The sequence below is a fragment of the Lolium perenne genome, chromosome 1 (assembly GCF_019359855.2).
Source record: "Lolium perenne isolate Kyuss_39 chromosome 1, Kyuss_2.0, whole genome shotgun sequence".
NCBI classification, from domain to species: Eukaryota; Viridiplantae; Streptophyta; class Magnoliopsida; order Poales; family Poaceae; genus Lolium; species Lolium perenne.
The window spans coordinates 117,845,054-117,989,232 of NC_067244.2; positions in this window are offsets into that span (position 1 = coordinate 117,845,054).

The window sequence follows — 144,179 nt, forward strand, 5'->3', positions numbered from 1 at the left end:
ATTTACATATTGTAGATAGGAAAGGTGCTGATAATCCTGTTGCTGATAATTTGTCTAGATTGGAAAATATAGCTTATGATCCTGTTCCTGTTAATGATAGTTTTCCAAATGAACAATTGGCTGTAATAAAGGTGAGCTCGCGAGACAGTCCTTGGTATGCTGATTATGCTAACTTTATTGTTTCCAAGTACTTGCCTCCAACCTTTTCAGCTCAGCAAAGGAGGAAATTCTTTTATGACTTGAGGCATTATTTCTGGGATGACCCACACTTATATAAAGAAGGAGTGGATGGTATTCTGCGAAGGTGTGTTCCCGAATATGAACAACAAGAGATATTGAGTAAATGTCATGGTAGTGCTTATGGAGGACATCACGCCGGAGAAAGAACCGCGCAAAAGGTTCTACAATCAGGTTTTTATTGGCCAACTCTCTTCAAGGATGCGAGAAAGTTTATTTTATCTTGTGATGAATGCCAAAGGGTTGGTAATATCTCCAGACGTAATGAAATGCCTATGAATTATACTCTTGTTATTGAACCATTTGATTGTTGGGGATTTGACTTCATGGGACCTTTTCCTTCTTCAGAAGGTAACACTCATATACTTGTTGCTGTTGATTATGTTACTAAATGGGTGGAAGCCATACCTACAAAAAATGCTGATGGTGAGACCTCTTTAAGAATGCTTTTAGACATTATTTTTCCTAGATTTGGAGTGCCTAGATATATTATGACTGATGGAGGTTCTCATTTTATTCATGGAGGTTTTAGAAAAACTCTTGCTAGGTATGGTATTAATCATAGAATTGCTTCCGCTTATCATCCTCAAACTAGTGGGCAAGTAGAATTGTCAAATAGAGAGATTAAATCTATCTTGCAAAAGACTGTTAATAAAACTAGAAAGAATTGGGCTAGTAAATTGAAGGATGCACTATGGGCTTATAGAACTGCTTATAAAAATCCCATGGGAATGTCACCTTATAAAATGGTTTATGGGAAAGCTTGTCATTTACCTTTAGAACTAGAGCACAAAGCTTATTGGGCAGTTAGAGAATTAAATAAAGATCCTAAACTTGCCGGTGATAAGAGGTTGTTGCAATTAAGTTCTCTAGATGAATGGAGAAGTGAAGCTTATGAAAATGCTAAACTCTTTAAAGAGAAAGTTAAAAAATGGCATGATAGGAGGATTATCAAAAGAGAATTTAATATTGGGGATAAAGTCCTATTGTATCGGTCTCGTCTCAGATTCTTTGCAGGGAAATTACTCTCGAAATGGGAAGGACCATACGTTGTTGAGGAGGTGTATCATTCAGGAGCAATTAAAATTAGCTCTCTCCAAGGCAATGCCACGCAAGTGGTGAATGGACAAAGACACAAGCATTATATCTCAGGTGATTCTTATAATGTTGATGTTGATATTATTCGAGTGGAAACACCGGAGGCTTTCATCAAAGAACAAATTGACAGTCCGCCAGAACTCGACTTTGAATAGGTAACAGTACTGGTAATGAAAAGTTCGCAATTTACTTTCCGAACAATATTTTTGCTGTTTTTGGAAAATAAGAAAAATTACGAGATCGAAACGGAGTTGAAAAGACGCACGAGGGCGTGCCACCATAGGCCGGCGCGGCCTGGCCTGGGCCCGCGCCGCCCTATGGTCTGGCCGCCTCGTCGCCTCTTTCCGACTCTGGTTCGATCTGGTACTTTCCTTTTGTCGTGAAATTTTTTGCTATATAATCCCCCGGACCCCTGGAGGTCTGTATATCGTTTTCTCGGCGTGTTTTGTTTCGAGCTGTTTCTGCCAGGATCCATTTTCAGTTTAGAAGCACCATGGTCTCCAAGAACAAGGGCAAGGAGTTTCCGGATGAAGATAATCGAGATCTTGGGTGGAAAGAGGAGGACAAGGACGTCAAGGAAGAGGATGAAGAAGAGGTGGAGGAAGATTCGCGCGCACACCCGCGTGCTACCATCGCAAGCATCAAGGTGGTGGACAACCCTTTTAGTGCAAACAAGAGCGCAAGAATTCGCACTGGAGGAGCGGTTCCACGTCATTACCTAGCTCCGAAAACATCTTTATCAGGCATTCACCATCCCTTCCACAATCTAATTTTCAATAATCAAATTGAAGGGACTCCCAAGGCAGCATTGCCTAGCAATTGGGATATAGATCGCTCTAACACTGCAGGAAGGAGGAAGCCTGAGGGTGAAGAGTGGGGAAATAACTCCAAGAGTTGGGACTCGCCGTCGGACAGACTTCTTAACCGCGTCGAGCACAATTCGGAGATGATTCGCAATCTCACATACAAGATTGATGAGCTTCAGGAGCTTATTGAGAAGCTTGTCAGGAATTCATCACCACCATTGCCGAAGGAGTAATTCATCATCGGTATTGGCATCCCCTTGGTTTGTTCCAAGCTTGGGGTAGTGCCGCGGTATCACATCATCACTACCTTTTACTTTTTACTGTCAAGTAGTGTCATATCATGAGTAGGGAAGTTATCATATAAGATGGGTTGCAGTTTGGAAGTATCTCTCCTTTAGTTGGTTATCTATGTATCCCTTGGTGTGAGTTATCGTTATGGAATATTAATGAGAAGTCTTATCATTTACATATTGCACATCTTATTTTAGTTTGCAATCTCTATTATATGATTTACCTTGTTGTTAGTATTGGTATCACTTTGGGAGCATTGAATAAATCTATTTGGTTTTGGCAAACTTAGCATTGGTCAATAGCAACAACACTTTGAGGTTTAAGTAGAAAAGAGAAATACATGTAGTTATTTCATTGTCTTTATTTCTTGTTAGCTCATAGCTTATTATTCTGAAGTTAAAATTGTTTGTGCTTACAAGGGAGATGCATGATTGTTTCTATCACATGTATATTTGTTTGTTTCCTTCAACTCTTATGCTTGCTAATTAGCCTTGCTAGCCAAAGACTTGTACTGAGAGGGAATACTTCTCGTGCGTCCAAACCTTAGCCCAAACCTATGTCATTTGTGTCCACCATACCTACCTACTACATGGTATTTTCTGCCATTCCAAGTAAATACTTCATGTGCTACCTTTAAACAATTCAAAACTTAGTATCTCTTATTTGTGTCAATGTTTTATAGCTCATGAGGAAGTATGTGGTGTTTTATCTTTCAATCTTGTTGGGCAACTTTCACCAATGGACTAGTGGCTTCATCCGCTTATCCAATAATTTTGCAAAAAGAGCTGGCAATGGGATTCCCAGTCCCAAACTAATTAACCTAATTAGACACTCCTCCATGGTATGTGATTGATGGATGGCACCCGAAGGATTCGGTTAGCCATGGCTTGTGTAAGCAAAGGTTGGGGGGAGTGTCATCATAATAAAACTAAAATAAAAAGGCACTCCTTCATGGTATGAGATTGTTGGCAGGCACCCGAGGATTCGTTTAGCCATGGTTTGTGAAAGAAAGGTTGGAAGGAGTGCCACATAAAATGAAAATAATATGGGAGCCGCTCTTTGAAGGTTTGTCTGGCAAGGGGGTTACCCGCTACCATTCGTTGACAACAACAAACACCTCTCAAAACTTTACTTTTATTCTCTTTATATGATTTCAAAACTGAAAAGCTCTAGCACATGATTTAATCCCTGCTTCCCTCTGCGAAGGGCCTGTCTTTTATTTTATGTTGAGTCAGTAAACCTATTTCCCTCCATCTCAAGCAAGCATTTTAGTTGTTGTGATCAAACCATTATATTGTGATTTGCTTTATCATGTCTTTTATTCTTCCTTGTTTAGTACAAGTTTTATCTGAATGAATATAGCTTTGCAAGTTATCAATGATCATGAGGAGACCATTATGATTGAGTATGCAAGTTGTGCCTTATAAACTTTAACATGAGAGTGCTGCTCAATGAGATAAGTATAATCTGTTAACTGTTCTCTGACCAAGAACGAAGTTTGCCATCACCAACTATGATTTATTATGCACCTTTATTTGTGATTACTTTATACTTGTTTCAAGTTGAGTTATATGAGGAAGTTGTTTACTAGAATGTCTTGTGTGAATGAATATGATGCTTCTTGTCCGTATTTTATTTATCGACTCTTCACTCCATAAACATGTGGTCCTGTTATCGAGTTCAGTTTCGCTTGGGGACAAGCGAAGTCTAAGCTTGGGGGGAGTTGATACGTCCAATTTGCATCACTATTTTGTATCATAATTTGCTGTTATTCATTGATATATTTCATATTTGGACACAATACTTATGTTATTTCATCTATTTTGCATGTTTCATCATTATTGGAGGATCAAGCACCGGAGCTGTGATTCTGCTGGAAAAAGCACCGTCGTAACGCAATATTTTGGAAGATCAACTGTGGAAGGAAATTATACCAAAAATCCTATTTTTCAAGATGACGAAGGAAGCCGAAGGAGGAGCTGAGAAGGCCCAAGGTGGGGGCTGCACCAGGCCGGCGCGGCCCATGGCCTGGCCGCGCCACCTTGTGGTGTGGGGGCCCCACCGCCCCTTTCGCCTCCTTTTCTTCGCGAAACCCTTCGTCCCGAAAACCTAAGCTACAGAAGGTACCTCGCGAAGAGCCACAGCCGCCTCTGCGGGGCGGAGAACACTAGAGAGAAAAGAGCTCTCCGGCGGGCAGGAATCCGCCGGGGAAATTCCCTCCCGGAGGGGGAAATCGACGCCATCGTCACCGTCATCGAGCTGGACATCATCTCCATCACCATCATCATCATCTCCACCATCATCACCGCCGTCTCCACCGCTGGACACCGTCACCGCCGTAGCAATTTGGGTTTGATCTTGATTGTTTGATAGGGGAAACTCTCCGTGCTCGATTTCTACTTGTTGTTGATGCTATTGAGTGAAACCATTGAACCAAGGTTTATGTTCAGATTGTTATTCATCATCATATCACATCTGATCATGTTCCATATGATGTCTCGTGAGTAGTTCGTTTAGTTCTTGAGGACATGGGTGAAGTCTAAATGTTAGTAGTGAATTATGGTTGAGTAATATTCAATGTTATGATATTTAAGTTGTGGTGTCATTCTTCTAGTGGTGTCGTGTGAACGTCGACTACACGACACTTCACCTTTATGGGCCTAGGGGAATGCATCTTGTACTCGGTTGCCGATTGCGGGGTTGCCGGAGTGACAGAAACCTAAACCCCCGTTGGTATATCGATGCAGGAGGGATAGCAGGATCTCAGAGTTTAAGGCTGTGGTTAGATTTATTCTTAATTACTTTCTTGTAGTTGCGGATGCTTGCAAGGGGTATAATCACAAGTATGTATTAGTCCTAGGAAGGGCGGTACATTAGCATAGGTTCACCCACACAACACTTATCATAACAATGAACATTATTTAGCCGTATGTAGCGAAAGCACTAGACTAAAATCCCGTGTGTCCTCGAGAACGTTTGGTCATTATAAGTAAACAACCCGGCTTGTCCTTTGCGCTAAAAAGGATTGGGCCACTCGCTGCAATTGTTACTCTCGCACTTTACTTACTCGTACTTTATTCAACTGTTACATCAAAACCCCCTGAATACTTGTCTGTGAGCATTTACAGGGAATCCTTCATCGAAACTGCTTGTCAACACCTTCTGCTCCTCGTTGGGATCGACATTCTTACTTATTGAAAATACTACGATACACCCCCTATACTTGTGGGTCATCAGGGGGGAGTCCGTTTTTAACATCGTCCTGAACATTCCTGACAAGACAAAGGATAATGTCAAGGCTAGAGTCAATGTTGAGAATCTGTGTGATAGGCAAAGACTACACATGCATCCTCCTGAGGGCAATCAAAAAAATTGGGTCAAGCCGCATGCCAACTACGTGCTTGATAGTCTCCAGAAGAAGGAGGCAATGATGTGGCTGAAATACGCCGTTATGTTCCCAGATGGCTATTGTTCGAATATGAGTAAGGGAGTCAATCTTACAACAGGAAAAGTAAACGGGCTCAAGAGTCATGACTATCATATATGGATTGAGCGGCTGATGCCGGTGATGGTTCGAGGGTATCTCCCCGAGCATGTCTGGCGAGTGCTTGCGTAGTTGAGCCATTTCTTCCGCACGGTCTGTGCTAAGCAGATATGTGAGTCGGTGATTGAGAAGTTGCATGACCAAGTGCCGGAGTTGTTATGCAAGTTAGAGATGATCTTTCCACCAGGTTTCTTTACTCCGATGTTACATCTCATTGTGCATCTTGCGAACAAGGCACTCTTGGGTGGACCGTGTAGGATAACGTTGCATAGAAAACAAAAATTTTCCTACCGCGAACACGCAATCCAAGCCAAGATGCAATCTAGAAGACGGTAGCAACGAGGGGATTATCGAGTCTCACCCTTGAAGAGATTCCAAAGCCTACAAGATGAGGCTCTTGTTGCTGCGGTAGACGTTCACTTGCCGCTTGCAAAAGCGCGTAGAAGATCTTGATCACGGCGCCACGAACGGGCAGCACCTCCGTACTCGGTCACACGTTCGGTTGTTGATGAAGACGACGTCCACCTCCCCGTTCCAGCGGGCAGCGGAAGTAGTAGCTCCTCTTGAATCCGACAGCACGACGGCGTGGTGTCGGTGGTGGTGGAGAAATCCGGCGGAGCTTCGCTAAGCGTGCAGGAAGTGGAGGAGCGGGGCGGCTAGGGTTTGGGGAGAGGGGGCGCCGGCCATCTAGGGGGTGCGGCCACCTTGGTGGTTGTTGGGGTGGCCGGCCCCCTCCCCTTGGCCCTCATTATATAGGTGGAATCCCCAAGTGTTGGACTACAAGTCTCCGAATAAGACCCGAACCCAAAACCTTCCATGTGATAGGGAAACCTACCCAAGGTGGGAATCCCACTTGGGGTGGGATTCCCCCCTTCCATGTGGGGGGGTGGCCGGCCCCCATAGGGGGAGTCCACTTGGGACTCCTCCCCCTCTAGGGTTGGCCGGCCATGGAGGTGGAGTCCCTCCGGGACTCCACCTTCCTTGGTGGTTTCTTCCGGACTTTTCTAGAACCTTCTAGAACCTTCCATAGAACCTTCCGGATCATTTTAAATCTCATAAAATGACTTCCTATATATGAATCTTATTCTCCGGACCATTCCGGAACTCCTCGTGATGTCCGGGATCTCATCCGGGACTCCGAACAAATATTCGAACTCCATTCCATATTCAAGTTCTACCATTTCAACATCCAACTTTAAGTGTGTCACCCTACGGTTCGCGAACTATGCGGACATGGTTGAGTACTCACTCCGACCAATAACCAATAGCGGGATCTGGAGATCCATAATGGCTCCCACATATTCAACGATGACTTTAGTGATCGAATGAACCATTCACATACGATACCAATTCCCTTTGTCACGCGATATTTTACTTGTCCGAGGTTTGATCATCGGTATCACTTCATACCTTGTTCAACCTCGTCTCCTGATAAGTACTCTTTACTCGTACCGTGGTATGTGGTCTCTTATGAACTTATTCATATGCTTGCAAGACATTAGACGACATTCCACCGAGAGGGCCCAGAGTATATCTATCCGTCATCGGGATGGACAAATCCCACTGTTGATCCATATGCCTCAACTCATACTTTCCGGATATTTAATCCCACCTTTATAACCACCCATTTACGCAGTGGCGTTTGATGTAATCAAAGTACCTTTCCGGTATAAGTGATTTACATGATCTCATGGTCATAAGGACTAGGTAACTATGTATCGAAAGCTTATAGCAAATAACTTAATGACGTGATCTTATGCTACGCTTAATTGGGTGTGTCCATTACATCATTTATATAATGATATAACCTTGTTATTAATAACATCCAATGTTCATGATTATGAAACTAATCATCCATTAATCAACAAGCTAGTTAAGAGGCATACTAGGGACTCTTTGTTGTTTACATATCACACATGTACCAATGTTTCGGTTAATACAATTATAGCATGACATATAAACATTTATCATAAACATAAAGATATATAATAACCACTTTTATTATTGCCTCTTGGGCATATCTCCTTCAGACCGGTGCAGTATCGTTGGCAGTTTTGTATTGAGAGAGAGTTCAAGTATATTCAAAACAAATGTGGCAACAAAAATAAGATTGAAGCATGCATAGCTGAAGCAACTATCCTCCGGGAGATGGCAGACGCCACGACAACGTACTATGCGGATGATGTTCACACTATGCATAACCCGATATCTCGGTACAATATCGACGAGCCCAAGCATGACCTCAAGCTCCTCCTCTTCAAATGTCACGGTGGCAAGGCTGGTGCCTCTAAAAAGGGCATCTTGACAAAGGAAGAGAAAGATTGCATAATGTTTTATGTGGTTACGAACATGCAAGAAGTGCTCAAATTCATAAGGTAAAATTGTGAACAAATTACTTTGCAATTAGTAACTCGATTTTGGTCTAATACGTATTTTCTCCCTTTTAGCCAATACAAGGATGAATATTGGACGAGATCGACGGATCCCTCTGATGCGGAGATGGAGATTCTTTTGAAAGAGAGTCGTCCCGGAAAGAAAAAATTCCTGGATTGGTTCTACGAAAAAGTAATTTCTAACAAGTCCCTTTTAGCCAATACTTTTGCAATCCGTGACTTGTCCCTCTTATTACACGTAACTAATGCAAAGAAACAATTTGAACTGAATTTGTAGGGAGGTGATCCCAATGTTGAGATGACGGATGAGCTGAGATGTGTTTCCCAGGGTTGCAACCGTAGAATCTCAATGTATGAGAAGTACGATGTGAATGGGTATCGCTTCCATATAGAGTATCACCAGAAGAATCGGCCTAACCCAAAAACTATAAATACTGGGGTCTTCACCAAAGGATCCGATGACATAGAATACTACGGAAGGTTAGAAAATGTATACGAGCTGACATTCAATAGGACAAACATACAACTCAATCTCGTTGTGTTCAAATGCCACTGGTTTGACCCACAAGTTGGACAGAGAAGCACTCCTTCCATTGGGTTAGTTGAAGTTAGGCCTTCAACCTGCTATAGTGGAGCCGATGTCTTTGTTGTGGCTCACCAAGCCAAGCAAGTTTATTATTTGCCCTACCCATGTCAAAAGGAGTACCTCAAATGCTGGGAAGTCGTGTTCAAGGTATCACCACATGGTAAGCTACCCATTCCCTCCGACGAGGATTACAACAACATTGACCCTGTAACATACGAGGGAATTTTTTATCAAGAGCAAGAGAACTTTGGGGATTTCGAAATAGAAATTGGTCTTGAGGACCTCGAGAACAAGGCATATCTTCATGGTGAAACAGTGGTGGACCTAAAGGACATACAAATGCTCATCAAGTTACATGAGGGCAATGGCTTCAATGATGAGCCTCCACCGGACATTCCCACCCAACCTCATTACTCACATGATACTGATAGTGATAGTGAAAATGAGAACCCAATGCCTCGTTATGAGAACCCAATGCCTCATTATGATAGTGATGATTCGAGGTGAGGGTCCTTTATGTCTTTATGCTTAGTATCTATTTTTCAATATGCTTCTTATACTTAGTATTTATTTTTCAATATGCTACTTATGCTTAGTATCTATTTTTCAATATGCTTATTATACTTAGTATTTATTTTTCAACATGCTTCGCCATATGTTTTTTTTTGCTTAGTGTCTACATTTTATTAAGGCATGAATGCTTACTTGTTTACTCTTTGTCAATGCAGGTGATTGATCAATATGAGCGGAAGCAAGCAATCCATGAACTCCTTTCTGAAGAGCATGAGCCAACAGAAGTTCACCGGGACCACTAGAAGTGGAAGACCAACGCGTGCCAGCTCGCGTTACGCAGACGATGACACGGGTGGAGTTGGAGGTGGAGGTGTAGGTGGAGGTGGAGGACGTGGTGGAGGTGGAGGACGAGGTGGAGGTGGAGGACGAGCTGGAGCTGGAGGACGAGGCGGAGGTGGAGGACGAGGACGAGGTGGAGGACGAGGATGAGGTGGAGGTGGACCTTTCCTTGGTGACATACCCTCTACTTCTGGCAACGTGGCTTCCCAGTCCACTCACACACAGTCTACTGAGGGGGAGATGGAGGTGGAGATGGAGGTGGAGATGGAGGTGGAGGGGCAGGACGAGGAGGCGGAGAGGGAGATGGCGTCGAAGAAGTTGCGCATTCGTGGTGAAGCGCAAGTCCCTGATGAGAGGAGGGAGCCTACTAGCCACGAGGCGAAAGCCCTCATCATCCCGAACGACAAAGAGTAAGTTTAATTTTGAACATGTAGATTCATTTTGCTATGTACTAATGTTTTCATTATTGTGCATAACTGATTGGCATACTAATGTTTTGATTATTGTGCAGCAATTGGACATATGACAAGGGGGTTCGCCAGCTGTCGAGCATGATTGGAGCTCTTATTAGGCAGTATTGGCCGGGCTTTTACACTCCGGTCCCCGGCGGCGAGAAGAAGCTAGCCGAGACTTGGGCGGACTATGAGGCAGCTCCTTGCCCAGGCTTTGGGAAAGCTTCTGACGCCGTGTACACCAAGTTTTGGGTAAAGCATGCTTCTCGAGTTTACTTCATAGTTGATGACCACACTATGCTAACTCATGTCTCTCTCACAATTATTCTTATGCATGATTGCAGACCCATTATAAGGTGCCTGATGATATGGTTGAGCAAGGGAAGGCGGTACTGAGTAGGGCTTGTCAGAGGTTGACAAGGAAACAATGGTACAATCAGAAGCATACCTGCATCGGGCACTTCAAGGCTGAGCAGGGCACGAGGGTCAAGAAAGCTGACAATATCAGGGACGATCCTCAGCTGACGAAGGAAGATTACTTGAAGGTAAGTAAATATTCAATGAGACTCTATGTTGCTGCATAGTTGGGATTGCATTATGTGTTCTTCAAATGAGTTTTGATTTTTCAGGTTATGCACCTATGGTGCGAGAATAAGGAAGACGCATTTGAGGCCTTGGTAGCGAGGTGGGTTGGTGAAGACGCCGACTTCAACGCCAAGAGCGCTCGCAAGGCAAACCGGGGCACCGGAGGAACACACAGTGCGGGAAGCCGCAACACTGAGCGCTACAGGAAGCACAAGGTACATATATACATGGAACAACTTGCATTTATTTCCCCTCATATTACTACTTGATACACATAACATTTATCTTGCTGTGCAGGAGGCGGAACTCGGGGAGCCTCTCACCGAGGTGGGAGGGTGGCAGAAGATGAAGCTGAAGCAGCCCGATCTGAGCCAGCCTCAGCCCTCGCTGCCCGTGTACTTTGGCTATGCCGAAGAGGAGTTGGAGAAGTACTGCTCGGTGTTCACGGGTCTTCATCCGGAGGTGGATGATCCTATTGAGTAGGAGACCGACTTGACGGCGATTATGGTGGCGGGGAGCGGCGCGGAGCATGGCCGCACGAAGCTTCTTAGTGGGGTGATCAAGCCGCAGAGGACCCTCACGCAGATCAGGTCTACCCTCACCACCGGCGCGCCTCCTCGACACCGTCGTACGGATGTAAGTTTTCTCATTTCCATCTTCTTTCCAACATTCATCCCTGAATGGCTAAACTGACATGACTCCTTTTCTTGGAAATTGTAGGCTAACTTTGAGGCCGCCTACGCGGCCGCTTATGAGAAGTATTTGACGGTTGTAGCAGAGTGAGACCTCAAGAGAGCGGCTTGGGAAGAGTACCAGGAGGCGACGAGTCGTGTAAGTTCCAATCTTTTATGGTTCAAAGACATGACAAGGCCCACCCCCCTTTTTTTATATCTGCAGCGCTTGACATCTAAACTATCTTGCAGGCTGTCAGGACGTTCTTCTTGACTGGAGAGAGGATCGCACTTCCGGCTGAGGAGCCAGCTAGGCCGGGGCCGACTCCAGTGTGCCCATCGAGGGAAGCTTTCGCGGCCACATACTACGCACGGACTCCGGTAAGTCCTGTGCCTAACCATTGTCTAAGCTTCTTTCACCGCTTTCCTTTCGCATGTCTAAGATGCTAACTCTTGTCAAACATGTATGGCACGGGAAGTTCGCGGAACCGACCCTCTCCTGGTTCGTCGCGCGAGGGCACACCGATGCACCCCGGCCGCGATTCTCCCGGTGCTTCAGGGTTTTCTCCTGCTGGCGATGGTTCTGGCCATGGTTCTACTTCGGTCTACCTCGACAAAGGTCAGACGCCTGAATTTACGATTCGGGAATTATGTTGGACCCCCTGATCTTAGTTTCCCTTAGCTAGGTGTCTAGCGGGTGTGCGTCGATCGTGTGTGCCATGTGTCGACGATGTATGATGATTGTGTGTGCTACATGACACATATTTGTATCACGATGATGTTGTTGCTATATTTGATGATGATTATGTGCTGTGCAACATTTGTGATGCATTTCAATGTATATTACTGCTATTTATGCTGTGCGTGCTGTGCTGGGCCAGGAAATGCAGCGGGAAACCAAATGGTATGGTCTGCACAGCCCCCTGGACGTGCCAAATGGCAGGGGCTGTGCCGACGGCTATGAAGGTGGTGCCCAGCAGCCGCGCGGAGCGGGCGGCGGCGCGTCTGGGCCGAAGGATCTGGGCCGACGGCTTGGCCGTCGGCACAGCAGCAGGAAGGTGGACGCGTGGCAGCCTCTGGTCCTCCGATGGCAGTGTCTGGGCCGACGGCTTGGCCGTCGGCACAGCAGCAGGAAGGTGGATGCGTGGCAGCCTCTGGTCCTCCGATGGCAGTGTCTGGGCCGACGGCTTGGCCGTCGGCACAGTACCTTTCCTAACCTAACGGCCGTTAGACGCTCCGCGGGCCCCACGTTAACTGTGCCGACGGCTACTGTGCCGACGGCGTCGTTTGACTGTCGGGCTGGCATCTGTGCCGACGGCGAGCCGGTCTGTGCCGAGGCGATATTATGCCGACGGCGGCCGTCGGCACAGACGTGGGCCGACGGCAGGTGATGCTGTGCCGACGGCCACCGGCCGTCGGCCCCTCGGCTGGTTCCCGTAGTGATGCGCAGTACGGGTACCATATTGGGGCGTCTGCTCAACAACGACCTGAGCTTCTCCAATTAGCGTCACTCTAGCTGATCCCCATAAATGATATCTCGGATTGGAAGCTGGAAACTTTTTTTCAAGTGTGAGATATCCTGCACATGAACAAAACCTAGAAATTTACATTGCATTTAAAAAAAATACACAGAAGATTTCGCGCTAGGATCAGCACAATTTTACTGCCAACATAATTTACATAGAGAGATAATAGTTTGCTACATTTGACCAAGAGCTAAGAGTATCTCCAACGAGGCGACACATTTCGGACGCTCAAAAGTGGTCGCGGACGTCCATTTGCATCGCCCCATGGACATATTTTTATCCGCGCGCCCGTTTGTGTCTGGGGGTGCTCCCACCGGAAGACCCGGCCATTTTTAGATTTGCAACATATTTGAAAGCATAGAAAGCAGTACATTTGAAAGCATAAAAACTATACAAAGTAGTTCTATAAGCCTAGACTAGTTGCTGCCTGACGGCCCGGCCCCGTCGTTGCGTCGCTCCCTCGCCTGTTTCTTCGCCGCCTCCCGTGCGGCCGCTAGGGCTCGGTGCGCTGCCACATCCTCTAGCAAGCACTGCCGCCGCCTCGCGTCGGTGGCGTCGTCATTGAGCGTTTCGAAGGACTTGACTATAGCCCTCTGCTCCGCCGCCCTCTCCTCCGGGGTAGGCGCATCAGGGTCATCGGAAGACCATGATATGTCGAAGTCGGAGTCCTCTGCGGCTGCGGCAGCCGCCAGCCTGCGGTGGTCCATCTCGGCGTCGAATGCCGCATGGGCTGCCCGCTCCTCCTCTGCTTCCTTCTCCGCTTCAGCCAAGGCCTTGGCGTCCCTGACCGGGTCGAGGAGGTCGTCCGTGCTGTCGTCGTCATCAAATTCCTCATCGGAGCTCGAGGCCGGGGGAGGTGGAGGTGGAGGCGCGATAGCCTAGCCGCGGCCGGCGCTGCTCATGGTGGCTCCTGTGGAGGCTGAGCGGCAGCGGCACTACAGTGGAGATTGTGCGGCGGCTAGGGTTTTGTGGGGAGGAGATGAGATGCTCGCGCCCCTGTTTATATAGATCGGAGGCAGGGCGACGGCCGCGGCATGCGTGACAACGCCATTACTTCGTGCGCAGAGGTAGGCGATAGCCGCGCGCCACGCGAGGCATCGCCATTTACGCGGCATGCCGAAGCGACGCTCGGCACCGGTACTGGCCGAGAAGACGCATCGACGCTGGGTCACTGCCAGGCGGGTCAGACGGAACGTCCGCCAGACGCGAGGGAACACTTTGCGCGTCCGCGTAGCATCCGCACAGACGCATCTGAGGCGCATATTTGGGCTAGGTTTGCGTCGCCGCGGACGGCCAGATCACTTTGCGTCGCCCCGCTGGAGGAGGGCCCAGACGCATTTTCGGTCACGGCGGACGCAAACGGTCGCTCAGCATCCGTTTGCGTCGCCCCGTTGGAGATGCCCTAACCCTAAACATGGAGACATTGAGGTGGCGTCCGCATGGCGAAAAGGATGTAGATGCATCTTGGGGATGATGAGGGGACTCCTCGGCAATGCCCATCATGAGAGGCTTAGGGTTGATGGAATCCTGCAGGTTAGCACTAGACATCGGATACCAAACGAGCAAGAGACGAGATTTACCCAGGTCCGTGGTCTTCAATGAGGTAAAACCCTTACTCCTGCTTGTGTGATCTTGAATATTGGTGAAAAACATTACAATGGGGCAGCCCATAGTCTGCGCGGTGATGATCTTGCCGGGACGCAATGTTTCTAGGGTATGGTGTATGCGGTGCTGTGTAGGTAAGATCCGGCAGGCCCTCTCCTGACTTTTATATAGGAGGCTAGGTCCCGAGAGTCCTGCACAGATTCGACTAGGTTACAGGTGAGACCTAATCTATCCTTCCTTTAATCGACATCTCCTTGCCTTGACCATCAAGGAATCGTCTCCTTCCATCTTTCCATCGTTGCAGCCGAGGTGTTGATCCACCTTGGACTGCGGCGACTCTCATGGGCCCCCTGATGGGCCAAGGGAGATAGGCGAATGTTGTGTACCCGAAGGGTAATGCCCACATCAGGGACACCAATGATCCCCGAGACTAGCGAGCGAGCTGTTTACATGCCACATTTTGTAGATCTGGTGGGGGCTTGGGGGAGCTAGATTTGGTGGCCGAAGGTGGATGATTCTATTTGGCAGCAGGTTTGGGCGACGGAGGAGGTGATCCTAGGTCAGGGAAATGGGCATGTTGACCCTGATATAGCCCTCCAAACCTGTATATAGCGGTCGAATAAGCCGGTATCGGGTACCATGGATATTTTTACCTAGGCTAGACCATTTTTGGGATCTTCTTCAGACACAAAATGAGCCCAAATCCAGAAACGGACGGAGTTTTCGGTTTGGGCACTTAATTATCCGGGATTTGCTAGAGTTGCTTGAAATGGCCACCCGGCAACAGCCACTAGAAATGAAAATTTTGGGGCACCGGTACATGCAACCGTCCTACCGGGCATCTGCCCACATCGGCGCCCTCAATAGGCCAGCCCACATAGTAATTTTTGGCTGCTTTGAAAATTAACAATACTATATATAAAAAATGCAACCACATTTGCCCCAAAATAGTTTCAGACAATAACTCAAATAGTTACATTTAGAATTAGATAAATGATTGGGTTTTTGAGCCACAAATGTCAACATCTCCTCATGCTTCACAGTTTTGGTTGATCTTCATCATATTTTTCTTGTTCACATCACCTTCACCTCCTGTAGTTCTTTCATTTCCTCTGAGAACTTTCCTCTCCTGCCGCATCTTTCCCAACTCAATCACATCTTGCTTCTAACTGTTCTTCTATAACTTTGCCACGATTTTCTCCAACACACGGTTCTCAGTGGCATCCATCGACTGCTTCAGATCCTCTACTAAACTGATATATTTTTATGGGTATTGTTTTTGTCTCAAATAAATTCTTAACTAGCTAGGCATTTTGATTTTTCTCTTCAACTCTAATCGTATGGAAGGTAGCCCAACATACAAACCTACGGTTTATGACGTCACGCCCAATATAAATTTTTATGCAAACATTATAATTTAGCAGATCACACTGCCAATGCATTGCTTATCTCTTTTAAGTCCTAGATCGGCTATAATTTAGCAAATCAGGTTACCACTTACATTGTGTTGTGAATATGCATAGAACCTTCGGCATGAGTCGGTCACTTCAAAAGAAACGCTTTTCTCTGGCACATGCTTTTGTATGCGGCAAAGCTCGACTGAATTGTTGGCAATCATGTGGTATGTTTGATCGGTGATGGTCTCAAGAGTATAGTCCAACGCAGGGCACTAAAAATTGGGAAACAATATGACCAAATTTAAGCTAATGAAACCCTAAATCCTACACTAAATTGGCTAAAATAGCAGCGACTCGCCTAAGAAGACACACATCGCCTACCTAGGATTCACTGGATGTCTATCTGTCGCTCCATCTTGGCATGTCGGAAGGAGGCGGCGGGAGCACAAGACACGTAGCGGAGTGGAGTATTCAGAGTTGTGGATCGGATGGCTGAACCAAACAGCAGAGGCTTCCAAACGACAACACGAGCAACATATGAAATGGGAGGGCGGTGTGGGAGTGCCAAACCAAGTTTTGGGCCACGCCTACTGCCGGCAATGATTTGGGAGCGTTGATGCGAGCCCATTGTCATGTGGGAGTCCCCTTAGCCCTATTGAGGTCATTATGTGGGTGCCGGTGAGGATGCTCTTACTAGGCTATTTTAATAGATTTTTGTACAATTTGTTTACCAAATGCACCCATGTTTCTACATAAACACACAATCATGTTTTACCTCAATATAGACATAAAATTTTGAAAAATTTAAATACATTACAAAAAGTTGTTTCGGCTACGAAGTTGGCCGAAGATCATGGTCAATGGGAACCCATCTACGATGTTTTCGGCTAGTTCTGTGGTAGACCGTAAAGCCTTATTTTTCTCGTTTTAGAGGCCCTCCATCTCTATGGATTTGACAAAAATGTGGCAGATGGCCGGTCGACGCGAAGCTATTGTTACTTGATTTGATCTTCTTATTTTTGTTGTTTTGTTGTTAGAACTATTGGGAGCCTCCAATTCAGTTGTGGATGTGTGCCCCAAGAACCTTGTAAAGGCCTGGTTTCCGCCTCGAGGAAATCCCTTAGTGGACAAGTGAGCTAGGTCTTTGTGGCGTTGCTCATCGGAGAATAGGGTGAGGCCTTTGTGGAGTTTGTTAGGCCTTTGTGATGACCACACCCCTCTAACGTAAACATACGTCCCCTCAAAAGGAAGGAACGACGGGAATCATCCTTTGTGTCTCCGCGTGCTCCGCTCTCGGTTACCTCTATCCTTTATTGCATTGTTATATCTTTCTTAGTGATATCTTGCTTAGTTGTGTACCTTGTCATCTAGGTAAATTCACATACTTGCATATCTAGAGAATTTAACTTTGTGTCAAGCCTTAATTGAAAAGGAACTAAAATTGGGTAGCACCTATTCACCCATCGCTCTAGGTGCGGCATACGATCCTTTCAACAGCAAAACGAACTTTAATGACTTGATCTTTAATGACTTGATCTTATTGCTATGCTTACTATGGGTGTGTGTCCATCATATCATTCTCCTAATGATATGATCTTGTTTCTAACAACATCCAATGTTCATGACTAGAAAACCTTGATCATCAATTAATCAACAAGCTAGTTAAAAGAGAGGTTTACTAGGAAATCTGGTTTGTTTACAAAACATACTTGTATCAATGTTTCCAATTAACACAATCATAGCTTGAGATGCAAACATTTATCATGAACACAAAGATATATTAATATCCACTTTATTATTGCCTCTCGGGCATATGTCCAACATGCAGAAGTACCCCTAAATACTTCAACAAACAATTATGGCAAACAATTATGGCAATAAGAATATTTCAACAAACAATTATAGCCGAGAGGCAATAATAAAGTGGATATTAATAGTTCTAGCGCACTTGTCCGATGAGCAACGCCACAAAGGCCTCACCCTATTCTCCGATGAGCAACGCCACAAAGGCCTAGCTCACTTGTCCACTAAGGGATTTCCTCGAGGCGGAAACTAGGCCTATACAAGGTTCTTGGGGCACACATCCGCAACTAAATTGGAGGCTCCCAACAGTTCTAACAACAAAACAACAAAAATAAGAAGATCAAATCAAGCAAGCTGCGACATTATTTCACGGAGCACCCGATTATCGTCGTAAGCGAAGCGCCATTGAAGAACATAATGACTAACCCAGAAGCCACGGGTCGAGTGTCCCAATGGGCCATCGAAATAGCGCCACACGACATAACATACGTTAATCGAACGGCGATAAAATCCCAAATCCTTCCAGATTTCGTGGCAGATTGGATCTAGTCACAGACGCCAGCAGCACCCACTAGTAGGAAAAGCCTCATCAGTGGCGCACCAAAAAAACATTCTGTGGCGCATGGGTGGTGCGCCGCAGAATTCTCGCCACAAAAATAAGGATTCTGTGGCGCACCTACCCATGCGCCACAGAAAGTCTTATTTCTGTGGCGCACCGGGCGGTGGTGCGCCATAGAAACAGAAAGTCTTATTTCTGGCGCACCACCGCCGGTGCGCCACCGAATTTTTTTTAAAATTTCAAAAAAAGTGGCGGCCAGATCTATATCGAGATCTAGATCTAGATCTGGGGCCGCCGAATTTTTATTTTTATTTTACTGGAAGGTCGCCGGAGGTGGGTGGTTGGTTGCGTGGGTGGGGTGGATGGGGTGGGTGGGTGGGTGGAGGATGAGGCCGGCCGAAGGAGGAGGTGGTGGTGGTGGAATAGGAGGAGGTGGAGGAGGAGGTGGAGGAGGAGGTGGAGTTGGTGGTGGTGGTGGTGGTGTTGGTGGTGGTGGTGGTGGTGGTGGTAGAGGAGGAGGAGGAGGAGGTGGTGGTGGTGGTGGTGGTTGTCGCCGGAGGACGAGAAGGTGGTTGTTGTGGAGGAGGTGGTCGCCGGAGGAGGTCGCCGGAGCAGGTCACCGGAGTAGGTCGCCGGAGTTGGTCGCCGGTGGAGGAGAGGAGAAGTGGAGAAGTGGAGAAGTGGAGGAGAGGAAGAGAAGAGGATGAGAAGATGAGAAGTGGAGAAGGGGAGAAGGGGAGAAGGGGAGAAGGGGAGAAATGGAGGAGAGAAGAAGAAGTGGGCGCCAGAAATTTTAAATTTTGAACGTTAATTCTGTGGCGCATGGGCACTTGGTGCGCCACAGAATTTTTTTGTATTTTTTTGTATTTTACAACAAAAAATCTTTAACTGCCCGTAACTTTTTACTCTTTTGGAATTTGGAGATTCTAACTTTTTACTGCGACGAGTGACGTGGGCACTACCCTTCGGGTAACTCATATTACCCTATCCTGTATTGACTAATTGGAGGCCCATGAAGACACCTGAAGGCGAGATGGGCCACTAGGACGGTGCACCAGAAGGTTCCTTGACAGGCAAGACAAGGAAGCGATCGAACAAGGAAAGATCGGATCTAAAACTACTGTAAACCTAGTCGTACTCGGTGAGACCTCTTGAGACCTGGCCTCCTATATAAAGGCCAGGAGAGGGGCTGCCGAGGGACACGATCAATCTTAGCAATCTTAGCCCGCAAAAGCTTAGAGCTAGGTCACCTTAGCACTAGCCATCTCGACGAGATCTCAGCCGAACTATTCGGCACCCCATTGTAACCCATTATCATCATAATCAAGAACAGACAGGAAGGACGTAAGGGTTTTACCTCATCGAGGGCCCCGAACCTGGGTAAATCGCTCTCCCCGCTTGTCTGTGAACCGATGTCTCGTGTCAGCTTGTAGGATTCTGTCAACCCTAAGCCCCTATCGGAGGGCATTGGCGAGGAGTACCCTCGACAATTGGCGCCGTCTGTGGGAAACTTGTCGGCACAAGATCGGACATCGGCTGAACCCGTCATGTCATCGGCAGCTTCATCAACACCGTCATCGCCTCGTCTGGGAAGCCCGATTCGTTTCGGCTCCTACGAGTTCACCCCACATAGCGATTCATCTCGCTCGACTTTCTCTGGTCTACAAGGCAACATGGAGATGGCTTTCGGGAGCGTCCACTACAACGTCAACTCAGAAGGAATTCTTCGGCTGCTGGAATCTCCCATCTCCAGATCGGCGATTCCGAGCGCATCATCGTCACTCGACCTTTCGGCTGGCCTGAGAAGCCCGTCGAGCCCGTCTGCGCCTTCGACTCCCTGTTCGGCATCCTCCATGTCGGTCGGATCCGATGATCCCGCGTCCTCGGAGCTAACCTCGTACTACTGCATGAACCGCGACACCAGGCACGGGCTGGGGTCAAGTGACACGCCGTTCATCTGCAATGCCTACTATTCATCGGGAGAGGATAGCATCGACAGCATCACCCAAGGAGACACCCGAAGAGTGGCGCCCCTCCAAGTTTATGTCGCCAACAGGGGAGACGGAGATCGCACCCCCCGTTCCAGCAGGCGAGCTAGTTTTGAGAACAGCGCCAGCAACAACAACAGCGACCACACCATCGCAGAGGAGGAGTGGGCAGCGGCCAAGGCAGCCGTGCTTAACAACACAACGCTTCCGGCGGGAACCACGGTTGGCACTCTCAATGCTTACTGCTCCATATTGGAGAAAAATCGGGAGCGCCTATCTAAGGAGCAAGCCACCCTCGAGAGACGCCTATCCGCGACAGACCGATCCAGCGAGCGACGAAGGGGCTCGCAGGGAAGTGCCTCTGGAAGTACCCACGGAGGAGGCAAACATCGATCAAGAATGTCCAGGCTTTCGGAAGATGATGCAAGGGAGATAACGTCAAACTTGACCAAGTCCTTTATGACTACGGATACCGCGGGCATGCCACGGCCAAAAACCATTGCCGGAGCAACAGCCAACCTTGCAGCATACGTCATTAACCAGCGTCCCGAAGGATCCATGGCTCAGGCTCACCGTGGCGCGTTAGAAAGTCTCGCGATATTAGGAGATAATCTAGTTCCACGGAAGGAGAAGACCACGTTGCAGGCCAGCGGCTCAAAGCATCGCGCAAGAGACGCTCGGGATGAAATTACTCAGAGTAGGATCAACAAAGCAAGGCGACGATGCGCCGCCAGAGAGGAATTCGACAGCGATTCTTCGGATGAGACCCCGGAGAACGACGGCGAGCTTAGGGGAGCCGATTGTTTAAGTTACAAAATTCGGGAGGCGACGCCACCTAAGAAGTTCAAACCCACCCCTACCGACGCCGCCAAATACGATGGGCAGCAGGAGCCGAGATCCTGGATAGAGGACTATCTGCAGACAGTGATTCTGCAAAAAGGGAACCAAATAGCAGCAATGCAGTCCTACAACTTTACCTAAAGGACTCAGCACGAGCCTGGCTAAGAGGACTGCCGAAGGGTTCCATTAAGTCATGGGACGACCTAGTAGAAGGCTTCGTCGCCAACTTTCAAACAACCTACAAAAGGCCCGTCGGGATCGAGGAGTTACGGCATTGTCAGCAAAAGCAGAAGGAGTCGATGCGCGCATACATCGGGAGATTCACCAAGCTCCTGAACGCTGTGGAAGACGTATCTGTCGACAGAGCAATCGACGCTTTCAGTGATGGCATCCGACGTGAAAGCTATATAGAAGAACTTGGGCGCAAGAAGCCGAAAACCATAACTAAGTTAATGGAAATCGCCAACAGCTGGGCCGATGGCGAAGACAACGTTCGAAAGCCACGACAAATGCAGCCGACGATTTAAGAGGATGACCAGCCGAAGCATGATTCGGGTGGTCGAAGGGATCGCAACAAGAGAAGGAAGAACCACAGTTACGATGACAATAACTTGGTGGCCGCAGGTTACTCTGATCGGCAGGATGATCGGTACGGTGACAGACGAGATGATCGACAGGACGGTAATCGGAACAACTCTGGGAACCGTGGCAACTATAAGCCACGACAATAGAGAACTCCCGAACTACCCTACGCTGAGCAGATCAACGCCCCTTGCTACCTGCATTCATATACCGATTCCAAGGATGGTAAAATAAAGTCTAGCCACCTGCTCAGGGACTGTCGGCAGTTCATCGACATGCATAAACTCATCCAGCAGGCAGGCCAGCAACAGCTACCACCGCCACCACCACCACCCCCACCACAACATCAGGTCCAGCAAGCTCAACCTCATCAACCCAACGAGGCATTTCCACCACCACGTGGGCAGATGAGTATGATCCACAGGACAGACGTTTCAAGGAGAGAAATGAAGAAGCTCACCCGAGAAATCAACCTGGCAGAAAGCGTCATGGCGAACATCCCTGAGTATGTCGAGTGGTCGTCTCAGAACATCACGTTCAGCCGAGCGGATCACCCGATGACTATACCAAAACCAGGGCACGCTGCCTTAGTGGTCGAAGCACAGATAGGAGGGTTCAAGATGAGCAAAGTCTTCATGGACAGAGGAAGTGGACTCAACTTGATATTCCTTGACACAATTCAAAGTATGGGGATCACCATGAGAATGTAAGAAGAATCAGACACCCGCTTCCACGGGATCCTCCCTACTTCACCGGCGTACTCTCTTGGCAAAGCGTACCTGAACGTCGTCTTCGGCAAACCCGACAATTTCAGGAAGGAGAAGATCGAGTTCGAAGTCGTGAACTGGGAATCACAATATCACGCCATACTCGGGAGACCAGCTTATGCCAAGTTCATGGCTATGCCGCACTATGCATACCTCAAGCTGAAGATGCCTGGGAACAACGGGACGAACATCACAGTCTATGGAAGTTTCTCACGCTCGAACAATTGTGATCGTGATTTTCAAAGGATTGCTGCAAAGTTTGGGCCACAACGAGAAACTGTCGACCCTCCGCCCAAGCTGACGATACGAGAAATCAAGGAGGAAAAACACAACAGGGAAACCAAGAAGAAGCCAGCCAACCTTGCTCTCGAAGCCTCGGCAGCAAAAGCTTCGGCAGTTGCCGATGCAGAGGATATAGGAGGCAGCAAGACACTGACAATCGCTGCCCAGAACCCTAGCGAAATCAACAACGCTGCAGCAACCACTAGCATGGCGAAGAAGTCAGAAGATGCTGCTGAAGATGAGAAGAACCCCTTCCTTGATAAAGCGCTTCCTTAGCCTTTAAATTTTTTCCTTTACATTACACAGGGCCTCCCTTTTTTCGCCCTTTAGTTTCGTATTTACCCTATTAATGAGCACTTAAGTTTTGATTCCTTGTTGAGCATTGCAGTAATTTAAAGCATCTATGATCGTGCCACCGTCAACCTTGCTTACAAGTAACGGTACAACGTAACGCGTGGCAGAAGATCGCGCCCCAAGGGAAAAGCCTCTACGAGTGCTGCAAAGAAAAACAAGGACATTAATCCTTCCCTCTGCTTCAGATGCCTCTACGAGTGCCGTACAAAGCAAGAGTTTGGAAAACTTAAACACAACCCACGTTCGATATTCTACTTATGGAAATATCAGAGAACAACGAGCTCATCGGTAGAATCATTGCACCCGAAATATTCGGGAGTGACTGTCGAAACTTACAATCGGTTGAAAGCAAAGTTGCGCATACAACAGGTTTAGCAAAACCTGCAACACGAGCTGATCACTCATAATGATTTGCTGACCAACTAGTATACATACATCTAATGGGCAATTAAGATTTTCTCCTTCAAATATTTGCCAACGGCACGGTAAAAGTACATATTCATGTATTTGCCAAATAAAAAGTTTCGGCTTAACAATCCTAACACTTGGATGGACTAGCCAATGCAATTCTTTTTACAAAAGCAACTTTACACCCTGATATCACCCTTGCGGAGTTTCCCTTTCTTCAGGTACCTTTGACTCCTCCTCAAGCCTGTCGACAATTATATTAGCGGGCACTAAGACCTTCGGGTACAGTTCTTCAAAATCACCAGTTGCGTTGGTAATAGATAGCAAACATACTGAGGGATAACGAGCAAGCACAAGGGCAAGCGTACACTTAGCCCCTGCGAAAACTTGAGCTCGTACCAAGTCCCGAATCTTCTTGGCGTTTCCAAACTCGGACATCAAAGTCAAAAGCGTAGGGGGAACTGCATTCAAAGGAAACATTGTCTTCCAAACCACCCTCATAGCTTTGTAGCACTTGTCAAAGAATTGGTGGACTTGTTGGACCCGATCCTGAAATTTTGCAACAGCCGAAGCCTTCGAGTGCTCTCGCCAGAAAATCTCTTCGGATGAGGAAAGCTGGGTTAAAGCATGCACTCGCTCGTGTATCCGCTTGTTCTCTCCCGCACGGTTCAAAGCTATGACTGGCAAAAGAATCAATAAAGAGTCAGACAAGGCGTTGTTGACAAAAGGGCAAAGGAATCAGGAAACTTACAGTTCAAACTCTCGGTAGCTTTATCCAGCTCAGTAAGAGTGTACCGTTCCATGTCTGCTGCAATCTCGCTCTTCTTGTTGACAATAGCAGCTAAGGCATAAGTGCTGCGCAGGTCCTTTTCCATATGCGTAATCCGATCCTTCATACGTTGGATTCGATCACTTTCAGGAAGGGCACCCGAAGAGTCATCAACAAACGAGGGCATTGGGAAGACCTGTAGGAAACACCGTTACAAAAGGATGATGTATATGGTACAGCTGAGCATCCGAAGTAACTCCCATCGGGAGAAGTACAAGAAGAAATATCATAACAAAAGTGTGCTAACAACATTGCTAGCACGGAGTTTATTACAAGCATAAGTTTTGCGGCAGAACAATGTTTCACATCAGTTCAAGCTTAAGTTTGCTACAAAAGTCAAGGGGCTTGGGTCTGAGTCGATAAACTAGGTCCAACCGACGACTTCTTTGATGAAACTAGTTCAAGGAGCTGGCGAGCACAAGTAAGGGCAGACGCTTTAAAAGCGCTTAAGTCAACAAGCTGTCCGTCTTGCTCTTTCGGCAGTTCCTTAGTAATCTCTTCGATGTCACCCTTAAAGCCGTAACCCATCATAAGCTGGAAGGCAAGGACAGCACCATAAGTGCGCGATGTACGCTTGAATACCTCGATAACCTCCTTGGTGTCAACCGCGAAGGCATCGATCAGCAGCCCCAGGGTCTTCTCCTGCTTGATTTTGGGGAAAATCATCGAGTGCATCCGCGCCAGGGCACCCTTCCCCTTTACAAGAAGCTCCCGCGTAAGCTGGTGAGAGGCAAGGATCATCGACATAGCATTTGCTGGAGAGTTGTTTGGAACTCTGTCCAGGGCTTCAGCAGGGATATTCGCCGCTTCTGCAGGGGAAAGAAAGAAAAAAAATACATTGGCAAAAGGATCGAATCCATAAGTGCATCAATCGACAGAGGTGTATAAAAATTACCAAGTAAGGCCAAAGAAGACTGACGAAGGACTTCATCCTTTTCGGCTGCTCGAGCTTCAGCCACCAGCCTAGATGCTTCCTCCTCCTTCAGCTTCTCTTTCAGCTTGCCCAGTTCCTCCTTCAGAGAGTCAACCGCTTGGCGAGCCTCAGCAGCTATCTTGACTGCGCCATCCAATTTCAAGGAGGAAGATTTGACTTCCTCTTGTAGCCGAGCCTTGTCAGCTTCCAGAGAAGTGAATCGGGAGGCGAAGGACTCCAAAGAGGAAATAACGCCTCGCAAGTCCTTAAGAAAGAAGGATGTTTTACCAGAAATTGTCAAGAAAAGCACGTTCCAAGAGATTTGCATCACAATTAGAAAAAGACTTACAGAAGGAGGAGTCGCGGTGGCAGCAGTTGGAGAGACGTCTTTCCCTTTGGAAAGGGAAGAAGCAGTCGATGCTTGAGCCATAGGGGCAGCCTTAGGAGCCGAAGCTTCGGAAGCCACTACGACCGGCGAGGCAGCATCAGATTTGGCTTTTTTAGACTGAGGCTCGATAAAGCCTTCGTCGCTGCAAAGGTGAAAGGTCGACAATGGTTATAAAAAGAGTAAGAAAAATAAAAGGGCAAAGTATAACTTCAGAAAAGAAACTGCTTACATGTTGAAGAGATCATCTTCATCGGCAAAGCCGCCGGTTGATCTCTTCACAGGTGAAGCCCTGGCCTCCTCCGCAGCTGCATCAACAAAGGTATCACGATCAGCGTCGTCATGACGCACTGATCCATCTGCGACACCAGCGTCATCGGCTGAGGAAGGAAGGTCGGTGTGAGCAACTTCAAAATCTATCGGACCATTATATTCGTCCTCTAGGCCAGTATGCTCGATAGTGTGAAAATCTACGGGAATTGAGGAGCCTCTCCCCTCAGAAGTATCATCTGGCGAATCATGCATATTTCCAGAAACTGTGGGGATCTGTCGAAGAAAATAGCAAGTAAGAACAGTGGTAATTATGTCGGCTAAGTAAAAGCAGCATAGTAGGAACGAGAAAAAAGAAAAATACCTTTGATGGTGGATGGCCAGCGTCTAGGGGAGCATAAGAAGAAATCAGCGGAATCGAATCTTCCTGGCTAAAAGAAGTAAGGCGACGGACTTCGTCAAGCAACTCCTTCTCCGACAGATCGGCAGCATTAATCCTGGTTTCATCCTTTGGACCTGAGTACAACCACATCGGGTGAACTCTGGCCATGACTGGTTGGACTCGGCGTTTCAAGAATAAAGCTTCCACCTCTGTGCCGATCATAGTTTGGCCGTCGGCCTCTTTGATTCGAAGGAATTTGGCGAATAGTTCTTCGGCTGTTGCTCTTTTGTCGGGTGAAAGAATATTCTTCCAGGAATTCTTGGGCTTGGCTTCGGAGACATCGGCAAAGCAAGGAAGCTGAGATTCGGGTGACAAGGAGTCCTTGATGTAAAACCATTTCAGCCTCCACCCTTGCACGGACTCTCTCATTGGGAAATTGAAATAATTGACCTCCGAACGAGCTACAAACCCCACTCCTCTGATGACAAAGTATCCATTACTGCTGTTGTATCTCTTTACATAGAAGATCTTTTTCCACAGCCCGAAATGAGGTTCGATACCCAGAAACGCCTCGCAAAGGGTGATGAACACAGCAACGTGGAGGATTGAGTTGGGTGTAAGTTGCCATAGTTGGATTTCGTACGTTCGCTAGAGATGGAGGAGGAATCCATGAGTGGGAAGCGAAAGGCCTCGGTATAGGAAAGATAAGAACATCACGGTAAAGCCAGCAGGGGGATCAGGCCGAGAAATCGCACCTGGAAGGATTACGTTTCCCGCGTCAGAAGATATCAATCCCAGGCTTCGGGATCTCTTTTCGTCACGCTTGGTGATGGTTGATGCTACCCAGTCTCCGGGCTTGACCATCGAGCTCGACGGCGCTGGCGGCGCCGGAGCTGGGGGAGGAGCGATCGGAGCGCTCCCCTTCGGAAGAGAAGAGGAGAACTTGGCGGCGGCAAAGGGGAGGAACCGGCGGCCCACTATTCCCCCGTTGTGCGAAAATCGAGGAGGCACCTCGGTCACCACGCGTGCACTGATCAAGCCCTAAGAACTGCCCGCGCAGAGCTAGGGTGGGCCCGTCAGGTCAAGTCCTGTCAATCGGCCCACAACAGTTACACGTCAACAGTGACGTCATAAAAAAACCTTGAAGCATTCGAAGGAAAAATGAAAAGTTATCGGATGAAGGACTTGAGTCTACGCCCGGCTGCAGATATCCGTACCTAGACTCGGGGGCTACTCCCATCGGGAGCGCTGACGCGCACCCGATAAAATGAAGACTCGACAGAATGAGCAGTCGAAGGAAGAAGGTTTGAGTCTGCACTCGGTTACAAGCGCTCGCACCCAGACTCGGGGGCTACTCCCATCGGGAGCGCGTGATGCACACCCGATAGAAGTTTTTTTGCATTCCAGGATCATGCCCGGGGACTTGATTCTGTGTAGGGTAACGTTGTTTTGCCATTGGCAGTTAACCAACAAAAGTTGGACACGTTACTCATTATCCCTTGCATAAAGAAAATATATCGGATGACCTATGAAGACCTGCGGAAAACTTCGGCAGAGGAGAATATTCGAGTGGTACAACTTGAGTCTACGCACGGATTGCAAGCATCCGTACCTAGACTCGGGGCTACTCCCATCGGGAGCGCTGGCGCGCACCCGATATATATATATAAAAAGAGAGATGAAGCAGATTCAAGATGAACAAGGACAATGAAGGAGAAGAACATCAGGAGAAGACATGTTTTAGTCTCTACCCGAACTATCTTCGGCTAGACACTCGGGGGCTACTGACGTGGGCACTACCCTTCGGGTAACTCACATTACCCTATCCTGTATTGACTAATTGGAGGCCCGTGAAGACACCTGAAGGCGAGATGGGCCACTAGGACGGTGCACCAGAAGGTTCCTTGACGGGCAAGACAAGGAAGCGATCGAACAAGGAAAGATCGGATCTAAAACTACTGTAAACCTAGTCGTACTCGGTGAGACCTCTTGAGACCTGGCCTCCTATATAAAGGCCAGGAGAGGGGCTGCCGAGGGACACGATCAATCTTAGCAATCTTAGCCCGCAAAAGCTTAGAGCTAGGTCACCTTAGCAATAGCCATCTCGACGAGATCTCAGCCGAACTATTCGGCACCCCATTGTAACCCATTATCATCATAATCAAGAACAGACAGGCAGGACGTAAGGGTTTTACCTCATCGAGGGCCCCGAACCTGGGTAAATCGCTCTCCCCGCTTGTCTGTGAACCGATGTCTCGTGTCAGCTTGCAGGATTCTGTCAACCCTAAGCCCCTATCGGAGGGCATTGGCGAGGAGTACCCTCGACAACGAGGAGCAGCACAGCAACGATGAGCAGCAGTAGGCGTTTAGGTTTTTTTTAATTGTTTAAGTATGTAAATTATGTTTCATGTTTAAAAAAAATGATTCGTCCTAAAAAAATGCGTCGTGCCGCTGGAGCCACCCCCGACGAAAACGGACGCGCGGTCGATTTCGACCAAAAGGGCCGACGCAAACGGACACGCGCGGACCTAAAATGCGTCGCGTCGCCGGAGATGCCCTAAGTCAATCCAAACCGGTACCCATGTGATGTTTTGATGATTGTGGGGCTGTAACATCCCAAGTTTTCAATAAAAGAAACAAGAGAGAGTTTCCAATAATCCAAAATTTGAGCCAACAAAAACTTTTTCTCATCGTATAGGACTATGCATATAGCTCACCTTATTAATTATTTAAGTGTGCCTTTGCCATGATGCTTGCTTATGTGTTTACAACTACTCTAAAACCCTAACCATGATCACTTGATCATCCAAAGTCAAAGAAAAAGAAAACAGAAAAAAGAAATTATAAAAATCAATTCCACACACACATATGGCTTATGCCATTTTTACAACTCTTTAATCTAGACCATTTTGGTTTGCACCATTAGTTGTAAATGGATACTAAACACTTATTAACACTTTTGGAAACAATCAAACTCAATTCAAATCAAATTTGAATCAAATTTGTGCTCACATGTGATTATGGTCATATGTGACAATTTCAGCATGATACCCACTTTGAGCCCCTGATTTTTGAGATTTCACTTCTACACTTGACCAACTCTTTGCACCTCTTCCAAGACAACATCAAGGAGAACCTTTTTGATCAAAACCACAACCCCAAACTCTGTCTCATTTTCAAATTAGAAGCAAGCCAAGTGGAGACTTTGAATCAGAATTAAGATCATATGCAAAATGAGCTTTTGCATTTCAATTCCATTTTGATCACCACCACCAGCAATATATTCCAAATATTATATGATTACAACCCACCAAAAAGATTTGCAAAATTCAAAAATAATTTTCTTGCGGGCAATTCATCAAACACTTGTTGGGCAGAGAATCAAATTGTGCCCATACTGAAATTTGTGGAGACTTAGTCCAAGCCTGAGCCTCCACTGCACCTCTGGAACCTCCTCTCACCTCCCTGCACCTCTTCTCTCACCTGCCCAGCACTAGAGCAAAAGCCCACTTGACCAAAGCATGCCATGCCGTGGCATGACATGCCACTCTCATGCCATCACCATTTCTGGTCACCTCTGGCCTGCACCGCCATGTCCCTTCTCTCCCTCTCACTCAGTTGACCATGACCAGACCAAACCACGACTGGAGAAACCCTCGCAACGGGCAGAACATCACGCGCCCAGTGGCACCCAGACATGCTCCTGCCTCGCCAGAGCGCGCATGGCGCCAACTCTGGACGCGCCAGAGCGTGACGAACCCCGCGCCCTCGCATCACCTCAGCTCTCCCTCTTAGCGCCAGTCGAGGCACGACGCCACCCTGCCATGCCTAGACACGGCCATTTGCACGCGGGAACGCCACAGTCGATGACCACGACGACGATCGCCCACCGCGGTACTGAGCACTCCCATCAAGCGCACCATCTCTACAGAGCCCCTTCTGCGCCACGATCACACGCGTCATCTTCGCCAGTACAGCAGCAACCAGACGCGCCCACTCCTTGCCCCTTCGCAGCCCTGGACCGACGACGACGCCGGCGACCCTAGCACAGCTCCACGGCCACCTCCCTCTACTATAAAAGGAGGACTCCTCCTCCCGAATTGAGCACACCAATCTCTTCCTCTCATCTCCCAGCCTCTCCTCGACCTCTCAATTCGTTCGATTAGCCACCACACCGCTTCAATCGCAAGATCATCCCCGCCGCCAGTACACGGAGCTCGCCGGAGGAGGAGGCTGCCCCTGACGACGCCACTGCTACACGGAGCTTCCGCATCCACTCCAACGTCGCGGCGCACCACTCCGACGATCGCCGGAGCTCCGACGGCCGCTCCGACCCCCTACCTCCGCCTCCCGTAAGTCACAGTCTCGCCGGAGAAGACGACCTCTCCGGGCCGTCGATCTCGCGTCTAATCGCACGGCCACCCCTCCCAGTACCGATTCGCTAGCCAAACCCCAATGACAGGTGGCCCCGCCTTGTCAGCTGGCCCGCTGTGAAGCTGGGCCGGCCCATTTCTCTCTCACACTGCACAGCCCGTTTATTCTCCCGCCAGCCCATCGATTCATATTCAAAATTTCAAATAGAGAAATATATGCAATCTGAGGTTAACTTTGAAATTTAATAGGGACAAATCTACTGGGCCAAATTTCACAAATTTTATATATTTGGAAATCTGAGGATTTTATCTACACAATTCCACTGGATTGAACCCTAGATCTGTTATAGAATTAAAGTAGGAAAATAAACAAGGCAGGGACTTTTATGTCTTAGAATAATTATTAAAAATCAACCACAAATGCTTTTAAGTTAATTCCAACTCCTATAATTCACATTTCACTTGTAATAATTGTTTCTACAAAAATATGTCATGCTTACTTTGAATAATCATGGCCTAGTTTAATTAAAGGACTTTATGGCTGTTTCTAGTCAAACAAATTGTCCAAAACTATTAAGAAATCATATGGGCGTGTTTCTCTCATTTAAATCTTGTCACAACCAATTCAAAATGAGGTATATACTCTGGTCATTTAGGTCTCATATGAATTGTTGATGATATTAAATCTTTTACCATGTTAGGATTAAAAGGTATGAGGTGCTCACCTCATTTAAATCATTTTCTTAAATGATAAGTGTGAAGAGGTTGACTTTGGTCAACCTAGGTCACATATTGTTCATGAGAGAAATTAAATCTTAATAATATAATGAGAGGAAATTATTTCTCTAAGTAATTAAAAGTAACACCTAATTTAGTATGAGAGGAAATTATTTTTCTTAAATAATAAGAAAAACACATCCACCAACTTAATAATAATGTGTGTTGCTAGTTTAAGTTGTGTGCATCATGAGTGTGCCTAGTTTAGTAAATAAGTTTGGTGTGATGATTGTGTACCCCGTATTCGTATTTTAGACGCTAGTACCGAGGAGTATCAAGAGGAGGAGGAGGTCTACTTCCAAGGAGAAGAAGACCACTTTGACCAATTCCCCAACCAAGGCAAGATAATACTCTTGCAAATGCAAAGCTCACCATGAGCAAGGCATTACCCATTTACTTTATGTCAAGATCCTATTTTCCAAGTTTTACTTTACAAGCTTTACTTACTTTTGTTTATCAAAGTACTTTTTGATTTATGATTCACTTGGTTAGTATTGGATTAGTACATGAGTGCCAAAGTTAGCCTAGAAGCAAAGCAAAGTACCTAGCACCCCTCATACCTAGATGCTAGTGCTAAAACTAGAATTGACTACTCTAGATGGGAACATGTGTTGTGAAAATGATGATGGTGAAAACCTTGGAATGATGAGTCATTTCCATTGAAAGATTTTGAAGCTGGATATGACATGAATTTGACATGGTGAAATGGCTAAAAACTGATGATTGAGTTGGATGCGATACCATTCAAATTTTTGAGTACCCCCACAATACCTGATTATGGGTAAGGCTTAGCTGGAAATTTATGTGTCTTAGTATGGGTTCCCTCTAAACAAGCGTCATAGGGGTTATGCCGAGGCTGCCTGATGACCCACAAGTATAGGGGGTGTATCGTAGTATCTTCGATAAGTAAGAATGTCGATCCCAACGAGGAGCAGAAGGTGTTGACAAGCAGTTTCGATGAAGGATTCACTGTAAATGCTCACAGACAAGTATTCAGGGGGTTTTGATGTAGCAGATGAATAAAGTACGAGTAAGCAAAGTGCGAGAGTAACAATTGCAGCGAGTGGCCCAATCCTTTTTAGCACAAAGGACAAGCCGGTTTGTTTACTTATAATGACCAAACGTTCTCGAGGACACACGGGATTTTAGTCTAGTGCTTTCGCTACATACGGCTAATTAATCTTCATTGTTTTGATAAGTGTTGTGTGGGTGAACCTGTGCTAATGTACCGCCCTTCCTAGGACTAATACATACTTGTGGTTATACCCCTTGCAAGCATCCGGAACTACAAGAAAGTAATTAAGATAAATCTAACCACAGCCTTAAACTCTGAGATCCTGCTATCCCTCCTACATCGATATACCAACGGGGGCTTAGGTTTCTGTCACTCCGGCAACCCCGCAATTGGCAAACGAGTACAAGATGCATTCCCCTAGGCCCATAAAGGTGAAGTGTCGTGTAGTCGACGTTCACACGACACCACTAGAAGAATAACACCACAACTTAAATATCATAACATTGAATATTACTCAACCATACTTCACTACTAACATTTAGACTTCACCCATGTCCTCAAGAACTAAATGAACTACTCACGAGACATCATATGGAACATGATCAGAGGTGATATGATGATGAATAACAATCTGAACATAAACCTTGGTTCAACGGTTTCACTCAATAGCATCAATAACAAGTAGAAATCAATACCGGGAGAGTTTCCCCTATCAAACAATCAAGATCAAACCCAAATTGCTACAGCGATGACGATGTGCAGCGGTGGAGACGGCGGTGATGATGATGAAGATGATGATGATGGTGATGGAGATGATGTCCAACTTGATGGTGGTGGCGATGGCGTCGATTTCCCCCTCCGGGAGGGAATTTCCCCGGCGGATCTCAGCCCGCCGGAGAGCTCTTTTCTCTCTGGTGTTCTCCGCCCCGCAGAGGCGGCTGTGACTCTTCGCGAGGTACCCTCTGGAGCTTAGGTTTTCGGGACGAAGGCGTACGCGAAGAAAAGGAGGCGAGAGGGGGCCGTGGGCTCCCTCCTCACAGGGCGGCGCGGCCAGGCCTTGGGCCGCGCCGGCCTATGGGGTGGGCCCACCTCGGGTCCCCTCAGCTCCCCCTTCTGGCTCACTTCATCTTCTGGAAAAATAAGGTTTTTCGTATAATTTCCGTCAACTGTTGATCTTCCGAAATATTGCATTCTGACGGCGCTTTTTCCAGCAGAATCCTGGCTCCGGTGCTCGATCCTCCAATAATCATGAAACATGCAAAATAGATGAAATAACATAAGTATTATGTCCAAATATGAAATATATCAATGAATAACAGCAAATTATGATATAAAATAGTGATGCAAATTGGACGTATCAACTCCCCCCAAGCTTAGACTTCGCTTGTCCCCAAGCAGAACTGAACTCGGTAAACAGGACCACATGTTTATGGAGTGAAGAGTCGATAAATAAAATACAGACAAGAAGCATCATATTCATTCACACAAGATATTCTAGTAAACAACTCCCTCATATAATTCAACTTGAAACAAGTATAAGGTAATCACAAATAAAGGTGCATAAGAAATCATAGTTGGTGATGGCAAACTTCGTTCTTGGTCAGAGAACAATTAATAGGTTATACTTATCTTATCGAGCAGCGCTCTCGTGTTAAAGTTTATATGGCACAACTTGCATACTCAATCATAATAGTCTCCTCATGAGCATTGATAACTTTGCAAAGCTATATTCATTTAGATAAAACTTGTACTAAACAAGGAAGAATAAAAGACATGATGAAGCAAATCACAATATAATGGTTTGATCACAACTACTCAAATGCTTGCCTGAGATGGAGGGAAATAGGTTTACTGACTCAACATAAAGTAAAAGACAGGCCCTTCGCAGAGGGAAGCAGGGATTAAATCATGTGCTAGAGCTTTTTCAGTTTTGAAATCATATAAAGAGAATAAAAGTAACATTTTGAGAGGTGTTTGTTGTTGTCAACGACTGGTAGCGGGTACTCTAACCCCCTTGCCAGACAAACCTTCAAAGAGCGGCTCCCATTTAATTTTTATTTTGTGTGGCACTCCTTCCAACCTTTCTTTCACAAACCATGGCTAACCGAATCCTCGGGTGCCTACCAACAATCTCATACCATGAAGGGGTGCCCTTTTATTTTAGTTTTATTATGATGACACTCCCCCCAACCTTTGCTTACACAAGCCATGGCTAACCGAATCCTTCGGGTGCCGTCCATCAATCACATACCATGGAGGAGTGTCTATTTAGGTTAATTAATTTGGGACTGGGAATCCCATTGCCAGCTCTTTTTGCAAAATTATTGGATAAGCGGATGAAGCCACTAGTCCATTGGTGAAAGTTGCCCAACAAGATTGAAAGATAAAACACCACATACTTCCTCATGAGCTATAAAACATTGACACAAATAAGAGATAGTAAATTTTGAATTATTTAAAGGTAGCATACGAAGTATTTACTTGGAATGGCAGGAAATACCATGTAGTGTAGGTAGTTATGGTGGACACAAATGGCATAGGTTTGGGTTAAGGTTTGGATGCACGAGAAGTATTCCCTCTCAGTACAGGTCTTTGGCTAGCAAGGTCAATTAGCAAGCATAAGAGTCGAGGGAAACAAACAAATATACATGTGATAGAAATAATCATGCATCTTCCTTGTAAGCACAAACAATTTTAACTTCAGAATAATAAGCTATGAGCTAACAAGAAAGAAAGATAATGAAACAACTACATGTATTTCTCTTTCCTACTTAAACCTCAAAGTGTTGTTGCTATTGACCAATGCTAAGTTTGCCAAAACCAAATAGATTTATTCAGTGCTCCCAAAGTGATACCAATACTAAAATCAAGATCAATCATATAATAAGGTTTGCAAACTAAAATAAGATGTGCAATATGTAAATGATAGGACTTCTCATTAATATTCCATAACGATAACTCAGACCAAGGGATACATAGACGACCAACTAAAGGAGAGATACTTCCAAACTGCAACCCATCTTATATGATAACTTCCCTACTCATGATATGACACTACTTGACAGTAAAAAGTAAAAGGTAGTGATGATGTGATACCGCGGCACTCCCCCAAGCTTGGAATAAACCAAGGGGATGCCAATACCGATGATGAATTACTCCTTCGGCGATGGTGTTGATGAATTCCCGTCATCAGACTTCCAAGGAAGAGGCTCTCCATCAACATGTGACATCTTGGTCTCGGGGATCCTGAAACTAGCAGCATGGCTTATGTGTTTAAACCTATTTTCATACTCACAGTTCTGATTCTGAACGTCGTAGAGTTGAGCTTGGAGTTTGTTGGTGGTGTCGTGAAGTGAGAGGATGTCGCCCCATAGCTTTGCAGTTTCCTTCTCGTGTTCAGCAATGAGTTTAGACACAATCTTGTGGAAGATATCCACCTCACGCTCAGCCATCTTCTTGTATTTGAAGACCTCTTGTTCTAGCTTCTCCATCCTGTCTTCCAAGCTTCCTTCTCCTTTAGGACCCTGGACATCCTTGATCTGCAGTTCTCCCTCAACGAGCAGCAACTCCTTGGGGTGCATCCTCAGCTCCTCCATGTACAAGTTGTCAACGTCCTTGCAGTAGCTGTCCTTCGGGGTTTCCGACGAAGACATGATGGCTCTAGATCCGAAGCAAATCCTGGTAGAAACAGCTCGAAACAAAACACGTCGAGAAAACGATATACGGACCTCCAGGGGTCCGGTGGATTATATAGCAAAAATTTTCACGACAAAAGGAAAGTACCAGCTCGAACCAGAGTCGGAAAGAGGCGACGAGGCGGCCAGCTCATAGGGCGGCGCGGCCTGGCTGGGGCCCGCGCCGGCCTATGGGGGCACGCCCTCGTGCGTCTCCTCCACTCCGTTCCGATCTCGTAATTTTTCATATTTTCCAAAAATAGCAAAAACATTGTTCGGAAAGTAATTTGCGAACTTTTTATTACCAGTACTGTTACATATTCAAAGTCGAGTTCTGGCGGACTGTCAATTTGTCCTTTGATGAAGGCCTCCGGTGTTTCCACTCGAATAACATCAACATCTATATTGTAAGAATCACCTGAGATATAATGCTTGAGTCTTTGTCCATTCACCACTTGCGTGGCATTGCCTTGGAGAGAGCTAATTTTAATTGCTCCTGAACGATACACCTCCTCAACAACATATGGTCCTTCCCATTTCGAGAGTAGTTTCCCTGCAAAGAATCTGAGACGAGACCGATACAATAGGACTTTATCCCCAATATTAAATTATCTTTTGATAATCCTTCTATCATGCCATTTTTTAACTTTCTCTTTAAAGAGTTTGGCATTTTCATAAGCTTCACTTCTCCATTCATCTAGAGAACTTAATTGTAGCAACCTCTTATTACCGGCAAGTTTAGGATCTTTATTTAATTCTCTAACTGCCCAGTAAACTTTGTGCTCTAGTTCTAAAGGTAAATGACAAGCTTTTCCATAAACCATTTTATAAGGTGACATTCCCATGGGATTTTTATAAGCAGTTCTATAAGCCCATAGTGCATCCTTCAATTTACTAGCCCAATTCTTTCTAGTTTTATTAACAGTCTTTTCCAAGATAGATTTAATCTCTCTATTTGATAATTCTACTTGCCCACTAGTTTGAGGATGATAAGCGGAAGCAATTCTATGATTAATACCATATTTAGCAAGAGTTTTTCTAAAACCACCATGAATAAAATGAGAACCTCCATCAGTCATAATATATCTAGGAACTCCAAATATAGGAAAAATAATATCTAAAAGCATTCTTAAAGAGGTCTCACCATCAGCACTTTTTGTAGGTATGGCTTCCACCCAATTTCGTGGTGTTCAGGATCCCATGCTTTGTAGTTCATGCATGGCTTTCTCTAACGAAGCTAATGCCGAATTAAAGACCTTAAACGGAAAGACACAGGAGGTGGCAAAAAACGAAAAAAGTAACATAATCAACAGCAACAAGTATATGAGTGTTACCTTCTGAAGAGGGAAAAGGTCCCATGAAGTCAAATCCCCAACAATCGAACGGTTCAATAACAAGAGTATAATTCATAGGCATTTCATTGCGTCTAGAGATATTACCAACCCTTTGACATTCATCACAAGATAAAATAAACTTCCTTGCATCTTTGAAGAGAGTTGGCCAATAAAAACCTGATTGTAGAACCTTTTGCGCGGTTCTATCTCCGGCGTGATGTCCTCCATAAGCACTACCATGACATTTACTCAATATCTCTTGTTGTTCATATTCGGGAACACATCTTCGCAGAATACCATCCACTCCTTCTTTATATAAGTGTGGGTCATCCCAGAAATAATGCCTCAAGTCGTAAAAGAATTTCCTCCTTTGCTGAGCTGAAAAGGTTGGAGGCAAGTACTTGGAAACAATAAAGTTAGCATAATCAGCGTACCAAGGACTGTCTCGCGAGCTCACCTTTATTACAGCCAATTGTTCATTTGGAAAACTATCATTAACAGGAACAGGATCATAAGCAATATTTTCCAATCTAGACAAATTATCAGCAACAGGATTATCAGCACCTTTCCTGTCTACAATATGTAAATCAAATTCTTGCAACAGAACTACCCATCTAATAAGCCTTGGCTTAGCATCTTTCTTTTGCATAAGGTATCTAATTGCAGCATGATCAGTATGTATAGTAACTTTTGAATCAACAATATAAGATCTAAACTTATCGCAAGCAAAGACTACAGCTAACAATTCTTTTTCAGTAGTAGCATAATTTCTTTGAGCAGCATCAAGGGTTTTACTAGCATAATGAATAACATTCAATTTTTTATTTACTCGTTGTCCAAGAACAGCGCCTACAGCAAAATCACTAGCATCACACATAATTTGAAAAGGTAAGTTCCAATCAGGAGGTTCGACTATAGGAGCAGTTGTTAAGGCTTTCTTTAGAGTTTCAAAAGCTTCCTTACAATCATCATCAAAAACAAAAGGTACATCTTTTTGAAGAAGATTAGTAAGAGGCTTTGAAATCTTGGAGAAGTCTTTAATAAACCTCCTATAAAACCCAGCATGACCAAGAACACTACGAATACCTTTAACATCCCTGGGATAGGGCATCTTCTCAATTGCTTCAACTTTAGCTCTATCAACTTCAATACCTCTCTCGGAAATTTTATGTCCCAATACAATTCCTTCATTAAGCATAAAGTGGCATTTCTCCGAATTAAGAACAAGGTTAGTTTCTTCACATCTCTGCAAAACTTTATCGAGGTTCCGCAAGCAATTATCAAAAGAGTTCCCATAGACAGAAAAATCATCCATGAATACCTCTACAATACTCTCGCAAAAGCCATGAAAAATAGCAGACATGCATCTTTGAAAAGTAGCAGGAGCATTACATAAACCAAAAGGCATACGTCTATAAGCATAAGTTCCATAGGGACAAGTGAAAGTGGTTTTCTCTTGATCCTTAGTTTTAACAGCAATTTGTGAAAACCCAGAATAACCATCAAGAAAGCAAAAGTGAGTATTTTTAGATAACCTTTCTAATATTTGATCAATAAAAGGCAAAGGGTAATGATCTTTCTTAGTAACCTTATTAACTTTACGATAATCAATGCACATTCTATACCCTACAACTACTCTTTGAGGTATGAGCTCATCATTATCATTAGGCACAACAGTCATCCCTCCTTTCTTAGGAACACAATGCACATGACTAACCCATCTACTATCAGCAATAGGATATATAATACCAGCTTCAAGAAGTCTTAATACCTCATTTCTTACCACATCCTTCATCTTAGGAATTAGACGACGCTGAGGTTCAACAACAGGCTTCGCATCATCTTCCATATTAATGGCGTGTTGGCAAATAGAGGGAGAAATCCCCTTCAAGTCATCAAGAGTGTAGCCAATAGCTCCTCGGTGCTTCTTCAGTATTTCCAATAGCCTTTCTTCTTCAAACTCTGAAAGCTTAGAACTAATAATCACAGGATATATTTTCTTATCATCAATATGAGCATATTTAAGATTATCAGGCAATGGTTTTAAATCAAAGACAGGATCTTCCTTTGGTGGCGGTGTTGTACCCAGATCTTCCACCAGTAAATCATGCTTAAGAATAGGTTGACGAAGGAAAATTTCATCAAGCTCATCTCTTTCTTCCCTAAAAACTTCACTCTCACTATTCTCCAAATGTTGCTGCAAAGGATTATTAGGAGCAAGAACAATAGATGCACACTGTTCAACTTTAAAATCATTATTAGGCAAATCAGCTTTATAAGGAGTTTTGGTAAATTTAGAGAAGTTAAACTCATAAGATTCACCAGAAAATTTAGTCAAAATTTTCTCTTTCTTGCAATCTATAATAGCTCCACAAGTATTTAGAAAAGGTCTACCAAAAATGATAGGACAATATTTACTAGCAGCAGAACCAAGTACCAAAAAGTCAGCAGGATATTTAATCTTACCACATAGAACTTCCACATCTCGAACAATACCAATTGGAGAAATAGTTTCTCTATTAGCCAGCCGAATAACCACATCAATATCTTCAAGTTCACAAGAACCAATTTCGTGCATAATCTCCGTGTAAAGCTCATAAGGAATAGCACTAATACTTGCACCAATATCACATAAACCATAATAACAATGATCTCCAATTCTAACAGATAGCATAGGAACACTAGCTTGCTTGGACTTATTAGGATGTGAAACAATATTAGAAGCATCTTCACAGAAAATAATATGACCATCCTCCACATTTTCAGTCACAAGATCTTTAACTATTGCAACAGCAGGTTCAACTTTTATTTGTTCTTCAGGTTCTATAGGTTTCTTTTCACTTTTATGAACCGCACTATTTATAACAGAGTACTCCTTCATTTTAGCAGGGAAAGGAGTTTTTTCAATATAAGCTTCAGGAATAACATGATCAACAGTTTCAACTACAACGCATTTATTAATAGATGAATCAATTTTATCTTTATACGGTTCATGATACTTATCAAAATTCTTCTTAGGCAATTCATAATGAGAGGCAAAAGCTTTATAAAGATTTGCAGCAACTTGAGAATCAAGACCATAAGTAGCACTCATATTACGAAATTTATCAGTATCCATAAAAGCTTCAATGCATTTGTAATCATAATTTATACCTGATTCTCTATCTTTGTCGTTCTCCCATCCTTCAGTATTTTCCTGGATCCGATTAAGAAGGCCCCTTTTAAACTCTTCTTTGTTGCGTGTGAATGATCCAGAACAAGAAGTATCTAGCAAGGTCTTGTCTTCAAAAGAAAGTCTTGCATAGAAATTATCAATAATAACATTACCAGGAAGCTCATGAATGGGGCATTTGAGCATTAAAGACTTCAATCTCCCCCACGCTTGGGCAATACTCTCTCCATCATGAGGCCAAAAATTATATATACGGTTCCGATCCTTGTGAATTTCACTTGGAGGATAGAACTTAGAATAAAACCGGGGCACAATATCATTCCATTCAAGAGAATCCCCATTATCCAGTAATTTATACCATTGCGCCGCTTTACCAGACAGCGATATAGAGAATAGTTTCTTCCTCACTTCATCCATAGCAATACCTGCACACTTGAATAAACCGCATAATTCATGTAAGAACAGTAAATGATCTCCAGGGTGGACAGTTCCATCACCTGTATAACGGTTATCCACTACACGTTCAATAATTTTCATAGGTATTTTGTATGGTATCTCTTCCTCACCTGGCGCCTCATCCACTACCTTTGCAGTAGTAGTAGATTTTCCAAATAAAAACTCAAGAGAAGATCTCTCCATTATGAATTATAGCAACAGGCACAAATAAAATCAGCACAAACAGTAGAAGTTTCCCTTACCAATTCCACTTACCAATAGCGCTTCACTCCCCGGCAACGGCGCCAGAAAATAGTCTTGATGACCCACAAGTATAGGGGGTGTATCGTAGTATCTTCGATATGTAAGAATGTCGATCCCAACGAGGAGCAGAAGGTGTTGACAAGCATTTCCGATGAAGGATTCACTGTAAATGCTCACAGACAAGTATTCAGGGGGTTTTGATGTAGCAGATGAATAAAGTACGAGTAAGTAAAGTGCGAGAGTAACAATTGCAGCGAGTGGCCCAATCCTTTTTAGCACAAAGGACAAGCCGGTTTGTTTACTTATAATGACCAAACGTTCTCAAGGACACACGGGATTTTAGTCTAGTGCTTTCGCTACATACGGCTAATTAATCTTCATTGTTTTGATAAGTGTTGTGTGGGTGAACCTGTGCTAATGTACCGCCCTTCCTAGGACTAATACATACTTGTGATTATACCCCTTGCAAGCATCCGCAACTACAAGAAAGTAATTAAGATAAATCTAACCACAGCCTTAAACTCTGAGATCCTGCTATCCCTCCTGCATCGATATACCAACGGGGGCTTAGGTTTCTGTCACTCCGGCAACCCCGCAATTGGCAAAAGAGTACAAGATGCATTCCCCTAGGCCCATAAAGGTGAAGTGTCGTGTAGTCGACGTTCACACGACACCACTAGAAGAATAACACCACAACTTAAAAATCATAACATTGAATATTACTCAACCATACTTCACTACTAACATTTAGACTTCACCCATGTCCTCAAGAACTAAACGAACTACTCATGAGACATCATATGGAACATGATCAGAGGTGATATGATGATGAATAACAATCTGAACATAAACCTTGGTTCAACGGTTTCACTCAATAGCATCAATAACAAGTAGAAATCAATACCGGGAGAGTTTCCCCTATCAAACAATCAAGATCAAAACCAAATTGCTACAGCGATGATGATGTGCAGCGGTGGAGACGGCGGTGATGATGATGAAGATGATGATGATGGTGATGGAGATGATGTCCAACTTGATGGCGGTGACGATGGCGTCGATTTCCCCCTCCGGGAGGGAATTTCCCTGGCGGATCTCAGCCCGCCGGAGAGCTCTTTTCTCTCTGGTGTTCTCCGCCCCGCAGAGGCGGCTCTGACTCTTCGCGAGGTACCCTCTGGAGCTTAGGTTTTCGTGACGAAGGCGTACGCGAAGAAAAGGAGGCGAGAGGGGGCTGTGGGCCCCCTCCTCACAGGGCGGCGCGGCCAGGCCTTGGGCCGCGCCGGCCTATGGGGTGGGCCCACCTCGGGTCCCCTCAGCTCCCCCTTCTGGCTCACTTCATCTTCTGGAAAAATAAGGTTTTTCGTATAATTTCCGTCAACTGTTGATCTTCCGAAATATTGCATTCTGACGGCGCTTTTTCCAGCAGAATCCTGGCTCCGGTGCTCGATCCTCCAATAATCATGAAACATGCAAAATAGATGAAATAACATAAGTATTATGTCCAAATATGAAATATATCAATGAATAACAGCAAATTATGATATAAAATAGTGATGCAAATTGGACGTATCACTGCCTCCGTTAAAAGTGAAATGACGTGAATTGAGGTGAATTGTACGGCCAAGCCCTGTGCAGTTCCCGGGATGAAAGTTGGTCATCACCGGGAGGCCAAGCTCATGGGGAGAGGTGCCTATACTAGGGTGTGTAAGTGAAAGGTTAACGATTGATGATCCGCGTACTGAGTTACGATTTTTCGGGGTTTATCCCTGACGGATGTAATCAATTGTTGTGGCACAAGTGTGCAACCTCTGCAGAGTGTAAACCTATTCGAATAGCCGCGTCCGCGGATATGGACAATTGGAGAGGCCATACTGTTTCCGTCATCAGAATTTATATCTTGTGACTGGTGAATTTGAACTTGAACTTGAACGGTGATTTTGAATTTTGAATCACAACCGAGTTGTGGGAATGACACTAATGTTCCCACTTGAGTTAGTTAGCACAGGAGGAGTTGTTTTACTAAAATGTTTCCAAACAAAAATTGGCTTTATGCAAATAACCTTAGAGCTTAGGATACTCTCAACAGTAATGTTAGTACTTACTTTAGTATTAGATTGTGAGTACTTAAAGTACTCACGGCTTTGTCCCTGGCTATTCAAATGGCCAGAATATGAAGCCGAGCAGCAGTACGAGGACGACGACCAGCAGGACGTCTACCACAACTAGGAGCTTCTAACGTCAAGCGTTGGCCTGTGGACTAGAGAGTCCATTTATCTTTACGCTTCCGCTATGAACTTGTGTTTGTTCGTTGATCAATAGATCAACTATTCGTGTAATATGGATCATGTGATTCCAATTTGTAAGACATTATGGTTTGTAATGAATGATGACTCTGATACTTAACTATTATGCCTCGCAACAACAATATTCCTGGGATTGCGATGTATGACATAATAGGCATTCGGACTTAAAAATCCGGGTGTTGACAAGTTGGTATCAGAGCCATTGTTTGACCTTAGGAGACCCTAGTTAGAAATGGACGTTCTGAAAAATTATTTGCAAAAATGAATGAAGTATTTCTGAAAAACTTAGTCTTTGTCTTCTCCTTGAGTTCTTTGGAAAAATAAGAAGTCATGCTCTTCCTTAGAAATATAACTAAAATTTTGCCACACTTGTTCACTTCTCTAACTTAATCCTTCACTTCACTTTCAGATGGAGCCCGTGAACATGAAATTTTATCAGCTTGGGAATGGGGGAAGCTTGGTCTTCGAGCATGACCTCAACGCCCTTTCCGATCACCTTGATTGCCCGCACCCGGAGTTCCACGGAGTTCAGGTCACGGACCAGTCAGGAGGCGAGTTGCAGTGGATCATCACCGCTGACTTGAGGGGCAAGATGGAGCCTCCCACTTCTGAGAGGATCCTCTTCTCCTTCAGGGAGAGCAACTGGCTGGAAGGACTTGCCCGCGCACTTTAGGAGGGACTCGCACGCATGTGCGGGATGAGCGGGGAGGCACTCAAGGACCCTCGCTTTTCTCACCTCGCGAGGCGTAACTCTGCTGGAGAGCCCATGGACATGTCGCCCCACCCGGAGCTGAAGCACCATGTGGAGCACCCCGACTTCATCCTGTACCACACTCAGCAGGATCTCGACCAGGCCCGTGAGTACGCCAACCAGACTCACGCGCACATCCTCGAGCAAGGCGAAGCCATCAAGCTACTCGCCAGGGACCGCAGGACTCTCCGCCAGCAGCGGCGAAGAAGGATGCCACCATCACTCGCCTCCGCGAGAAGATAGCAGCACTTGAGGCCACCATCAAGAACCAGGAGGAGCAGATGAAGAAGATGGAGGAAGACGGAGACGACATTCAGGGAGGAAGCGCCTTCCTGAGTGATGACGACGACTTCGAGGAGGATGAGAACGCCGTGGAGGAAGACTACAAGTTCCTGGACGCCGGAGAGGATGACCACGTCGCCATATATGTGGATGGAGAGTAGTTTCACTTATGCACTATCGTAGGTGTGAGTTGTATCCCGCCCCATGTATCGTAGCTTGGAGAAGAAGGGTTCTTAAAACCCTTAGTGTGTTAGCTTGTAATGTGTGTTGTTTGTCATGAATGAATGTATGTTTGTGTCATCATGAAAAGACTTCAAGTTTTAAACTTTGAATTTAAACACAAAACAAGCCATAGAGAATTTCCGTCTTATCTCATGATCTATCTCAATGCTCAGATGGCCCCTCCAACTCGCAACGCGACTCAAGACGCAATGATGCAGATGTTGCAAGTTATGATGGCAGATAGAGAAGCAGAAAGAGCTGAAAGGCAAGCCAACATTGCCGCACTTCAACAGCTTGCCAACAACAATCAAGGCCATCATGATCACCCAGGATCAAAGCTCAAGAACTTTCAGAATACCAACCCGCTAGTTTTCAGCAAGACCGAGGAACCACTTGATGCAGATGATTGGCTCCAAACTATGGAGAACAATCTAGAAGTAGCTGGAATTGAAGAAAATGAGAAAGTGCTATTTGCCACGCAATACTTAGCAGGACCAGCAAGAGCTTGGTGGACAAGCACCCGTGCCATGAACGCGGGACAGTTTATGACTTGGAATGATTTCAAGCTCAAGTTCAGCAAGTACCATGTGCCCCCGGGTCTGATAAAGAAGATGAGAGATGAATTCCGTGAACTGAAGCAAGGCCGGATGTCCGTGGTGGAATACCGCGACAAGTTTCTAACTTTGTCAAGGTACGCCCCGGATGAGACCGATACTACTGAGAAGAGGAAGGAAAGGTTTCTGAACGGACTACATGATGAGATGCAGACTGTGTTGATCAACATCCCCTTCGCCGACCTCGAAGCCCTTGTTGACTCCGCCATTCAAATGGAGGGGAAACTGCACCAAGTCAGCGAGAACCGCAAGCGCCGCATGATGAACCAGAGTGGGTCTAGCAATGCCCCAAAGTATCGCCCCAACTCAAGCGGAGGCTTCCGGAACAACAATCCCACTGCACAGATGTCACGTCCAGGTTATCAGAACCGGAGTGGAGGAAACCCCAGGCCAGGAGGCCACTACAACAATAACTACTACTACAACAACAACAACAACTTCAACCGCGCTCCGCCGAGAGCCCCCAACACCAACAACAACAACAACAACAACAACAACAACACCAACACCGCACCAAGGACTGGAAGCAACGCCATCCCCGTTGCAACCAAGGACAAGGCCACAATCACCTGCTATGAATGTGGAGTCGTGGGACACTACTCCAATGAGTGCCCCAAAAGGCTGGCCAAGCTCGCCGGCAACACCGCTGCACCAGCTCAGCAGCAACACCGTGTCTCCACCGGCAAGAAGTTCGCCCCCAACAACCCGAACAACCGTGGAGGTCGCCTCTACCACATGAACGCCTAGGAAGCCCAGGAAGCACCTGACGTGGTGCTGGGTATGTTCTCTGTTAACTCAATACCAGCAAGAGTGTTGTTTGATTCTGGAGCATCGCATTCGTTTGTTACAGAAGATTTTGTGTGCACTAGTAAGATTCAACCAATCAGCTTGAAACATGTCATGATAGTTCCAATACCTGGATCAACCACTAAAGCTAGAAAATTTTGCAAAGATGTACCCATCAGAATTCATGAAATAGACTTTTATGCAAACTTGATTGTTCTGGGAACAAAAGGATTGGAAGTAGTCCTGGGTATGGATTGGATGGCGAAACATCATGGATTGATAGACTGCGCCAAGAAGGCCATCACCATGACTAGTAGCACCGGAATAATAATAGAACATATGTCTGAAAAACTACCCAGAAATTTCACCTGCAACCAAAGTGTAGCCAAGCCAACTCTGGATCAAATCAGGGTCGTTTGTCGATACCCTGATGTGTTTCCGGATGATCTACCCGGTATGCCCCCGGATCGGGATATCGAGTTCATCATCGAGTTAATCCCTGGAACAGGACCTATAGCCTAGAGAGCCTATAGCATGAACCCCACAGAGCTAGTGGAACTGAAGAAGCAACTGGATGATATGTTGTACAAAGGTCTGATTCGACCAAGTGCGTCGCCTTGGAGATCACCAGTTTTGTTTGTGGATAAGAAAGACGGTGCCACTCGTTTGGTTACGGATTATCGTAAGCTTAACAATGTCACCATCAAAAACAAATACCCCTTGCCAAAAATAGAAGACCTGTTTGACCAGCTGACCGGTGCCCAAGTATTCTCGAAGATTGATCTGAGGACAGGTTACCATCAACTGAAGATCCAAGCAACAGATATTCCAAAGACTGCCTTTACCACCAGATATGGACTGTATGAGTACAATGTCATGTCCTTTGGACTGACCAATGCCCCCGCTTACTTCATGAATCTCATGAATAAGATCTTTATGGAATTCCTGGATAAGTTTGTCGTTGTCTTCATCGACGACATTAATTCTTATCTACTCCAAATCAGAAGAAGAACATGAGCAACATTTGGAAGTGGTCCTAGAAACCCTGAGGCAGCACAAGTTGTACGCCAAGTTTAGCAAATGCGAGTTTTGGTTGAAGGAAGTAGGATTCCTGGGACACATCTTGTCTGCGGGAGGAATTGCCGTAGATCCCGCTAAAATCAAAACCGTTGAGGAATGGAAAGCCCCAACCACCCAGACTGAAGTCCGGGCATTTCTGGGATTAGCGGGATATTACCGCAGATTCGTAGAAGGATTTTTCAGCATAGCAAGACCAATGACTCAACTGCTGAAGAAGGACAAGAAGTTTGACTGGAATGACAAATGTGAAGAAAGCTTTCAGCAGCTCAAGCTCAGATTAACCACAACCCCAATTCTGATCATGCCCGATGTCACCAAGCCATTCGATGTCTATTGTGATGCATCCAAGATTGGTCTTGGATGTGTATTGATGCAAGAGGGCAAGGTGATATCATACCTATCAAGGCAACTGAAGCAACATGAGCAGAACTATCCAACTCATGACTTGGAGTTAGCAGCCGTAATCTTAGCCCTGAAGGTTTGGCGTCATTACCTCATGGGTAATCGATGCGAGATATATTCAGATCACAAGAGCCTGAAGTACATTTTCACCCAGAAGGAGCTGAACATGAGACAGCGCAGATGGATAGAATTAATCAAGGATTACGACATGGAAATTCACTACCACCCCGGCAAGGCCAATGTGGTAGCAGATGCTTTGAGCAGACTGCCGTGTCAGTTGAACTCCATGATCGCAATAGAGCAACCCAGCCTGTATCAAGAGTTTGAACAGTTCAGACTAGAGCTAGTGAGCGAAGGATTCCTAGCCAGCATTGAGCTCCAACCCACCTTAATGAGTCAGATAAAAGAAGCCCAAAAGGGGAATGCCAGCATTGACGGAATCAAGAGTCAGATAGCTGCAGGAAAAGCACCAGGATTCACAGTAGATGAAGAAGGAGTTCTTTGGTACAAGGGACGCCTATGTGTACCGTCAGACTCAGAGTTGAAGCAAGTCATTCTGAAGGAAGCTCACGATACACTGTATTCCATTCACCCCGGAGGAACCAAGATGTACCAAGACCTGAAGGAACAATTCTGGTGGCACGGAATGAAGCGAGAGATAGGAAGCTACATCGCCAAGTGTGATATCTATCAACGAGTCAAGGCAGAACATCAACGACCCGCAGGACTGTTGCAACCCTTACAGATTCTTGAGTGGAAATGGGATTCTGTCGGTATGGACTTTATCACAGGATTGCCAAAATCTAGCAGAGGAAATGACTCCATTTGGGTAGTCATCGATAGGTTGACCAAGGTTGCACATTTCATCCCTGTCAAGACCACCTACCAAGGCCCAAAGCTAGCTGAGTTATTCATCTCCAGAATAGTCAGCCTGCACGGAACACCGAAGTCAATTGTGTCAGATAGAGGATCTCAATTTACCTCAAGATTCTGGCAGAAGGTGCAAGAAGGACTGGGAACCCGTCTGAATTTCAGCACAGCTTATCACCCGCAGACTGACGGACAGACCGAGAGAGTCAACCAGATACTGGAAGATATGTTGAGAGCCTGTGTGCTAGAGTATGGATCCAAATGGGAAGACTGCCTACTATACGCAGAATTCTCCTACAACAACAGTTATCAAGCCAGCTTACAGATGGCCCCCTTTGAAGCCCTGTACGGAAGGAAATGCCGTACCCCTTTGAACTGGTCAGAAGTTGGAGATAGTCAAGTCTTCGGCCCCGATATTCTCCGAGAAGCTGAAGAGAAGGTGCACAAGATCCGCGAATACCTCAAGACCGCTCAGTCAAGACAGAAAAGCTACGCCGACAAGAGATGCCGAGAGATGACATTCGAGATCGGAGATTTTGTGTATCTCAAAGTCTCACCCCTCAAAGGAATGCAGAGATTCCAACTTAGAGGAAAGCTCGCACCCAGATATGTCGGACCATTCAAAGTTCTGAGTCGTCGAGGAGAAGTTCCATACCAGCTTGAACTACCGGAGGAAATGTCTGCTGTGCACAATGTGTTTCACATCTCATTACTTCGGAAGTGCCTAGAAGTGCCGGAGAAGACCGAAGTGTTCAAGAACATCGACCACAGAGCCATTGATATCAACAAGGATCTAACATACCGTGAAGTGCCTATTCGTATCCTTGAAGAAGCTTTCAGGACCACCCGCACCAGAAGTATCAAGTTCCTGAAAATACAATGGAGTAATCACACCGAAGAAGAAGCCACTTGGGAACGCGAAGAGGATATGAAGAAGGAATACCCAGATCTCTTTAGTACCTAGTTTTCTCTAGATCTCGGGACGAGATCTTTTGTAAGGGGGAAGGGTTTGTAACATCCCAAGTTTTCAATAAAAGAAACAGGAGAGAGTTTCCAAGAATCCAAAAATTTGAGCCAACAAAAACTTTTTCTCATCATATATGACTATGCATATAGCTCACCTTATTAATTATTTAAGTGTGCCTTTGCCATGATGCTTGCTTATGTGTTTACAACTACTCTAAAACCCTAACCATGATCACTTGATCATCCAAAGTCAAAGAAAAAGAAAATAGAAAAAAGAAATTATAAAAATCAATTCCACACACACATATGGCTTATGCCATTTTTACAACTTTTTAATCTCGGCCATTTTGGTTTGCACCATTAGTTGTAAATGGATACTAAACACTTATTAACACTTTTGGAAACAATCAAAATCAATTCAAATCAAATTTGAATCAAATTTGTGCTCACATGTGATTATGGTCATATGTGACAATTTCAGCATGATACCCACTTTGAGCCCCTGATTTTTGAGATTTCACTTCTACACTTGACCAACTCTTTGCACCTCTTCCAAGACAACATCAAGGAGAACCTTTTTGCTCAAAACCACAACCCCAAACTCTGTCTCATTTTCAAATTAGAAGCAAGCCAAGTGGAGACTTTGAATCAGATTTAAGATTATATGCAAAATGAGCTTGTGCATTTCAATTCCATTTTGATCACCACCACCACCAATATATTCCAAATATTATATGATTACAACCCACCAAAAAGATTTGCAAAATTCAAAAATAATTTTCTTGCGGGCAATTCATCAAACACTTGTTGGGCAGAGAATCAAATTGTGCCCATACTGAAATTTGTGGAGACTTAGTCCAAGCCTGAGCCTCCACTGCACCTCTGGAACCTCCTCTCACCTCCCTGCACATCTTCTCTCACCTGCCCTACACTGGAGCAAGCCCACTTGACCAAAGCATGCCATGTCGTGGCATGACATGCCACTCTCATGCCATCACCATTTCTGGTCACCTCTGGCCTGCACCGCCATGTCCCTTCTCTCCCTCTCACTCAGTTGACCATGACCAGACCAAGCCACGACTGGAGAAACCCTCGCAACGGGCAGAACACCACGCACCCAGTGGCGCCCAAACACGCCCCTGCCTCGCCAGAGCGCGCATGGCGCCAACTCTGGACGCGCCAGAGCATGACGAACCCCGCGCCCTTGCATCACCTCAGCTCTCCCTCTCAGCGCCAGTCGATGCACGACGCCACCCTGCCGCACCTGGACACGGCCATTTGCACGTGGGAACGCCGCAGTCGACGACCACGACGACGATCGCCCGCCGCGGTACTGCGCACTCCCATCAAGCGCACCATCTCTACAGAGCCCCTTCTGCGCCACGATCACGTGCGTCATCTTCTCCAGTACAGCAGCAACCAGACGTGCCCACTCCTTGCCCCTTCGCAGCCCTGGACCGACGACGACGCCGGCGACCCTAGCACAGCTCGACGGCCACCTCCCTCTGCTATAAAAGGAGGACTCCTCCTCCCGAATTGAGCACACCAATCTCTTCCTCTGATCTCCCAGCCTCTCCTCGACCTCTCAATTCGTTCGATTAGCCACCACACTGCTCCAATCGCAAGATCACCGCCGCCGCCAGTACACGGAGCTCGCCGGAGGAGGAGGCTGCCCCTGACGACGCCACTGCTACACGGAGCTTCCTCATCCACTCCAACGTCGCGGCGCACCACTCCGACGATCGCCGGAGCTCCGACGGCCACTCCGACCCCCTACCTCTGCCTCCCGTAAGTCACAGTCTCGCCGGAGAAGACGACCTCTCTGGGCCGTCGATCTCGCGTCTAATCGCACGGCCACCCCTCCCCGTACCGATTCGCTAGCCAAACCCCAATGACAGGTGGCCCCCGCCTTGTCAGCTGGCCCGCTGCGAAGCTGGGCTGGCCCATTTCTCTCTCACACTGCACAGCCCGTTTATTCTCCCGCCAGCCCATCGTTTCATATTCAAAATTTCAAATAGAGAAATATATGCAATCTGAGGTTAACTTTGAAATTTAATAGGGACAAATCTACTGGGCCAAATTTCACAAATTTTATATATTTGGAAAGCTTAGGATTTTATATACACAATGCCACTGGATTGAACCCAAGATCTATTATAGAATTAAAGTAGGAAAATAAACATGGCATGGACTTTTCTGCCTTAGAATAATTATTAAAAATCAACCACAAATGCTTTTAAGTTAATTCCAACTCCTATAATTCACATTTCACTTGTACTAATTGTTTCTGCAAAAATATGTCATGCTTACTTTGAATGATCATGGCCTAGTTTAATTAAAGGACTTTATGGCTATTTCTAGTCAAAGATGTTGTCCAAAACTATTAAGAAATCATATGGGCGTGTTTCTCTCATTTAAATCTTGTCATAACCAATTCAAAATGAGGTATAGACTCTGGTCAGTTAGGTCTCATATGAATTGTTGATGATATTAAATCTTTTACCATGTTAGGATTAAAAGGTATGAGGTGCTCACCTCATTTAAATCATTTTCTTAAATGATAAGTGTGAAGAGGTTGACTTTGGTCAACCTAGGTCACATATTATTCATGAGAGAAATTAAATCTTATTAAGATAATGAGAGGAAATTATTTCTCTAAGTAATTAAAAGTAACACCTAATTTAGTATGAGAGGAAATTATTTTTCTTAAATAATAAGAAAAACACATCCACCAACTTAATAATAATGTGTGATGCTATTTTAATTGTGTGCATCATGAGTGTGCCTAGTGTAGTAAATAAGTTTGGTATGATGATTGTGTACCCCGTATTCGTATTTTAGACGCTAGTACCGAGGAGTATCAAGAGGAGGAGGAGGTCTACTTCCAATGAGAAGAAGACCACTTTGACCAATTCCCCAACCAAGGCAAGATAATACTCTTGCAAAGTGCAAAGCTCACCATGAGCAAGGCATTACCCATTTACTTTATGTCAAGATCCTATTTTCCAAGTTTTACTTTACAAGCTTTACTTACTTTTGTTTATCAAAGTACTTTTTGATTTATGATTCACTTGGTTAGTATTGGATTAGTACATTAGTACCAAAGTTAGCCTAGAAGCAAAGGAAAGTACCTAGCACCCCTCATACCTAGATGCTAGTGCTAAAACAAAAATTGACTACTCTAGATGGGAACATGTGTTGTGAAAATGATGATGGTGAAAACCTTGGAATGATGAGTCATTTCCATTGAAAGATTTTGAAGGTGAATATGACATGAATTTGACTTGGTGAAATGGCTAAAAACTGATGATTGAGTTGGATGCGATACCATTCCAATTTTTGAGTACCCCCACAATACCTGATTATGGGTAAGGCTTAGGTGGAAATTTATGTGTCTTAGTATGGGTTCCCTCTAAACAAGCGTCATAGGGGTTATGCCGAGGCTGCCTCCGTTAAAAGTGAAATGACGTGAATTGAGGTGAATTGTACGGCCAAGCCCTGTGCAGTTCTCGGGAAGACAGTTGGTTATCACCGGGAGGCCAAGCTTATGGGGAGAGGTGCCTATACTAGGGTGTGTAAGTGAAAGGTTAACGATTGATGATCCGCGTACTGAGTTACGATTTTTCGGGGTTTATCCCTGACGGATGTAATCAAATGTTGTGGCACAAGTGTGCAACCTCTGCAGAGTGTAAACCTATTCGAATAGCCGCGTCCGCGGATATGGACAATTGGAGAGGCCATAATGTTTCTGTCATCAGAATTTATATCTTGTGACTGGTGAATTTGAACTTGAACTTGAACGGTGATTGTGAATTTTGAATCACAACCGAGTTGTGGGAATGACACTAATGTTCCCACTTGAGTTAGTTAGCACAGGAGGAGTTGTTTTACTAAAATGTTTCCAAACAAAAATTGGCTTTATGCAAATAACCTTAGAGCTTAGGATACTCTCAACAGTAATGTTAGTATTTACTTTAGTATTAGATTGCGAGTACTTAAAGTACTCACGGCTTTGTCCCTGGCTATTCAAATGGCCAGAATATGAAGCCGAGCAGCAGTACGAGGATGACGACCAGCAGGACGTCTACCATAACTAGGAGCTTCTAACGTCAAGCGTTGGCCTGTGGACTAGAGAGTCCATTTATCTTTACGCTTCCTCTATGAACTTGTGTTTGTTCGTTGATCAATAGATCAACTATTCGTGTAATATGGATCATGTGATTCCAATTTTTAAGACATTATGGTTTGTAATGAATGATGACTGTGATACTTAACTATTATGCCTCGCAACAACAATATTCCTGGGATTGCGATGTATGACATAATAGGCATTCGGACTTAAAAATCCGGGTGTTGATAGGGGCCACGATAGCAGTGTCTCTGGCAGAGTTTTTTCAGTCACGCCCTTTGCTTGGATATGGTTGGCGTTCCCCGATGAAGCCATTTACGGTTTTGGCTAATGGGTTCCTGATGTCATACCCTCTATATAAGGAACATTACTATCTTGGATTATTTTTTTACCCATGATTTTTGGCTAGTTCATTTTTATTTTCGGCCCCATCCATCTTGTTAAGGGATCGTTGAAATCTTCGATGAGAAGTATTACCCATATTTATAAAAAATACAAAAATATCAGTAAGACTTTATCAATTGAGGCGTCACTCTCAACCACACCCATGTATCAATATTCTCGAAAGGGAAGTGGTGATCAAAGCAGTAGAACAAAGCAGTAAACAATAACAGATGATTCCCAGTATTCACCGGAGGTACTAACTTGTAACTTCAGTGGCTAAAAGCGTAGGAATGAGGTGATAGCGTGGTGTTGCATGAATAATATTGATCATTAAATAATATGGCATTCATCTCTAACTCTGTTGCGTGTAGGTATGTGTTTCATATAGTTATGAGTACTAATCAAGAGAATTTTGACAACATCTATTTTCCTACATGCCCTTTCACTGGGCCAACTTGAAACTATATGAAATTAAGATCTACCCTTTTGAATAGCCCAGAACATTGCGTTAACACTCCATGAACACACAATATTCTCAAACTACCACATATTCCCTTATTTTTCCTAACTGTCTCTTTAGTGTTGGCAAATTCAACATAATAATATGCAATACACTTTGCAGATAAATACCAAACTCATATATATGATGGGATAATAAAATTTCATTACTGAAATCATGTTACTCGGGTCCTACAAATAAGTATTAAACATACCAAAAGTGCATCAACAACATACAAGAATATCCTCAAGATAAACACCTCAAATCTCAATGTGTCGTCATGGTGAACAGATAGATACCATGGGATGGCTTAAGTTGGGGCCGAATTTGTGCTAGAGGATTCGGGTGAGGGTTTGGTTAACAGGGAGAAAAAGGGTTTGGAAAGAAACCGGTATGCATTCCTTAACTTGGCCCTTGGCCAGAGGTAGAAGATGTACATTACAAGATCTCTTACAAGAGATGCTCTAATGAATGGAACCTCCCGCGCTGGGGTGTGCCCCCTCTCCTTATATAGGGGAGAGGGTGGCTTACAAGGGAGAAACCCTAATGGCATCATTGATGAGGTAAGCTACTTTATAAAGCTACTTTGGCCCTTCTGGCACCGGTTATGACTTTAATCAAGGAGCTGTGATCTCCGCCAGTATCTTTAGTGGCGTCATCTTGCTTTGGCGACAGGGCTTCGTTTAAAGCTGATTTGCTTCGATCATCCTTGTCCTCTTCCTCCCGAGGGAATCTTTGACCAGAGTGCCGACAGGCTACAGTGACCCCTGGTTCCGGTACACCGGTACCTTATTCTGGTATCTTCTGATTTAGCCGCGTAGCCTCTTGGAACTGGCACTCTGGTATACCCCTCTGGGGATACCGGTTTGCACCACCTTTGGTTAGCCGAACTTAAAGATACCGGATCACTCTGTGACCGGTTTAACATTGCCCAAACATGGCGAACTTGCCATAGTCTTGGCCTACCGGGGGCCATCCCCCCAACATTAGTCCTCGAAGCTAGTATAGCTTGGCGGAATCTTTCCGACAAGCCATGCTATGTTACTCCTCAGAACGTACCGGATTAATCCTTCTGGTTTCCATTTACGCACACCCAGCATCTCTGCCGAACTTACTCTCCCAAACTATTTTCAATGAACATCCCCGGCTTCTTTTTGCCGGTTTCTTTGTCTTTAAAGCTCACCTCGACGAGATTGAGAATATCCCGAAAATTGTGCCTATCAGAGACATGTGCACTGCACCTGACGAGCCAGTGTCAGGCGTCATGTCCTTCGGCTTCTGCGCGCAGTTAATGCGCCACTCGCGATCCTTGTGGTCATGCCTGTGGCCTCCTCCTGTAGCGCGTGTATCGCTGTGCCACGTGGCGGCCCACGAAGTGAAGCGCCACGGGCCTGGCGGTTTCTAGCGCACGAGTCTCTTCCTTATTTAAGGGTGCAACGGTTCCTCTTCCCTCCCCCCCCCCCCCCACGCTCTTCATTTCCTCTTCCATTACTCTCAGCGCACTTCGCCGTTTGAGCTCCTCTTGTCGACGCTCTCCGTCCGCCATCAAGCCCAAGCTCGCTGGCGACCCCTCGCGAGAAAGCACCGCAGAGCTCGCCCGCCTGTCCTCGTCAAGATCCAACGAGGTGTTCTTCTTCTTCGGTTCAGAGAAGCACCACGACATCTTCTTCCTCTTCTTCGTTCGCCGTCGTCAACCGCCTCCTCTCCAAACTCCGGCGGCTCGTTGGCTCCATCGAGCCTCAAGGTCTCCGCCGCCTTCAGGTTAGCCCCGTGGACCCCGCATTCCTCTGCTCTTACTGTTCTTATCTGGCGCAGTAGGGTATTTATCCCCCTTTTCTTTTTGTTTTTCTTCCTTTCGTAGATCTTCGGGGCGGAGTAGTTTGCAGGGAAACTGTTTGTAGACAACTCAACACTTAACCGAAAAATGTCTTCCGAAGAAACTGGTGGGGTCTCTTCCGGCGGAACCCAATCAAGCAATTCCCCTGAGACCTTCTTGGGGGAAGAACGATACGGATCCTCAGAATCCTACGGGCTTGACGCAGATCTAGCCCAGATGGATGCCACCTCCTCCGCCCCGGAAGCTGATACCGGAAGAGGCCAGGAGGCTAGCAGCTCCGGCCAAGGTTCCGGCGTGAACCTGGCCGCGTACACCCACGGAGCCTGGAAGGGCTCCGACGTGAAACAGGCGGAGATCAATTGGTTGTACCGCTCCCGGAGGATACCGGCACAGGTGTCTTGCCGGATTCCGGACAAGGAGCTGGAGCCTGCGCCCAGAGAGGGGGAAGTTGTGGTCTTTGCCGCTCATTTTGAGCGCGGCTTTGGCCTCCCGGCATCGGACTTTTTCCGCCGGTTCTTAGATTTTACGAACTTCAACCTCACCACCTCCCTGGCAACGCCATTTTCTATATTTCTTGTTTTGTTTCTTTCATGGAGGCCTACGTTGGCCTTCTCCCCACCATCGAAGCTTTTGCCCACTTCTTCAGTCTTCGGATCAACTCGACCCAAGATAGAAATCTCCCCAAGCCCAAGCCTCCGGTTCAATGTGGGGCTTGCATCGTTACCGCGCGCCAGGGGAGCTCCTTCTACAAGTTCTCCGGTTTGGAGTCATGTCGGGCATGGCAACAAACCTTATTTTATGTTAAGAACAAGGGCGCTGCCGATTTCATCAAACTCCCGGCTTATCTTCCCGGAGCGCCCTCGCGAGCTAATTGGAGGCATAACCCGGGGAACACGCATGTCGAGACCAACCGGATTGTCTGGTTTATAGAACAACTTAACAAGGACACCGACATATGTTCCGATGATATCATCCACGCGTTCATCTCACGCCGGGTTCTCCCTCTTCAACGTCAGGTTCACAAGATGAGCCAGATGAGCGGCAGCGGCGATCCAACCAGGATTACCAGCTTTGGCTTGAGCAAATCCGACGTGGTCCTTAAGGCCAAACAGATTTGCCAAACCGAAATGCCGGCAGATTGGTCATGGGGCCTCCGCCCCCTCAGCTTCAAGAATCCTCTTTCTGCTGCAGTAAGAGCTTGGGAAACCGGGTTGATGTTTCCGGTAACCTTTGATGTATAACTAAGTTGCTTTTTTCTTTTAGGCCCTTGAGCGCTTTCCTCGCTTCGCTGCGGAGGTACAAGCACCTTGCCGCAAGCGCCCCTTGGACTTGGAGGACCCGGATCCCTAGCTACGTGGTGGGGAATAAGCACAAGATGGGCCGGACCCACACCTCGCATCCCGGTAACTCTTCTGCCTCTAACGTGGACAATGGCTCTAGCAGCGACGATGACCTTCTCGTTCTTGAGGTACTTTATCCGCTTTCCCGGACTTATGAATTTCTCTTCATGAAATCAGATTTAGCTGTCCGGAACCCTCAGGTTCTGGAGCGCGTCACCCCCATCTCCGCTGAGGTGGGGCCTGAATGGATAAACAAGGCTCAGGCTCAGGCCGAGGCCTCGCGCGTCCAGAAGGCTCCGGAACCGGCGGCCGATGCCGGTGCCAGCGGCGCTCCCCCTGCCAAGCGGGTGAAGAAAGCCGCCCTCGGGCATCTTGGGCGAAAGCCGAAGAGCAGGATTCCGACTTCCTCCGGGTAACAACCATTCTTATCTTCTCTTAGGATTCGCCCGGTATCTTTTCTTTCTTTTTACTAACTTTGCGTTTCTTTTTCAGAGCCGCCCTAGAACTTACCCGGAGCGCTCCTGGTATGAGGCCGGGGACCTCCGCTGAAGCCAGGAGAAACTCTCCTCCTCCTCCTCAAAGTCCGGTACTTTCTGGTGCCGGCAAATCTCCATCCTCCCTTCGGGGAGGTAACACAAGTTCAGGGCGCGCTTGACGTGGGCATAACCCTTCAGGTACTCGATATTGCCATACCCGGTGCAAACTATGAAGGTGGACCAGCACAAGGACTCGACAAGCTGGACCTGCAAGCGTTCACAACTTGGACCACAAGGAAAGAAGACTCCAATATGAATCCTACTAGGACTCTTGTAAACCATAGCTTGGCTGATATATAAAGCCAGGCAGGGGCACCCCTTAGGGACATATTCAGAAACATAATCATAGAGGCGACACGCCTAGACACCGCAACCCGCGGATTAGAACTAGACTAGATCCAGCAACTCCGCCTATGGCGTCCCCCTGTACTCATATTATTACATACTGGATTGCTAGCAGGACGTAGCGATCCTCCACCGCGGGGACGTGAACCTGGGTACGTCGTGTATCGCCTCGCTCCCAGAACTTCCGTCATCGCCTTTCTCTAAAACCCAAGCCCCTCATGGTGGGCATTGCCGAGGAACCGCCTCGTCAATTGACGCCGTCCGTGGGAATCGCGACGACGGGATTTTGTCATCTGGGCGGGAGCCATCATCGACAACTTTCATACTGTACCCGAGAAGAAGATCTACACGATCAAGTTCATCAATTGAAGATTACCAAAAATCAGATCCGATCTACATGTGGCCGCCGTGATCATTCTGATAGAAAAAACGTCTACGCAGCCGGCACGTTACTCAGGCAAACATCAAGGTCAATCGGATGGAGAAACAAATAATCAGCTAGTTGAATCCAAGTTTCAGGAAGAAGAAGCGGAATCAACGTGTGTGCTCATAAAATAATCAGCTGGCCCGTTCACCATAGCATGCACTGGAAAAGCAATCAGCTCATACCTCACAAAGATATTGACAGCGATTCGGCAATCGCAATATCGGAAGAATAAAACTTCAGCTACGTCGTACGGCCGGCGTCCGCACGAGGTTGTCTACTTCGTGTGAATACAAAGAATTTTAGCGTAAAGGAAAAGAAGGAGGCATCAATCGGAAGCTACTCGAGTGCACGGCAGGGTACATCAACTTCGGCGCGTTCGGGTGCTCACCTGTTGCAAATTTATCGGATCAACTATGTCTATCTCATCGATTGCTATAACACGGATCAAGCACCAAGTTCATCTGCTCGGATGACCGCGCCTGCCATCGCGCACTCTTCTTACTTGGGTGCTCGCCTGCCGCGACCCGACATTACGGACCCGATATATTCGGATGCTCACCCGCCTCGGATCGGCCATATCGACTGCACCCTCTTCATCGACCGCGTTTTCCTGGCGCCCGCCGCGTGGACTATCTCTAGCCGCGGAACTATTTCGACTGCGCATACCACATGGATTATCTTTGGTGGCGTTTCAGCTACGCCCGCTACGTCAACTATTTCTGGACGGATGATTACTTCGACTGCGCCCGCAGTGCGACCTGCTTCCATATTGGCCTCACCGCAGCCGGGCTACTGGATTTATCTTCTTCAACTCTGGATATATCTTCTCTCGATGCACTCTCGGGAGCTCTTGGAGTATTTTCAAACCATTGCGTTTACTCCCATCGGGAGCATTGGAATTCAAGCTAGAAAACACTTTGGATAAAAATCAGCAAAAACGAGATATCAAGACTGCCGGTGTTTTGCGTAAAAATAAGGAAAGAAAAAGAGGAATCGGCTCCTTTAGAAGTTCCTACCTTCGAAACGCGGACAGTTCAACTTCGAAGGACCCTACGCTTTCAAGAAGCCGACATCACCAGGTGCCTCGTGGTTGCATCAACTTCTTCTGGCCAAACGCCGCTCCACTTCGTCAAATATGTCAGATTGAAAAAAAAGAGAAGCTCTGCTCGGTCGACCGCGCCCGTCATGGCGCACTCGTCTTACTCGGGAGTTCGCCGGCCATGGACCCGACATCGCAGACCCAATATATTCGGGTGCTCGCCCCGTCGACTGTTCTGCTCGGAAAGCGTCGACTGGATTTTGTCATCCGGGCGGGATCCATCAAAATTGTCATCAACAGTATCATACGAGGTTTGAAGATCAGGAAAAAACCAATAACATCCCAGTTCAATCAAACTGGTGCAGCCGCAGGATCGCCGTAGCCGCTTGGCAGGGAGACGCATGAACGGAGCACGGCCGTGCATAATTAGCCAGACGTTTTAACATCAGTATCATCAGCGATTCAGTGGAACCAAGAAGGCGAAACCTTGGGATCAAGACTGCTCCGTGAGAACCACACCTGAAACAAGCGGATATTTTTCGCAGCCGAATCATGTTGAAGTTCGTTTAGTACCGGCTCCCAATTCCCTGGTGGCCACGTCAAAGTAAACAAGAAAAGCATCAATCGAGTTGCAGGGAAAAAGAAAGAAGTCGGACATCTACGTCCAAAGCAAAGGTTATCCTAGACAAAAGCGGACTGATCTATGTCATGTATGGACTTACCGGCCAATGACCTGATCAAGATGCATCCAAATCAAGTACTAATGGAATCATATGAAGACAAGGAGAGTATCAAGCGCTATTACTCTACGATACGGGCATCCGACATACGGGCATCCGACGACTCGATTTTATCCGACACAAAAAACAATCAGATTGAAACAAAGCTTCGACTGCTCTGCCTGGTCGACTGTGCCCCGCCACTGCGCCAGCTGTTGTGCACTTGCCGCGCTCGGGGGCTCGCCTGTCATGGACCCTACATTACGGACTAAATATATTCGGGTGCTCACCGGTCGCGGGTCTGTTACATCGACTGCGTCCTCTTCATTGACCACGTCAGCCAAACCGTCGCATGGACTACCTTTGGCCCACCGGAACGCCGGTTCGCTGGAACCCGAGAAGATATGAAGACTATTACTCCCATCGGGAGTGCCGGTTCGCTGGAATCCGAGAAGATATGAAGACTATTACTCCCATCGGGAGTGCCGGTTCGCTGGAACCCGAGAAGATATGAAGACTCAAGTTTTGATGAATTGCAGTAATTTGGGACACCCGAACTGCATCGTCAGGAACCTTGTTCGTTTATTACAACAAACCTCGGGGCTCACAGTCCCTTGAAGATTTGACTGTGCTCACAGTCCCTTGAAGATTCGAATGTGCTCACGGTCCCTTGAAGATTCGACCATGCTCACGGTCCCTTGAAGATTCGACTGTGCTCACGATCCCTTGAAGATTCGACTGGGCTCACGGTCCCTTGATGATTTAACTGTGCTCACAGTCCCTTGAAGATTTGGCTATGCTCACGGTCCCCTGAAGATTATTTCGAGGACCTTGCTCTTGTCCTTTTCTATAGATGCCTCAAAGAGTGCCGCAGATAGCAAGGATCATGAAGCAATGGGGACCTTGCTCCTTTCCTTTGCTATAGATGCCTCAAAGAGTGCCGCAGATAGCAAGGATAATGAAAAAGCCTCTGAAATTACGAGTGCTGTGATGCAAAATCAACGAAGACCTTGCTCTTGTCCTTTGCTATAGATGCCTCAAAGAGTGCCGCAAATAGCAAGGATCATGAAGCAATGGGGACCTTTCTCTTTTCCTTTGCTATAGATGCCTCAAAAAGTGCTGCAGATAGCAAGGATCATGAAACACGTACGAAAACAACCCACGGTCAAGACATGCATCGGTTGAAAGCAAAGTTGCACATACAACGGGTTTAGCAAGACCTGCAACACGAGCTGATCACTCAAATAATTTGCTGACCAACAAATACACATACGTCTAAACGGGTAATTAAGATTTGCTCCTTCAAAATTTGCCAACGGCATTAACACGGTAAAAGTACATATACATGTATCTACCGAACATAAGGTCTCGACTACGCAATCCAAAGACTTGGATGAAGTAGCCAAAATACCTATTTCGACTTGAGTTCATTCACGGTTGCAAGCATCAGTGCCCAGACTCGGGGGCTACTTCCATCGGGAGCGCTGGACGCGCACCCGATAAAATCATCGACTCTTCCCGGGTATCATCCGAATCATCGGCTCCTCTGGGCCATCATCCAAATCATCGACTCCTCTGGGCCATCATCTGAATCATCGGCTCCTCTGGGCCATCATCAGAATCATCGGCTCCTCTGGTCCATCATCCAAATCATCGACTCCTCTGGGCCGTCATCCAAATCATCGACTCTTCTGGGATATCATCCAAATCGTCAACTCCTCTATCAATGACATCATCAGAATCATCGGCATCATGTTCTCGGAACTCGAGGACATGTACGGTACTTGACTTAGCATTTTTGACACCCTATACATAATTATTCATATTTATCTACAGGCTCGGGGGCTACTCCCATCAGGAGCGCTAGTCGCGCACCCGATAAAAATGGAAGCCTCGTCGACATCAACATCAAGACCTTCGAGTAGTACAACTTGAGTCTATGTGTGGCTGCAAGCACCCGCCCATAGACTCGGGGGCTACTCCCATCGGGAGCGCTTCGCGCACCCGACAGAAAGCAACTTTGACTCTACATCAAGCACAAGATTCAACAGATGATCAAGACATTCGGCAAAGACAACTTTAGTCCCTGCCCGAAGCTTCACTTCGGCCAGACACTCGGGGGCTACTGACGTGGGCATAACCCTTCGGGTACTCGACATTGCCATACCCGGCGCAAACTATGAAGGTGGACCAGCACAAGGACTCGACAAGCTGGACCTGCAAGCGTTAACAACTTGGACCACAAGGAAAGAAGACTCCAATATGAATCCTACTAGGACTCTTGTAAACCATAGCTTGGCTGATATATAAAGCCAGGCAGGGGCACCCATTAGGGACATATTCAGAAACATAATCATAGAGGTGACACGCCTAGACACCGCAACCCGCGGATTAGAACTAGACTAGATCCAACAACTCCGCCTATGGCGGCCCCCTGTACTCATATTATTACATACTGGATTGCTAGCAGGACGTAGCGATCCTCCACCGCGGGGACGTGAACCTGGGTACGTCGTGTACCGCCTCGCTCCCGGAACTTCCGTCATCGCCTTTCTCTAAAACCCAAGCCCCTCATGGTGGGCATTGCCGAGGAACCACCTCGTCAGCGCTGCCCCCAAATCGCCTCATCACCGCGCGGAGGAGAAACTCACCTCCCATCCAGACCAACAAGACACCGGCGCCTGTTTAGAAGATGTCGGGCGGTCGAAACCTTCATTTCCGCCCGTCCAGGAAAAGAAGAAGAAAGCTACTACCTCCCCTTCCAAAGCCTCTGCAGCCATGCTTCCTCCCGCCAGCCGTGCAGCGGCGCCGACGCCTGCAGCTTCCGGCAAGGTTCCTGCCTCACTGCGCCAGATCCACGCATCCGGCGCGATGGTGACTGCGGAGCAACTGAACGCAGCGGTTAAGGCCGCGGCCGCGCCCGCTTCCAGCTCCCAGGCGCAACCCTAGGCTTAGAGGCTAACGCTTCATACCGGGCGCACTGCGGTTGTCACCGGCGAGAAGGCCTCAGCCCAGCTTGGGCGGGTCATGAAGCTGACACGCGACGGCGCGTCCCTGGGCGCGCTCCAGCAGCTGGTGGTGACATAGGCATCCCCAATGGGCCTGCCGAAGATAGTACCCTGGGTTTATTGAAGGCCCACGACCCGAAGAATATGAAGATTCGGAAGCCCAAGTTGATATTAAGGAAAGTTAGAATTCTAATAGAGATGATGTTTGTAATCTTGCGGGATGAGTTGTAAACCTTCCCGGACTCTGTAACTTGTACAATACGAATCCCTCGGCTCCACCTCCAATATAAGGGGGAGTCGAGGGACAAAGAAAGCATCGAGTCATTGTCTCTCAAACCCTAGTTTTCATAATCGTCGAGTACTTTTCGGCTGAAACCTTCGAGATCTACTTGCCCTCAACTAAACCCTAGTCTACAATCCGTAGGCATTGACAAGTTAATCCCTTGTCAATTGGCGCCGTCTGTGGGGACTAGAGGCGTCAAGGATCTGATCTCGATGGCACGTTCAAGATCGTCGACTTCATCAACAGCAAGCAACGCGATTTTGTTCCTCACCCACCCTCCCGTTTGGATGCATATGCGTATCTGGAGGAGCCTATGGAGATGACGTTCGGAAGATTTCACTTTCGCGTCGAGAAAGAGGGATCGTATCGTGTCGAAATTCCGATCTCGTCGGGATTATCGGCGGTCGATTCCGATTTTTCGAACTCTACATCGTCAATCGAGTCAGGAGAGGAAGAAACTTCGTCGTCACGCTTCATCAGCACTAGGGCAAGAGAAAAGCTCGCCAAGATCTTCAGCGACATGTCGCTTGAGTCATCTGCGGACTCCTATATAAGCGATGACTCAAGCAGTGTCGACAGCTTCAACTTCATCGACAAATCCACTACAGTGGGCAAGGTCTTCGCCAATCTTCATGATGGTGTCACCAAACCCAGCATAGATCTAAATGCAAAGTATCATCAGATCTATGTCATCGGAGAGCCAAGCCGTGACCAGGAGGAAACATCTGAGGCTTTCGACGATTTGGGAAATCCATATGTCGATCCCTCTGATTTGCGACGAGGCTTAGGCAACAAATATATCGGGTCACAGCCGCGAGATAGAGTTCAACTTCCACAAGCAGCATGGGATAGAGCCGCAAGAGCTATGGATGGCTCAGAACCAATGGCCACCACAGCCACGCCAGAAGAGTTACAAGCATATCAATATAGGCTCGCACGAGCTGCAAGGGAATTGGAAAAACAGACAATTGCTTTAAACAGAAGAAGGGAGGCAGCCTCCGCATCAAGTAGGCGAAGGGCAGAGTTGAGTCGACAATCTAGAACTTCGGGTGATAGCCACAGGGAAGCTCGGAACAGAGCAAGATCAAGGTTACAAAACGTACCTCAAGGAGAAAGAGAGCACTTGGTTCAAAACCTCGACATGTCTTTTATGTCGATAGACACGAGAGGGAACATCATCCCCAAGACACCAGAAGCTGGGTATATGGTGACCCAAGCTTTCATCCTTGCATCCAGGCCACCCCCAGGAGATCCAAGGGAGGCACTGTATAACATGGCAATGGCAGGAGTTGGAGCCATGGGAACGGCATTTGCGTCAACACCTCCTGAAGGAGCAGCAAGGCAAAATAGCCCACGACCTGCGGCAGCAACAGCAGCAGCTCCCGAAGGACCAAGTGGAGCAAGGGACACGGCAGCACAAGGAAGGGTCGATAGAGCGCGACAAAGCAGAAGGGAACATTGGCAGTCCCCAGAGCTAAACGACGAGGATATGTGTGGTTTGCCATGCTTCACAAGGAGGGTTCGAAAAACTCGAGTCCCTTCGGGATTCAAGTTACCTGATAACTTCAAGAAATTCGACGGCCTTCAAGATCCAGAGGATTGGCTAGTTGATTATCTCGAGACGGTGAAGCTCACAGGAGGAACCAGAGCAACAGCTATGCAAAGCATCCAGGTGCATTTGAGTGGAGCCGCACGATCTTGGATAAAGAAACTTCCTCCAGGATCTATCGACAGCTGGGATAGCTTCGAGGACGTGTTCGTCAAGAACTTCCGGTCCACATGTAAAAAACTTGCGTCATTAGAGGAGCCGAGAGCGTGCCGACAAAAGCCAGACGAGCCAATGAGAAAGTATATCCAAAGGTGGAATATCATCAAAAACTCGGCAGAAAATATATCTGACGAGAGAGCAATAGATGCGTTTGTCGCAGGAATCAGGCGTGGAGATTTTGTTGAGGATTTGGGGAGGACCAATCCAAAGACAGTATCGGCATTAATGGAAATAGCAAACAGATGGGCAGATGGAGAAGATGCTGTTCACAACAAACGGCACAGGTCGCCAGAGGAAGACCACGGTCGAAATTATCAACCAAGGCGACGATTTCCTCGGCAGTACTCGAGCTATGATGCTCCAGGACAAATCTCGGCTGGCTTCCGAGCAAACGCCGGAGGAAACAACAGAGATGATTACCAGAGAAGCAATGAGCAACGTGGCGACAATAGAGATGACTCTCGAAACAATAGGCAAAATAGCGGGCCAAGGTTCCAGAGGCCTTTCGTGTCTCCCGAAGAGATGATGAACGGGCCGTGTCAGATGCATTTTTTCCTCGACAGCAACGGAAAAAGACAGTCAGGACATCTGCAGAAGGATTGTCGAAATTTCCAGGCAATGCTAAGGTGGGCAGGGCATGCTAATGCCTCAGGCAGCACAGAGAAATCCTCGTGAACCCAGGAGTGAGATTCACTTGCCACCTCCTCCCGCGATTACGGACGAAAATCGACATCAGCTCAGAATAGTGGCAGCACCTGCACCACCGCCTTATGTTGATCCTAACTCTAACGGAGCGGTCTCGATGATTCAGAAAGGAAGGCCATCCAATAGAGCTCAGAAAGTAATCTCGCGACAGGTGTTCATGGCAGAAAAAATGCCTCCACCAACAGTTGAGTATCTTAATTGGTCAGGGCAAGACATTGGCTTCACCATAGCGGATCATCCACAGCAAGTCCCTCGACCAGTGCAGTCAGCACTCATACTACCGGCAGTCATCGCAGGATTCGACGTATCTCGCGTGTTCATAGATGGCGGCAGCAGCTTAAACCTTATGTACGCAGATACATTAAGGAAGATGAACATATCCCTAGCAAACCTGAAGCCAACAGACACGAGATTCCATGGTATCACACCGGAGAAGCCAAGTTATCCGTTGGGGAAGATTAACCTCGACGTTCAGTTTGGGACCCGAGAAAACTACAGAATCGAGAGGCTGGAGTTTGAAGTCGTAGATTTCCCATCATAGTACCACGCTTTATTGGGACGACCAACATACGCTAGGTTTATGGCGGTACCACACTACACGTACCTGTTGTGGAGGATGCCTGGACCTAAGGGACCAATCACGGTCAAAGGAAGCTTTGCCTTAGCCGATAAATGTGACAAGGATTTTCATCGAATATCAGAAACTTTCGGGATGCAAGCTGAGTATTTGGCGTCAAGGCTTATGACTGACTACGACGTGCTGCCAGACGTTGGAAGGCCAAATAAAGAATCAACTTTCAATACTAAGAAAAATTCTAAGGAGGTGCAGATTCACCCGACAGACCCGAAAAAGACGACGTCCATCGCAAACGACATGGACCTCGCATAGGAAAGCGCGCTCGTCGAGTTCCTCCGTGAGAACTGGAAAATCTTCGCATGGTGTCCAGCTGACATGCCAGGAGTACCCAGGGAACTTGCCGAGCACCACCTAAACTTGGATCCACTAGCGAGACCAATCAAACAACCTTTGCGGCATTTTTCGGAGCCAAACCGCAAAGCTATGTTGTCAGAAATAGATCGACTACGAGAAGCTGGTTTTATAAAAGAGCTGCATACAGAGGCCACATGGGTAGCAAACCCAGTGTTGGTGCCGAAGAAAAACACTAAAGTCCTTCGCATGTGCATCGATTTTACGTGTCTCAATAAACATTGCCCAAAGGATCACTTTCCCCTCCAGAGGATCGATCAAATTATCGACTCTACGGCAGGATGTGAACGTCTTTCCTTCTTGGATGCATATTCTGGTTATAACCAGATCAGATTGAAAAAGGAAGATGAGGTCAAAACAGCTTTCATCACACCGTACGGCGTATTTTGCTACAGAACAATGCCTTTCGGCTTGAAAAACACGGGAGCAACATACCAGAGGATGATGCAGAAGTGTTTGGCGACACAGATTGGGAAAAACGTACAAGTATACATCGATGATGTCGTCATAACATCAAAGAAGGGGACGACGTTAATCGAAGATCTGAAGGAAACTTTCGACAACCTCGATAAATTCTGCCTCAAATTGAACCCGACGAAGTGTTCCTTCGGCGTCCCAGCAGGAGAACTTCTTGGGTTTCTAGTTTCAGCAAGAGGGATTGAAGCAAATCCCGATAAAATACAAGCTATCGTAACAATGAGGAAGCCAACAAAGTTGAAAGAAATACAGCAGCTAACGGGGCGAGTCGCAGCTTTAAGCAGATTTGTCGCCAGGCAGGGAGAAAAAGCATTACCGTTCTATGCCCTAATCAAGCAAGGGGAGAAATTCCAGTGGAACGAAGAGGCTGATAGAGCCTTCGAGGATTTGAAACGTACAATTTCGACACCACCCATCCTGGTGGCGCCGAAAGAGAAGGAACCTCTCCTGCTATACATCGCAGCCACACCCCAGGTGGTTAGCACGGTGCTAGTCATTGAAAGAGAAGAAGAAGGAAAACTCCACAGAGTGCAAAGGCCGGTATATTTTATAAGTGAAGTTTTATCTCCTTCAAAACAGCGGTACCCGCATTACCAGAAGTTAGCATATGGAGTATTCACGACAGCAAGAAAATTGCGCCACTATTTTTCGGCACACCCGATCATAGTGGTCAATGAAGCACCTTTATCACATATACTGAACAATCCAGAAGCTACAGGACGTGTCTCCCTTTGGGGAATAGAACTCTCCCCTCGGGACATCACGTATGAAAAAAGAAAATAAATTAAGTCGCAAATTCTGCCAGATTTCATTGCATAGTGGATGGAGCTACAAAATACAGGACCCCCAGATTTATCGAGAACTTGGACCATGAACTTCGATGGATCCAAGAGAGTAGAAGGAGCTGGTGCAGGGGTGATACTCATATCACCCGAAGGCGACAAATTAAAGTACGTCCTACGGATGACGTTCCCAAATGCATCTAACAATGAAGCAGAATATGAAGCCCTTATACACGGGATGAAGATGGCGAAAGCTTGCGGCGCAACTCGATTAAAAATCTTCGGCGACTCACAATTGGTGGCTCAGCAAGTCATGAACCAGTGTGACGCAGTCAATGATAGCATGGTGGCATACAAGGAGGTATACAATGAACTTGAGAAACTATTTGATGGATGCGAAGTAAATCACATCAGCAGGCTAAGCAACGACGAAGCCGATGTTCTTGCAAACATCAGGTCGCAGTGCCTTGCGATACCACCAGGAGTGTTTTGGGAAGAAATAGCTGAGAGATCCACAAAGCCAAAGAAGGCGCAGAAGAAAACAAGGGAGGAGAAAACTTCGGCGCCTCTCAAAGAAGTTCCAGACGAAGAAGAGGACCAGGAGCTGGTGATGATGGTAGAAGTTCCATGGATGCAAGCGTACATATCGTATATCCTAAGGAAAGAAATACCCGAAGATCCAGTCGAAGCAAGGCGAGTTATTCGACGATCCAAAGCTTTCACAGTGGTCAAAGGGGAGTTATACAAACGAAGTATTTCGGGCGTGCTGCAGAGGTGTGTCACACCCGAAGAAGGAAGAACCATTCTAAAGGACGTACATGAAGGAATATGTGGTCACCACGCAAGCAGTCGAGCTATTGTAGCCAAGGTCTTTCGGGCTGGATTTTACTGGTTGTCAACAATTGAGGACGCAAAAGAGATAGTACGAACCTGCGATGCGTGCCAAAGATTTGCCGCAAAACCCCACTCTCCGGCGGCAGAGCTGATGCCAATACCATTGTCTTGGCCGTTTTCCCAATGGGGACTCGATATGGTGGGAAAATTGCATAAGGCTTCGCCAGGAGGATACAAGTACATGTTGGTCGCTGTTGATAAGTTCACCAAATGGATAGAAGCAAAGCCGATAAATTCACCAGATGGAGAATCAGCAGTCAAATTCATGAAAGGTATCGTCTTTCGATTTGGAGTACCTCACAGCATCGTCACAGACAATGGCAGTAACTTTACGTCCAAGGAATTCAAGGAGTACTGCGCAGAAGTTGGCATTAAATTGCACTTTGCGTCAGTTGGGCACCCGCAAACCAATGGCCAAGTCGAGAAAGCCAATGGCATCATCTGCAACGGTATCAAAAAGCGCTTGCTAGGACCGCTTGAAAAGGCTCGACATACCTAGCCAGAAGAATTGCCAAGTGTTTTATGGAGCATCCGAACAACACCAAATACGGCGACACAAGAAACTCCGTTCTTCCTTGTCCACGGAGCTGAGGCAGTACTGCCAACTGAGATAGAGCACGATTCTCCAAGAGTGACAGAGTATGACGAGGAAACTTCAACAAAGGCTTTGGAGGACGACGTAGATGCACTCGATGAAGCTCGAGATGAAGTACTTTCACGAGTCACCAAGTATCAGCAGGACCTCAAAAACTACCACAGTCGACGGTTAAGGCCAAGATCTTTTCAGGTCGGAGATTTGGTCTTACGGTTAAATCAAAAAAGTACTGAAAAGCTCGAGTCACCATGGCTAGGCCCTTACATCGTCACAGAAGTAATCGAAGGAGGCGCATACAGGATCAAGGACAAGAAGACAGGGGTTCCCGAGAAAAACCCCTGGAACGTGGAGCAGCTCAGGCGGTTCTACGCCTAGAGTCGAAATATAGTCCTTCTCTGTAAAAATACAATGTACTGAAACGCCCGCAAGTTTTCAGACGCACTCTTTTTCTTTTCAGGGCACCGAGTGGGGCTAGAAAGGTTTTTAATGAGGCGGGCTCGCGGTGCTGCAATATAATAAAGATAGTGGAGATATACTTCTTATTCTTCGACACGCTCGGGGGCTAGATGCCTTCAAGTTACAAAATATACACAATATAGATGAACTCGACTTACCGAAATATTTCGCTTTGGTACAAAAATACCTCGCAAAATAGAACATCGGGGGCTAATACGCATAAACATAGTTTATTCATCAAAATTCTATTGCTTTGGTCTAGAAACCTCGCAACGAAAACATCGCCACCAAGACACCCGGGGGCTTGACGACGAAAAATAGAAAAAATATATACATCGGTGACAGCTTTACAATATAAGATCATGACACACCAAGGAGAAAATACAGCAAAGGAAAAATTCTCAGCGGATGCCTAACACATGGTCTATGGTTATTCGTTCATTGGACGAACGAGTACTATGCTCAGCATAGCTACCCTTCACGAAGAACTCAGCATCCATCCGAAGAAGTTCATCCATCATATCTTCGGCCACAGGAGTCACAAGATCATCAATTTTGCCCATGTTTCTCTTCCTTTTCGACATCTTGGCCAGGCACTTGGAAACAATTTGGTTCATGGGCAATTTTGGATAACAAATCTTTATCATCATCATGGCAAATCTTGCGCCGGCAGAGAGTTGAGCTCGCACGAAGCCATGGATTCGAGGAGCATCTCGAAACTTCTCCATCAAAGCAGGAAGAGTTTCCGGCATCTTGTTGCGCGGAAACATGGTTCCATAAACTAAAAACAAAGTCTTCGTACAGAAGTCAAGGAAATCACGGACCTGAGCCGCGCGATCTTGGAATCTGACAATTTGGCGGGTACGTTCAGGAGTAACCCAGAAGTTAGAACCATGTTGTGCAGCAAGTCTGAGTAGAACACTGGCTCGAGCTTCTACGCGTTGATCTTCGGCAGCAGTATCCAAAAATGAGCCTGCTCCAGCGGAAAAATTATTAAGGGAGTAGCAAGAATTACATCAAATATGGTTTTGCACAGGAAGCATACCTGTCATGTCCAGGCTGGCGTCATTCATTAGTTGAAGCATATAATTTTCTCGAGAAGAAGCTTCGGTAGCCTCAGCAACCGCGGCATCCTTTGCAGCAATAGCATCCCGAGCTTGTTGAAGAGCGACTTTTTCTCCCTCCGAAGATCTTCGAGATTGTTCCAATAGCACAAGCATTTTTTTCTTCATGGATTGCAGTTGTTGGCGAAGTTCTTGCAAATCTTGCGACAAATGTCTACTCGAAGAACCTTTGATGAGGTTATCATCGACAAGTGTTTTCTTCGAGAAGGAGGAAGTAGGAGAAGTATCGGCAGGATGAGGATTGGCAGAGTAGTTATCAAATATCAACTGGAAAAGAAAATTTCAATATCAAATGATCGCGCAAAATAGAATTCCATTGACCTTCAGGAAATTTACATGGATATTACAGAAGGAGTTCTTCAAAGGGACTATTAAGGTAATTGTCGCCAAAGCTAATATGGCGACAATAGCAAAAGAAACAGAAAAAATAAAGAAAGAAAAAGAAGGGGCATTCAACTAGACCTCCGGCTTCGACGAGCTAGGAGTAGAAGTTGGCTTGATTCCGAGATAGGCCAGGATTTTCTTTGTGTTGGGCTTTGCCGCCCTGATCAGTGCTCGCCACTTCGTGGTCTCCATCTCTTCGGTGTCGCCAACCTTTGTCCAGTCGATAGTTTGTTGGCTGTCAGCGACCAAGGCAACAGTGCTTTCGACAGCAATCTTCATGTTTTCTTGCCGCATCTTCAGTCCAAGATCTTCTGGTGGATTGAAGTCCTTGACAAGGGCAAGGAAGGTCTTGGGTTCCGTTTTCTTGGGGAAGAAGTAGGGGAACAGCCGTGACAATCCTGCGTCAGCCTGTTCAATGCCTTCGCGAGCTTCGGTTCCATGAAACTCAAGGACAGATAGTGCGTCAAGAAGAGGATCGTTGTCGGGATCTTCAAGCTCAAATTCTTGGTTTGTTTTACCTGTCGTAGGAAATATATGTTGGTCGACAAGCAAGTACAGGAAAGCAAGTTTAGAGAAGACAGAACAGATTGACAAACTTACCGACAAAGCGCCGATTCTGCGAGTTCAAGCGCTTGATGATCGCCTTTTCACGAGTAGCCTGTGCGGCTTTATGCTCGTTCAAAGAAGTTTCGGCATCATGAAGCCTTTTCTGCAGATCTTCGACACCAGCAGCTTCTGCCTTGGCCTTATCAGCCTCTGCTTTAGCTTTGCCAGCATTAAGTTCGGCCTCCTTGCGAGCCGCCTCACTTTGCTCTAGTTTCTGAGCAAGTGTGTCGGCAAGTTTGTTGGCCTCAGCAAGTTTTTCTGCCAAAATAGTTAAAAATAGTCAAAATAGCGATAAAACAGAAGTAAGAAGCCAAGAACAAAGGCAAGCAAAGAGTCAATACCTTCGATCTTGCTGGCATACTCACGGTACCCAATGAATTGGGCACCGATGCAAATAAGTTCTTTGATCATAGGCTATCAAAGAAGGATAAAGAAAGAGAACGTCGGTATGGAAAAATATGATGGCACAAAGAAGCAAACAGAGGAAATATAGACAATGACAGCAAGAAATTAAAAACTTACATCATCCAAAAGAGGACTTGAGGAGCTACCCAATTGTAGGGCAGGCTCCATGATTGTTTCCACCCTTGTCCTTTTTGGTGAAGGGACAAGGGGGCTTGAAGGAGGAGTAGGAGCGTCGAGGTTTTGTTGAGGAGGCGAAGATTCTTCTCCTTCAGCTTGCACCTCAGAAACAACCAGAGTGTGTGACGTACTCGTTCGAGCAGTCGCATCAAAAGCTGGCACTTCTTCCTCGTCACCACTACGATTAAAATAGCGACAGCATAAAAAGCAAGATAGACAAAAAATCTTCGAGTACAGAAATAAAGAAAAATGAAAGATGACTTACGAGCTGATGAGGGCTTCAAGGTATGGATCAAAAGCAGCCTTCTGACGTGAGGGAGCAGCTTCTTCGGCTTTGGAGGTGCCGGAATCTTCGACTTCAGCCCTTTTCCTTTTGTTCCTTGGAGAAACAGCAGGAGGAGGAGACTGTGCCGACGTGGTACCCTCCGATTCAGCTTCCTTTTCAGAAGAACCCGCAGATTTTCGAGAACCTGCGGGTTCACTGTCAGGAACAGGAGCATCTTGGTTGTCTTCGTGGACAACAGCACGTTCTTCGACTTCCCCACCTTCAGGAAGGGGAGGAAGCGAGACAAGATCTGGATGGTTCTGTATGAAAACAAGGGGAGATGTCAACAAAAGAGGTATGCACAGGATGGCAAATCAAAATGAGTACAGTCGACAAAAGGCTACCTTGGGAAGCGCATTGGTGGCGCTATATGGTTTTACGCGGCAAGAAGAAGGGACAGGATCTTTCTTGCTGAGGGAGGAGATTTTTCGCACAAGCTTTTCTAAGTCCTTGACCTCTAAATCCGCCGACAACCGATCCGCATCCTTGTCGCCAGCATATTTCCAGAGAGGGTATTTGCGGGCCTCAAGGGGCTGCACTCTGATTCTAAGGAAATACGCCGTGATTTGGATACCTGACAGCTCTTTGCCGCGAGTGTTTTGCAACTCGTGGATGCGAGCCATCAGTGCCTCTGTCGACATTTTTTCTTCCTCGGTAGCCTCTGCATCCCAGGAGCGGCGGCGATAGATTTTCTCGGCACCGTCGAAAGGAGGAATTTTGTCTTCAGCACATCCACGGTTCTCCTCTTGAATGTACAACCACTTCTTGCGCCACCCTTGAACTGAGTCAGGGAATTTGACGTCGAAGTAATCGACTTCGGGGCGAACGGAGATAACAACACCGCCTATATTATAGGCGACATTGGGAGAGCCATTGCGGCGACAAAAGAAAATGCGCTTCCATAGCGCCCAGTTAGGCTGGACGCCAAGGAAGGCCTCGCAGAGGGTGATGAAAATGGAAATGTGGAGGATAGAATTGGGCGTGAGGTGGTGAAGTTGCAGACCGTAAACGAAAAGTAACCCTCGAAGGAAAGGATGAATGGGGGCAGAAAGGCCACGGATGAGATGGTCGATAAAACTTACCCGATACCCCATTGGAGGGGTTGGGTAGCTTTCTTCACTAGGGAAGCACAGCGCCTTGGGTTTCTTGCTGATCCCCTGTTTCTTCAAGAGGTTGATGTCCTGAGTGGAGATCTTGGACCTCTCCCACTCCGCGCTTCCCAGATCTACGGCAGCCATCGACGATTCCGGCGTGCTGTGTTTGGTCAACCTACGTGGTGGCATTAACAATGGCGCAGGAATGCAGCTTGGAGAAGAGCAGCTCAGGGAGTTGTGGGGCGCAGGAGGAAGTTTTGCAGAGGAGAGCAGGAGAACGGCGCGAGCGGAAGTGCTCGAGGAAGAAGAAGGGGATCTTATATAGAGGTGCGGCGAAGCGGCGGACCGTTGGATGGAAAAAGTGTGCGGCAGATGATAACCACGTGGAACAGGGGTAAAAAAGTATTTTAACCTTGGAGAAGTTACAGTACGTGCGCCAGGAAAAGCGGAGGACGTGTGTCCCCCACTTGCACGACGTGTCAAGATAATGGATAATTTGGGCCCGCAAGGCAGCGGGAGAAGACTTCTCGCGATTTTCGGACTTGCAATCATGGCTAACGTCAGCAATGACGTCACTTTAGCAGGAGAAAAATTCGACTCAGCAGCTTCATAAAAAGGCGACATGGAAAAATATTGGAGAGCCTTTGATCAAATACAAGTTTTTGATCAAATGCTCGGGGGCTACTTTGAAAAAATGAAAAGATCAAGAAAGACAAAATAGAAATGGCGTGAGCCTATGATCAAATACAAATATTTGCTCATAGCCTCGGGGGCTACTCCCATCGGGAGCGCTGTTCGCGCACCCGAGAGATTTGAAAACTTCGGGAAAGGAAAGAAATATAGCAGCATAAGGCGTGGAGCCTACACCCAAGCACAAGTCCTTGGCTGTAGCCTCGGGGGCTACTCCCATCGGGAACGCTGTTCGCATGCCCAATGAAATTATTAAAAAAAAAAGAGAGAAGAAAGAAAGATGGAGAAAAAGAAGGACAAAAAAGTGAGCATATTTCGAGTTATATGCATAACTCTACATATACTCCCATCGGGAGAGCAATATAAGTCATCCGTTGACTCAATAAAATGTGCCATTCCAACAGCCGAATAAGCACTCGACAATATATTCTCAGAACGCCAAAGTTGCGATCAATTTCTGAATGCCGCAAATTTGCGAAGGTAAGACCCCAGATCCGTTCTGTGTGGCGTGGCGCCGTCTCTGACGTCGGTTTGCTGCTTTTATCCGTCTCAATAGATACGAAGAAAAATCCTAACGGACGCGTTAGGTACCCGATAAATATGACTGGGACTCGACAGAATGGTAAGACCTTAAGCGGCACCTGTCGAAGTTTACACCAGTATCCCGAGATCATGTCCAGGGACGTGATCTTGAAGTAGGTTTTTGCGGATTGCCACTAGAGCATTTAACTAGTACCTGATCCGTCAGATGAACTAGCCCCAATTACCATTATCCCTGTACAACATAGAAATTCATAAGGAAAAATATAGAGAAGTTTTAAAGTTGTCGAGTAAAAATAAACAGTGGAGATTTTCCCTGACTCTGCGATTCAAGCTAAATCTCGGGGGCTACTGACATAGGCATCCCCAATGGGCCTGCCGAAGATAGTACCCTGGGTTTATTGAAGGCCCACGACCCGAAGAATATGAAGATTCGGAAGCCCAAGTTGATATTAAGGAAAGTTAGAATTCTAATAGAGATGATGTTTGTAATCTTGCGGGATGAGTTGTAAACCTTCCCGGACTCTGTAACTTGTACAATACGAATCCCTCGAATCCACCTCCAATATAAGGGGGAGTCGAGGGACAAAGAAAGCATCGAGTCATTGTCTCTCAAACCCTAGTTTTCATAATCGTCGAGTACTTTTCGGCTGAAACCTTCGAGATCTACTTGCCCTCTACTTTCAACTAAACCCTAGTCTACAATCCGTAGGCATTGACAAGTTAATCCCTTGTCAGGTGGAGCGCTGGAATCTTGCGGACCTTTCCGATGCCACTCTTGGTGTTGGGAAGGATGGCAAGCCGAAGGTCGACCCGCATGGCCAGCGGTCAACGGTGCAGCACTTCAGCCGGCTCAAAGCCGCAGTGAAGGAATTCTACAACGCCTGGCACGATGCCAGTGGCAACGTGGTGGTAAGATTTGTTTCCCGATTCCGCATTTTTCTTCCATACCGGAACCTTTTATGTTTCAAAACCCGTAGGTATATCCTCAGTCCCCGAGTTTTGGGTTAAGTGCGCAGTACTTAGCGCGAAACTTCCTTAGAAAACCTGCAAACTCTTCTCAAGAAACCGGCATAGCTAGTCCCCGAGTTTCGGGTTAAGCACGAAGTACTTAGCGCGAAACTGCAAAAAACCGGCATAGCTAGTCCCCGAGTTTCGGGTTAAGCACGAAGTACTTAGCTCGAAACTGCAAAAAAACCGGCATAGCTAGTCCCCGAGTTTCGGGTTAAGCACGAAGTACTTAGCGCTAAACTGCAAAAAACCGGCATAGCTTACATCGTTTTTCTCTCTGCAGAGCGTGCTGGATAACCGCAAGCAGATCTTTGAAGAGCTGCTGTGGGAGCACCACGGCCTCAGCGAGGCATTTTCCTCCCTCAATCTTGAGCACAACCAGTGCCAAGGTTTGCCCGAACCACCGACTTGTTTTGTACCGGTAGTCGCTGTTGACAAGTTCTTAACATACAACCTCTTTTGCGCAGCAGCGCTACCGGAAGCTTCCTCCGAGGACCTCACCGCCCAGGTTACCGCGCTCAAGGGTAAGCCGCGCTGACCGGTTTGTTTTTCGCTCACAATCTTTTTTTCTAAGTCCATGCTTTCCGGATTATAGCTGCCCAAGACGATCTCACTGTCAAGCACCAGCGCGAGCTCCAGGCCCAGCGGGAGGAAGCCGCCAAGCTGAAGGATCAACTGATCCAGGCTCGGTCTGAGCATGCCAAGGCCCTGAAGGCAGCCATCAGCGCCGGCACTGCCCAGGTCGAAGAGACCCGGAAGTAGCTTGCCGAAACTGAGGGGCAGCTTCGCCGCGAGCTGGAGGAGACGCATAAGCAGCTGCAGGATGGAAAGGATCACCTTGCGTCGGTTCAGGAATACCTGACCAACCTTGAGGATATGATAAAAGATACCGACGCCAAGGCTGTTCGTAAGTTCTTATTTTTCTTTCTTATAAGCTTTTGAGTTTTTAGCAATGAGTTTCTTCTTCCTTTCTGGTTTGTTCTTCCCGGTTTGTTCTTACACTTGCTTTCTCAAACTTTTGCCCAAGGTTCTTTCCGGACTCGCAGGTGCGCGCCGAGGCCGCCGTCAGCAAGCTTCAGGTCGAACAGGTAGTGGATGCCAACCTCCCCTGGACTGCTAAGGACCACCTTAGTGCGTTGTTCTTCAGGATCACACATATGCGCGCAGTTGATCGTACCCTCGGCTTGTTGCCCAACGCTGCCACTGCCGTGTCCAAGTTCCTCTGGCCTACGAAGATGTTCCGGAAACGGCCGATCTCATTGCTGAGCGCCTCATCCATGAGGGCAGCCGGCGGCTAAGCGAGTGGCGCCACTCCTCTGCTCGTGCCGGAGGGGACATTGCATTACGCTTTGCATTCTCCTAGTATGAAGGCCTGGATCTGAACGCACTGCATAGCATGCGGGATGATGCTCCTACTAACAAAGATCCAGCGCTGGATGCCGCTCACCGTGTTAGGGCTTATGAGATCGCCAGCTACGCCACCACCAGTGACTTCATCCCTCCTCCGGCTAACCTCAAGGAGATCTTCAACGACGAATAGGAGGAGGAAGAAGAAGAAACCGGTGAGGGCCAGGCTGAGGCCGAGGCGAACGTGCCAGAAGGTCCTGCTGCCGGCGCTCCGGAACCAGCTGCTGCCGCTCCAGAAATGCAAGCCCCCGTGAACCCTGAACCAGCTCCCGAGGACTCCGCTCCTCTCTACCAGACCCCTTGAGCCTGTGATTGCCTTAAAACAATGCATGTTAAATTTGCCCCCGGTATGCCGGGGTGGATGATGTAATACAGCACTTCAAGTCCTTTTGGATGTGCTACGCTTACTTAACCGGCAGGCTGGTAAACTTAAATATTAAGCCGGTACTTGCGTTATTAAGATCCCTCTGGTTTGTTTTGGTGTCGTCGTGGTGAATAGATAGATGCCATAGGATGGCTAAGATTGGGGCCGAATGTGCGCTAGAGGATTCGGGGGAGGGTTTTGGTAACACAAGGATGGAATCCGGATGGAATACCGGTATCTTTATTGATGAACTTTGCCTTGGCCAGAGGTTGAAGATGTACAATACAAGCACTATCTCTCTACTACTCTCCCTCTATTCCCATGTACCCGCGTTAGGGTGTGCCCCCTCTCCTTATATAGGGGAGAGGGTGGCTTACAGGGGAAGAAACCCTAGGAAACCCTAATGGCATCTTTGACTAGACAAACTACTTTACAAAGCCACTTTGGCCCGGATGACACCGGTAACCCTTTAATCAGGATCGGTGACATCCTCCGGTAGCTTTTACGTCATCATCTGCTTTGGCCGCAGGGCTTTGATTAAAGCTGAAGTGCTTCGCTCATCTTTGTCCTCTAGCTCTTGAGAGCATCTTTGACCAGTCTTGCCGACGTGCTACAGTGTAGCCTGTACCGATAGTCCAGTACCTTCTTAGCCGGTTCCGGTGTACCCCTCCTGGGATACCGGTACGATTCACTTTGTCCATGAATCAACCTTTGTTATCCGGAGTAACCTTTAAACCGGTGCTTTGATGGCTCAAACCATCCGGTTTGGCATGCCTTTCGCATACCAGGGGCCATCCCCCAACATTAGTCCCCGAAGCTGGTATAGTCCGGCGGATCCTATCTGACAGACCATGCTAGTTTCCTATCTCTTTGTGTACCAGTTTATCTCTTCCGAAAAACAAATCAAACTTTCCGGCGTCTACGCCGAGCTCACCTCATCTTACCGATCTTTTCCGGTATCTTTGTTATATGACTCCTCGGTGAAGTCGAGAATATCTCGGGCACTGTGCCTGTCAGTTACATGCGCACTGTGCCTGGCGCCACAGTGTCAGGGGTCACTTCCCTTCGATTTCTGCGCTAGCATTTATGGCGCCACACCGGATCCTCGCGGCCGTTCTGGATCCGTGCGGCCTCCCTGCGGCTTTTTATTTATCGCGCGTGTATCACCGCGCCACGTGGCAGCCCACGAGGTGAACCATCGTGGCCCAGTGGTTACGGGCCCACGAACCCATCTCCCTATATAAGGGCGCGGCGGTTCCTTCACCTCTTCTTCCTCGCATTCCCCAGTTCTTACGCGCACTTCGCAACCTCCCGCTTACTGCGCTCGCATCGCCCTCGCCTGCCGCCGCGGTTCTGCTCTCCGGCGATCTTTCGCAGCGACTCCGCCGAGCTCCGCTCCGCAGAGACTCTCCGCGGCGCCTCCTTGGTCACTGCATCGGGTGTCTTACTGCAACCTCCCTGCTTCTTCTCCGTTTGTCCTCTTCACCCGCGAGCTCGCCTAACTCCGGCGACCGTCATCTCCACCGCTTACCGCCGTTCCAGGTTAGCCTCAGAGACTTAGTCGACTCTTTCTCCTTTGCTGCATTGCTTTAGGGGCGGTAGCGTATTTATCTTCACCTTTCTTTTTCTTTTTTCTCTTATTCGTAGATCTTCACGAGCGACTAGGTTCGGGGAAAAGTGTTTGTGTGTAGATCCAGAAACTTTTTAGGCCATAATGTCTAGCGAAGAGTATCTTTCCAGTCCAGTTCCGGCAGCCACCATACCGCTGAGATTGAAGCAGACCTGGCCCGGATGGATGCTTCCTCGTCTGCCCCGGAAACCGGTACTGGAAGGCACCAGGAGGCCAGAAGCTCCGGCCAAGGTTCCGGTATGAACTTGGCCGCGCCTACCCGCGGCGCCTGGAAGGGCTCTGACGTGAAGCAGCCGGAGATTGACTGGCTGTACCGCTCCCGCAGTATACCGGCACGGGTGTCTTGCCGGATTCCCGGCAACGAGCTGGAGCCCGTGCCTGAACCCGGAGAGGCCGTAGTCTTTACCGCTCACTTCGAGCGCAGCTTCGGCCTTCCGGCTTCTAACTTCTTACGCGAGTTCCTCGATTTTTATGAACTCCAACCTCACCATCTTCCTGGCAACGCCATTTTCTATCTTTCTTGGTTCGCTTCTTTCATGGAGGCCTACATAGGTCACCTTCCTACTCTTGAGGCTTTTGCTCGCTTTTTCTGCCTTCGGATCAACTCGGTCCAGGGCAAGAACATCCCCAAGCCCAAGCCTCCAACCCAGTGCGGCTCCTGTATCATCAGCGCGCGCCAGGGGAGCCCCTTCTTCAAATTCTCCGGTCTGGAGTCATGCCGGGCATGGCAACATACCTTCTTTTATGTGAGGAACAAGGGCGCCGCTGATTTCATCAATCTGCCGGCCTACAATCTGGGACCGCCAACAAGGGCCAACTGGAAGCACAATCCGGGGAATACCCACCGGATTGTCCGCTTCATGGAGCAGCTCATCAAGGACACGGGCATCTGCTCCAATGATATCATCCGGGTGTTCATCTCACGCCGGGTGCTCCCCCTCCAGTGTCGGGTTCACAAGATGAGCCAGATGTGCGGCCCCCGCGATCCTACCAAGATCACCAGTTGTACCCTAAGTTCAACGGACGTGGTCCTTAAGGCTAGGCAAATTTTGCAAACCGACATGCCGCTGGACTGGTCCTGGGGCCTTCTTCCCCTCAGCTCCACCAATCCTCCGTCTGCCGAAGTAAGAGCTTAAGCAATCCGGACTGCTCTTCCGGTAGCTTTTGATGTATTGCTAATCATCTCCTCTCTTTTTCATGCCTGCGAGCACTTTCCTCGCATTGCTGCTGAGGCGCGAGGCCCTTGCCGCAAGCGCCCCCTGGACGAGGTGGACCCGGATTCTTACGTGGTCGGGAACAAACATAAGATGGGCAGGACCCATACCCCGCGCCTCGGTAACTTTTATGCCAATGAATCCGGTTCCGACGACGAGGTCTCTATTCTTGAGGTATTTTGTTCTTCCTCTTCCTCTTCCTCATATATTGTTTCTCTGTAGATGTCCCCTCAGGCAGCGGCTCCCCACAGGTCGTGGAGCACGCCACACCGCTGGAGGCAGAAGTTGGCCAGGAGTTCCTGGACAAACTTGCCTCACGCGGGCGCAAGCACAAGGCTCCTGCCTCCGAGGCCGGCACAAGCGAGGAGCCGCCCGCCAAGTGCTCCAAGAAGGGCGACGCCGTCAAGAAGGGCACCACCAAACGCTACCGGTCTCGAATGTCGGTCGCCTCCGGGTAAGCTTCCGGTTCTTTATACTTATTGCTTTTTGCTCGTGAGTTTGTTTGTCCGGTTGCTTTTTCCAACCTTCTTTTTCTTTCTTTTTCAGCCTGCCCTGAGCATCACCAAGAGCGCCTCTGGCATGAGGCCGGAGACCTCCGAGGACGCCACCAGGGCCTCTCCTCCTCCTCAACCAAGTCCGGTACCATATGGTGCTGGCAATTCTCCTGACTCCTCTCGAGGAGGCAACACAAGTGCGGGACGCGCGGCCCCTAAACCTTCTGATCACCGCGCGGAGGAGGACTTAACCTCCCCTCCTGAAGCTGAAGACCCCGGCGCCAGCAACATCGGCGCCGGTAAAGAAGAAGCCGGGAGAGCGGAACCTCTGGTTCACTCTCCACACAAGAAGAAAAATAAGAGGGATACTGCCTCCCCCACGAAGACCATGCCGGAGCCTTTCACTCTGGCAGCTTCCTCTCCGGCTAAGGAAACGCCGGAAGCCGCTGCGGCCTCCAAGGAAGCAGCACCAACTCCTCCGGCTGCTCCTACCGGCCAGCCCGCTGCCGCCAGGCCAACACCTCCAGAGGGCGCCAAGCTCACCGCTCAGCAACTTGCTGCGGTGGTGACTGCGGTGACTTCTCCTTCCTCCGGCTCACAGTCGCTCGTGCTGCACGCCAGCCACGCCGCCGTTGCGGCCAGTGAGACGGCCTCAGCCCAGCTGGGCCGGATTACCGAGCTCAACCGCGGAGGTGCCGACCTGGGGCATCCGCTTGATTACGCCCAAAAGTGGAATCAGGCGGATATGTCCCCCGCAACCCGCGGCCTGGGCAAGGACAAGCTACCCGTGATAGATCCTGCCGGCCCTCGGAGCACCGGGCAACACTTTAGCCGGCTCCGGCGCGCAGTTAGGGAATTCGACACCGCATGGCACGACGCCAACGCCAACGCCAACGTGGTGGTAAGTCGCACAACCTCAAACTTCTTTTCATTCATGCCGGTTTTCAATCTTATATATATTCTCCCAGTCCGCGAGTTTCGGGTTAAGAACGTAACTCTTAGCACGAAACTCCATTAGAAACACACAAAAAAACCCGGCATAGCCAGTCCCCGAGTTTCGGGTTGAGAACGCAGCTCTCAGCGCGAAACTCCATTAGAAACACAAGAAACCGGCATAGCCAGTCCCGGAGTTTCGGGTTGAGAACGCAGCTCTTAGCGCGAAACTCCATTAGAAACACAAAAAACCGGCATAGCCAGTCCCCGAGTTTCGGGTTGAGAACGCAGCTCTTAGCGCGAAACTCCATTGACACCGGCATCTACTTACCGGAACTTTTTCTTTTTCTTCTTGAACAGGGCACGCTGGACACCCGGAAGCAGCTCTTCGAAGAGCTTCTGTGGGAGCACCGGGAGCTCTCGAAGGCCCACACCAAGTGCCGAGGTTAGTTCTCGTTCCTCCGGCTTCTTTTTACCGGTTGCTTTTCCCTTTCAGCACTTATAACTTTTTTACACACCAGCTCTTCCGGAAGCCTCCTTTGAGGACCTCTCCGCCCAGCTCTCCGCGCTCAAAGGTACCACCTCTTCTTTTTCATTTGTCTTGCATCTTTTGAATTTACCGGATTCATCTTATTAACTGTCTTTTCTTCCGGTTTGTAGCTGAAAAGGAGCAGCTTGCCAAGGAGCACTACCAAGCTCTGGATGCCCAGAGGACTCTCTCCTCCGAGCTGAAGGACCAGATTATGGAGGCTGAACTCCGGCACTCGCGGGAGCTCAAGGAGGCCCAGGCTGCAGCTGAGGCCAAATTGGATGAATCTCTGAAGAAGTTCACCAATTCCAGTGCGGTGCTGCGGGCGGAGCTGGAGGAGCAGAGCCGAGCGCTGAAAGCGGCAGAAGACCGGATCACCGCCCTCACCACAGAGCAAACCGCGTACGACCGGCTGGTCCTGCAAGGTGATGCGCTGACCTTCAGTAAGCCTGTTTTCTCTTCCTTTTTCCTGAAAGCTTTTTCCGTTTCCGGCAACATCTTCTTATACCGGTTCTTTTTCTCTTCTTTCTCCCGCAGAACTCTTCCCGGATTCACAGGCACACGCTGTCAAGAAAGTGGCGGATCACAGGGCTGAGCAATCCATGACCAACCCGGATGCTCCCTGGGATGCTTACGACTACTTGGTCGCGCTCACCGCCCGGATCTAGCACATGCGCTCTGTGGACCGGCACTTAGTCGATCTGCCTAACAGGGCAATAGAGATCTTCAAAGTGCTGTGGCCCGGAGAAGCGGTGCCAGGGAACATAACGCTCATCTCCGACCGCCTCAAGGACGCCTGCCGGAGGTTCCGAGAGTGGAGGTCCTCAGCGGCCCGTGCCGGAGCAGATGCAGCGCTACGCGTTGCCTGTTCTTGGTACGTGGACCTTGACCTCGACGCCCTCCACAGTCTTCGCGGCGACGCGCCTACAGACACGGACCCATCCCTCACCGCAAAGCGGCAGGACCGCACCTACCATATTGCGGAATTCGCCCCCTTCCGCACCTTAATCCCTCCTCCGGAAGATGTTAAAGACGACGTCTCCGACACGGAAGAGGCCGGTTCCGGAGAAGATGAAGAGGAAGAGGAGGAAGCCGGAGAAGGCGATGCCCCTTCGGAAGAAGGCGATGCTCCTCCGGAAGCTCCTGAAGCCGGCCTACAGCCCCTCGTTGTCTGAATATTTCTCAGTTTGTATGTGTCACACCTGGTTATCTCAAAAACAATGCTCATTAAATTCTACCCCGGTATGCCGGGGTTTATGATGTAAGATAATACTCTGCCGTTCTTTTGGCTGTGCTACAACATTTCATGCCGGTATGTTATACCGGTAACTTATCAAGTTAAGTTTGTATGGTATCTTAGCATTTTGCTCATTGTTTGCTTTTATCTTGCACTGTGAAGATTCCAGAATTGTTTCGGCATTCAATCCGATGCACACTTGGTTCTTTTGCTTTGGCTCTGCCTACCTCTCTGGGTGTTTTGGCGTATGAGTCACAAAGTTCTTTTGCCAAGCAAGCACTTTCTTGAACTTAGAAATAATTCGAAATTTTTCACAAAAAACCGGTATAGCCGGGGTTAGTTAAGCTTTTTCCGGATCGTTTGTTCCCACTTCCTCTTTTCGTGTTTCACGTGCATAGTTCCTACCGCTTTATCTTGCTTGCCATGATGCCGGGTTGCGGACAGCAGCAAAATCGAAGACTCCGGTAGGTTTAGCACATTACTAAACCGGAAAGAAAAAATGTTCCACAAGCAACCGGCAAACTGAAAAAATAAACACATTGCATGTAATTTTTGTAGAGGCAGTCCCCGAGATTCATTCGAGGTGCCGGCATCTTTTATTCATAGCATATAAGGTACAAAAAATAATTCCACATCTTTAGGAATAGAAGGGACGCAGCAAGGCTATGTTCCATGGACGCTTGGTTTCCTCTCCTGACCTGTCCGCCTGTCCCTTCTTTGATTCATGTGCATCGATCAAGTAGTAGGCATCATTGTGCAGAGCCTTGCTCACAATGAAACATCCTTCCCACGGAGGTGAGAGTTTGTGGCGCCCCTCAGTGCGCTGCCTGAGGCGTAGCACCAGGTCCCCTTCCCGGAACACTCTCGGGTTTACCTTCCGGTTATGATAACGTCTGAGGTTTTGCTGGTATATGGTTGTTCTTGCCAAAGCCAACTCTCTTGCTTCTTCTAGCAAGTCCACATCATTTTGTCGGGCCTCTTTTACCTCTTCTTCGGTATAGAGTTGAACCTTTGGTGAATCATGAATAATATCGGTTGGAATCACGGCTTCCGCCCCGTAAACCATGAAGAAAGGGGTGTACCCGGTAGACCGGTTCGGTGTTGTTCGTATGCTCCACAACACGGATGGTAGCTCGTCGAGCCAGCACCCCGGTGTCTTTTCAAGCGGTTCAATGAGCCTTGGTTTGATACCGAAAAGCACCAAAGCATTGGTTCTTTCCACTTGGCCATTGCCTTGCGGGTGTACGACTGAGCACAGATCCAGCTGGATGTTGTTATCCTCACAAAATCTTTTGAACTCTCCTTGAGCAAAATTTGTTCCATTGTCAGTGATAATGCTATGCGGGTAGCCATACCGCAAGATTACATCCTTCAAGAACTTCACCGCCATACGCCCATCACACTTTGCGATAGGTTTCACTTCAAGCCACTTGGTGAACTTGTCCACCATCACTAGGACGTGGGTCATTTTCCCTCTTGCCATTTTGAATGGGCCAACCATGTCAAGGTACCAAACAGCAAAGGGCCAGGTTAATGGTATAGTTTTTAAACCGGATGCTGGGGTATGGTTTAGCTTGGCGTACCGCTGGCACCCGTTGCACTTCCGTACCAAATCCTCAGCATTTTCCAGCGCCGTGGGCCAATAGAACCCATGCCGGAACACTTTTGCCACCAGTGCTCTTGATGAGGCATTGATACGTCTCCAATGTATCTATAATTTCTGATGTTCCATGCTAGTTTTATGACAATACCTACATGCTTTTCTCACACTTTATAATGATTGTATGCATTTTTCGGGACTAACCTATTAACAAGATGCCGAAGCGCCAGTTCCTGTTTTCTGCTGTTTTTGGTTCCAGAAAAGCTGTTCAGGAAATATTCTCGGAATTGGATGAAACAAAATTCAAACCTTCTATTTTACCGAGACGGACCCAGAACACCGAAGGAGAGACGGATAGGAGGCCCACAGTCTCCAGACCACCAAGCGGCGTAGCCTAGGAGGGGGCGCGCCAAGGTGTGGTGTGGGCCCCTCGGGACCCCTCTGACGCCGCCCTTTCGCCTATATATTCCTCGCGATGCGAAAACCCTACAACAATCGATCATATTCCAGAAAGACTCCAGGGGCGCCGCCGCAATCGCGAAACCAAGTTTCGGGGGACAGAATCTCTGTTCCGGCACGCCGCCGGGATGGGGAAGTGCCCCCGGAAGCCATCTCCATCGACGCCACCGCCTCCATCATGCTCCGTGAGTAGATCCCGCATGGACTACGGGTTCTAGCAGTTGCTAGTTGGTACTCTCTCTCCCATGTAGTTCAATACAATGATCTCATGAGCTGCCTTACATGATTGAGATCCATCTGATGTAATCGGTGTTGTGTTTGTTGGGATCCGATGAATTGTTACATTATGATTAGTCTATCTATAAAGTTTGTGAAGTTATTGTTACTGCAATCTTGTTATGTTTAATGCTTGTCACTAGTGCACGAGTGGCATGATCTTAGATTTAAGCTCTATAATTATTGCTTAGATTGTATCTACAAGTTGTTTGCACATGTCTATGTCCAGAACCCGAGGCCCCAGAGTGACAGCAACTGGGATAACTGGAGGGGAAGGCTTAGATATGAGGATCACATGTTTTCACCAAGTGTTAATGCCTTGCTCCGGTGCTCTATTAAAAGGAGTACCTTAATTACCAGTAGATTCCCTTGAGGCCCGGCTGCCACCGGCTGGTAGGACAAAAGATGTTATGCAAGTTTCTCATTGCGAACACGTATGACTATATATGGAAAACATGCCTACATGATCAATAAACTGATGTTCTATCTTAATGCTTTCAATCTATCAATTACCCAACTGTAATTTGTTCACCCAACACTTGTCACTTGTTATTGGAGAGTTACCACTAGTGTAGATAGCTAGGAACCCCGGTCCATCTTTCATCATCAAATACTCACTCGGTCCTATATGACATTAGAAGTAGTATCAACTATTTTCTGGTGTCATTGCCTCTGTGTTACTGCTACTGCTACTATGTTACTGTTACTATTGCTCTCATATTACTGCTGCTTTCACATCACCCCTGTTACTAGTTCTTTTCCAGGTGCAGCTGAATTGACAACTCATTTGTTAAGGCTTATAAGTATTCTTTACCCCCCCCCTTGTGTCGAATCAATAAATTTGGGTTTTACTTCCCTCGAAGACTGTTGCGATCCCCTATACTTGTGGGTTATCAAGACTATTTTCTAGCGCCGTTGCCGGGGAGGCATAGCTCTACTCATAAGTTCACCTGGGGAGTACACTCTACCTCTCTCTCTGTTTTTATTTTATTTTGTTTTGTTTTGCTTAGTTTACTTTTGTCTAGTTTATTTGTGATTAGTTTATTTCTGTCTAGTATTATTTTGCTTAGTTTACTTTTGTCTAGTTTGTTTTTGTCTTGTTTTATTTTTCTTATATACCCGAAAATCCATAAAAATTTGAAAAACTGAAAAATTAAAAAATGTTGTTATGGAAGAACTCATACCCATTACGGAGCTTGTAGAATTATATAAGAATTATAGAGAATCAATAAAGGGTGAAGTCATGAGTGCTGTGTTAAAAAAATTGAATATAATTGCTAAAATCTTGCTTAAACGCCATGATATAAACTGTTGCTCTAAACAGGATACTAAACATCTTAAATTCCAATGTGGCTTTAGTGAAGAAGTTTTAATTATGAACTGTAATTGGAATAACTATATTCATTTTGGGTTCGAAGAGGTTGAACAATTTGTTTTATTTATGGGAGCTTCTGAGATCGAATCCGTCAAGTCTAAAAATTATGAAACTTGTGTTGCTTGTAAGGACCTTAAAGATTATGTCTCTTCTATCCTTAATTTTTGCATAGAAAGTTACAGCGATAATCCTTATATCATTGATTATAAAGAGAGACTCATTAATGCACAAGAATGCACTCACAAATTGCAGGAACCCGTGGAAGAAGAAATTGATGAACCTGAAAGCTCATTGGATGAAAAAGAGGAGGAGAGTTATGAACAGAATGAGGAAGAATGGATTAGCTACCATTGCCAACCTTCTAATGAGAGTAACTCTTTATCTCTTACACTATTTGATTGTCCTCCATGCTTACCAAAGGAGGATGAATGTTATGTTCCTGTGGATTCTCTCGAAATATTCCCTATGAGTAAAACTTGTGAGAATAATTATGCTACTGTTATCTATGATAATACATGCTATTTTGATAAATCTTATGATAATTCTTTGTTTGTGCCTGATATCAAAATGCATGGTACTAAAGAGTTTTGCTTAGCAAATGTTTATGATAAAGCTCTAGATGCTGGTCCTATGTTACTTGATAATATTAATTGTACTACTAATGAAAATGGGATTGGAGAGGTCTTGACTTTATCTAGGAGTCCCATATCTCTTTAGATTGATCAATCATCTTGTTATATTATTGATAAAAGTGGGTTTGAAAGTTTTAATCCCATTATTTTTGAGCTTGATAAAAATTATGTGTTTGTAGATCATGAAAAGCATGCTGTATGTGATAGTTATATTGTTGAGTTTGTTCATGAAGCTACTGAAAATTATTATGAGAGAGAAAAATATGGTGGTAGAAATTTTCATGGTACTAAAACACTTCTCCATATGCTGAAACTTTTGAAGTTACTCTTGTTTTATCTTCCTATGCTTGTCACTTTGTTCTTCATGAATTTATTTGTGTACAAGATTCCTATGCATAGGAAGTGGGTTAGACTTAAATGTGTTTTGAACTTGCTTCTTGATGCTCTTTTTGCTTCAACTCTTATTCCTTATGTGAGCATCATTAAAATTATTGAGCCCATCTTAATGGCTATAAAGAAAGCACTTCTTGCGAGATAACCCATGTTTTTATTTTGCTACTGTTTTGTTGTGTCTTGGAAGTTGTTACTACTATAGCAACCTCTTCTTATCTTTATTTTACTGCATTGTTGTGCCAAGTAAAGTCTCTAATAGAAGGTTGATACTAGATTTGGATTTCTGCGCAGAAACAGATTTCTAGCTGTCACGAATTTGAGTAGGTCTCTCTGTAGGAGAACCTAAAAATTCTTCCAAAATTCAAGCGTGTTCCTCAGATATGTACGCAACTTTCATTAGTTTTGAGTTTTCTGATTTGAGCAACGGAAGTACCTCTAAAAAAAATCGTCTTTACTGGCTGTTCTGTTTTGGCAGATTCTGTCTCTGTTTTTTGCATTGTCTCTTGTGGACTTTAAGTAAGGCTTTCTAGACGTGGAGAGCTGTAGCTAATATTTTATTGAGTTCTTGCAATGTGTCACTATAGGACTAAAGTGGATTAAAGTTTTTTGAGTACTAACCCCTCTAATGAAGTTTATGAGAAGTTTGGTGTGGCAGAAGTTTTCGAGGGTCAAGAGAGGAGGATGATATATGATCAAGAAGAGTGAAAAGTCTAAGCTTGGGGATGCCCCCGTGGTCCATCCCTGCATATTTTAAGAAGACTCAAGCATCTAAGCTTGGGGATGCCCAAGGCATTCCCTTCTTCATCAACAACTTATCAGGTCACCTCTAGTGAAACTATATTTTTATTCCGTCACATCTTATGTGCTTTACTTGGAGCGTCTGTGTGTTTTTATTTTTGTTTTTGTTTGAATAAATTCGGATCCTAGAAATCCTTGTGTGGGAGAGAGACACGCTCCGCTTTTTCATATGAACACTTGTGTTCTTCGTTTTTCATATTCATGGCAAAAGTTAAAAGCTGCTGCATTTATTGCTATTTGATTGGAAACAGAAAATGCTTCATATTGTCTTGAATAATTTGATACTTGGCAATTTGTTTGAGCTCTCAAGTAGATCATGTTTAAGCTCTTGCATCATGTAGTTTAAACCTATTAGTGGAGAACTACCGTAGAGCTTGTTGAAATTGGTTTGGATGATTGGTCTCTCTAAGGTCTAGATATTTTCTGGTAAAAGTGTTTGAGCAACAAGGAAGACAGTGTAGAGTCTTATAATGCTTGCAATATGTTCTTATGTAAGTTTTGCTGTACCGGTTCATACTTGTGTTTGCTTCAAACAACCTTTCTAGCCAAAGCCTTATACTGAGAGGGAATGCTTCTCGTGCATCCAAAACCTTGAGCCAAAACCTTTGCCATGTGTGTCCACCATAACTACCTACTATGTGGTATTTCTCTGCCATTCCAAGTAAATACTTCATGTGCTACATTTAAACAATTCAAAAGTTATTATCTCTTATTTGTGTCAATGTTTTATAGCTCATGAGGAAGTATGTGGTGTTTTATCTTTCAATCTTGTTGGGCAGACTTTCACCAATGACTAGTGGCTTCATCCGCTTATCCAATAATTTTGCAAAAAGAGCTAGCAACGGGGTTCCCACCCCAATTAATTAACTTTCATTAATAATTCTCTTCACATGTTTTGCCTGATTCATCAGTAAGCAACTTAATTTTGCAAATAGACACTCCTTCATGGTATGTGAATGTTGGAAGGCACCCGAGGATTTGGTTAGCCATGGCTTGTGAAAGCAAAAGGTTGGGAGGAGTGTCATCCATAAATAAAACTAAAGTACATGTGTAAACAAAAGAGAAGAGGGATGATCTACCTTGCTGGTAGAGATAACGTCCTTCATGGGAGCCGCTCTTTGAAAGTCTGTTTGATGAGGGGGTTAGAGTGCCCACTACCATTCGTTGACAACAACAAACACCTCTCAAAACTTTACTTTTATGCTCTCTATATGATTTCAAAACTTAAAAAGTTCTAGCACATGATTTAATCCCTGCTTCCCTCTGCGAAGGGCCTTTCTTTTACTTTATGTTGAGTCAGTTTACCTATTTCCTTCTATCTTAGAAGAAAACACTTGTGTCAACTGTGTGCATTGATTCTTACATACTTGCTTATTGCACTTATTATTTTACTTTGTGTTGACAATTATCCATGAGATATGCATGTTGAAAGTTGAAAGCAATTGCGGAAACTTAATTCTTCCTTTGTGTTTCTTCAAAACCTCTTATTAAGAATTTATTGCTTTATGAGTTAACTCTTATGCAAGACTTATTGATGCTTGTCTTGAAAGTACTATTCATGAAAAGTTTTGCTATATGTTATCAATTTGTTAGAAAACTATAGATAATTGCCTTGAGTCACTTCATTCATTTCATATGCTTTACAATAGTATGATCAAGATTATGTAAGTAGCATGTCACTACAGAAATTATTATTTTTATCGTTTACCTACTTGAGGGCGAGTAGGAACTAAGCTTAGGGATGCTTGATACGTCTCCAACGTATCTATAATTTCTGATGTTCCATGCTAGTTTTATGACAATACCTAAATGTTTTGCTCACACTTTATAATGATTTTATGCATTTTCCGGGACTAACCTATTAACAAGATGCCGAAGCGCCAGTTCCTGTTTTCTGCTGTTTCTGGTTCCAGAAAAGCTGTTCAGGAAATATTCTCGGAATTGGACGAAACAAAAGCTAAACCTTCTATTTTACCAAGACGGACCCAGAACATCGAAGGAGAGACGAAGAGGAGGCCCACAGTCTCCAGACCACCAGGCGGGGCGGGCTAGGAGGGGGGCGAGCCCAGGTGTGGTGTGGGCCCCTCGGGACCCCTCCGACGCCGCCCTTTCGCCTATATATTCCTCGCGACGCGAAAACCCTACAACAATCGATCATATTCCAAAAAGACTCCAAGGGCGCAGCCGCCATCGCGAAACCAAGTTTCGGGGGACAGAATCTCTGTTCCAGCACGCCGTCGGGACGGGGAAGTGCCCCCGGAAGCCATCACCATCGACGCCACCGCCTCCATCATGCTCCGTGAGTAGTTCCCCCATGGACTACGGGTTATAGCAGTTGCTATACTCTCTCTCCCATGTACTTCAATACAATGATCTCATGAGCTACCTTACATGATTGAGATCCATCTGATGTAATCGGTGTTGTGTTTGTTGGGATCCGATGAATTGTTACATTATGATCAGTCTATCTATAAAGTTTGTGAAGTTATTGTTGCTGCAATCTTGTTATGTTTAATGCTTGTCACTAGTGCACGAGTGGCATGATCTTAGATTTAAGCTCTATAATTATTGCTTAGATTGTATCTACAAGTTTTTTGCACATGTCTATGTCCGGAACCCGAGGCCCCAGAGTGATAGCAACTGGGATAACTGGAGGGGAAGGCTTAGACATGAGGATCACATGTTTTCACCAAGTGGTAATGCTTTGCTCCGGTGCTCTATTAAAAGGAGTATCTTAATTACCAGTAGATTCCCTTGAGGCCCAGCTGCCACCGGCTGGTAGGACAAATGATGTTATGCAAGTTTCTCATTGCGAGCACGTATGACTATATATGGAAAACATGCCTACAGGATCAATAAACTAATGTTCTATCTTAATACTTTCAATCCTATCAATTGCCCAACTGTAATTTGTTCACCCAACACTTGTCATTGGAGAGTTACCACTAGTGTAGATAGCTGGGAACCCCGGTCCGTCTTTCATCATCAAATAATCACACGGTCCTATATCACATTAGAAGTAGTATCAACTATTTTCTGGTGCCATTGCCTCTGTGTTCACTCTGCTGTTATTCTTGTTACTATTGCTCTCATATTACTGCTGCTTTCACATCACCCCTGTTACTAGTGCTTTTCCAGGTGCAGCTGAATTGACAACTCAGTTGTTAAGGCTTATAAGTATTCTTTACCTCCCCTTGTGTCGAATCAATAAATTTGGGTTTTACTTCCCTCGAAGACTGTTGCGATCCCCTATACTTGTGGGTTATCAGGCAATGTGTCCACGCATCTTTGGAGGACACCGGTAACACTTCTTTTGTACACCTCCCCATTGATGATGGTGTAGGCCTTGGATCTCCTTTGGATTCTTTTTGATTCGCTTTCGTCAACCGACAGGGTGCCGTTGATCAGGAATTCCTTAATTGGTTCAACCCAAGTTGGTGCTTCCCAAACCAGAAACACCGGTACGTCTATCTCCATATTGTCCACCAGCATAGCCTCTTCCGGCTTAGATCCTGCAGCCCCCTGGTTTACCGGAACAGTCCCCGGGTTTCCCTCGTCAATGTCCATTGGCACAACATGTGACTCCGGTACGAAAATTGATTCCGACTCCAGACTCGGTTTGATCGATGGCACCCTTAGCTGAGCCAAAGCTACTCCGGGAGGAATTCCTTGCCGGGAGGAGCCCAACTTAGAGAGCGTATCCGCGGGTTCATTTTCTGCACGCGACACATGGTGAAACTCGCAGCCTTCAAAGAAGCCGGCAATCTTTTGCACATGGAACCGGTACGAGGCCATGTTAGCATCTTTTGCGTCCCAATCTCCGGAACACTGCTGCACCACAAGATCCGAATCACCATAGCAAATGATCCGGTGTGCACCGATTTCTTTTGCGACTTTGAGCCCATGGATCAGAGCCTCGTACTCAGCGACATTGTTCGATGCCCTGAAATGTACTTGCAAAACGTACCGGAGATGATCTCCCTTTGGTGAAGTAAGGACCACACCGGCACCTAGACCCTCTTTGAGCTTGGATCCGTCGAAGTGCATCTTCCAGTATTCTATCTTTTGTTCCGGCGGTTTGTATTGCATTTCAGCCCAATCGACCAGAAAATCGGCCAAGGCTAGTGATTTTATGGCATCTCTTCTTTCATACACCGGTACATATGGTGACAGCTGAATTGCCCATTTGGCAATCTTGGCGCTAGCATCTTTGTTGCACATGATATCTGAAATGGGTGCCTCGCTTACTACCTTCATGGGGTGTTCTTCAAAACAGTGCTTGAGCTTTGTGGCGGCCATGAACACGCCATAGGTCATTTTCTGGAAGTGAGGGTAGTTTTGTTTTGAGAGGGAGAGCACTTTGCTCAGGTAGTATACGGGTCTCTGCACGGTTTTTCCTTCCTCTTCTCTTTCTACCACAACCACCACACTTACAACCCGGTTTGTTGCTGCTACATACAACAGCACGGGCTCCCTTTCCGAAGGCGAAGCCAGTACCAGCGCAGTTGTCAGCATTGTTTTTAGCTCTTTGAACGCTGCGTCTTCCTGAGGGGTCCAGACGAAGGTATCGGATTTTTTCATCAAAGCATAGAGCGGCAGGGCCTTTTCCCCCAACCTGCTTATGAACCGGCTTAGCGATGCCAAGCTGCCGGTAAACTTTTGCACATCTTTGAGATCTTTTGGTATAGTCATTCTTTCAATTGCCCGGATCTTTACCGGATTAACCTCAATTCCCCAGCTTGATACGAGAAAACCGAGCAATTTGCCGGCAGGAACACCGAAGGTGCACTTTTCCGGATTGAGTTTCATCCGGAACCTTCTCAAATTGTCGAATGTTTGCCTCAGATCATCGATCAAGGTTTCCTTGTCCTTAGTTTTTCTCACAACATCGTTCACATAGACTTGCAGATTTTTTTCCGATTTGATCAAACAAACACTTTTGCATACAGCGCTGGTACGTTGCACCAGTGTTGCGCAAACCGAAAGGCATAGTGACATAGCAATAAGCCCCGTGCGGGGTAATGAACGCAGTTTTTATTTGATCCTCCTTTTTCAGGGGAATTTGGTGGAAACCAGAATAAGCATCCAGGAAAGACAACAGTTCACAGCCAGCAGTGGAATCAATCACTTGATCGATCCGGGGCAACGGGAAAGGATCTTTCGGACAAGCCTTGTTCAGGTTGGTGTAGTCGATGCACATGCGCCACACCTTTGGAGCTTTGGGGTCTTTCTCTTTTTTCTTCTCGACCAGCACCGGATTGGCTAGCCACTCGATATGCAGTACCTCCACGATGAAACCGGCAACCAGCAACTTTGTCACCTCTTCTCCAATGATCTTTCTCCTGTCTTTAGCGAACCGGCGCAAGGGTTGTATTACCGGCCTTGCATCCTTCCGGACATTCAGAGAGTGCTCAGCCAACTCCCTCGGAACACCTACCAAGTCATCAGTTGACCAGGCAAAGATGTTCCGATTCTCACGGAGGAAGTTGACGAGTGCGCTTTCCTATGCCTCACTGAGACCAGCACCGATACGAATGGTACGCTCAGGGTACGCCGGGTCCAGCACAATGTCTTTTGTCTCCTTGGTCGGCTTGAATGTCGGTGTGCCCAAGCTTCCGCTCAATGCCGCTAAGCTCAACTGTGAGGACTGAGCCAGCACAACTGCACTTTGCATCCTTCTTTTTTCCTCTGCAATCACCAGCGATTCAGCCAGATTTGATCCAGCGGAAGCGGTTTCCAGTGAGATCTTATAGTTTCCCACCACAGTCAAGGGTCCATGAGGTGCCGGCATCTTCATCTTGAGATACGCCATATGAGTTGAGGCCATGAATGCCGCCAATGTCGGTCTCCCCAGCAGTGCATGGTAAGGACTTTCTAGGTCCACCACCTAGAACAGAAGATTTTCCACCCGGCAATTGTCGCGTCCTCCAAACGATAAATCCACCCGGACTTTTCCCATGGGCACACAAGATAGCCCCGGAACGATTCCGTGGAAAGTGGTGTGAGTTGGTTGCAACATATTCTCTGTTATTCCCAGCGTGTTCATAGTGTGCCGTTACATAATGTTTATGCTGCTCCCATTGTCTATCAGCACCTTGCTGAAGCGGACTCGAGTCGTTGGCCCCTGCATGATTGGGTCCACAACAAGAGCGTAGCCACCTAGGTTTGGCATTATCTTTGGGTGATCCTTGAACGACCAGGCAATCTCCTGATCTGACCACAACATGTACTTTGGAACTGCCAGCATAACTGCGTTTACCTCCATGGAACGGCGATGCATACCTTGTCGGTCTGTTGGCTCAGTAACGAACACAACACAACACATGTCCGGATCCTCATAAACATTCCGGCCCAAAGGTGCCGGTGGAGGCGGTTGCCTATCACGGTCTTCCACTCGATGAACTTGCTGGTACTGCTGCTGGTTTGGCCGAGACTGTACCGGTAGAGCATTTGCTCCGGTAAGCGGAGGTTGTGGTGGTAACTGTTGCCGCAAAAGATCTTGCGATGGTGGCAGTATCGTAGTACAACCTTGTGCTTGAGCATCTTTTACTACTCCTTTCAACATCAGGTACCTGGTCCAGGTACAATCTTTCGTCAAATGGTTTGTCGGTTTTGCCGGATTCGGAGTGTGCCACCGGCACGGTTGCTCCATTGCTGCTTCCATCGTATATTTTGCATGTTCTTTCCAATTCTTTTTCTCTCCCCATGGCTTCTTTTCAACCCACTGTTTTTTAGGACCCACCCACGGCTGCGATCTGGTTTGTTGCCTCTGGCTTCCGCTGGTGCTGGGATTATCCTGCACCGTGGCCACTTGCTGTCCGTACCTTCTATCCAGAAAATCTTCCCTTCTTTTGTTGTGCCGGTTATCCCGGTATTGATCTTGGCGTGGTTGGCTCGTTTGCGCCGGTTCAGCTTGTACTGCCGGTTGCATTGGGTCTCCCAATGCGTAGCTATCTGCCACACGTATCATTTCTGCCAAAGTTGTCGGCATGTTTCTCTGTAGCTTTTGCCACAGTGGTGAACCTCTTCTGCCCCCATTTGCAAAACCAATCAATGGCTTGTGCCTCGATTACTCCTTCACAAGAGTTTCTTGTGGAGTTCCACCGGGTCAGGTAATCCCGGTCTATTTCATTTGAGTGATGCATGCATAAAGCGAGCTGCTGCGGCCTGTTTGGCCTCCGGTAGGTACTGCTGAAGTTGCTCACGAAAGCTTCCTCAAAATCCAGCCAACCATTTATACTTCCTGCCGGCAAGTTGTTGAGCCAGATACGTGCCAGCCCTACCAGGAAAGATGGTACAATTCTCACAGCCCAGCGCCGGTTTCCTCCACCGGTAACGGTTCCTCCGCCGCCAGCAACGTACACTGCGGTTACATAATCCGAAAGCCAGCCTTCCGGCTTAGTGGTGCCATCGTATGTTTTTGTGTTACGGGGCAACAGGAAGTTGCGAACCGGTGGTTCCTCTTTCATGATCCGTGGACCAAAGCATTTTGGACCCGGAGGACCTTCTGCCTCGATCATTTCAGACAAGTGCACCCTATCCAGCCTGTGCCTTGCATCCCGGTATGGTAGGCATCTTTCTCCTAGTCGTTCCCCCAAAGGGTTCCGGTAGGCTGCAACTCTTTCAGTTCCTGAATCAGCTTCATCGTATCACTCCGGTAACGCGGCTCTTTCCTGCCGGTACCTTGGTGGAGGTTGATCCTCTTCAACATAAGCAGCTCTTGGTGCACGATAATTTTGCCCGGTTTCACCTCTACCGGCGTACTCATTTCCGGCATAGCCTCGACCTGCCACTTGGCTTTTTCTTCCGGCCTCATGTCGCCCGGCTTGTTGCTTTCCGGCAAGTACCAGATCATACACAGTCATCTGCTGCGCATTCATCTCTTTTTCTTTTCTCCTGTCCGGATGGGGGGACGATGCTTGCCCATGGGACTAGCTCTCGGCATTCTTTGTAGAACGCACAGATTTTGAAGCCGCTGCCTGATGACGCGTAAAGCACATGCCCGTTGGGAACCCCAAGTGCAATGTTGTCAGAATCGTGATTCTGAATCGGATCGGAACCTCTATGGTAGGATCGCAAAACGTGGGATCTTAACTTTTAGAATCGTAAAATCTTAGATTCTACTTAGCAGAATCGTTGAATCGTTTCACTCAAAATGGATCGTAAAGTCATAGAATCGCATAGTAGAATCATGATTCTGACAACTATGCCCAAGTGGAAGGTGTGATGCGTACAGCAGCAAGTTTCCCTCAGTAAGAAACCAAGGTTTATCGAACCAGTAGGAGTCAAGAAGCACGTTGAAGGTTGATGGTGGCGGAGTGTAGTGCGGCGCAACACCAGGGATTGCGGCGCCAACGTGGAACCTGCACAACACAATCAAAGTACTTTGCCCCAACGTAACAATGAGGTTGTCAATCTCACCGGCTTGCTGTAACAAAGGATTAGATGTATAGTGTGGAAGATGATGTTTGCAAAGAACAATAAAGAACGAGTATTGCAGTAGATTGTATTCGATGTAAAGAATGGACCGGGGTCCACAGTTCACTAGTGGTGTCTCTCCAATAAGATAAATAGCATGTTGGGTGAACAAATTACAGTTGGGCAATTGACAAATAAAGATGGCATGACAATGCACATACATATTATGATGAGTAGTGTGAAATTCAATTGGGCATTACGACAAAGTACATAGACCGCTATCCAGCATGCATCTATGCCTAAAAAGTCCACCTTCGGGTTAGCATCCGCACCCCTTCCAGTATTAAGTTGCAAACAACAGACAATTGCATTAAGTATGGTGTGTAATGTAATCAACACAAATATCCTTAGACAAAGCATTGATGTTTTATCCCTAGTGGCAACAGCACATCCACAACCTTAGAACATTCTGTCACTGTCCCAGATTTAATGGAGGCATGAACCCACTATCGAGCATAAATACTCCCTCTTGGAGTTACAAGTATTAACTTGGCCAGAGCCTCTACTAGACACGGAGAGCATGCAAGATCATAAACAACACATAGATGATAGATTGATAATCAACATAACATAGTATTCCATATTCATCGGATCCCAACAAACGCAACATGTAGCATTACAAATAGATGATCTTGATCATGTTAGGCAGCTCACAAGATCGAACAATGATAGCACAATGAGGAGAAAACGACCATCTAGCTAGTGCTATGGACCCATAGTCCAGGGGTGAACTACTCACACATCACTCTGGAGGCGATCATGGCGACGAAGAGTCCTCCGGGAGATGATTCCCCTCTCCGGCAGGGTGACGGAGGCGATCTCCTGAATCCCCCGAGATGGGATTGGCGGCGGCGGCGTCTCTAGAAGGTTTTCCGTATCGTGGCTCTTGGTACTGGGGTTTTCTCGACGAAGACTTTTTATAGGCGGAAGGGCAGAGTCGGGGGGCTGACGAGGGGGCCACACACTAGGGCGGCGCGGGCCCCCCTAGGCCGCGTAGCCCTAGTGTGGTGGCGCCTCGTCGCCCCACTTCGTATCCCCCTCAGTCTTCTGGAAGCTTCGTGGAAAAATAAGACCCTGGGCGTTGATTTCGTTCAATTCCGAGAACATTTCCTTCGTAGGATTTCTGAAACCAAAAACAGCAGAAAACAGCAACTGGCTCTTCGGCATCTTGTCAATAGGTTAGTGCCGGAAAATGCATAAATATGACATAAAGTGTGTATAAAACATGTGAGTATCATCATAAAAGTAGCATGGAACATAAGAAATTATAGATACGTTTGAGACGTATCAAGCATCCCCAAGCTTAGTTCCTACTCGTCCTCGAGTAGGTAAACGATAACAAAGATAATTTCTGAAGTGACATGCTATCATAATCTTTATCAATACTATTGTAAAGCACATGAGATGAATGCAGCGATTCGAAGCAATGGTAAAGACAATGAGTAAACAACTGAACCATATAGCAAAGACTTTTCATGAATAGTACTTTCGAGACAAGCATCAATAAGACTTGCATAGAAGTTAACTCATAAAGCAATAGATTCATAGTAGAAAGCTTTGAAGCAACACAAAGGAAGATATAAGTTTCAGCGGTTGCTTTCAACTTCAACATGTATATCTCATGGATAATTGTCAACACAAAGTAATATGATGAATGCAAATAAGCAAGTATGTAAGAATCAATGCACAGTTGACACAAGTGTTTGCTTCTAAGATGGAAGGAAGTAGGTAAACTGACTCAACATAAAAGTAAAAGAATGGCCCTTCGCAGAGGGAAGCATGGATTACTATATTTGTGTTAGAGCTTTTATTTTGAAAACAAGAAACAATTTTGTCAACGGTAGTAATAAAGCATATGTGTTATGTATAAGATATCCTATAAGTTGCAAGCCTCATGCATAGATTACCAATATTGCCCGCACCTTGTCCTAATTAGCTTGAATTTACAGCGATTATCATTGCATAACATATGTTTTAACCAAGTGTCACAAAGGGGTACCTCTATGCCGCCTGTACAAAGGTCTAAGGAGAAAGCTCGCATTGGATTTCTCGCTTTTGAATATTCTCAACTTAGACATCCATACCGGGACAACATAGACAACAGATAATGGACTCCTCTTTAATGCATAAGCATTCAACAACAATTAATATTCTCATAAGAGATTGAGGATTGTTTGTCCAAACTGAAACTTCCACCATGGAGCATGGCTTTAGTTAGCGGCCCAATGTTCTTCTCTAACAATATGCATACTCAAACCATTTGATCATGATAAATCACCCTTACTTCAGACAAGACGAACATGCATAGCTACTCACATGATATTTGATACGTCTCCAACGTATCGATAATTTCTTATGTTCCATTCTACTTTTATGATGATACTCACATGTTTTATACATACTTTATGTCATATTTATGCATTTTCCAGCACTAACCTATTAACGAGATGCCGAAGAGCCAGTTGCTGTTTTTTGCTGTTTTTGGTTTCAGAAATCAACGCCCAGGGGCCTATTTTTCCACGAAGCTTCCAGAACACCGAAAGGGAACCGAAGTGGGGCGACGAGATGCCACCACACTAGGGCGGCGCGGCCTAGGAGGGGCCCGCACGGCCCTAGCGTGTGGGGCCCTCGTCAGCCCTCCGACTTCGCCCTTCCACCTACTTAAAGTCTTCGTCGCGAATACCCCAGTACCGAGAGCCACGATACGGAAAACCTTCCAGAGACGCCGCCGCCGCCAATCCCATCTCGGGGGATTCAGGAGATCGCCTCCGGCACCCTGCAGGAGAGGGGAATCATCTCCCGGATGACTCTTCACCGCCATGGTCGCCTCCGGAGTGATGTGTGAGTAGTTCACCCCTGGACTATGGGTCCATAGCAGTAGCTAGATGGTCGTCTTCTCCTAATTGTGCTATCATTGTCGGATCTTGTGAGCTGCCTAACATGATCAAGATCATCTATTTGTAATGCTACATGTTGCGTTTGTTGGGATCCGATGAATATGGAATACTATGCTATGTTGATTATTGATCTATCATCTATGTGTTGTTTATGATCTTGCATGCTCTCCGTTATTAGTAGAGGCTCTGGCCAAGGTGTTACTTGTAACTCCAAGAGGGAGTATTTATGCTCGATAGTGGGTTCATGCCTCCATTAAATCTGGGACAGTGACAGAAAGTTCTAAGGTTGTGGATGTGATGTTGCCACTAGGGATAAAACATCAATGCTATGTCTAAGTGTAAGGGTATATTGTCCCTATGTGTGGTTTTGGTAATCAATGACAACCCCTATGGACTAATGTTTTCATTGAGTTTATATGAAGGAATATTCCATAGGTACTACTTGTATTCCATGTGTTGGATTCAAGTATGGATGCCATGAAGATAAAGATACACCTTGTGTATTTGCATCAAGATCATCGATTTAAAGACATATATGTGATATGATCAAGAAGAAGAAACGAAGATGGAGTTCTTATGTGGAACTCAATATTAGCCATGCTCTATCTTATGTGAGTATGAGAAGATACAAGGTTGAGTTGGGCAAGTTCAAGATGAGCATCTTGAGTGGATCACATGCTTGAAGCTTGTTGTCCATTTGGTGATAATGGACATGTGAAGATGTGCATCAATGGAGCTTTCCTATCATAGTGTATGGGGGAGTATTTGTGAGTCTTCACGAAGCAACATTGATCAAGTGAGGCATTCCGGCTTGTGTATAGCTTGAAGAGTTATCATCAAGATCAAGCAGGATGCGCAAGGCAAAGGTATGACCTTGATAAGTTTTCCTTTTACCGGTCTCAAGGTGGTTGATGGCAGACCGGATTATAGGATAGATAGCCGCACTATTAAGAGGGGCTTTCGGTTGGGTAACTTGATCACATCGTCTTAGGGAGCTCAATCCTTTGCATACTTTGCATATCCTTATTGCTTGTTGGTGTTTCTATGTGTAAGGTTCTTGAGCTTGTTGCTAGCTTTACAACAAGCCCAAGTTCATCGAAAACGGAGTTCGCATGCATCTTCTATTGCGTTTTCGAGGTTGGGTGATTTTACCGGTTATTCATGATATAAGGTTCTACCTTTTATATTCATGATAAAATCCCCTCCTACAGTTTCTTGTGCTTTCACTTTCCATAGGATAGCATTTGTTCTTATCTCTCAAACAAAATTGGTTTCATTCGAATCGGAGTTCGGGAGCATTTGTTATTAAAGAAAAAGTAAAAGAAGAAAAAGAAAAGAAAAAGGGGAGGGGCCAGCCGGCTGACCGGGCCAGCCACCGGCCCACCCGGTCCGAAACCGGGCGCCAACCGGACCTGGCCAGGCGCCGGCCCACCCGGTCGAAACCGGCCTGGCCGCTTCCTCCGGCCCAGGCTCCGGCCACGGTCCGGCCCGCCCGGCGCTGGCTCCGGCCCGGCCGGGCACCCAGCCGGCTGGGGCATTTTCTCAGCCCGTTTTTCTTGCTATTTGCTCTATTTTTCCCCCAACGGTTCTATTTCCCCCCTTAGCTATAAATACCCTTATTCCACCTTGAGCTAGGGCAGTTCTTTCCCTTTCTTCAACTCCATTGTTGCTCTTGGAAGAACTTGCTCTCCCCTTTGATTCCTCCAACCATTCTTGCTCATTCTTGAGGATTTGAGAGAGGAGATCTAGATCTACACTTCCACCAATCCATTTCTTCTCTAAGTGAGGGAATCTCTTGGGATCTAGATCTTGGAGTCTTTGGTTGACTTTCCCCTTTGTTCTTCCTCTCCAATCTCATCCTAGCATTCATTGCTTTGGTGGGTTTGAGTGTGAAGGACTTGAACACCTCTAGTGTTCTTGCTTTGCTTCATTGCATAGTGTTGAGCTCTCCACCACGATTAGTTCGAGTGAGAGACCGTGAGCTTGTTACTCTTGGAGGGAGACCTCCTAGTTGGCTTGGTTGGTGCCCCGGTGATCTCTTCGTGGAAGATTGTGAAGGGGCCCGGGCTTCTCCTTCGTGGAGCTTGTGAAGTGGTTGTGGAGCTTGCCATCTCCGGAGCGGAGGAAAAGCTAACCATAAGGAAAGGGCCATTATCCTTCGTGGGTGTGGTTCGGAGAATAGGGTGAGCCTTCGTGGCGCGGGGAATCCTTCGTGGGACCTCCACTCCTCCAAATGTGGTGTACCTTCTTGCAAAGGAAGGGAACACGGGAATACATCCTCGTCTCCGCGTGCCTTGGTTATTTCTATACCCGAGCTCTCTTTCCTTTTGATAGCCATCGTGCTTGAAGTACATATATCTTGCTATCACTTCTGCTACATATATCTTGTGCTTGTCTTGCTTAGCTCTAGTTGCTATTGTTACACTTAGTTGAGCTTAGCATATTTAAGGTTTGTGCTTGTAAACTAAACGATAGTTTAATTCCGCATTCTTACAAGACAAATCCGCAAGAGTTTGTAATTGCCTATTCACCCCCCCCCCTCTAGGCGACATCTCGATCTTTCAATTGGTATCAGAGCAAAGTCTCTCCTGTTTAAGGCTTCACAGCCTTGAGAGTAAAGATGTCGGCTAGTATAGTGCACAATGACACAATTGTCTTTAATGGCACAAATTATCTTTTGTGGCGAAATTGCTTGCTTTATAATCTTCGGACCTTGTGTCCACATATAGAGCAATTTCTAGATGTCGGTTTTTCTCCTCCGATGGATTCTCAAAATCTATCTTTAGAGGATGAGAAAAACTTACATCTTGAAGCTCAAGTATCTAATGAGCTTTTATTCTCCTTGAGACCCGATTTTCGTAGGTTCTTGATATATATAAAGTGAAAATCGTCTCATGAGAAGTGGATCAAGCTTAAGGAAATGTTTGGTGGATCCACTTCTCAATTGGTCGATGGTGACTCCGAGGAGCTCTCTTCCCCTTCACATCATGAAGAGCTCCAAGTTGCTTCCACCTCCGGTCGTGATGAGTTATCATCTTCTTCCACTTCACCAACGTGTTGCAAGACATGAGGTAATGATATGGTGAGTGGTGAGGAAAATTGCAAGGTTGATATTGTGCTCAAGAGTGATGATTCTTCATCTCTATCCCTTTGCAATGCTTCCTCTTTGGACTTAAACACATCTAGCATTGAAAATAATCTACATGCTTGTGTTGATAGTCCTTGCATATTGTAACACCCCAAATTTCAATAAAAAGAAAGTTAGAGAAATCCAGAAAGCAAAATTTCAAACCAACAAAAACTTTTCTATTTGCATATAGTACCATGCATAGGACTTGTGCATTTGAGTGATATGCCATGATGATTGCTTTTACTTGTATTGGATATGCTCTAAAACCCTAAGGTGATCATATGAAGATCACCAACTAAATAAATCAAAGAGGAAGAAAATCCAATAATTGAAAAACCCTAAAAACCCTAACATATGCTCTATGGCATTTTTATAAATTTTGACCCTAGACCAATTTGGTCTTCACCATTAGTTGAATAATGTTATTAAACACTTATTACAACTTTTGGAATCAAAGTTTCACAATTCAAATGAAATCCAAACACAAATTCCACCCACATATGATAATGGTCAATTTTGACAATTCTAGTCTGATCACCACTTTGAGCCCTTGCCATTCAATTTTCCCAAACCAACTCTTGCTAACTCCTTGAACCATTTCAAAGTCAACATCAAGGTGAACAACTTTGATGAAGATCACCATGCCAAAATCATCTTTGATCATGAGCAAGGCTCATCCAAAGTTTCAACTTTCTCACATATGCAACATTCCCCACTTAGCCAATTTTGCAAATTTTGGAATTCTAAAAATTCCACCACCACCTCAAATCACCTCTGGTCAATTACAAATTATATCAACATTCACATTTCAAAAACTTTCACCATTTGAATTATTTCAAATTTGGCTATTTTTGAATTTTCCAATTTCGGGCACTATTTGCAACTATTGCAAATAGTGAATCTACCTCAACCTAATCTACCCTAATCTACCACATTGTGTCCCCTGGTCCCCTCTAACCCTAAGTGCTGCATAGAAACCCTAGGGAGAGAGAGAGAGCAAGCAAAGACATGGCCATGCCGGCCCATGCCGGCCATGTTCTTCTCCCTCTCCTCTCCTTCATCTCCCTTACTGGCCCTGGTGCCCAAGCTCACCACCGTGCCTCCCTACACCACCTAGCAACCGCCATTGTCGAAGTAGACGCCGTAGCTCGCTGGAGATCGCACGCCCAGCACACGCCCAGAACCGCCGGGATGCCGCTCGTGTCGCGCGTGGACACGCTCAGTACACACGCCGTCCCACGCACTCACGCAGCCCCTGGACCCCCTGCGAGCACCTTGAGCATCGCCGTGACACCGCGACGCCGTTGGACACGCCCTCGACCACGACCCGCACCCGCCGTCGCCGGAGAAGCCAACCCTGGACCGCCGCGGGCGCGGCAGACACGGACACAATCCTACGCCATACCACGCCGCCCGACCATGCGAACACCATCTCTAGCTTCGCCTGGACGAGGAGAACCCGACAGCATCGCCGCCTAGCTCGACAGCTCGCCGGAGACGCCGCTCGCGTGTCGACTTCTTCCCTGCCCCGCAGCACACTCGCGTTGCTATAAATAGAGCTCTCCCTTCGTCGATCCAACCACACCAGCTCACTCCCCACCTCTCACAACCAATCAACCACCCCACCGTTCATCTGATTCACGCCGGAGGAGGACCAATTGCAAGATCGCCGCCGCGGAAGCCCTGCAGAAATCGGCGGCGAACCAGACCACCTCTAGCTCCGCCGCCGGTACCAGGAGAACCGCCGTCGTCCACATCTACCTCGAGCATATTGCCATCCCTTGCTGGAGCCGCCGTAAGCTCTCCCACCCCCTACTGCCGCCGCTGCACCGTCGGGTTCTCGTCGCAGACGACGATGAACCACGGCCCTCCGATCCCCTTCTAATCCAACGCTTCCCAGTGATCGGTACCGTTTCGGGTTAAATGAGCCGCTGACAGGTGGAGCCCCCTGTCAGGCAGCCCGCGCGACACTGGACCGTGGCTGGGCTGGCCTTGGGCCGTTTTTAAATCTGTGAGCCCACCTAGCTTTCCCGCCGGCCTTTTAATTCAAATTCGATTCAAATAATTCCCAAACTTTTTCCTTACAGCACAAACTTTGAAATTAAATAGTTTCCAATTGGCTAAACCAAATTTAGTGAATTTTATGTTGATGGAAAGCTACTGAAATTCTCTACAACATGCCACTGGCCCCATGGCCAGATTCTTTGTAGAATTAATGTGATAAAAATAACAAGACAGGGACTTTTCCCTATTCAAATAATTCTTAAAAATCAACCAAAATAGATATTAAGTTAATTCCAACTCTAATAGCTCACATTTGACTTACACTAATTGTTTATGCAATAAAATGGTGTGGTCACTTTGCATGATCATGCCATAGTTTAATGAATGGATATTATGGCTAGTTTAACTAGTTGATATTGTCCAAAACTATTAAAGTAAAGTATGTGGAGTCTTACACTTCATTTAAACTTGTCTCACATGAATTCATGGGATGTTTGGACCCCTGGTTCCAAACTCTCTTATATGAATTACTTGAGATTTAAATCAAATATGAGTTATCTAAATAGTATGAGGTGGTCTACCTCATTTAAATCATTTTCTCAAATGATGATGATGAACATTTGACTTAGGTCAATATAAGTTTATACATGATTGTTTGAGAAATTAAATCTTAAGAAGATTTCAATAAGAGGAAATTATTTCTCAAGAACCCTATGGAAACTATCATTTACATATAAATTACAAAGAAGTGAATTCTATTTAAACCCCACAACCCATGCACTCTAGTTAATTTATTTGTGTGCATAGAGTAGTTTGTGTGTTATATGTGATGTATGGAATAGCCATTGAATTAGTGAGTAATTATACTTGTATTCAAATTTAGACGGTAGCACCGGAGAGTACGCCGAAGAAGAAGGTTGCTACCAAGAGGAGGAGGAGGAACAGTTTGAGAACTACCAAGGCAAGCTATTATTCTTGCAAAGTGCAAAGGCCCTTGGGGCAAGGCACCATGATTCTTATCTTATCTTGCATAAGCCTATCCCAAGTTTACTGTACAAGCTTTACTGGTTTTCTAAATGAGTTACTTTTATAGTTAACATTGGTCAAAGTACAAGTTGGATACTAGAGTAGTGAGTTAGTCTCTTCCAAGCAAGGCAAGATAGCACCCCTCATGATTTAGAGCTAGTGCTAATGAAATAAAACTTGACTACTCTAGATGGGAACAATGTGATTTTGAAATGGATTTGAAACCTTGGAATGAAGATGCATTCCATTGAATGATTTTTTGAAGGTGAATGTGAACAAGAGAAGATGGTGATTTTTGATAAACAATGATGTTGGTTTGAATGCGATACCTTTCCAATTATTAAGTACCCCCACAATACCTGATTATGGGTAGGGCTTAACTGGAAGTTTATGCGTCTTAGTATGGGTTCCCTCTAAACAAGCGTCATCGGGGTTATGCCGAAAGCTGCCTCTACAACAGAAGGAATGATATGATATGATGCGAAATGAGGTGAATGTCCGGCCCAAGCCCTGTGCAGTTCCCAGGCTGACTGTCTGTCTTCACTGGGAGGCCAAGCTCATGGGGAGAGGTGCTCATACTAGGATTTGTAAGTGAAAGGTTATGGTTGATGATCCGCAGATTGTGTTACGATGATTCGGGGTAATCCCGACGGATGAAATCAAATGTTGTGGCACAAGTGTGCAACCTCTGCAGAGTGTAAACCTATTCGAATAGCCGCGTCCACGGTTACGGACGGTTGGAAAGGCCATACAGTTTTCCGATGTCATATCTTTGAAAATGATGTTGAAAAGGATGATGGTGAAATGACTTGTGGTGAATTGAATTGAAATCACCACTTGAATGGTGGGAATGACACTAATGTTCCCACTTGAGTTAGTTAGCACTTGAACAAGCTTTTCTCAAACTTTGTGAACTAAAACTAGCTTTATGCAAAGAAACTAGAGCTTAGCAAACCATACTAGAATGTCTAGCACTTACATTAGTATTAGTTTGCGAGTACTCAACGTACTCACGGATTTGTCCCTGGCTATTCAAATGGCCAGAGTATGAAGATGACCAAGGAGATGACCAGCAGGACGCCTACGACAACTAAGCGCCTTCCGACGTCAAGCGTTGGCCTGTGGACTAGAGAGTCCTTGTATCTTACGCTTCCTCTATGTTGAACTATGAACTTGTGTTTGTTCGTTGATCAATAGATCAACTATTCGTGTAATATGGATCATGTGATTCCAATTTGTAAGACTTATGGTTTGTAATGAATGATGACTGTGATACTTAACTATTATGCCTCGCAACAACAATATTCCTGGGATTGCGATGTATGACATAATAGGCATTCGGACTTAAAAATCCGGGTGTTGACAAGTTGGTATCAGAGCCATTGTTTGACCTTAGAAGACCTTAGTTAGAAAGGGCGTTCTGAAAACCTTAACTTTGAAATCAAATGAAAGAAACTATTTGTGAAAATTTACTACACTCTTGTCTTTGAGACTTTGCCAAAATTTGATGAATCGTGTCTATCTTATTTGAATCAACTTAAAACTTTGCCACACTTTGCACTCTCTAACTTACTCATCCAATTCTCTTTCAGATGGCGCTGAATGAACCCATCAACACCAAGTTTTACCAGCTTGGGAACGGAGGAAGCTTGATCTTCGAGCACGACCTCAACGCCGTCTCTGACTTCCTTGGGCGCCCACACCCCGAGTTTCACGGGGTTCAGCTGGACGACACGCCCGGAGGAGAGTTACAGTGGGTGATCACTGCCGACTTGAGGGGCAAGATGGAGCCTCCCACTTCGGAGAGGATTCTCTTCTCCTTCCGCAAGAGCAACTGGCTCGACGGACTCGCACGTGGCCTTCAGGAGGCACTTGCGCGCCTCTGTGGACAGAACGTGGTGCGCATCCTCGCCTCTCGCTACGCCCACCTTGTGAGGCGTGATGCTGCGGGAGTTCCCATGGAGCTGCAGCCGCACCCGGAGTTGAGGCACCATGCTGAGCACCTGGACTTCATGCTCTACCAGACTCAGAGGGACCTCGACGCCTCTCGCACTTACGCGAACCAGACCCATGCTCACATCACCGAGCAGGGTGAGGCGATCAAGCTACTCAACAACGACCGCAAGAGCCTTCGCCAGCAGCGTGCCAAGAAGGACGCTACGATTCGTCGCCTTCGCGCCCGGATCGCGTCACTTGAGGCCACTGTCAAGGCCCAGGAGGATCAGATTCGTCAGCTGGAGGATGACGATGGAGGCATCGACATTCAGGGAGGAGACGCCTTCCTGAGCGACGACAACGACTTTGAGGAGGACGAGAACACCGAGGAGGAGGACTACGAGTTCCTGGAGGCAGGACCCGACGACTACGTCCCGATCGATGTCGATGATGAGGAGTAGTTGCACTAGTACCACTTATAGTAGGTGTGAGTTGTATCCCGTCCTTTGTATCGTAGCATGAGAATGGTTCTTAAAACCATTGGAGTATGTGTGTAGTTTGTACTATGTGTTGCATGAGTGAATGAATGTTATGTTTGTCATGAAAAGATTACAAGTTTTTCAAATGTTTTTCAAACTTAACCAAAATGAACCATAGAATGTTCCCTCTTATCTCATAATCTTCTACATCTTCAGATGGCCCCTCCAAATCGCACCAACGACGCGATGCTGCAACTGCTGCAAACCATGCTTGCAGACCGGGAAACCGAAAGAGCCGAACGCCAAGCCAACCTCATCGCCTTGCAGAACATCGCCAACCAAGGCCATGGATATCATGACCACCCCGGATCCAAGCTCAAGAACTTCCAAAACACCAACCCTCCGGTGTTTAGCAAGACCGAGGAGCCCCTCGATGCCGACGATTGGCTCCAGACTATGGAGAACAATCTGGAGGTAGCCGGAGTAGAAGCCAACGAGAAGGTTTTGTTCGCCACACACTATCTCGCTGGACCAGCCCGTGCTTGGTGGACAAGCACCCGTGCCATGAACGGAGGCCAATTCATGACTTGGGAGGATTTCAAACTCAAGTTCAGCAAGTACCATGTACCCCCGGGTCTTATCAAGAAGATGAGGGATGAATTCCGTGAGCTGAAACAAGGTCGCATGACGGTGGTTGAATACCGCGACAAGTTTCTCACTTTGTCAAGGTATGCCCCTGATGAGACTGACACCGTTGAGAAGAGGAAGGAGAGATTCTTGAACGGACTGCATGATGAGATGCAGACTGTCCTCGTCAACATCCCCTTCGCCGACCTCGAAGCCCTTGTTGACTCCGCCATCCAGATGGAGGGCAAGTTAAACCAAGCTAATGAGAACCACAAGCGCCGCATGGCCAATCAGAGTGGATCAAGCCACCCCCAGAAGTTTCGCCCTAGCTCAAGCGGAGGTTTCACTCCGAGAAACAACAAACCCCAGACGCAGAACTCTCGCCCCGGTTATCAGAACCGGAGTGGAGGAAACTCCAAGCCAGGAGGCTACAACAACAACTACAACAACAACTACTACAACCGCGCTCCACCCCGAGCCCCTAACAACAACAACACCAACACCAACACCGCTCCCAGAACCGGAAGCAATGCCGTTCCCGTTGCGAACAAGCAGGACAAGACCACTATCACTTGTTATGAGTGTGGTGTAGTGGGGCACTACTCCAATGAGTGTCCCAAGCGTCTTGCCAAGCTCGCCGGCAACACCGCTGCACCTGCTCAGCAGCAACGCCGTGTCTCCACCGGCAAGAAGTTCGCCCCCAACAACCCCAACAACCGCAACGGCCGCCTCTACCACATGAACGCTGAAGAAGCCCAGGAAGCACCAGATGTTGTACTGGGTATGTTTTCTGTCAACCACATCCCTGCCAGAGTGTTGTTTGATTCCGGAGCATCTCATTCTTTTGTCACCGAAGACTTTGCATCAACAAGTAAAATTCAACCCCTCAGTTTGAAGCATGTTATGATAGTCCAAATCCCCGGATCAACCACCAAAGCCAGAAAATTTTGCAAAAATGTACCAATCAAAATCCATGATGTAGATTTCTATGCCAATCTCATCATACTTGGAACCAAAGGTTTGGAAGTTGTCCTAGGAATGGACTGGATGTCCAAGCACAATGGATTGATAGACTGCGCCAAGAAAGCCATAACCATGACTAGCAGCACCGGTATCGTAGTTGAGCACGTCTCTGAAAAACTACCCAGAAAATTCACCTGCAACCAAAGTGTATCCAAGCCAACTCTGGATCAAATCAGGGTTGTTTGTCGCTACCCTGATGTGTTTCCGGATGATCTACCCGGTATGCCCCCGGATCGGGATATCGAGTTTATCATCGAGTTAATCCCTGGAACTGGACCCATCGCCCAGAGAGCCTACAGCATGAACGCAACCGAGCTTGTGGAACTGAAGAAGCAAATAGATGACATGTTAGCCAAAGGTTTGATTAGACCAAGTGCATCCCCCTGGAGATCCCCCGTCTTGTTTGTCGACAAGAAGGATGGTGCAAATCGTTTATGCACGGACTATCGTAAGCTTAACGATGTCACCATCAAAAACAAATACCCCTTACCCAAGATCGAAGACTTGTTTGACCAACTCACCGGATCCTGAGTTTTCTCCAAGATTGATCTTAGAACTGGATACCACCAACTGAAGATCCGAGCCACCGACATTCCAAAAACTGCCTTTACCACCAGATATGGGTTGTATGAGTACAACGTCATGTCGTTTGGACTGACCAATGCCCCCGCTTATTTCATGAATCTCATGAATAAGATCTTCATGAACTTTTTGGACAAGTTTGTCGTTGTTTTCATCAACGACATTCTCGTCTACTCCAAGTCCGAAGAGGAACATGAACAGCATTTGGAGATTGTCCTAGAAACCCTTAGACAGCACAAGTTGTATGCCAAGTTTAGCAAGTGTGAGTTTTGGCTGGAAGAAGTTGGATTCCTGGGACACATCTTGTCTGCAGGAGGAATTGCCGTAGATCCCGCCAAAATCAAAACTGTTATGGAATGGCAAGCCCCAACCACACAAACCGAGGTCCGCGCTTTTCTTGGATTAGCCGGATACTACCGCAGATTTGTAGAAGGTTTTTCGAGCATCGCTCGACCAATGACCCAACTACTGAAAAAGGACAGAAAGTTTGAGTGGACCGACAAATGCGAAGAGAGCTTTCAACAACTCAAGAGTAGACTGACAACAGCCCCAATCCTGATCATGCCAGATATCGCAAAACCCTTTGACGTATATTGTGACGCCTCCAAGACTGGACTTGGATGCGTGCTTATGCAAGAAGGCAAGGTTGTCTCCTACCTTTCAAGACAACTCAAGCAACATGAACAGAACTACCCAACCCATGACCTCGAGCTTGCAGCCGTGGTCTTAGCCTTGAAAGTTTGGCGTCATTACCTCATGGGTAATCGATGTGAAATCTACTCCGACCACAAAAGCCTCAAATATATATTCACCCAGAAAGAGTTGAACATGAGACAACGCCGATGGATCGAACTGATCAAGGATTACGACATGGAGATTCACTACCACCCCAGCAAGGCCAATGTGGTAGCGGATGCTTTGAGTCGACTGCCATGCCAGTTGAACTCCATGCTCGCAACCGAACAGCCCAGCTTGCATCAAGAGTTTGAACAGTTCAGACTTGAACTTGTTAGTGAAGGATTCCTAGCCAGCATAGAACTGCAACCCACCTTGGTTGGTCAAATCAAGGAAGCCGAGAAGGACAACGCTAGCATTGACGGAATCAAGAAACAGATAGCCGCAGGAAAAGCCCCCGGATTCACCGTAGACGAAGCCGGAGTTCTTTGGTACAAAGAACGTCTCTGCGTACCATCGGACTCTGACTTGAAACAAGTCATTCTACAAGAAGCCCATGACACCCTTTATTCAATCCACCCCGGAGGTACCAAGATGTACCAAGACCTAAAAGAACAATTTTGGTGGCACGGAATGAAGAGAGAGATCGGTAGCTATATCGCTAAGTGTGACATCTGTCAGAGAGTCAAGGCAGAACATCAATGACCCGCCGGACTGTTACAACCCCTCCAGATTCCGGAATGGAAATGGGACTCCGTAGGAATGGACTTTATCACCGGACTGCCCAAATCCAGCAAAGGCAATGATTCAATATGGGTAGTTGTCGATAGATTGACCAAAGTCGCCCATTTCATCGCCGTCAAAACCACCTATCAAGGCCCAAAGCTAGCTGAACTTTACATCTCCAGAATAGTCGCTCTGCACGGAACCCCCAAATCGATAGTGTCAGATAGAGGATCACAGTTCACCTCCAGGTTCTGGCAGAAAGTGCATGAAGGACTAGGCACCCGCCTAAATTTCAGTACCGCCTATCACCCTCAGACCGACGGACAGACTGAGAGAGTAAACCAGATACTGGAAGACATGCTTAGAGCATGCGTACTAGAATACGGATCCAAGTGGGAAGACTGCCTACCTTACGCAGAATTCTCCTACAACAATAGCTACCAAGCCAGCCTACAGATGGCCCCCTTTGAAGCCTTGTACGGAAGGAAGTGTCGTACCCCCCTGAACTGGTCAGAAGTCGGAGAGAGCCAAGTTTTTGGCCCTGATGTTCTTCGTGAAGCCGAAGAGAAAGTACACAAGATCCGCGAGTACCTCAAGACGGCGCAATCCAGACAGAAGAGCTACGCCGACAAGAGACGTCGGGAGATGACCTTTGAGATCGGAGACTTCGTCTATCTCAAAGTATCCCCCTTGAAAGGAATGCAAAGGTTCCAATTGAAAGGAAAGCTTGCACCCCGCTATGTCGGACCTTTCAAAGTCCTCAGCCGCCGAGGTGAAGTATCTTATCAACTGGAGTTGCCTGAAGAAATGTCGGCTGTGCACGACGTGTTTCACATCTCACTTCTCCGAAAGTGCCTTGAAGTCCCGGAGAAGACCGAAGTGTTCAAGAACATCGATCACCGATCGGTGGATATCAACAAGGATCTGACTTACCGCGAAGTGCCGATTCGCATCCTGGAAGAAGCTTACCGAACCACCCGCACCCGAAGCATCAAGTTTCTGAAAATCCAATGGAGCAATCATACCGAGGATGAAGCCACATGGGAACGCGAAGACTTCATGAAGAAGGAGTACCCAGATCTCTTTAGTACCTAACTTTCTTTTCGATCTCGGGACGAGATCTTTTGTAAGGGGGAAGGGTTTGTAACACCCCAAATTTCAATAAAAAGAAAGTTAGAGAAATCCAGAAAGCAAAATTTCAAACCAACAAAAACTTTTCTATTTGCATATAGTACCATGCATAGGACTTGTGCATTTGAGTGATATGCCATGATGATTGCTTTTACTTGTATTGGATATGCTCTAAAACCCTAAGGTGATCATATGAAGATCACCAACTAAATAAATCAAAGAGGAAGAAAATCCAATAATTGAAAAACCCTAAAAACCCTAACATATGCTCTATGGCATTTTTATAAATTTTGACCCTAGACCAATTTGGTCTTCACCATTAGTTGAATAATGTTATTAAACACTTATTACAACTTTTGGAATCAAAGTTTCACAATTCAAATGAAATCCAAACACAAATTCCACCCACATATGATAATGGTCAATTTTGACAATTCTAGTCTGATCACCACTTTGAGCCCTTGCCATTCAATTTTCCCAAACCAACTCTTGCTAACTCCTTGCACCATTTCAAAGTCAACATCAAGGTGAACAACTTTGATGAAGATCACCATGCCAAATCATCTTTGATCATGAGCAAGGCTCATCCAAAGTTTCAACTTTCTCACATATGCAACATTCCCCACTTAGCCAATTTTGCAAATTTTGGAATTCTAAAAATTCCACCACCACCTCAAATCACCTCTGGTCAATTACAACTTATATCAACATTCACATTTCAAAAACTTTCACCATTTGAATTATTTCAAATTTGGCTATTTTTGAATTTTCCAATTTCGGGCACTATTTGCAACTATTGCAAATAGTGAATCTACCTCAACCTAATCTACCACATTGTGTCCCCTGGTCCCCTCTAACCCTAAGTGCTGCATAGAAACCCTAGGGAGAGAGAGAGAGCAAGCAAAGACATGGCCATGCCGGCCCATGCCGGCCATGTTCTTCTCCCTCTCCTCTCCTTCATCTCCCTTACTGGCCCTGGTGCCCAAGCTCACCACCGTGCCTCCCTACACCACCTAGCAACCGCCGTTGTCGAAGTAGACGCCGTAGCTCGCTGGAGATCGCGCGCCCAGCACACGCCCAGAACCGCCGGGATGCCGCTCGTGTCGCGCGTGGACACGCTAAGTACACGCGCCATCCCACGCACTCACGCAGCCCCTGGACCCCCTGCGAGCACCTTGAGCATCGCCGTGACACCGCGACGCCGTTGGACACGCCCTCGACCACGACCCGCACCCGCCGTCGCCGGAGAAGCCAACCCTGGACCGCCGCGGGCGCGGCAGACACGGACACAATCCTACGCCATACCACGCCGCCCGACCATGCCAACACCATCTCTAGCTTCGCCTGGACGAGGAGAACCCGACAGCATCGCCGCCTAGCTCGACAGCTCGCCGGAGACGCCGCGCGCGTGTCGACTTCTTCCCTGCCCCGCAGCACACTCGCGTTGCTATAAATAGAGCTCTCCCTTCGTCGATCCAACCACACCAGCTCACTCCCCACCTCTCACAACCACTCAACCACCCCACCGTTCATCTGATTCACGTCGGAGGAGGACCAATTGCAAGATCGCCGCCGCGGAAGCCCTGCAGAAATCGGCGGCGAACCAGACCACCTCGAGCTCCGCCGCCGGTACCAGGAGAACCGCCGTCGTCCACATCTACCTCGAGCATATTGCCATCCCTTGCTGGAGCCGCCGTAAGCTCTCCCACCCCCTACTGCCGCCGCTGCACCGTCGGGTTCTCGTCGGAGACGACGATGAACCACGGCCCTCCGATCCCCTTCTAATCCAACGCTTCCTAGTGATCGGTACCGTTCCGGGTTAAATGAGCCGCTGACAGGTGGAGCCCCCTGTCAGGCAGCCCGCGCGGCACTGGACCGTGGCTGGGCTGGCCTTGGGCCATTTTTAAATCTGTGAGCCCACCTAGCTTTCCCGCCGGCCTTTTAATTCAAATTCGATTCAAATAATTCCCAAACTTTTTCCTTACAGCACAAACTTTGAAATTAAATAGTTTCCAATTGGCTAAACCAAATTTAGTGAATTTTATGTTGCTGGAAAGCTACTGAAATTCTCTACAACATGCCACTGGCCCCATGGCCAGATTCTTTGTAGAATTAATGTGATGAAAATAACAAGACAGGGACTTTTCCCTATTCAAATAATTCTTAAAAATCAACCAAAATAGATATTAAGTTAATTCCAACTCTAATAGCTCACATTTGACTTACACTAATTGTTTATGCAATAAAATGGTGTGGTCACTTTGCATGATCATGCCATAGTTTAATGAATGGATATTATGGCTAGTTTAACTAGTTGATATTGTCCAAAACTATTAAAGTAAAGTATGTGGAGTATTACACTTCATTTAAACTTGTCTCACATGAATTCATGGGATGTTTGGACCCCTGGTTCCAAACTCTCTTATATGAATTACTTGAGATTTAAATCAAATATGAGTTATCTAAATAGTATGAGGTGGTCTACCTCATTTAAATCATTTTCTCAAATGATGATGATGAACATTTGACTTAGGTCAATATAAGTTTATACATGATTGTTTGAGAAATTAAATCTTAAGAAGATTTCAATAAGAGGAAATTATTTCTCAAGAACCCTATGGAAACTATCATTTACATATAAAATACAAAGAAGTGAATTCTATTTAAACCCCACAACCCATGCACTCTAGTTAATTTATTTGTGTGCATAGAGTAGTTTGTGTGTTATATGTGATGTATGGAATAGCTATTGAATTAGTGAGTAATTATACTCGTATTCAAATTTAGACGGTAGCACCGGAGAGTACGCCGAAGAAGAAGGTTGCTACCAAGAGGAGGAGGAGGAACAGTTTGAGAACTACCAAGGCAAGCTATTATTCTTGCAAAGTGCAAAGCCCCTTGGGGCAAGGCACCATGATTCTTATCTTATCTTGCATAAGCCTATCCCAAGTTTACTTTACAAGCTTTACTGGTTTTCTAAATGAGTTACTTTTATAGTTAACTTTGGTCAAAGTACAAGTTGGATACTAGAGTAGTGAGTTAGTCTCTTCCAAGCAAGGCAAGATAGCACCCCTCATGATTTAGAGCTAGTGCTAATGAAATAAAACTTGACTACTCTAGATGGGAACAATGTGATTTTGAAATGGATTTGAAACCTTGGAATGAAGATGCATTCCATTGAATGATTTTTTGAAGGTGAATGTGAACAAGAGAAGATGGTGATTTTTGATAAACAATGATGTTGGTTTGAATGCGATACCTTTCCAATTATTAAGTACCCCCACAATACCTGATTATGGGTAGGGCTTAACTGGAAGTTTATGCGTCTTAGTATGGGTTCCCTCTAAACAAGCGTCATCGGGGTTATGCCGAAAGCTGCCTCTACAACAGAAGGAATGATATGATATGATGCGAAATGAGGTGAATGTCCGGCCCAAGCCCTGTGCAGTTCCCAGGCTGACTGTCTGTCTTCACTGGGAGGCCAAGCTCATGGGGAGAGGTGCTCATACTAGGATTTGTAAGTGAAAGGTTATGGTTGATGATCCGCGTACTGTGTTACGATGATTCGGGGTAATCCCGACGGATGAAATCAAATGTTGTGGCACAAGTGTGCAACCTCTGCAGAGTGTAAACCTATTCGAATAGCCGCGTCCACGGTTACGGACGGTTGGAAAGGCCATACAGTTTTCCGATGTCATATCTTTGAAAATGATGTTGAAAAGGATGATGGTGAAATGACTTGTGGTGAATTGAATTGAAATCACCACTTGAATGGTGGGAATGACACTAATGTTCCCACTTGAGTTAGTTAGCACTTGAACAAGCTTTTCTCAAACTTTGTGAACTAAAACTAGCTTTATGCAAAGAAACTAGAGCTTAGCAAACCATACTAGAATGTCTAGCACTTACATTAGTATTAGTTTGCGAGTACTCAACGTACTCACGGCTTTGTCCCTGGCTATTCAAATGGCCAGAGTATGAAGATGACCAAGGAGATGACCAGCAGGACGCCTACGACAACTAAGCGCCTTCCGACGTCAAGCGTTGGCCTGTGGACTAGAGAGTCCTTGTATCTTACGCTTCCGCTATGTTGAACTATGAACTTGTGTTTGTTCGTTGATCAATAGATCAACTATTCGTGTAATACGGATCATGTGATTCCAATTTGTAAGACTTATGGTTTGTAATGAATGATGACTGTGATACTTAACTATTATGCCTCACAACAACAATATTCCTGGGATTGCGATGTATGACATAATAGGCATTCGGACTTAAAAATCCGGGTGTTGACACATATCATGTGTAAATTTCTTACATATATCTCATGATGATATGCTTACCTTGTCTTGCTCTCATAATCAAAATGCTTCTATTTCCTCTAGTTGTTTGCTGACTAACAATGTAGAGGAAACCGAACACTCTATGGATCAAGACTTGTTTTCAAATGAGGATTCAAGAATTTCTTCATCTTCATCCTCCGGTATGCACATGTGCCTTATGGCAAATGGATCAAAGGTATCTCCTACTTTGACTCCTAACACTTCCTCTAATGAATGAAAGTGATGATGATGATAATGATGAAGAATATAATACCTTGGTGCATAATATGGCAACGGTATATGCTTCTCTTCATGGTAATAAAGAAGCTCGTGCTAATCTCGAACACTCTATGGATACCTTGAATAAATATAGGGAAACCATAGTGGAGTTGGAGTCCCATGTTGAAAATGGGGAAATGAGATTCACTCTCCTCAAGCATGAGCTAAAAGATGAGAAGCATACTAATTTTATGCTTACACAAAAAATTGAATCCTATGAGCTTGAAAATGAAAAATCTATTGATGATGCTTGTGCTACTAACTCTACTTCTTGTGAAGCATCTATCTTAAAGGAGAATGTTGAGTTGAGGGCTCAACTTGAGTTGCTAACTAGCAATTATAGGGAATTGGAAGAAAGTCATAAAAAGCTCTCAAGCTCTCATGATGATCTTCTAATTTCCTATGATGGGCTAAAGTTAGCTCATGAGGCAAGTATCACTAAGGTAACATCTTGTGAGCCTCATATGGATGTTAGCACAATCTCTACTACAAATGCTATATTGCCATGTGCTAGTCCTTGTAATCCATCTAGTCAAACTAGTGATACACCTTGTGTTGGATTACTCACTTTGCCTTGTTGCTCTAACAATGAAGCTTCTACTTCCTCTAGTACTTGTATTTCTACTAACCATGTAGAGGAAATAAAAGAGCTCGAGGCCCAAGTCCTTTCTTTGAAGAAAGACTTGGAAAAGCGTCATGAAGGGAAATCCGCACTTGACAAGATGCTAAGTGTGCAACAGTCCCCCAATGACAAGAGTGGACTTGGATTCAACTCCAATAACAAGAACAAGTCCAAGAGCAAGAGCAACAAGAAGAAGGGCCAAGACAAAGTCAAGGATCCGGCCAAGTTGGTTTGCTTCAAGTGCAAGGTTGAAGGGCATCATGTTAGATCATGCCCATTGAAGAAGAAGAAGCACTTGAGTGAGAAACAACAAGGGAAACGGCCACAAGGTCAAGGTCAAGCTCATGCTCAACCTCAAGTTGAAGATAGGCCACTTCCCAAAAAGAATCAAGATAATGTTCCCCAAGAGAAGAAATCAATAAAGAAGAGAAAGGGGAACACTTGCTACTTATGTCGTGAGAAGGGGCACTTTGCTTCTTCTTGCTTAGGTGGTACCTTATCTAACCCTATAATTGTTGATGATGATTATTCTCTAGGGAAAGATAAGGATGGCAATGTGTTTGCTAAGTTTGTTGGAACTCAAAGTGGTTTCAAGAAAAGAATCATTTGGGTTGCCAAGCCTATTGTGACTAACCTCTTAGGACCCAACTTGGTTGGGGACCAACAAGCTCAAACTTGATCAATAGGTGTAGTTGGAGGGCATTGGAGAGTTGGCTACTTCATGAAGAATTAAGGGATCTTCATATATTATATTTTTACCAAGCCAAGTCGTATGGATTATCATCTATATCTTATATCCAATGTTCCTCTTTGCGGTAACTTATACTTCAACTCTTAATGTTTATTGTAAGTTACTTGCCCCTTTGCATGTTTGGTTTTGTACCAAATATGTGTATGTATGTGTTGTGTCTTACTTGCCTATCTTGTGTATTCAAGTATGTTTGTTTGACTCATCATATACTTGTGTATTGTTTTGAGCCTAATGCATCTTGATGATATCTTATTTGGATCTCTTTGAAGTTTGAAGTGATTAATGGAACATCCCATTTTGGGGGAGTGATATGCTTTGTGCATCTCTCTTTCTTTAAAATCTGTGTACATGGGTACCACCACTTAGTATTGATATTGCAAGTTTATCTAGTCACTATGTGGTGTGTCATACTCATGAGAAATTCAAAGTCTAAATATCCATTAATCATCTCTAGTTGAATTTTAGTTGCCTCTTGTTTAGAAGAAATGTTTTATCACATTATGGGGGAGTAATATGTTTTGTACATATCACAAGCCTAGAAAATGTGAACATATGAGGTTATGCCACTTAGAGTTGATGCTCTTAATTATCTTGTTCCTAGGTGGCATGTTTGCTCAAACAAGCTCCATTCCTAATAAAAAAATCTTTTATTACTCATCTTGTGGGTTCTTGTTTGAATAAGAAATTCTTGGTGCGGTTTTTCCTCAAATACATATCTCTATATCTTATTTGGGACACCATTTGCTTCAAGTTATTCTAATCATTGCCGTGCGTGATTGTTTGACTAACTGAAGCCATCAAGAATCTTCATCCATGCATAGTGCTTAATTCTATATACTTATCCTATGCCTTTTTTTTATTGTGAAGTTGATCTTTGCTATCATTGTCAATTCAACATCGGAAATTATTTCCAATATACTCATTGTCTTTGACAATTGATAACCTTGTATGTGGTTGAATTCATGGATCATCTTCACCTTGGATTGCTTCTTATTGCCTTATTTTATTTCCAACAAATCCTTGTTGCTCCCATGTGTCTTCCTTTTCTCTTTGAAAAATCTTTTGATAAATTATCTTGATTCATATCAAGTGTTTGTTTTGGAAGGTAGACCTTTTCTTTATGGTACATTGTGCCATTGTGAAAAGTGTAGAGGGTTTGGTTTATTTGTTCGAACCTTGCTTTTTTGGGAGTTTTGCTATCTCATTCCTTCTTCTATGCTTTATTTGTTGAATGAGATAAATCCTTGAGCATGTTTGCTTTATTTCATCCTTTATGCTCAATGGTTTCTTCTTAGTTCATTTGTTGAACTTTGTTGAACAAATATTTTGAGATTTGCTTCTTAGATATAATTTGGACAACAAATTTGTTTTGTGACACCTCTATGCCTTATTTAATTCTTTTGGTGTTTGCCCAAAGTATAAATTTCTTGGATCTTTAAAAGTTTTGGTGCATGCTTATATGTAATTTGTTTATACTTGTAGCATGCTTGCTTTCTTTTGATCCATTATGTAGGATATACTCCATCAAATCCTAAATGGCTAAGATGTGCATGAAATTCAAATTTCATCTAAATATGCACATGTTTATATGGAGTATGTCCTATATATTGTGGTTAGTCTAACCATGTTGGACCCAATAAGTTTGGGGACCAAGATGTACTTGAATGATGTTTTAGGTACATTGGAGATGCAATGGAGGCTTGTCTCATCTATAAGGAAGGTGTTGTCACCATATGAGGATTGGAGTCAAGCTAAGATGATCGATGAACTCTTCTACTACATCAAGCCATTGCCATCTCGGTAACAAGTATCTTATTCATGCACTCTCATATAGCATCCAACCTCTTGTAGGTTGTATCTTGGCATGAAATTATTTATCTCGAAAATATTGCGGTTCTTGAAAAAACCCTTTTAAAGTAAAACTTCTTATTGAACATTTGAGTAATTTGAGAAGATGCATATGATAGGTTATATATATATCATATTTTATGATTCACCTATCACTAATATGCCCTCTAGCAATTTATTGCATATCAATTCCTCAAAGAGCTCTTGTGTGCAATATTGATGAATTTGTGAAATAAATCCGTATTTGTGATACTTGTTGCCTTTCTCAAAACATTCCAACTAGCTTTACTTCCCTTATTGTTAGTTGTGATGTTTTTGAGATTTAACTTGGTTGAAGTTCATTAATATACCATAAGTGAAAATTGGAGCCATAGGATATATATGCTTCTTAAGCAAACATCCTTTGGTATATTTTATGACTTCATCTTGGATATCTTGTCTTATCTATTTTGTTAACCTCCTGTGTGTGTATGTTTCTTTATGGATCACTTTGTCCACTTTAGAGACTCATATACATAAGAGCGTTAATCCATCACCTTGATATCCTTGTTCCTTGCCGACCATCTTTTCCACCTTTGTTTTTAGTGGGTTGGTAAAGAAGATTTATGAGTGCTTAGTTTATTTATTTTCTTGGACTAAAGTTGTTCTTGATAAGCATATTCTCTTTATCTTAGTTGTGTTCTAAATGATATATAGGGAGTGAGGATTCCATGTTTGTGCATATTGTATTCAAATGCAAACATTATAAATTGTGCACGAACCTTGGGGAGCTTTCTTATTTTATTTAGAGCACCATATCTTTCTTATCATGATATCTTTGTTTGTCCAATTGGATCTTTGATTGCTTGCTTTATTTGTTGAAGCTCACTTCACCATGTTATCTTTATGCAATCTTTGATCCTCAATATAGTTTGACTTCCTTCAAGTATTCGTCATTGGATATGTGCACTTGATTCCACTCAAACTATGAGAAGTGCACACTTTGGGGAGGAACTCACATTATGTTGTCCTTCTAAATTTTTCACCCATTTTGACAATCGATGCCAATGGAGGACAAGTTTAGAGGGTTTAAGGGAACGGTTTTATACTTAAGTTTGGTTTGTGCTTAAGTGTTTTTCCTCTCATGCATTCCATATTTATATGTCTTGCATGGTTGTATATATATAGTGGAAATTGTCCCAAAGGTTAATCTTGACAATGTATGCAATGAATTCATGTTCATCACACGTGCATACATTGTGTGGGAGTTTTCTCTATATATATTGGTTCTACTCACATCCCGTGCATTTATTGTAGTTGTGTGAGTAGAGCCGGTCTTGATATGGGCTAGTAGCTTTGTGTTACTTGACCATATCAAATACAACCTCTTGTATACAACTTATTCTCGGATAAGTTGCGTACTTGTTTCTAATATTCATTATATAAACCCACTTATTGTGGTTGTCATCAATTACCAAAATGGGGGAGATTGTAAGGGTATATTGTCCCTATGTGTGGTTTTGGTAATCAATGACAACCCCTATGGACTAATGTTTTCATTGAGTTTATATGAAGGAATATTCCATAGGTACTACTTGTATTCCATGTGTTGGATTCAAGTATGGATGCCATGAAGATAAAGATACACCTTGTGTCACTACAAGAAAAGTTCTGATAGACAACGTCTCAAAATCGTCCGCTAAGGGGTATTTTTCGTCGCCTATGGGCCTAACCCGACGATATGGGTTCTGTTGTGGAAACTGCGTCAGGCAAAGTCCTACGACGATTTTTTCGGTCCGTCGCGCTTGGGCGCCCTTCCGCCACGGAAAATCGGACTGTTGCCCAAGTGTTTCCGGAGCCCGTTGATCGCCGACGTCATGCAACCGACACGTGGCGTACGCCGTTAATCGCGATTAACGGCGTTAACCGGCTGAAACCCCGTGGTAGATGGTAGGCCCACACGAGGCCTGCCACGTCTTAAGCGGGCCGGCCCATTAAGTTTGCGGGCCGGGCCAGCTGACTTAGTTTGACCGGTCAACTATATAGCTGGGCTGGTCAATTAGTTACGTGGGCCGGGCCTAACCTCTAAGGTTGACTGGTCAAAACTTTAATGGGCCGGCCCACTAAGTATGTGGGCCGGGCCGAATGCACTCGTTTGACCGGTCAACAGGCAAAAGGGCCGGCCCACAAGACATGTGGGACCCACTTTCCTGGTATCGGGCCGGCCCATTTACAAAGTGGGGTCCACATTAAAGCAACTGGGCCGGCCCAAGAAGTTATTGGGCCGGCCCAATAAGCATGTGGGTCCCACTTTCCTGCTATCGGGCCGGCACATTTAGTACGTGGGGTCCACATTTGATCAAATGGGCTGGCCCAACAAGCCAGTTGGCCGGGCCAAAAGCACCGGTGGGTCCCACTTTCCTGTTAAAGGGCCAGCCCATTTAGTATGTGGGGTCCACCATATAGCAAGTGGGTCGGCCCAACAAGATAGTGGGCCGGGCCAAAAACACAGGTGGGTCCCACTTTCCAGTTAAAGGGCTGGCCCATTTAGTATGTGGGGTCCACCATATAGCAAGTGGGCCGGCCCAACAAGATAGTGGGCCGGGCCAAAACATTGGTGGGTCCCACTTTCCTGTTAAAGGGCCGGCCCATTTAGTATGTGGGGTCCACCATATAGCAAGTGGGCCGGCCCAACACGCTAGTGGGCCGGGCCAAAGAACACAGGTGGGTCCCACTTTCCAGTTAAAGGGCCGGCCCATTTAGTATGTGGGGTCCACCATATAGCAAGTGGGCCGGCCCAACAAGATAGTGGGCCGGGCCAAAAACACAGGTGGGTCCCACTTTCGTCTTAAAGGGCTGGCCCATTTAGTATGTGGGGCCACCAGAAAAGCAATTGTGCTGGCCCAACTAGTTAGTGGGCCGGCCCAGTAGTGGGTGGGGTCCACCTTAAAGCAAGTGGGCCGGCCCAATAAAAGTGTGGGGTCCGCGGTAAATCAAGTGGGCTGGCCCAATAAGTAAGTGGGCCAGCCCTTTTAGTTGCTGTTTATATGCCGGCGTAATAGGCGCTTTAGGATTTTGCGGGCCGGCACATATGTGATTTCGCTTAATTGGGCCGTTTAAGGGATGGGAATTCGTGATTTAGATATTGAGAATATTTAAGCAGCATTGATTTCTGTCGGATAGCCTCACTTACCACAAGCACCAAAGAAAAAATGCGCGAAAGAACTATAAAAACTAACTAAATATTACATCAGCTGCAAGGCATTGAAAAAATATTACAGAACCCAGAGAAATTGAATGGTAATTAAACCTAGCAATACAATGAAGGGATCCGGCAATCTTTTAAGTTGTCCATGCAGCACCTATATCCGAAACAAAGACATTACAAGTTAAGACAGCAACAATGGAAAGGCAAAGACACTACAATATTGTTTGCCAAAGAATTTGGAACTCATCATTTCGTCGTTATAACAAGATCATTGTAATGCGCACAATAAGCAAACAAAGAGTGCATGCCGCATACCAACAGCCAATATAACAGAGCATGTTAGAATGAAACAGCAGACTTACTACTGTCGAGTCCCATGCAAACCAACATGTTCAGGGAGTACAAAATTGGCATGAACAACATAGTAGCAGGCTATAAATTTTATAACAACGACTGAGCAAGATGAAGTTATGATGGCTACATCTACAGAAAGCAGTGGAATGTAAACCAAAAATAGAAATTACGATGGCAAAAGCTAAAGAGGAGGGAATGTGAACCAACATGTGCCAAGTGCAATTACTTCATTTTGGCCGTGAACTAAATAATACTCCTGAACTTATAGTGAAGGGGATGCAAATCAAGATGTTTCGGGATATAAACTTGTAATGAGCAACACATAGAGGATAGTTAATGCTGGAGCTTAGGATGGACCAGATACAGAATATAGTGGGATCACCTGTGAACTTGTATAAGAGGGAATGCAAACCAATATGTTCAGCTTTCCATATGTGAGCGTCATGCCAAGTCAGAGAAACAAGTCAATAATGCAGCTTTTGAAGAACAAGATGGCACGCAAAATTATTATCTAGTAGTATGACAAGTTTATTTGTACTACAGGCTAGATAGCAGAGTGATAGCATGCCAAACTAAGTCCTTACTTTGTTAGCTTACAATGAACTAGATACAAAAAATGGCATCACCTGTAGTACAGGGAATGCAAGCCAACATGTTCATGGAGTAAAAAATTGGCACAAACAACATAGTAGGAGGCCATAATTTTTGTAACAACGACTGAGCAAGATAAAGTTATGATGGCTAGATCTACAGAGCAGGGAATGTAAACCAAATATAGAAGTTACGATGCCAAAAGCTATAGAGCAGGGAATGCGAACCAACATGTGCAATTACTTAAAATTGGCCATGAACTAAATAATAGCAGGATGTTACTATAATACCTATAATTTTTGTAACAACGATCGAGCAAGATAGAAGTTATGATGGCTACATCTACAGCAGGGAATGCAAACCAAAATGTTCAATCGCTTAAAGTTAGCAATGAAGTAGAAAATAGCAACGTGTTACGGTCATAGCTAGGAATGAACTAAAAGAGCTTCAGACAAACAAGCATCTGAACCCAGAACATGGCGCTAAAACAAGGGACTTACATTAGGAGAAGCACTCTGTGGGAGTCACAGCAGATCTTCCTGGGGTTGATAGATCCGGTGATGAAGTACGCTACATGTGCTACTTGGGGTTGGAGAGACGGCCATTACACTTCATGGTTACTCATCTCATCTGCAAAAACGTAACGGCGCGTCGTTAGCACAAACAGGTTCCCCCAAGATTAAGAGTTTAGATCATGCACGGCGCCGGTGAAGCAGATCCGGTTCATGCACAGCGGTGTCGGTGAGCAAGATACGATGCGGTGGACGGCGGATCCGGCGAAGCGGCTCCGGTGGGGTGGACGATACCGCAGCTGAAGCGACTGCGGTAGACTGCTGGATGAGCATATGGTTTCGAGGTTCGGCGGGGATGATCCGGTCCGGTTGATGACGGCGTCGATGAAGCGGCTCCGGCAGGCAGCCGGATGACGAGGATCGCGAGGGCTTGGGTAGGCCAGGGAAGTCCGGCGGGGATGTTCCGGTGCGGTGGTCGTGGAGGTGGGAGAGAGGGACTTGGGAAGTTCCGGTGGGTGGTCTGAAGGAAATGTATTTTTTTTGGGAGGGTTTCCTGGGCTAGGGAGGTGGTGATCCAAAAAATGACGTGCAGACCCCCCCACCAACCGACTTTGCTGCCATCTCCACAGGGGTAGAATAGGAATTTGGAAGCATGTGAAATTTTTGAATTTTGTGGGCGGCAAGTTTTGCCGCTATGAGATTTTGAATTTGGCCACCGTCCAAGTATAATGATAAAAAATTGTGACACCGTACTAGTACCTCTGTTCAAGGCCGAGTGCAAAATCAAATCATCATCACGTTGAATATAGGTCACTACCATGATCATGATCTATCTTCTGGACAGAGATCCAGTGCCCCCACGTTCACAGGGCACAACGTGACCTGAGGCTTCCCATCCACCATTCGTTTCAATCCAACGGCAAGGAAAGCAACAGCGTGACCCGATTAATTTCTGCTGAGCTGAAGAGCTGCTGTGTTCTCTCGAACCTGAAGAAATAGAGAAGGGAACAGAAGATGATTTCGGTTCCGAGCGCATCTGTCCGGGCCAAAAATGTATCTGGTACAAACTCCAGCGGGACGACGCATAGTGACTGGGCCGTTCGCAGCGACGCAAACATGCCCAAATATGTGTCTCGGATCCATCGCGCGGACGCTGCGTGGACGCGTAAAGTGTCCGCTCGCGTCTGGAGAACGTTTCATCGGGCCCGCTTGGCAGTGACCCAGCGTCGATGCGTCTTCTCAGCGGCGCCGCTTTGGCAGTCTGCGGTCGCGTAAAATGGCGATGCCTCGGGTGGCACGCGTCGTCACCTACCTCTGCGAATGGCGATGCCACGCGTGCAGCGGCCGTCGCGTGCCTCCGACCTATATAAACAGGAGCGTACGCATATCATCTCCTCCCACACTAAACCCTAGCCGCTGCCGCTCAACCTCCTACTGGGTTTTGTATAGAACTAGAACGCATAATTTAATCTCAAGTTTGATGTGCCCTGTGAACGTGGGGGCACTGGATCTATGTCCCTATCTTCTTAATCCCAATCAAAAATGCATTTGAAATATTTCAGGATTGGTGGGAGATTTTGCCGCCCGACTGAGATTAAATTAAACCACGCGTTCGACAATTCAAACTTGAGACCAAGGCTATGATACCATTTAAGGTCGAACTGATTGAAAAAGGCTATGCAATTAATTTATATAACATCCACAGGAACAACTACCAAGTTGATCCCAACCGCAGATAAATGCATCCACCAACAATAGTAGGAACGGTGCCTTATTCTAAGGAAACATTTCACAAGACCAATGTACTCAATATGTAGTGTTCATCTCCAATTATCTATGGCATTTTCTAAGTCTTTGGAAGATTATAACGAACTTGATTGGCCTCGTGCAATAGGGCATCACATGCTTCTTATCTCGATCTCAACATGTTAACTTTTGTTCTTATCATAGCTGTTGCAACTCGTTCTACTTGGAGTTGTTCCTCCAAAACTTGAGCAGAGAAAGACTTGGACTTGGGCTTCAAAACCCAGCATTTCGCAGGAAAGAGATATCTTTATCTTTCCCATGTTTTGCCATCTCGAATTTCATATTAGCATGACAAGTTTTGAGTTGTGTAAAAAGAAAAGTTATTACAAAGAAAAATGCAGATGGTAGATTTAATGTGTACGAACTACTTTTAATCATACAAGTTGGCATGCCTGACTATAATAAGGACCGTCTATCTTGCTAGCAGGCATAATTATTAAGGTATTATTAATGGGCTACCATGTTCATAGTCTTCGAAGAAACAGCCTTTATTGCATTACGAGCAGAAAACAGTTCACACGTGCGCTCAGATTCAAATTTTCAGCATGCAGCCGATTTATGGTTTAATTGAAGTACACATCATTATATTATTTCACACAAAATACAGCAGCCACATGGAACATATCTAATTTTAGTACAACAACAAAATTTGCAATTATTACAGACCAGGAAATTTTGAACGAAATTTTGAGCAGTAATTAATTACAGCATTGGCATCAATGATCCACTTGGTGAACAACAGAATCAAAGTTTATTTAGACACCTTCAATTCCCAGACACATCACAACTGGCTTACCATGACAAGTGCATAGGAGATTCTTTAGAACATTTTCTGTCAAAGTTTGCCTATTTTTCAATTCATGTATCTCTTGGCGTGTGTTGGCAATTATTTCATCAGCATCTTTGTTTTCCCGCCCAAATATATCAACTGCCTCTTGGAGTGCATCCCCCAAATCTCTTTGTGCCAGATTAAGTTGAGCAATAGATACCATGGGCCTATGCGAGCAATATGCACTCTCACTGCTGCTTTGTGAAACATCAATACTTGAGGCATTGGCCCTTGCTTCTGGCTTTGTAGCTTCATTTGAAGCCTAAAATTTAGATAAAACAAGTTACAACATCATATGATGCAATAAAAGACCTCCAATTTCAAGAGCATCATTGAGCTGATATAACATAGCAAGCAATCCAAAATAGAGCCTCGTACATCTATTTCTTGGAACGGTTGGTGTACTGGACTCAGTGGACCAATGAGAGCACGTGCCACTGTCACTGTTGCTCTGTGAAATGACCGCAACACTTGATAAATGGGTTGTCCCTACTGACATTACAGCTTTGTTTGCAGGCTGAAACTAAGACAAAAGAAGTTAAAATGCAAAAAAATACACGGCAAACAAACAGCACTGTTGACATAATTTTGGAAGAACCATGGGCAGATATAACAAAGAAACCAGTTAAGCCACATGCCTCCTAGAACAAACCAAACTAGATCATGGCGATGATGTATACAATGAACCAAGCAACTAGACATCATGTGCCCAATAACGAAGCCAGGTCACTGCATAGAAGAAATCTAGCAAATAGCCAAATACAGTCAAAACATGTGCATGTTGGATTGGATACAATTAGGAAAATAATGTATGATTGATTTAAGCATGCTCAGATAGTGCCTTCGACAACGTAGAAGGTCAATGCAACAATTAATTGTATGGCTTGTATGAAGTGCCATAACATTTAAATTAAGCATAATGAGGCATTGCTTAATCTGAGAACTGAGTGCTAGCTCAGTGGCAAGGCTTGCGAGTGCACAGCCAGCCCACCCGGGTTCGAGTACCAACGGGACCGAATTAAACAAGAATGAAGCGAGATGTCAGTACAAGTAGTGGCAATAGAAATGCAAAATCCATAACAGGGCCAATGACAACATTCACTTGCCAACAAAATCTAAGGATTTAGGGTCTGTTTGTTTGGGCTGCAGCTTTTGAGAAGCAGCTGTAGCTGGTGGGCTGTGAAAAAGCAGCTGTGAGAAGCAAATTTGTTGGAAGCAGAGATTTGATGTCTGGTTGAAGTGCTTTTTATGGCTGCTGCTGTTGGTTTAGGAGTGAAATGTCTGAAATGCCCTGAGTGCTGAAGATGTTGAATATATGCAGATTTGAAACGAATTTGCTATTTATAATAGTTTCATTACATAATTATCATGTTTAATAACCCCAAAATACTTCAATTTATCTTTCTTTTTTGCTAAAATAATTTTGAACACTTTTTGTATCGGAATATTTTGGAGTGTTGTTTAGAATTAAATATAGCTTTTGGCTTCTAAGTTAAAGTTTTTACGGCTTTAAAAAAAGTGTAAACAATATCACAAGACATTTCACTAACCGTTAATTGATCGATCACCTTAATTTTAGGAATTAATCAGTCGATTGTTAATCAGCGAGGTTGCTTTAAATGGGCAGGCTCTAAGCTCTAAAATATGCTACTGTATATTGAAAAGTAAGATTTGCAAAATAGCGCACAAAAGGATTTTTGCAGAAGTATTGCCTTGATTGCTTGAAGTAAACGATGACATCCAAAATAAAATATATATGAATAGGATTGTCAAATCCTTCTCATCTTCACCGTCATGTGAAACTGGTAGCTACCATATACAGTACAGGAGAGGAAAATAAAATTGCATCGCATGAACACCGTGCTCTGTACCAAACTACCAATTACTCTGTACATCAATACTTCAATACTGTGGATTGGACGGAACTGTGGAGGAAGAATTTCCTGCAGCAGCCGAGCGGGTAGTGAAGAGCCTCGCGCCGGAGTGAAGATGGACCAACCGATGGAAGAGCAGCTCCAGGCGGTCCGCTGAATGAGAAATTGCGACCCCGCGACGCCTCGAGCACCTCCTGTCACCGGCGGCCGTGCTCAGATTCCTCCTCCTAGGTCGCGCCTCCCTGCTCAGCGTCCTCCTCCTAGGCCGCGCTTCCCTGCTTGTCCGCCTACGCGCAGAGGAGGCGGTCGACCTGGCCCTCGGCCTCGAGGCTGACCATGGGGCCACGCATGCTATCGCGGTGGAGGCGCGCCCCTGCTGCAGGAGCTCCTACACCATGCTCTCTGGCGTTCCCGACGAGCTTGGAAGTGGGGACGGACTACTGGGACGGCGGCGGCGGATACTGGCGACGATGCCGGCCGGAACGACGACGGCGGCCGGGCTGGACACCCTAACCCTCTCCTGTCATTGGACGGGACCGGACGAAGGGGAAAGTGGGCACTGGGCTCTCGGGCGGGGAACGATTGGAAGGGCGGGCCAGAGTTTTACGTTAGGGCAGTTTTTCGTTGTTAGCGGCAAGTGTTAGGGGCATTTTGGTCCACCGCCGCTCGGGAGCGAAGAAGCTCGGGAAGCGGGTCTCGCCCAACTTCCGGATTGCTAGTTCATTTAGGCACGCGCTTCTTCAAAGCGCTTTTCTAATTGTTGGTGTTTGTTTGGGCTGCTACTTTTGGACCTCAAAACCTCTAAAAGCGAAGCGAAGCCCAAACAAACAGGGCCTTAGCTTTCATATACCCTCAAAATTTAAAATAGTGTAATCCCCGAAAGGGTATCATGGTATCATTTAATCTCAGCTATCTCACCCCTAATACCAAACATGTATCATTTAATCTCAGCCGTTCTTTTGTTTTACTCAAGAAAACATTTTTATTTTGGGATTTTATAGAAGCACAAGCCATCGTCTACATTGGCACTGTGTTATGAAAAATATCATCTTCATCGTACATGGTTATGTGAAGATATTGATATATAATTCTGTGCTAGGAAAACAAATAGCAATTACTATGTTACAAGAACCATCTTCAAGCTCGAAGATACGAAGTTCATTGGTCCACCAACCAAGGCTGATAAAATATTATATATATTAATTTAGTACTAATATTTCGTATTTACTCATATTAAGGTCTAACTTTTTCCCCATGACAACCCAGTTTTGATATAAAATCTAACGGTGGCCATGTGTGGGTCACATAAAAAGTATTGAGGTAGTAAATTTATACATAGATATTGGATAATGTATTTTAAATTTCAAAAATATGGTAGAAATATATAAATTAGATAGTCTTGTCGTGCAATATGCATGCCGCAAAAGGTAAGATAGATCCTTAAAAATTCTCGACTCTAATCACAAAAATATACATAATCCTAATGGGGTGTCCATGAAAAAGTTTTGTCACTTTCGTATTAGGGTATACTTCTATTTCATCTTGACTAAAAACTTAATTGTAATGAACTCACATATTACTCCTTCCATTACTTCTTTTAGGGTGTATTAGTTTTTCAAAAGCCAAACTTTAGGCTTTGTGACTAATTTTAGCAAAAAATAATAATTATCAACATCAAATAAAATATGGAAATATATTTTAAAATTATATATGTCGTGACGTGCAAAGCACGTGCTACTTACTAGTAGATTACTAGAAAATGAATGAAGCAATTGAACATGGAGCGTATTATATAAACAGCCAGATCATTTGAATATGGATATACCACATCATGTCAATGGGACTCAGAAAAACAAAGCTAGACATTTAAACAAGTAATATAACTATTTTTTCACAATGTTTCAAGTAGAATAGGAAGCTAGGTTAGGAATAAAGCAATCATGTTTCAAGTAGAATAGGAAGCTAGGTTAGGAATAAAGCAATCATGTTTCAAGTAGAATAGGAAGCTAGGTTAGGAATAAAGCAATAAAAAACACGAAGTGCATCATTTCAGCTAGGATCATTTCTATCAAACTTCATGCACTAGCCATGGAACAACAGGCAAACTCAATGAAGCAACAGGCAAAAAATTAACATAATAGAATTTTAGGACTTGTTTAACATAGCCAAATCATGTAACTTATACCCAGGCATGCCGGATGCCAGATGGGTCAAAGGAAGTGTGCAATGTTCCATATGGTCATTGTTTATATTTTATTAGATTCCATTAGGCAACTTAGGTAGTGCAACATACAGAAAATGATGCAATTGAACTACGCACAGGAGGTAAATTAACATTCCAAAAAAAAACAGGGAACTTACGTGAGCTTTTTTTGAGTCACACGGACCTCATCAGGTACTTGGGCAGAAGAACCTGGTGCCACACTGTTTCTCCTCTGCATGAAGGAGAGGCCAATTGTAAACAGAAACAGGATCCAAGATATAGAAGTTTGCATTAAGCAATAGACAAAAAACAGTAGGTACTTACATGATTATAGGCGAGCTTTACTCTACGTTTCTGAGTGTAAGATGTGCCTGCTGCACGTGTAATAACAACAAACAGTTACGAGTCAAGGATTTGCTATAATTAAATTGACACCAAATAGTAGTAGAAACATTATGACGTGCATAAACATGTAATACAGGATCGCAAAAAGATATCAAACATGATGTAACTAGAGCAGTAGCCTACGGCCAAATAGTGAGAAATTGTAATCGTGTCAATGGTGGACTTGTATAGCCTACCCCAACTTGTTTGGGAATAAAGCTTTGTTGTTGGTGGTGTTGTTGTTGTTGTCAATCGTGGACATGTAGAGCATTCAACGGCTCATGATTGGTGGCTCATATTTTGTAGAGTTTCAGCGAATGGGTGGGTTAGGTCACTCAGACCACGACACTCTATATTTATATCATCTGAGTTAGGGTTACAATACCACTGGACATGGGCCTCTATGGGCCTCACACTGGATACAATATTACTACAGCGCTACTACTAAACTCACTCATGGTCCAACACACCCCCTCAAGATGATCATGGGTAAACAACCATGGCCATCTTGCAACAACATGACACATATGACAACTACGAGTAATGAACTTTCAGCATAACTCCTAGGATACATGACAGCATTGCACTTTCCATCATCTTGTCATCTCGATTCATCTCTTCATCAGCAGCGAAGACATCCAGCTTCAACCATCTGGGATACGCACAAATCCTAACCATACACATCCTCAACAACCCCGGCTGCCTCACCACACAAGTTCAGCAGAACCATCCACACTCGCCTCAATGTCCTCAGCCTCTCCTCTCCACTCTGCCCGGCCACTGACCTCTTCCGTCTCTCCCACAAACCCCCAGCCAACTCCTGCCTCAACCATCCACTCCTCAAGCACCCATGCCTATCCCCCGGTCAGGCCTCAACCAGTCTCACCTCAGGCACGCATGCCTTTCCCCTGGACATATCCACAACCATCACCATCACCACTAAACCGCAGCCTCATCAACTCCATCACGACTCAATCGCAGCCTCATCAACTCCATCACAACATATCCTCACAGCCTCACATCTCCATTTTCTCCTCACTTCCACTCGGATGGCGCCTCGTCTGCGCGCGCCACAGCCAACCTGGCAGACCGCACCTGGCCACCTCGACCGGCTCGCGCTGGTCAACGTCCAGCACCAACCTCCGGCTCCGCCCTGCGCTCAAAGGCTCGGCCCACTCCGCACGCCTCCAACATCTCCCCCTCGCACGGATCCAGATCTCTCTGCCACGGATTCACTTCCTCTTCTCTCCTTTCTAAACCAAAACGATCTTGACCCTCTTCTTTGTCCCCGCGAGCAGCCGCCGATCTCACACAACTCGCATCGCTGTGTGTGATAGCCGCAACCCACGCAGAGCACCTGATGCGGCCTCCCGCCGCCTGGATTTGTACATCTCAACGGTGGTTTTTGTGGTCAAAGGAAGAACTTGTATGGTACTGTTTGGGGCGGCTAGCACTAGCAGGAAGGAAACATAGGCTCTGATACCATGTAGAGTTTTAGCAAATGGGTGGGTTAGGTCACGGAAAAAAAAAACTTATGCGTCGTGTTTAAATCTAAAGGATGAGGTGGTTACAAACGAAAGCACTTGTAAGTTAAAAATATACTAGCACGAATTCAGAAATACAGTCAGCTGCAATACTCCTAACAGAACAAAACGCGCAGGGATGTCTGGTTACCTATTTCTGGGCAGCGTTTAGACGTGTTCCGCGTTCTTACGGGTGACGTGGAGGTCGGCGAGGGGCCTGCTGTTGCGGTGGGTGCCGGGGAAGCAGATCTTGGGGGGTCGGAGAAGGACATGCTGGGCGGTCGATGAAGTGTTCAGTGCGCCGGCCGAAGTAGAAGGTCGGTGAAGCAGATGATGTGCAGTGCACGGGGACGTCGGTGTCGGCGAAGCTGGTCAGGTGCGGTGGTCGATAGAGTCGGCGAACGAGATACGGTGCGGTGGACGCCGGAGTAGGTGCAGATCAAGCGGATAGGGCAGCCTCGAGGTTTGAAGCCGTGGCAGCTTGAACGGCGAAGTGCGGCGGTGATTTTCCGGTGCGGCGGCCGTGAAGGTGGGAGGTAGGTAAGAGGAGCGGTTTCTCTGAGGGCTTGCGGGCGAAACTAGGGCGAAGCTGGGCGATAGAGGAGAAGAAGGGAATTTCGCAGTCCTTCTTTTGAGGGAAAAAAATATTCGCAGATCTGAAACTTTGCGGCGCGAGATATTTGGGCGTTGGCGGGGAATTTTACCGCTCGATGAGATTAAATTTTGCCTGCAGTAGGTAATAATAATAAAAAATAGTAGGCCCTACTAGTAGTCTTGTAAGTCACATTCGGTAATCCAAGGGGTCGAGGTAGAGGAATCCATTATGTGAATCCACATTTCAAAGTGTCCAAAAATTCTAAACTGAAATTTTACATGTATATCTAGACATTTTATGTTGGTACATAAGTTTTTTAAAAATATGTGGCTCCTGTAAAAAAAGACAAATTTTGATGCTGTAACACGACTACGTAAATTTTTTGCCTTTTTTGTACACACCACACAAAATGTTGTTTTTCCACGAAAACTTATGAACGAACATAGGATGTCACAATGTATACCAAAAAATTTATATCAGATTTTTTTAACATTTATATAATTGTTTTTTTTATTATTTCCAATAATCGGTGCATATGCACGTGTGTGCCAAAACGCCACCTCCAGGGGCTAGGAGTTTCTAAACTTCTTATGGCACATCAAATAAAATGTTGTTCAATCAATAATAATAATGTGCTTATGATTGTTACTCCCTTCCACCATTAATAAAGTCCACATCGGTCTCGTGTCAAACTTTGACTCGAGATTTAGGTACCCACATGATAGTGCTAGTATCATAGCTAGTATCATACACATTTGTCCCACAAAACTGCTGATGTGGCAGCTAATTAAGTAGGAGAGAGGAGATTAGTGTAACATAGGTAGATATTGTATCATAGCGCAAACAACGAGATACATGCTTAGGGTTAGGGGTAGATACATGATTTTTCTGGTTTGAATATGTCTAGACCTTATTTATCAACTTAATTGAATGCTTACTATATAACATAAGAAGACCTTGTTTTTTTATTTTGTTTTTTAATTTTTATACGGATTTGAATCTTGGTCAAATCCTAGGTTTCACCAAGATTTGAATAAGTTTAAAACATGAATATGAAAAAGTAAGCATGCATGTATGCTTCATAATTAATCACTTCAAAATGAAGCTCTTGGGAGGGTTTTTGAAATTTCCATGTTTGAAACCAAAAACCACATATCATCATGCTTGACTTCATGAGACAGAGTTTAGGTTAGGGGGTAGATACATGATTTCTCTGGTTTGAATATGTCTAGACCTTGTTTATCAACTTAATTGAATGCTTACAATATAACATAAGAAGACTATGTGCCATGGTTTTTCATTTTTTGTTTTTTTAAATTATGCCCATTTGAATCTTGGTCAAATCCTAGGTTTGACCATGATTTAAACAAGTTTAAAACATGAATATGAAAAAGTAAGCATGTATCCTTCGTAGTCACTCCAAAATGAAGCTCGATCTTGAGAGGGTTTTTGAAATTTCCATGTTTGAAACCAAAAAACCACATACTTATCTTCATGCTTGACTTCATAAGACAGAGTTAATTAGGGGTAGCTTGATACATGATTTTTCTGGTTTGAATATGTCTAGACCTTATTTATCAACTTAATTGAATGCTTACTATATGACATAAGAAGACCTTGGTTTTCATTTTTTATACCCATTTGAATCTTGGTCAAATCATAGGTTTGACCAAGATTTGAACAAGTTAAAAACATGAATATGAAAAAGTAAGCACGTACGTATGCTTCTTAGTCACTCCAAAATGAAGCTCTTGGGAGGGTTTTTGAAATTTCCATGCTTGAAACCAAAAACCACTTCTCTTCATGCATGCTTGACTTCATAAGACAGAGTTTAGGGTTAGGGGGTAGATACATGATTTCTCTCGTTTGAATATGTCTAGACCTTGTTTATCAACTTAATTGAATGCTTACTATATGACATAAGAAGACTATGTGCCTTGATTTTTTTTAAAATTTTGCCCATTTGAATCTTGGCCAAATCCTAGGTTTGACCATGATTTAAACAAGTTTAAAACATGAATATGAAAAATTAAGCATGTATCCTTCGCAGTCACTCCAAAATGGAAGCTCTTGAGAGGGTTTTTGAAATTTCCATGTTTGAAACCAAAAAACCGCGTACTTCTCTTCATGTTTGACTTCATAAGACAAAGTTTAGGGTTAGGGGTAGATACATGATTTTTCTGGTTTGAATATGTCTAGACCTTATTTATCAACTTAATTGAATGCTTACTATATAACATAAGAAGACCTTGTTTTTTTTATTTTGTTTTTTAATTTTTATACGTATTTGAATCTTGGTCAAATCCTAGGTTTCACCAAGATTTGAATAAGTTTAAAACATGAATATGAAAAAGTAAGCATGCATGTATGCTTCATAATTAATCTCTTCAAAATGAAGCTCTTGGGAGGGTTTTTGAAATTTCCATGTTTGAAACCAAAAAACCACATATCATCATGCTTGACTTCATGAGACAGAGTTTAGGTTAGGGGGTAGATACATGATTTCTCTGGTTTGAATATGTCTAGACCTTGTTTATCAACTTAATTGAATGCTTACAATATAACATAAGAAGACTATGTGCCTTGGTTTTTCATTTTTTGTTTTTTTTTTATATTATGCCCATTTGAATCTTTGTCAAATCCTAGGTTTGACCATGATTTAAACAAGTTTAAAACATGAATATGAAAAAGTAAGCATGTATCCTTCGTAGTCACTCCAAAATGAAGCTCGATCTTGAGAGGGTTTTTGAAATTTCCATGTTTGAAACCAAAAACCACATACTTATCTTCATGCTTGACTTCATAAGACAGAGTTAATTAGGGGTTAGGGGTAGCTTGATACATGATTTTTCTGGTTTGAATATGTCTAGACCTTATTTATCAACTTAATTGAATGCTTACTATATGACATAAGAAGACCTTGGTTTTCATTTTTTATACCCATTTGAATCTTGGTCAAATCATAGGTTTGACCAAGATTTGAACAAGTTTAAAACATGAATATGAAAAAGTAAGCATGTACGTATGCTTCTTAGTCACTCCAAAATGAAGCTCTTGGGAGGGTTTTTGAAATTTCCATGCTTGAAACCAAAAACCACTTCTCTTCATGCATGCTTGACTTCATAAGACAGAGTTTAGGGTTAGGGGTAGATACATAATTTCCTGGTTTGAATATGTGTAGACCTTGTTTATCAAAATAATTGAATGCTTACTATATAACATAAGAAGACCTTGTTTTTTTTTTGAATTTTTATACCCATTTGAATCTTGGTCAAATCCTTGGTTCCACCAAGATTTGAATAAGTTAAAAACATGAATATGAAAAAGTAAGCATGTATGCTTCTTAGTCACTTCAAAATGAAGCTCTTGGGAGGGTTTTTGAATTTCCATGTTCGAAACCAAAAACCACATATCTTCATGCTTGACTTCATGAAACAGAGTTTAGGGTTAGGGGTAGATACATGCATGATTTTTCTTGTTTGAATATGTCTAGACCTTGTTTATCAACTTAATTGAATGCCTACTATATAACATAAGAAGACCTTTTTTGTTTTTTTTAATTTTTATACCCATTTGAATCTTGGTCAAATCCTAGGTTTCACCAAGATTTCAATAAGTTTAAAACATGAATATGAAAAAGTAAGCATGCATGTATGCTTCTTAATTAATCGCTTCGAAATGAAGCTCTTGAGAGGGTTTTTGAAATTTCCATGTTTGAAACCAAAAAAACCACGTACTTCTCTTCATGCTTGACTTCATAAGACAGAGTTTGGGGATAGGGGTAGCTTGATACATGAATTTTCTGGTTTGAATATGTCTAGACCTTGTTTATCAACTTAATTGAATGCTTACTAGATGACATAAGATGACTATGTGCATTGGTTTTTCATTTTATTGTTTTTTTGAATTTTTATGCCCATTTGAATCTTGGTCAAATCCTAGGTTTGACCATGATTTAAACAAGTTTAAAACATGAATATGAAAAATTAAGCATGTATCCTTCGTAGTCACTCCAAAATGAAGCTCGATCTTGAGAGGGTTTTTGAAATTTCCATGTTTGAAACCCAAAACGACGTACTTCTCTTCATGCTAGACTTCATAAGACAAAGTTTGGGGTTAGGGGTAGCTTGATACATAAACTTTCTGGTTTGAATATGTCTAGACATTATTTATCAACTTAATTGATGAATGCTTACTAGATGACATAAGAGTTTTTGAAATTTCCATGCTTGAAAACCAAAAACCACTTCTCTTCATGCATGCTTGACTTCATAAGATAGAGTTTGGGTTAGGGGGTAGATACATGATTTTCCTGCTAGTTTGAATATGTCTAGACCTTGTTTATCAATTTAATTGAATGCTCACTATATGACATGAGCAGACCTTGGTTTTAATTTTTATACACATTTGATTCTTCGTCAAATCCTAGGTTTGTTGACCAAGATTTGAACAAGTTTAAAACATTAATATGAAAAGGTAAGCATGTATGCTTCTTAATTAGTCACTCCAAAATGAAGCTCTTGGGAGGGTTTTTGAAATTTCCATGATTGAAACCAAAAACCACTTCTCTTCATGCTTGAATTCATAAGTCAGGGTTTAGGGATATATAGGGGGTAGATACATGATTTTTCTGGTTTGAATATGTCTAGAGCTTGTTTTTCAACTTGAATGCTTACTATATGACATACGAAGACTATTTGCTAACGGAGGGAGTAAGCACTCTAGCTATGAAAAGTACCAAACGATGCATACCAAAATGATTTTTTAGAGGAATACTAGTTCGGATTATATAATTTTATATTAGCAGGCCAAAATCGAACCCTGTAGTTGGATTTTCAGAAATTGATCCGTAGTCTTGGGCAAAACCCTAGTTTAGCTTATTTAATAATAGATTCGTAGGTCGATTTTTTTACGTTATTATTATTATTACTAGGCAGCACATGTGTTTGCCCGTCCAGTGAAACTCTTTCATTTCATTTTTCTTTTCTGCAAGGTCGGGAGTCGGAGGAAGAGGGATCACACGGGAGGAGACGAAGGGAGAGCAGTCACGGGGCCCCACTTATTTATGGTGTCTATCCTTTTTCTGGTGATGTTGACTGTTGTGCAGGGGTTGTCGGTGCGCAGGGGGTGCGAGCGAGCGAGAAAGGTCGAGAATGAGAGAGATGTTTTTTTAGAGGGACAACCGAACGATCTGAAGGACCCAGATTTCCAATACGCATCGAGGCGGAGTTTACTGAGGACACAAAATAAACAGGAAATTACGTCTAAATCCCTAAGATTTACATGGTAGACCCCATGCTGAAAGCAAGAAATGCGATCGGGTCCTTAATAGGCACCGTCCGGATTGATCCTCGTCGGAGCCGGGGACGAACCACTTGGCGCGACCAAATCGCCATGGCTACTGAGCACGCACACCATGGCCTACGAGCTGAGCTAGAAACGACTGCCAAAACCGGGAGGCTACGGAGGTGGATAATTGGAGAGAGAGAGAGAGAGATTGTGTGTTGATGCCTCTCTCTTGACAAAGAAGATGGCCGGGAGTTTGCCTACCTAGCGTACGTGACTTGTGCTCACTGAAGTGTGGGACCTCACGCATGGGAACCACACGTAAGTGACAGACTTGTTGCTCTAATAACTCGGGTGATCATTATACTGTATTAGTACATAGTTTCCTATGGATCCTTCTTAGTCACTCCAAAATGAAGCTCTTTGGGAGGGTTTTTGAAATTTCCATGTTTGAAACCAAAAATAAGAAGACTATGTGCCTTGATTTTTCATTTTTTAAAATTTTGCCCATTTGAATCTTGGTTAAATCCTAGGTTTGACCACGATTTAAACAAGTTTAAAACATGAATATGAAAAATTAAGCATCTATCCTTCTTAGTCACTCCAATATGTAGCTCTTGGGAGGGTTTTTGAAATTTCCATGCTTGAAACCAAAAACCACTTCTCTTCATGCATGCTTGACTTCTTCATAAGACAGAGTTTAGGGTTAGGGGGTAGATACATGATTTTCCTGGTTTGAATATGTGTAGACCTTGTTTATCAAATTAATTGAATGCTTACTATATAACATATAAGAAGACCTTGTTTTTTTTTGAACTTTTATACCCATTTGAATCTTGGTCAAATCCTTGGTTCCACCAAGATTTGAATAAGTTAAAGACATGAATATGAAAAAGTAAGCATGTATGCTTCTTAGTCACTTCAAAATGAAGCTCTTGGGAGGGTTTTTGAATTTCCATGTTCGAAACTAAAAACCACATATCTTCATGCTTGACTTCATGAAACATAGTTTAGGGTTAGGGGTAGATACATGCATGATTTTTCTTCTTTGAATATGTCTAGACCTTGTTTATCAACTTAATTGAATGCCTACTATATAACATAAGAAGACCTTGTTTTTTTATTTTATTTTTAAATTTTTATACGGATTTGAATCTTGGTCAAATCCTAGGTTTCACCAAGATTTGAATAAGTTTAAAACATGAATATGAAAAAGTAAGCATGCATGTATGCTTCTTAATTAATCTCCTCGAAATGAAGCTCTTGGGAGGGTTTTTGAAATTTCCATCTTTGGAACCAAAAACCACATATCTTCATGCATGCGCTTGACTTCATGAGACAGAGTTTAGTGTTAGGGGGTAGATACATGATTTCTCTCGTTTGAATATGTCTAGACCTTGTTTATCAACTTAATTGAATGCTTACTATATGACATAAGAAGACTATGTGCCTTGATTTTTCAGTTTTTTAAAATTTTGCCCATTTGAATCTTGGCCAAATCCTAGGTTTGACCATGATTTAAACAAGTTTAAAACATGAATATGAAAAATTAAGTATGTATCCTTCGTAGTCACTCCAAAATGAAGCTCTTGAGAGGGGTTTTGAAATTTCCATGTTTGAAACCAAAAAACCGCGTACTTCTCTTCATGCTTGACTTCATATATAAGACAGAGTTTGGGGATAGGGGTAGCTTGATACATGAATTTTCTTGTTTGAATATGTCTAGACCTTGTTTATCAACTTAATTGAATGCTTACTAGATGACATAAGATGACTATGTGCATTGGTTTTTCATTTTTTTGAATTTTTATGCCCATTTGAATCTTGGTCAAATCCTAGGTTTGACCATGATTTAATCAAGTTTAAAACA